The sequence below is a fragment of the Myotis yumanensis genome, unplaced genomic scaffold (assembly GCF_028538775.1).
Source record: "Myotis yumanensis isolate MYYU_CA2020_CCGP unplaced genomic scaffold, mMyoYum1.0.hap1 SCAF_2, whole genome shotgun sequence".
Taxonomy (NCBI): domain Eukaryota; kingdom Metazoa; phylum Chordata; class Mammalia; order Chiroptera; family Vespertilionidae; genus Myotis; species Myotis yumanensis.
In genome coordinates, this window is record NW_027223753.1 from 152,011,622 (window position 1) to 152,146,577 (window position 134,956).

The 134,956-nt window shown below is 41.5% G+C and overlaps 2 protein-coding genes, 1 non-coding gene and 1 pseudogene across 5 annotated transcripts; 3 read left to right on the plus strand and 1 right to left on the minus strand.

Moving 5' to 3' along the window:
* Nucleotides 1-3,262: 3,262 nt before the first annotated feature.
* Nucleotides 3,263-87,529, minus strand: CCDC191 (coiled-coil domain containing 191). 3 transcript variants are annotated; one of them, XM_070406225.1, is made up of 17 exons: nucleotides 87,401-87,529; nucleotides 84,589-84,627; nucleotides 78,070-78,211; nucleotides 69,342-69,479; nucleotides 65,749-65,927; nucleotides 63,754-63,977; nucleotides 58,736-58,889; nucleotides 47,379-47,569; nucleotides 38,657-38,951; nucleotides 30,500-30,957; nucleotides 29,316-29,428; nucleotides 27,309-27,391; nucleotides 26,458-26,559; nucleotides 14,031-14,174; nucleotides 6,191-6,343; nucleotides 5,526-5,671; nucleotides 3,263-3,572 (listed from the first exon to the last, which is right to left on the minus strand). In XM_070406225.1, exons 1-17 carry the CDS (start codon nucleotides 87,488-87,490, stop codon nucleotides 3,428-3,430), a joined length of 2,796 nt encoding a protein of 931 aa, XP_070262326.1. In that variant the 5' UTR covers nucleotides 87,491-87,529; the 3' UTR covers nucleotides 3,263-3,427. The 3 variants fall into 3 exon arrangements, with proteins under 3 accessions (XP_070262326.1, XP_070262328.1, XP_070262329.1); XM_070406227.1 differs by lacking the exon at nucleotides 84,589-84,627; XM_070406228.1 differs by lacking the exons at nucleotides 84,589-84,627; nucleotides 87,401-87,529 and having other exon boundaries at nucleotides 69,342-69,474; nucleotides 78,070-78,174.
* Nucleotides 14,324-18,820, plus strand: LOC139004433 (ATP synthase F(0) complex subunit B1, mitochondrial pseudogene; annotated as a pseudogene).
* On the plus strand, nucleotides 15,727-15,858 carry LOC139004717 (small nucleolar RNA SNORA51). The gene has a single exon (XR_011470553.1). It is a non-coding gene; the product is annotated as a small nucleolar RNA SNORA51 (small nucleolar RNA).
* A 260-nt stretch (nucleotides 87,530-87,789) lies between the features above and the next one.
* QTRT2 (queuine tRNA-ribosyltransferase accessory subunit 2) lies at nucleotides 87,790-109,313 on the plus strand. Its single transcript, XM_070406229.1, has 9 exons — nucleotides 87,790-87,875; nucleotides 89,330-89,549; nucleotides 90,442-90,497; nucleotides 92,171-92,247; nucleotides 94,437-94,649; nucleotides 99,154-99,353; nucleotides 101,704-101,855; nucleotides 104,283-104,400; nucleotides 106,065-109,313. The coding sequence occupies exons 2-9, from the start codon at nucleotides 89,350-89,352 to the stop codon at nucleotides 106,294-106,296; spliced, it is 1,248 nt and encodes a 415-aa protein (XP_070262330.1). The 5' UTR covers nucleotides 87,790-87,875; nucleotides 89,330-89,349; the 3' UTR covers nucleotides 106,297-109,313.
* The last annotated feature ends 25,643 nt before the right edge of the window (nucleotides 109,314-134,956 follow it).

A 134,956-nucleotide genomic window follows, 5' to 3' on the forward strand; every position in this document is an offset into this window, starting at 1 on the left:
TATCCAAGTAATGTTTCCCTTCGGTGAATGAAGTAATTGTCGTCTTCCACTGTACCATCTGCCTAGCAGAAAGACTGCTACAAACTTTCTCTTATGCAATAGTTCTTGGTACTTCGAATATTTTTAGCAAGAGAAAATTTTCTATACTAGAATTTTCCACTGCCAGAAAATACAAGGTTCTTTGTAATACTGACCATGTGCTTAATAGCGTATATTTCCATTGGGTAGGACACTAGACTTTTATTATAAAACTCAATTAATGTAAGCAAAAATATGACATAGGAGCACAGTTTTAACTAGGATGTTTAAAAATTAATGTTTTATTAGGTTTAAGGGTCTCTCTGACCTAGGCAAGCAGGTTTATGACTTGACTTTATTTTAGCCATATATTGGTACCCTGCATTATAAAAGAGAATTTCCTCAAATAAGCAATGGATGAGAGAGACTTTTGCTTGAGGCACCTGTTTGGAATCTGGTTTTCACATCAGGAGCTTGACAAGCGTGCCATTTTATATTAAACATTGCGGAGGTGCTGCAGGGCGAGGAGAGAGCTGTGCTTGGCTTAATGCTGGAGAAAAATCCAGTGTGCTCTTGTAAATGTTTGCTGTGACTAATAGCAACTTTTTGTACAATCAGCTAAATGTGGTCCCGTTGCTAATGGACAATTATCCCACTTCAGTGGGCATTAAGTGTCTCACTGCAGCAGCAGCAGCAGCAGGCCAAAGACCTAGTGCTTAATGAAGACACATTTCCTAGAGGTTGTGGCTGTTTTCGAGCGGGGCTTGGGACTCATTACTACTCTAGTCTTCCTGATGTCACCTTCCACTTCTAGGAAATTCATGCTTTAAAGCAGGGGTGGGGAACCTTTTTTCTGCCAAGGGCCATTTGGATATTCATAACATCATTCGCTTAATAGAATTCACTTAGTATAAGTGTATGTTGTTATGAAAAAAAGCTCCTAGATTTATTGAATTTTGAGTCCCGCCTGCGGTTGCCTTGGCAGGGTCAGACCAAATGATTTCTCAGGCCTTATACGGCCCGCGGGCCAGACGTTCCCCACCCCTGCTTTAAAGGCAAAGCTTGAAAACCAGATCTATTCTAGTTACTGACACAAATAAAATCCTGCACTTCTTCAGGTGGTGTCACTGACTAGAGGCAGGTAATAGAACTTGCGTGAAGCTCAACTCGTGATCTGTGGTTCGGGTGATGTGACGGTTTCAGTTAGGGCTTTTGAGCCTTTTCAGTTGATTAGGTTTCTGGGTCTGATGTTATCGACTAAAGGAAACCCAGGTATGTTTGTTTAATATTAAATTTAATATTTAATGTAACTTGCCCAGCAACATTAAAGGGGATTTCTTAAGCCAACTCTCGAAGCTGTGGGCTACACATTTTGCACTGTTTTTATCCTTGTATTCATCCTATCACCTTGGACTCAGACACAAGGCCTTTCAAATGGAGATTTGAAAAAATTACTGCCATTTATGTAAAATAATGTACTGTGACCAAGTTATTATTATTTTTTGTGACCAATTTATTTAAATGGGAAATAAAGTGCTTTATTTAAGGAGACTAGTTGGTGTTTCTTGGTGTGCCTCCTGAACTCCTTTGCTTTAAGAGAAGCCTGCAATGTAGCTTTAGGTCCCAGCCTGTGGACCTAAAACTATCATATTCCTGGTGGTTACTTTTCCAGTTTTGTAGGCCAGGGATACTGCTTATTGGGCATTTTGTTAGCAGTAAAATTTCAAATCATATTTTTAAGATAGCCCAGCAAGGCCTGGCTGGTGTGGCTCAGTTGGTTGAAGTGTTGTCTCATACACTAAAGGCTGTAGGTTCAATTCCCAGTCAGGGCACATACCCATGGTTTCAGGTTTTACATACACACACACACACACAGATAGCCCAGCCAGAGACATAGGTCATTTACTAATTTGTTTTCCTATGTCTACTTAGAAGGTTCTATAAGTAGGTAAAAAATTCTTGCTGGCTCAATCAGAATATGAGTTGCTAAAGACTCAATTTCTAAATGATGCTTGAGGTGAAATAAAAATAAAAGAGAGTTTAAGAGAGAAAACTTAAGCTGTACGGGTGAAACCTTGCATGCTTACTTAAGGGCTTCACCTCTATGTATAGGCGTGGGTGCTAATATAAGCCAATATTCTATCACTTACTACAGTTAAGAAAACAGTGATTTAGATGGAAAGAGATTAAATATGAGTTACTTTTATTCCCATTTTCTTTGGTGGCCATCAGTCTTAAAAAGTTTTTAGAGGATAACTATGGAGACAGGGATATTGTAGAAGAAATAAAGTTTGATTTAGGGTGTTTTGTCATGTCTGAGTAAGTCACACATCTTCCGCAGAGAAGGACAGAATCATTTTGCAGGTGGTATAGCTATAGCTAGGTATCCCTTCGAAGAAGTAAGAGATGATGACAGAATTTTACTTTACCAACTCATATTTACAACCTACCAAATAACAGTTACCTCAGGGTGCAAGGGACTTTCTCATTTTACTCTGTGCTTTTATCTACTACTTGAATTTGTTGTAATAAATGTGTTTTGTAATGAAAAAAAAAAATTCTAGCAGATAATTCAGTTCACAGAAGGGAATGTCTTTATAGTCTTTAGCACCTTAAAGATAAAACATTCTTTGAATGAAAGATAAACATCTTGATATATAGATCAAATTGAGGTCTAGAAGCAGATCAAATATTATTAGAGGTAGCAATTGGGAGCGTGACCAGATATTTTAACAAATTGCTGGACTTCCCTTCCTGCTTATCAAGGTGCACTGAAGAAAAATGTGTTTGGTGCCCCACTTTCTCTGAAATTAGGATACGCTGTTCTCCATTGCAGCACTGCAAAGGCTACCTTTGATGCGTGGCTTTCCATTAGGGGTGGGCAGAAAGGACGGAGGCCGGCAGAATGCTTGTTGCGGATGCTAAGCTACTAACTAGGTGCCTGGCCACATGTGACTCCTTTTCTAAGTGCTCACTACTTTTAATTTCTTCTTAACTAAAGTTACATTTGCTAACAACTCACGGTAAGCTATAAGGACATTTTCCTCCACAAGCTCAGGCAAGCAAACACGTCCTTTTTAAAGTTTATGATGCTAAAAATACAGACGCTGCATTTGAACAGTGGAACAGGAACAGTTCCTGTGGCTGATCCTGCTGGGATAAATGCTTTAGTGAACTGATTAGCAACCCAAGAGAAATAAAAGAATGAAGTACAAACTCAAAAAGAAGTCCTTTAATCCAAGGAATACCTGACAGAACAACCATGTAGATGCCTGTGCATGTGGGTGGGTGGTGCTCACAGACCTGTATGGGCCATGGGCATTCCATCCTAAGCACGGTGCTGGCTTGTGTTCCCTGGACACCAAGGACTTCTACACGAGGGCGGGTATCTGACGCTGGGCAACCAGAGTCACGGTGGGGCCAGCGCCTGGAAGTCCGGAAGGATTTCAGCTACCTTCTTACGGAGTTGCTCTCGCCTTTCTTCTCTTAATCTTTCCTCTTTCATAAATTTTGCAAACTTCTTCCATGTCTGAAATGTGATCCAGAGAATCCTCCTTTAAGAATAAAAAGGGGAAAAATGTAAAATATTAAGGAAAAGTTGACTTTCCATCTGAAGTACATGTAAGAAGAATCCTTATGTGAATAAAACATATTAATAAGGTATGTAAATCACAACTGGAATTCAGGCTGAGAAATGCTGTAAAGAAAAGAAAGCCACAGAAGTGCCGGGAGCCGGTCCATCCTTGCTGCTTGACACAGTCGCTGCAGAGAAGAAACATCTGCACAGCGTATGTTTCGGGGGACCTGGCGTTTGTGGCATACTGTTCTTGATATGTTTGCTCCCCTTAGCGCTATGTGTTTTAACCAAGGTCACCTCTCCGAGAAAGGTTGTTTCCCCAGGTAGGGATTTTTCCCTGAAGTTAGGGAGGAGATAAAACCCCTTAACTAAGTGCCAGGTGGGTAGTTAATCATGCTTAAGCTACATAATCTTTATTCCCTGGAATGGAGATAGGAAACGCCCTAACCTTTGGAATAGAGGTTGATAGGATTAAAATCGACTGGTATGAATACAGATGTAACAAGACAACAAGAGAGAGAAGCTAGAGAGAGAACCTAGACACAGAACCTAGAGACAGGACTTGGCTGGAGATCCTAGACAGAACCTAGCGAGAGAACATGGCAAAAGATCCTGGACAGAACCTGGCTACAGATCTTGGCTGGAGAACCTAGACAGAACATGGCGACCGAACCTGGCTAGAACCTGGCTGGAGAACCTGGCTGGAGAAGCTGGATGGAGAACCTAGCGAGAGAACATGGCACCAGAACTTGGTTGGAGATCCTGACCAGAACTTGGTTGGAGTTCCTAACCAGAACTTCGCTGGAGATCCTGGAGGGAGAACCTCGCTATGCTGATGAACTGAAACCAGTTTCCATGTCATTCATTCTTCGCCGACTCCGTCCTCACCTTTGGGGACCCCTGGACCTGCTGGGGTTGGACCCCAGCACAGAAGTGGATGGGGGTGACCAACAGGTTATTTTTACTTTCCTTTAGGTGGCCAGGGAAGGCCTGTGTGAGGAGGTGACACTCCTGTGCCTACACAACAATCTGTACACCACAGAACGTGGAGGCATCTGCCACATTAAGCTCATAGGAAATGACAGACACTCAGTCACCCAAAGAAGGACAGACCATTTGTTTACTCTCAAAGGGAAGTGCATAATAAAATTTAGGGCATTTCTATCCAAAATGCTTAAAATCACACAAAACGAAGGAAAACTTACACCTTATTCCTCAAGGAATTTAGATTAAATAAGACATCACTGTATTACAAACATTAATATGGCATACTGTGTGATTTGAATTACATAAAACTCCAAACCAGGCAAAACTAAACTATATAGCCTTGAAGGCTGCATGCTTGGAAGGCAAAAGTGAAGAAACAAAAAGGCAAGGACATGCTGCGCACAAAGCTCAGGAGTAGTTCACCTTGAGGAGGAAGGGCTGGCCCTTGGGCAGAAGCCAGCGGGACTCTGGGGGCCAGCAGTGTCCTACTTCTGGGCCTCAGTGGTGATGACATGGATGTCCCCTTTATAGTAATTCATTAAGCTGGACTTGCATGACTTAAGCACTTTTCTGTATTAGTGTTATATTTCACAAGAATGTTAAAAAATTGAACTTACAAGCCTATGTGACATAAAGAATACATACATTTGCTTATGTGTGTTCAGGTACTTCTCATAATTGTATTCTCCTGCCAGTCCCTGTGAAGCAGAGAAGACGGGCACCCTCCTCATTTTAAAGACGGGGCCCTGGAGTCCCAGGGGGGTGGTTACTATCTTGTTTTCATCACCGAGTCAGTGGGTGAACGGGAACACCTCTGCTGGTATCGCTGAATGCCCAGCTCTCCTAGCCTCCACTTCCTCTTTCTGGACATGTTCCAGGTACAGAATATATTGCAGGGCAATTATGCAGTCAGAGTGACTTTCCTCAGAGATCAGACCCTCACCTGTCACTGTGCTCCACGGCAATCTTGTGCTTGCTCTGAGAATCGATCCGGGCCTCCCTGACCATGTTAAGCCAGGCTCTGCAAATCTTCTTTTGAAGAAAATGCATACACAGTGTTTGTACTTCTTCCTCCAGGTCAGTCAGGTACTGGGGATGAGGAAAGGAACAGAAATGAGTCAAATAATGTCACAGACAAAGAATTAGAGCAAATAAACAGTACAAAAGAGATAGAATAGAAACAAACACAAGACAAAGGAACAAAGGACACTGGAGGCATAAAGAGAAAATGTGGCAGCCAAGCAAACAGCCTCTGTAATGTCTGAAGGAAATAATGGAACCAGAGGGGGGAAACAGTAACAATATCAAGGGGGTAGATTTCTAGTAAAATCACTTGAGCAATTATGGGATAAGAAACAAGTATAAAATCAAAAGTTGATATAATGACACACAAATTATAGAGACGAACAGTGTGAAAAGAAATAGGCTTAAGAGTTTGTATTAACAAAAAGTTAATTTGACATTTCCACATTCATTTCTAAGCAATGCATTAGATTGACTATTTTATATTGTTCTTGAAAAAACAATGACTGGACATTCTGGATTGCATCTAATTTTCTTACCCGGATTAAGGAGAGACGTATTCAAAGCTCCCTTCCTGTGCCTTACCCGCTGCCAGCTCCGGAGGACCCTCCTAAGCAACGTTTGGGAATAACATTGATCAGCCCGGGCCGTCTTCCTAGCCAGGCTCTCCTGACTGCAACAGAACCAGCTCAGCAGGCATTTCCTCTGTAGGGCCAAAGAATGATGTTCTTCGGCCACCTGGATCATTTTATAAATAAGAGAAAGAAATTATTCCTTGTATTGTAGATCACTTAAGGAAACACATTCATTCCCTTGGCAAATGATGCTTCAAACCACATGTAGAGAGAATATCTTAAGGACATTCAGCCTATGTCCCTAAAGCTTTGACTACTGACTCTATTTTATGGGGGCTTTAGGTTCATCGCATGCATAGCCTTTCAGTGCTGACTCCCTGAAGACCACAGTGACTGGCTGGTTATCAGGAAAATGGAATAAACAGCCTCCAAAGCCATTATTTCGCTTGCACCGAGTTTGAAGTGGGTGGCTGGCAGTGTTCTCAGTTTGTTCTGTTGGAGCTCAGACAGCAACTCCATAACAAACCTCTCTTTTTTATGTACTTAACCACTGTCTAATTGAGGAAATGCCAATACTTTCAATTAGTTTTGTAGAATGAGCTGTCACCAGCACTGAAATTTAGACATTATCAATAAACCACAAAACCATCTGATAGAAAAATAACATGATGAATAATTTAATGTCTTACCAACTTAAAAGGTCAGAGCAAAATTCTTTCAAAATAAACATACAACTCAGTTTATAGATTTTAAAAAGGAAGTGTTATATTCTTTCAAGAGGTAAGAGGAAAAAATCCTTCCCCCTTTGTTCTCTCCAATTACATATTTTTCTAAGCCTGTCCAGCCACCCAGCATTATGAATGTGATTGACCCAAACCAAACTTTTGGCAGTCATAATTCTTGGTCAAAATGAGCATTACAAGAGGTCTCTGTGGCACCTGAGATGCTGCCTGTCCTGATTTCTGTCTGGGGACCAAAAGGCTAGGGCAGCCAGAAACCATAGCCTCCTCCCCTCCCTTCTCTTCATCCTCTGGGAAAACGGAAACAACCAGAAAGAAAACGATTCTCAGAAGGCTCCTTAAAAGTTCTACAAATGGTTGTTGGAATAAATGGAATATAGCATGAGAAAGAGAAAATTCTGAAATGTCTAAATTAAATTACAGTGACCGGGAAGTGAAAGACAGAACTGTTAGCCTGTTAATGACTGCTCACATTCCTCCCATTGCCTGTTGGAGCTTCAGGTTAACTTCCAGGTGGCTATTTCCACAGGTTATTTCTACCAGGCACCACCTAACTCAGTGGTTCTTTGTTATGGGGTGGGGCCACAATATTAGTAACAAAGAAACAGAATTTCTGGAGGATGAGGCCCAGAAATCAGGACTTTAAAAAGATTCCCAGGTGATTCTAATGTGCAGCCAAGGTTGAGAACCACTGACTAACTCCAGGAGCCTCGGCTTGTTTGCACGTGGGTGCACTCTCCAGACTTGCCCACAGCCAATCTACAGGAGGGAACATTTCTCTATGCTGGTCCCGCTCCCCCTTCTCCCCCTTCTTTGCCTACAGCTAATGAAAATTCTTTCAGATTACCTTTCTTCCACCTTCCCTCTGCTCCATGTACAGAAATGCTTGCAAGACTCTGGGACCATGAGCACACTGTTCTGCTCAGCCATGCTCCTGGTGATTTAGATTAGAGTTTGCTGCTTTGGGCTAGCATTTTGGACCAATAAACCTTATTTAAATATACAGTTGTCATGGAAGTTAATTTCATTTTATTTTTTATTTTTTAAAATTGTTTTATTGCTTAAAATATTACAAAGAGTATCATATATGTCTCCTTTTTTTTTCTCCCCTTGACCTTCCCCTAGCCTCCCATTACCCACCCTCCCCCGCCCCCAGTGTCTTGTGTCCATTGGTTTTGCTTATATGCATGCATACAAGTCCTTTGGTTGATCTCTTACCCACCCCACCCCCCCAACCATCCCTGGCCTTCCCGCTGTAGTTTGACAGTCTGTTCGATGTTGCTCTGCCTCTGTATCTATTTTTGTTCATCAGTTTATAATGGTCTTAATTATCCATAAATGAGTGAGATCATGTGGTATTTTTCTTTCATTGACTGGCTTATTTCACTTAGCATAATGCTCTCCAGTTCCATCCATGCTATTGCAAATGGTAAGAATTCCTTCTTTTTTACAGCAGCATAGTATTTCATTGTGTAGATGTACCACAGTTTTCTAATCCATTCATCTGCTGATGGGCACTTAGGCTGTTTCCAAATCTTAGCTATGATAAATTGTGCTGCTATGAACATAGGGGTGCATATATCCTTTCTGATTGGTGTTTCTAGTTTCTTGGGATATATTCCTAGAAGTGGGATCACTGGGTCAAATGGGAGTTCCATTTTTAACTTTTTGAGGAAACTCCATACTGTCTTCCATAGTGGCTGCACCAGTCTGCATTCCCACCAGCAGTGCACGAGTGTTCCTTTTTCTCCACATCCTCTCCAGCACTTGTTGTTTGTTGATTTGTTGATGATAGCCATTCTGACAGGTGTGAGATAGTACCTCATTGTTGTTTTGATTTGCATTTCTCGGATGATTAGTGACTTTGAGCATGTTTTCATATGTCTCTTGGCTTTCTGAATGTCCTCTTTTGAAAAGTGTCTCTTTAGGTCCTTTGCCCATTTTTTGATTGGATTGTTTTTCTTCCTTTTGTTAAGTTGTATGAGTTCCCCATAAATGTTGGAGATTAAACCCTTATCGGTGATAACATTGGCAAATATGTTCTCCCATGCAGTGGGCTTTGTTGTTGTTTTGTTGATGGTTTCTTTTGCTGTGCAGAAGCTTTATATTTTGATGTAGTCCCATTTGTTTATTTTCTTTTTAGTTTCCAATGCCCTAGGAGTTGTATCGGTGAAGAAATTGCTTCGGCTTATGTCTGAGATTTTGTTGCCTTTGGATTCCTCTAGTATTTGTATGGTTTCCCTTCTTACACTTAAGTCCTTTATCCATTTTGAGTTTATTTTTGTGTATGGTGTAAGTTGGTGGTCTAGTTTCATTTTTTTGCATGTATCTGTCCAATTTTCCCAACACCATTTATTGAAGAGACTATCTTGGCTCCATTGTATGTTCTTGCCTCCTTTGTCAAATATTAATTGAGCATATTGGTTCAGGTCGATTTCTGGGCTCTCTATTCTATTCCATTGATTTATATGTCTGTTCTTGTGCCAGTACCAGGCAGTTTTGAGAACAGTGGCTTTGTAATACCGCTTGATATCTGGTATTGAAATCCCACCTACTTTGTTCTTTCTCAGGATCGCTGCAGCTATTCGGGATCTTTTTTTATTCCAGATGAATTTTTGGAGAGTTCGTTCTAGGTCTGTGAAATATGCCGTTGGTATTTTAATGGGAAGTGTGTTGAATTTATAGATTGCTTTGGGTAGTATGGACATTTTAATGATGTTGATTCTACCAATCCAAGAACATGGTATGTTCTTCCATCTCTTTATGTCTTCCTCTATCTCTTTTTTCAACGTCCTGTAGTTTTCTGAGTAGAGGTCTTTTACCTCTTTAGTTAAGTTTATTCCTAGGTATCTTAATTTTTTTGGTGCGATGGTAAATGGGATTGCTTTTTTAGTCTCTCTTTCTATAAGTTCACCATTGGTTTATAGAAATGCCATAGATTTCTTGGGGTTAATTTTGTATCCTGCTACATTGCCGAATTCATTTATTAAGTCTAATAGTTTTTTGATGGAGTCTTTAGGGTTTTTTATGTACAATATCATGTCATCTGCGAATAAGGACAGTTTTACTTCTTTTCCAATTTGGATGCCTTTTATTTCTTCTTCTTGTCTAATTGCAATGGCTAATACTTCCAGTACTATGTCGAACAGGAGTGGTGAGAGTGGGCATCCCTGTCTTGTTCCTGTTCTTGGAAGTTAATTTTATTTGTTTAACAAGCACATGTGAGTTTAAGGGAAAATGCTAAATAATCCTTCTGAAGAAAGTGATAGAAACAAATGAGGAATTGTGTAACTGGACCCCTCTCCTTCCTTAATTTTTTCTATCCCTTCCTGGAAGCCAACTCTGATGGGTGAAGAAGCCATCCCTTCCTCTTACTGCCCTCCAGAACTTTCCATTTTACTTTTTATTCTTTTAACTTTCAACTGGTGCCTGGCACCTACATGACCCTCCGATTTCTACGCAGCACAAAGGCTGCCAGAATGGGCAGGATTCTTGGAAGAAGATGGTGATGAGCTCCTCCAGCTTTGTAACCAATGTGCTGTGACTCTGAGCTAGCAGCTCTCTTCTCTAGGGCTTAGTTCCCTTGTCTACAAAGTGAAGGAGATGCAGAGGACTACGAATGTTCTAAAATTCTATCTTGTTGGATAGGCTGAAGAGTGGCCCTTCAGGGATGGCCTTGCCCTGATCCCTGGAACCTGTAAGTAGGTGACCTTACATGGTAAAAGGGATTTTGCAGATGTGATTAAGTGAAGGATCTTAAAATGGTGAGAATATCCTGGATTATACAGGAGAGTCCTAAATGTAATCACAGGGTCCTTATAAGAGGGAGACAGGAGGATCAGGAAGAGATTAGAGTGATTTGAGGAAGAGGCTGTGAGCAGTGGAATGCAGGTGACTGTTAGACACTAAAAACGGTAAGGAGACATTCTCCCCTTGGAACCTCCAGAAGGAACTTGTCCCACTCACAGTTTGACCTTATCCTAGTAGGTCTGGTTTTGGACTTCTGACCTCCAGAATTTTAGGATAATAAATTTGTGTTGTTTTAAGTCAGTAAGGTTGTAGTCATTTGTTATAACAACAACAGAAAACAAATACACTGGTATGACTAGAGAGGTGATTCTCAAAATATGGTGCTCAGACAACTTGTATCAAAATCCCCTGGGCTACCTTTTAAACATGCAGAGTCCCTGATACACACCCCCCTTCCCACTCCCCACCCCAGCCAACAACCCAGACTTACTGAAAATACTTGGAGGTGGGACCAGGAAAGTGCATTTTTGTAAGTTCTCCAGATGGTTGTATGATCAAGAAATTTTAGAAATGCTGGTTTCAGATCTGTGATTTTCTGTTTTTATTTTAAGTGGGTTTTTCTATATTTAAAGCCTATAATTGTTATTTTGAGCTCAAATTCCTGTTTCTATTTTTACATTCTTCTGAATAATTTTTAAAAAATTTAATTTGATTATTTACCCATAAATTCTATTTTGTTTCTAAATTTCATACCTTTTTTGATTTTACTCCATCAAAAACAAGGACCAAAAAAGAGCTAATCCTTGACTACCTTTCCTTTGTGTATTAATAGTTAACAATAAAGAAATAGATAAAAGCCAGATAAAACTAGGAGCACTCAGCTGGATAGCAAATTATCTGATATGACCAATCTTTGTGGTTATATATTACTAGAGGTCCGGTGCACGAAATTCATGCACAGGTGGGATCCCTAGGCCTGGCTGGCGATCAGGGCTGATCAGGTTCTTCGCCTCCCTGCCTCCTATGTCTGTCACCACCCACCCCCAGTTCCCCATCCCATCCCGGGGGGAGGGACCTGGGAGGTGGGCCACCAGCCCCAAGGAGGGAACCAGCCCTTGGCCCCCCTGGGAAAGGGGCCACCTCCACCGCCACCCATCCCTGGTTCCCTGTCCCAGGTGATTGGGGCCTGTCGGCGGGGGGGTTGGGGGGGAAGGACAGGGCCTGTGGGCTGGGGGCAGCTCCTGTGTTGAGTGATTGCCCCCTGGTGGTCAGTGTGCATCATAGCGACCAGTCATTCCAGTCACTTAGGCTTTCATATATATAGATAAGAAGCAAATTTTAATTCAAATTTCAGATTTCATTTCCAGGTTCATTCACTCAGAAGACTGAGGAGTCAGCTCACCCATCTCACTACTAGAAAAGCCAAAGCAAATTAGCAATGGCTGGGGCACAGATGGGTCCAGGCCTCCAGATAGGATGGATTCCCTGACCACCACAAATGTGCACCCTTAGGTGTTTTGGAATACTCAATAGTTCCAGAGCCACTGGTAAGGAGGCTGAGGACAAAAAAAGTCAGGGACAGAAGAAAGATAGTGGGAAGGACATTTGGGGAAAATAAAAAGAAGGAAAGAAACTGTGAAAATAGGAAGAGAACAAGGAGAATGAAGGGTGAATAGACTGGTGAGGTAGGATAAAAAACAGCCTAAGTCACATTCACAGAGGTATAACCTGCAGCAGTACTTGATTTAGTGGGGCTCTTATGATATGAAGCATTATTGTTCATCTTTAATCCTGGTTTTTCACAACCAAAACTGCTAGTCTTACTTTTCAGTATTAACCTGGTCAAATGTGTAAATAAGAGTGGTTATCACTGGTACACATTACTGAGCTTATTATTAACTAGAATTCTAAAGGCAACATTTTATGCATTTTGAGCTTCATAATCATTTAGTTGAATGATCTATGCACTAGGTAAATTTAAATTTCGATGATAGTTGATTTAATATATCTTTGTGTGGCAGAGTGTGTTGCTATTCCCTGTAATAGGATTATATACCCATACTAGAGGCCCGGTGCACAAAATTCGTGAACAGGGGAGGGCCCTCAGCCTGGCCTGCACCCTCTCCAATCCAGGACCCCTCGGGGGATGTCTGACTGCCTCTCACAATCCGGGACCGCTGGCTCCTAACCCCTCTGCCTGCCTGCCTGATCACCCCTAACCACCTCTGCCTGCCTGTCTGATTGCCCCTAACTGCTCCCCTACTGGCTGATTGCTCCCTAACTGCTCCCCTGCTGGCCTGATCGCCCCTAACCGCCTCTGCCTCGCCCTGCACCCGGGACCCAGGATTCCTTCCTCTGGCTGGTCGCAAGAACCCGGGATCTGGGCTACCCTCCTCTGGCCGGCCACAGGCACCCAGGACCTGGGCCAGCTTTGCCCAGGCTGGCCGCAGCCACAGGGGACCGTGGGTGAGCGGCTTTGCCCAGGCTGCAGCTGGAGGCGCTGGCACCCGGGACTGCGGGGCAGGCGGTTTGTCCCTCTCCTGGGCTGCAGCCTTGCTGGTCTCCATTCCTCTCTCATGAGCTCATTTGTGCCTGGTTGGTCCCCATTCCTCTCCCCCAGTGTTCAGGGTCTGAGCTGTTACGGCATGAGGGTGTGATGACCATTTGCATATTAGCTCTTTATTATATAGGATTCTTTGTGTATGATTTCATAGTATCTCCCAATGGAGTAGATGAGCCTCTTTCACTTCTTAATGACTTTTAGTTTAGCGCTATGATTTGTTCTGGCCAACAGAATGTTAGTAAACACAATACAAGCAGAGGTTTCACATGGGTTTACAGAAAAGGGTTTAGCTTTTGTACCTCAGACATTTGCCAGGTGAAAAGCATGCCCTGAATAGCTGCTATAGCCAGAAAGAGTGGCTGTGGAGAGACCTGAACCCAATCCACAACTGGTCCACAGACGTGAGTAAGAAATAAATGCCTGAATTATATATATGCCACTGATATTTGGGGGCTGTTTGTTATGCAGCTTTACTGCAGCAGAAACCTGACTAACAGACCTATGGTAATTATTTTTCTCTTTATTAAACACTGTTAGTAGTGAGAGAGGCCTCTATTTGTCTTATCTGTAGGTCTATAATAAAAATGTACTCTAGCTTTTTTCAACCTATTCAATTACAGAAATCTTTCTCTACCTTGGAAGACCAAATTTAAACTCTTCCCCAAAACAAATAAATACAAACACTCACTTCATTTATCTTTCTGGCTTTTCAATCACCAAACAATACCCAAATCTAATTTTATGCTATTTGAAAAGTCAATTTTCTAATTTTGAGGGGTAAGAGTATGACACTATACCTGGATGTTTTGCTTGCTTTGCATTCTCAATCTCTTCCAAGGCTCCAGACCTTTTTTCCTTAGCAACACCTTTTCATAATGATCTTTGGCTATTGCTTCCAGCTGCTGGTTCCTCTTAATTCTCTTCTGCTGCTCCAGTTCTTTCTGAAAAAAAATTAAGAAGTAAAAATGGTGAGGAGGGACCAAGATGACAACATAGGAGGCTCTCCTGAACTTCCTTTTTCCTTCAGATGCACTGAATATACAGCCACCCACAGAGAATTGCCTCTGGAAGAAATCTAGAAACCAGTTGAATGACTTCCATATTGGGCGAGTGAGAAAATACCCACATTGAAAGGCTGAGAAACACTTTTGTCATAAACTCATAGTTGGCACAGCACTATACAATAGGGAGGGAACTCCCAACTCCCAGCTTGCGTTTAGACTGCACATCTAAAACCCCAATTTTTAAAACAACCACCCAAAACACCTGGATTTGAAAAACACTGGAGCTTATGTCCACAAGACACACAGAACTATAGCAAAGAAACAGTTCTTACTGGCTGAAAACTTTCCTAACATGGGGAAAGAAACAGATATCCAAATCCAAGAAGCCCAAAGGGGGGGGGGGGGGAATATATATATATATATATATATATTCACACATACATACACACACACACACTAGAGGCCCAATGCACAAAATTTGTGCAAGGGGCTTGGTTCTCAGCCCCAGCTGCCTCGGCCCTAGCAGCCCTAGCTGCCTTGTGGCCTCGAGGCCCCACTGCCCCCACCCATTGGTCGTTCCAGGAGGTCGTTCCAGAAGGTCGTTCTGCCATCTGGTCTAATTAGCATATGAGCTCTTTATTATATAGGATGACTCTAAAGAGACACACACCAAGACACATTATAATTGAACTGTCAAAAGTTAAAGACAAGGAGAGAATCTTAAAAGTAGCAAGAGAAAAGCAACATGTTACATATAAGGGCAATCCCATAAGACTACAAGTGGGTTTTTCAGCAGAAATCCTGAAAGCCACAGGGAGTGGAGTGATATAGTCAAAGTGCTGAAATAAAAAGGACTGCCAACCGGAAATGCTCTACCCAGCAAAAGTGTTCTTTAGAATTGAAGGATAAAGGGTTTCCAGACAGACAAAAGCTGAGTCTATCACCATTAGATCAGCCTTATAAGAAAGGCTAAAGGGACTTCAAGTTGAAACAAAGGATGCTGATTGGTAACATGAAAACATATGAAAGTATAAAATTTGCTGGTAAAGGCAAATTCAGAACACTCTGATATTGTAAATGGTAGTAAATGAATCACTTATAACTCTAGATCAGCGGCTCTCAACCTATGGGTCACGACCCCTTTGGGGGTCGAACGACCCTTTCACAGGCGTCGCCTAAGACCATCGGAAAACACATATATAATGACATATTGTTTTTGTGATTAATCACTATGCTTTAATTATGTTCAATTTGTAACAATGAAATTGGGGGTCACCACAACATGAGGAACTGTATTAAAGGGTCGCAGCATTAGGAAGGTTGAGAACCACTGCTCTAGATAAAGGTTAAAAGACAAAGTTAAAAATAACTATATCTATGAAAAGTTGTTAATAGATAAACAATGTAAAAAGATATGTATTATGACATCAAATACATAAACAGTAGTGTAAAAATAGAGCTTTTGTATGCATTAAAAGTTATTAGCTTTGGCCTCCTGGTGCTTACCACAGGCTGTGTTCTTAGACTGACTGTACAGAAATAGGAGGCAGAGTAAACTTGCCCCATATACACCTCAGCTCAGGCTCTTTGCCTGGTCTGTATCGTGAATGGGGAGACATTGAGAAAAAAAAAAGTTATCAGCTTAAAATAGACTATAGCTGCAAGACATTTTATGTAAGCCTCATGGTAACCACAAAATATAAACCTATAGTAGATATACACACACAAAAAAGAGAAAGGAATCAAAGCATAACAACTAGAAGAATCATCACATCAAAGGAAGAAAGAGAGGAACAAAAAACTATAAAACAGCAAGAAAATAGTTAACAAAAGACAATATAAGTCTACACCTATCAATAATTACTTAAATGTACACAGACTAAATTCTCCAATCAAAAACATACAGTGGCTGAATGTATAAAAAAGAAGACACAACTGTATGCTGCCAACGAGAGGCTCACTTCAGCTTTAAGAACACACACACAACCATTTGCAACAGCATGGATGGAACTGGAGAGCATTATGCTAAGCGAAATAAGCCAGTTGGAGAAAGATAAATATCACATGATCTCACTCATATGTGGGATATAATGATCAACATAATTTGATGAACAAGAATAGATCCAGACACAAATGGCAGGGGAGGGGTGGGTTAGAGAGCAACCAAAGGACTTGTATGCATGCATATTAGCATAACCAATGGACACAGACACTGGGACGGTGGGGACTTGCCTGGGGTGGGAATGGCTGGGGGGGTGGGGGTTGGGGGGGTCAATTGGGGAAAAAGGAGATCTATGTAAAACTTTAGACAATAAAAAAAAAGATTCAATAAAATATAAAACAACGAAGAAAAAAAAAGAATACACACAGAATGAAAATGAAGGGGTGGAAAAAAATATTCCATGAAAATTGAAACTAAAAGAGAAAGGGTAGCTATACTTATATCAGACAAAATAGACATTAAGCCAAAAACGTAACAAGAGACAAAGAAGGTCATTATATCACAATAAAGGGGTCAACTCATCAAGAGGCTATAACAATTGTAAATATTCATGTACCCAACATCAGAGCACCTAAATATACCAACATACTGAATGGAGAAATAGACAACAATACGATAACAGTAGGGAACTTCAATCACTCACTTTAAACAATGGATAGATCATCCAGACAGAAAAGTCAATAGGGAACATTGGACTTAAACTACGGGTTAAACCAGATGCGCCTAACAGACATATACAGAACATTACATCTAACCGCAGCAGAATGCACATTTTCTCAAGTGTGCATGAAACATTCTCCAGGATAGATCATATGTTAGGCCAGAAAACAAGTCTTAATAAATTTAATAGATTAAAATCATATCAAGTGTCTTTTCTGACCATAATGCTATTGAATTAGAAATCAATTATATGTTCATCCTTTATACAGTAAGTCTCCCAAATTGATTTCATTCACTTCCAGAGCAAGAAAAATATTGACATGTTTTTGACTCCCAGATTCCTTTCTATAATCTTGATGTCTAGTCTTATATATTCACCTGCCTATCTGACATATTTATTTGGATGTCTAATAGGCATCTCACATTTAACATGTCCCTCTTGGAGAGGCCTTTCCTCCTTAGCATCCAGCAGCTCAGATATCACCTTCCAGAGAGACCTTTCCCATCTTGCTTCCCCTACCAGACCTTCCCTTCCCTACTTCTTTCGCTGTTACATATTACCCATTTTCCCCAGCTAGCATATACATTTTTGAGGGCAGGGCTTTTGTTTGTCTTCTCCACTGCTCTATTCTAACACCTAGAACAGTGGTTGGCAAACTGCGGCTCACGAGCCATATGCGGCTCTTTGGCCCCTTGAGAGTGGCTCTTCCACAAAATATCGACTTCTGCGCATGGGCCACGAAGTTTCAACCGCACTGTACATGGCACCCGCACGTGGTATTTTGTGGAAGAGCCACACTCAAGGGGCCAAAGAGCCGCATGTGGCTCCCGAGCCGCAGTTTGCCGACCACTGACCTAGAACAATGCCCAGTACATAGTAGATTCTATAAAGATATTTGTTAAACAAACAAATATGCTTGTTAAGAAATTATGGAAGACTTAAAATCTTACCTGGTCTTCTCTGATAAATTTATCTTTAACCACAAACTTCATCAACTGTCTATCAATTAAAAGTCATTGTCTGATAAGGGTTACTAGAAAGTAAGCTTTTAACAAAAATGAACACTGAGATGTTAGGAGGGGTTTAGATTTTTATTTTTAAAAGGTCATTGTGTGAGATCTGTGAATGGCCAGGTTACTGCTGCACCTGACACTAAAGGACACTAAGCCACCATTGGACTATCATTGACCATCCTGTCCCAGGTGGTACTTCCTGCCATTACCAGTGGCTCCCTCGCTGAAGAATGAAGCACATCTAGGTCCAGGGGAATTGCAGGAAACAAGGATCTTTCAGAGAGGACAGCCAAGTCTTGATCCTGACCCTGGAGGACTTTTTCCTCAATATGGAGGACAAATAGGTCATGAGCTTTTTCCTGAGAAATTCTTCCAGTTCCTTTATCCTAAAACTGATATCATAGGACTTATCTTGCATTTTTTATCCAAAGAAATATATGTGAGTTCCCTAGAGACCTTCTTTACCATATCAACAGTCGGGTTGATTATCTATGTAATTAGAAATTATGGTACCACTTTTGCACAATTTGCTGATAAACTTGAGCAAAAATGTACCCAACTAAAAGAGGTGAAGCAGGCTTCCATCAAGCACATACAGAATATGACTGACTTTGAGACGTCAGGCACAGGTTCAGAAATGTAATTATCTTTTTTATGTCCAGAAGAATAACACTGCTATGGCCTTGAAAGTCGCTGACTGTGAACGGCTCTATAAAGTATAAAGTAGGTAAGAATCACCTCAAAAAAGGAATAAGACCACAAAAGATAAACCGGGTGGAGAGACACACTGTGTGGAGTATCTATGCTAGAGCAAAAGGAGATAAAGGCCCAGGGCATTTTAGAGCTAAAGCTCTTGGCAAAGAAAGCTCAAACACAGCCAGTCTGTAAATGCATCTGTCTCAATTGAGACAGCTACCAACAATTGACTTACTTAATAGAAACTAGTCTATGTGACAACATCTTTTTGTCTATTGTTGGGGACTGAAATTATATTTCATGTTTCCTAAAAAGGGAAGATTTCAGCTTGGTATAGTGAGAGAAATTAAATAACTTATTGGTCAGTAATGTATTTCTCATCCTTCTTGCCTTGCACAAGCTGTATTCTACCAGCAAGAAAAAGCTGGACAGACAGCAAATTAATAACTTTTTATGAACCAATCAGAGAATTGAAGCCATTACAAATCTGGAGAGACAGGCACCTTTAGGGAGACACAGGACCCAAGCATTTGCTTATCTGAGGCAGAAGCCACCATACACCATATGAGCCAGTAAGACGATTAAACTAGAAATTTTGGCAAATTGCTGGAGGCCAAGGGTAGGCCAGCATGAGAAAGGTGAAAGCTCCTGGGGTCATAGTTATAGGGAGGTTCCCCCACTTTGTGCAGGCCTTTGTTCTAGGAACTCCACCAGGCTCTCAAAGAGAGGATCAAGGAGAGTCCAAAGAGGTTCCCACCATGGTTCTGCTGGCAGGGAGAAAAAGCAACCACTGCAAAATCTGCCCAGACCATTCTCCCTTAGGAAAAAAAGACTTCATCTGCAAGTGGCACCACCTGCGCGCACTGATGGAATGCCACTGCAGCTGTGGGAAGGGGACTCTGTCTAGGCCACTGCCCTATCTCACCCAAGTGGAGGGGGAACCTCACAGAGTGATGGCCTTTCTGGCCACAGACTGTACACTGGATACTAAAAGAAGGGAACAGAGGGCAGGGAAAATCTCTACTTCTAAAGCAGGAGCAGAAATTCTCCTGAATGCCCAATATTGTGCACTCCAAAGAGTGAGATTTAATCAGAACAATAGAGAATGCTACCCTTGTCCATACCCTACTCAGCATGCTAACAAACCTCCAGTAATAACAATGGAGTACAGCTGAGAGAGCTGCTAAGAGACAGATTCTCTCTGGAGAATAGTACAAAGGGAAGACCCAAGGCCAAAAGAGGAGACAAAACAAGTCACCAGAGGAAACTGAAGTGTATGGTACCCACAGCAACAACAAACCTCAACAGTAGTAATCATTAACACACTTCAAAAACAGCCCTACTCTTGGCTAGATTATCACACATCTCCACACTAAAGCCTATTTATCTCAGTTTCTATTGTCCTGTACAACATGTCTGGCTTGCAAATATATATATTCTAGAGGCCCGGTGCATGAATTTGTGCATGGGTGGGGTCAGGCCAGTGGGGGTGGGGTGGGGGTTGGGGAAGAGGACGTGGGGAAGCTGATTGGGGCCAGGCCAGCCAGGTGGGGCCACAGTGTGCATCATAGAGACTGGTCATTCCGGTTGTTCTGGCATCCGGTCACTTGGCTTTTATATATATAGATATGTTGGTATGTCAAATATATACAGGGTTCCCCCCAAAAGGTATACACACTTAAATAGCTGATAGCTCAATTTTGAAAATAAATTGTATTTTAATAAATATTGCCTTTATAATTATTAAAAGTTTGTGTATATCTTTTTTTGGGGGGACACCTTATATATATGACATACCAAAAGACAAAAAATAAAGCCTGAAAAGGTAAAGGAATCATCAGAAGAAGAATCAGATAGGATAAAGATGTTGGAAATATCAGAGAGAGCTAATTTTAAATAATCTATGATAATAGTGAAGGCTATAATGGAAAAAGTAGTCATCATTCAATATCAGACAGGTAATTTTAGCAGAGACATGGACAAATATAATAAAAGTAAAATGAAAACATCAGAAATTAAAAACAGGGTAACAGAAGTGAAAAGAACCTTCAATGGGCTCTTCTCTAGATGTTACCCAGTTAAGGGAAGAATCAGGTAACCTGAAGTTAGGGCACTAGAACTTATACAAACTGAAAAGTAAAGAGAAAAAAGACTGAAAACACAACAGATCATCCAAAAGCTGAGCGACAATACCAAACAATATAACACAAGCATAGGTGGAATCCCAAAAAAATGGAGATGAAATATTTGAAGAAATGAGTAAACATATTATAAAATAACTGACCACATATCTAAGAAACTTAGAGACCACTAAGCAGGGGAAAACAAACAAACCACACATACAAATATTATATTCAGAATGTTGAAAGCCAAAGGCAGAAAAAAATCTTGAAGGTAGCTGGGGGGGGGGGGGGGGGGACGACTCACCTTACCCATTGTTATGGACTGAATATGTATGTCCAGATAGATACATTGAAGCTCTAACCCCCAGTTTGGCTGTATTTGGACATAGGGCCTCTAAGGAAGTAATTAAGGTAAAAATGAAGTATTAAGGGTGGGATTAGTGTCCTTATATGAAGAGAAACCAGAGAGCTCACATGCTCTCTCCCCATCTATGTGCATGCACTGAAGAAATGCCATTGGTGGACACAGCGACAAGCTAGGAAGAGAGCCCTCACCATAAACCAACCATGCTGGACCTCTGATCTCAGACTTACAGCCTACAGAACTGTGAGAAAATTAATTTTTGCTATTTAAGCCACCTACTCTGAGGTATTCTGTTATGGTAGCCTGAGCAGACTGACACCTATAAAGGAACAAAGCTAAGAATTAAAGAAAACTTCTTGGTTTTCTTGCCAGAAACCAGCCAAGCAAGAAGACAATGAACTAACATCTTTAAAGTGCTAAAGAAAAAACTGTCAACCCAGAATTCTATATCCAGCAAAACACCCCCCCCCCCCCCCCCAAATGAAGGAGAAATAAAGACGTTCTCAGATGAACAAAAATAAAAGGGAATTCACTACTAACAGACTTACACTACATGAAATGTTAAAGGAAGTTCTTCAGGCAGAAGGAATAAGATATAGGTTAAAAACTTAGATCTACACAAAGAAATAAAGAGCATCAGAAATGGAAGAAATAAAGGTAAAACATAATCTTCAGCTTATTTTTAATTACACTAAAATATAACTATTTAAAGCAATAAAAGTAACAAGGTATTGGGTATATATATGAAATATATAAAATACATGAAATATATGACAATAATGGTGAGAGACTGCAAGGCAAGGATGTCTCCTCTCACTACTCTTACTCAACCTTGCACAGCAATACCTAGCTAGTGCAATAAGGCAAGAAAAATAAATAAAAATCACACATATTGGAAAGGAAGAAATGAAAGTGTCTTTATTAGGAGACAACATGGTTGCCTATATATAAAATTCAAAAAAATCCACAAAAACCTCCTAGTAAAGTTGCAGAATACAAGGTCAACATATAAAAATAAATTGTGTTCCTACATGCTAGCAATGAATAAATAAAATCTGAAATTTTAAAAGACACTATTTACAATAGTACCACAAAAAGAAATACTTAGGTAAAAATCTAACAAAAAATATATAAGATCTGTGGAAAGAAATAAAAATACTCATGAAATAAGTAAAAAATCTAAATAAAGACTCAATGTTGTTAGGATGTCTATTCTTCTAATTTGATCTATAATTCAATATGATCACAAACAAAATTTTAGCAAGAGTTTTTATACATATCAACAAGATTATTCTAAAATTTATATCAAATGGCAAAAGAACTAGAATAGCCAAAACATTGTATAAAAGAATAAAGGGGAGAATCACATTTAATATACTCAAGATTTACTGTAAAGCTACAGCAATCAAAGACAGTGTGGTACTGTTAAAGAAATATACATAAAGATCAACAGAACAGAAGAGAGCCCAGAAATAGACCCACATAAATACAGTCAATTGATTTTTGACAGAGGTATAAAGGTAATTCAAAACAACTTAATATTAGAAACCATTAAAATTACATGGAACACATGTTGGGAAATGCTACTTCAGAACCCTTATGTAATTTTTAAGGGAGGTAACTGGGCTGTTTCTAGAGATTTCTTAGGCTGTCTTAGCAAGGGATGAATTATAGTACATGCCTTTTGCTCCATGGACAAGCTGAACCATTCTGTGGATACTCAGTCAGCCTCTTTTCCCAGCCACTCCTACCATTACCCAATGGGCTCATAAACAAAGTGGCCATGGTGGCAGGGATGGAGGCTATACAAGGGCTCAGCAATGCATACTTCCGTTCCCCAAGGCTGACTGGCTATAGTCACTGCTGATTGCCCAATCAGCCAGCAGCAGAGACTAACAAACACTGAGTTGTCAAAATGGCACCATTTTCTGGGTTGACCAGCCAGCTATCAGATGGCAGGTTGATTATATTAGACTGTTTCCATCACAGAAGGAGCAGAGTTTTGTTTTTACCGGAACAGACACTCTGGATATGGATTTGCCTTTCCTCTACACAATGCTTTTGCCCCAAACTACTACCCATGGACTTACAAGGTCTCATTTGTGGACTTACAGAACGCTTATCCACCATCATTGTATTCCACATGGCATGGCTTCTAATCATGAAGCTCACTTTACAACAAAAGAAGTGTGGCAATGGGCCTATGCACATGGAACTTATGTGCTCTACCATCCTGAAGAAGCTGGCTTGACAGAATGGTGGCATGGTCTCTTGTAAATATGTTTTTAAATTGATTTTAGAGAGAAAGAGTAAGGAAGAGGGAGAGAAACATTGATATGAGAGTGAAACATCAATTGGGTACCTCCTGTACACCCCCTACTGGGTATAGTGCCCGAAACCCTGGCCATGTTCTTTGACAGGGAATCAAATTGGTGGGTGTAGGGCTGGCATGATCTTGTGAAGACTCAGTTGCAGTTCCAGTGAGGTGGCGATACCTTGCAGGCCTATGGTAAGGTTCTCCAGAGGGCTATATATGCTCTGAGTCAGCATCCAATATATGGCACCGTTCCCCCCATAGCCAGGATCCACAGGATCCAGGAATCAAGAGGTGGAAGTGGAATTGGCACCACTCATGATTACCTCCAGTGACCCACTAGCAAATTTTTTTCTTCCTTTTCCCACGACTTTATGTTCTGTTAGTCTAGAGATCTTGGTTTCAAATGGGGGAATGCTTCTATCAGGAGACATAACAATGATTCCACTGAACTGGAAGTTAAGAATGACACCCAATCATATTGGGCTCCTTATGACTCTAAATCAACAGGCAAAGAAGGAAGTGCTGACTGGGGTGAATAAACCTGACTACTAAGCGAAACTGGAGAGTATACTATTCCACAGTGGAGGTAAGGAAGAGTATTTCTGGAATACAGGAAGCCCCTTAGAGTATATCTTAGCATTACTATGCCCTGGGGTTAAGATCAAAAGAAAACAATAACAACCCAATCCACACTGGGCTACTCAGGAATGAAGGTTTGGGTCACCTCACCAGGTAAAAAACTGTGATTAGGAGAGGTGCTTGCTGAAGGCAAAGAGAAGAGTGGGTAGTAGAAGAACATAAGTTATAAATACTAGCTACACCCACTTGGCCAGTTACATAAATGAAGACTGTAATTGTCATGAGTATCCATTTCTTATTTTGCTATGAATATATTTATCTGTATATGTATCTTTGTTTTCTTGCCTTTCTTATTCTCTTATTACATAACATATGATGTATTGGCTTTATATCATGGTATTTAAGTATTACTCATTTTACATTATAGTATTTAAGTTATGGGATATCAAGGAGAAGAATAAACATCACTCAAAGACTTTACCTCATCTTCTGGGGCAGAGGTTAGAGCATTTCTGATTGTATTTGGGATAGTTGTATCATGTTAGGCAGAATTATGATGTTGTTATTACCTTATTTGAAGATTATGTTGGTTTCATATGTGTATGGATAACAAGTTGACAATGGGGTGAACTTGTGATGGTTAATTTTATGTGTCAACTTGCCTGTGCCACAGGGTGCCCACACTAAAATTATTTCTGGGTGTGTCTGTGAGGGTGTTTTTGGATGATATTAATATTTGAATCCATGGACTCAGATTGACCTCCCTAATATGTGTGGGCATCACCCAATCCTTTACGAGCCTGAATAGGACAATAAGGCAGAAGAAGGAATTTGCCACTTTTGCTTCCTGCCTGCTTGAGCTGGGACATGGTCTTCTCCTGCCCTTGACCCAGGACTTGTACCATTAGCCCCCTAATTTAAGGCCTTCAAACTTGGCCTGGAATTATATCACTGGCTTTCCTAGGTCTCCAGCTTCTGGATGGCAGACTGTGGGACATCTCAACTTCCATAATCATGTGTTGATTCCTTATAATAAATAAATCTCTGCATATATATATCCTATATAATAGAGGTAACATGAAAATTAATCCTCACGCTCTCACAAGATGGCTGCCTACGCCAGGCCGGCTGGGGGGTTAGTGAGGGACGACCAAATGACTGAACAAGCAGGCTGCGTGGGGTGATCAGGTTGGCAGGGGGTTAGTGAAGGACGACCAAACAACTGAACAGCAGGCTGCGTGGGGTGACCAGGCCGGTGGGGGGGCAGTTAGGGGCAACCAGGCCGGCGGGGGGGGGGGGGTGCAGTTGGGGGCGACCAGGCTGGCAGGGGGGGCAGTTGGGGACGATTAGGCTGGCGGGGGGGGCAGTGTGGGGCAACTAGGCCAGTGAGGGGGGCAGTTGGAGGTGACCAGGCCAGCAGGGGGCAGTTAGGAGTGACCAGGCTGGAAGGGAGGGGGTAGTTGGGGGTGACCTAGCCAGCAGTGGGGGGCAGTTAGGGGTGATCAGGCAGGCAGGCAGGCAGGTGAGCGATTAGGAGCCAGTGGTCCAGGATTGTGAGAGAAATGTCCGACTGCCAGTTTAGGCCTGGGATTGGGCCTAAATTGGCAGTTGGACATCCCCCAAGGGGTCCTGGATTGGAGAGGGTGCAGGCTGGGCTGAGGGGGGACTCCCCTCTTGTGCATAAATTTCATGCACCAGGCCTCTAGTATCTCTCTCTCTCTCTCTCTCTCTCTCTCTATATATATATATATATATTTTTTTTTTTTTTTTTTCTGGAGAACCCTAATATAATTTCCAATTCAAATCTCTTTCCTCTGAAAATGCCTCTAATTTCTCCCAAATCTTCATGGATCTTGCCTGCACAACTCTCTTGATCTCTTTTGGTCTGGGAGGCACAAAACAGCATATGCTATACTATACCATCTTTGATAGGTATGTATTTTAAGGACATATGTTTCCAACTAGAATTTAATGACCTTGAAAAAAAAGAGTTTTATCTCTTATTTTTTTCTCCATGTATTTTCTTCCATTTGTTCATTTGTTTGTTCATTTATGCACTCATTCAACTCATTTGCTGAGTTCTACTATATGCTCAGTACACTGCTAGCCAATACAATAGTGAGCAACTTCAGACTGCTCCTTCTACCCTTATGGAGATTACAGCCGAGGAGATGCAGATACGAATAAAACAACCATGGAATAGATGCATAATTAAAGCCCTAGTAATGCTTTAGAAGGAAATATACTCAGAGTCCACAGAGAGTGACCTAACCTAACCTTGGGTGAAGAGGAGGGTGGGGCAAGACTAATCTGCAAGAAGTCATATTGAGCTAAAATGTAAAGAAGAGTAGATTTTCACTAAGTAGAGAAAAAGGGTGCAGGTGAGAAAAGAGTGTTCTAAACAGAAGGTCTGAGGTGGGGAAAGTGCACAGGGTCACACAATTGCCCAGACAGACACTACTAACCATTTTCTTCAGTCTCTTCTCTTCTCGTTTTTTCTCCAGTTGAGCCTCCTTTTCTTCTGCCTCCCTCTTCTGCCGCTCCTCCTCTTGGGCCTTTAACTGGGCCTGATCAAGATTAGAATTTGTAAAAATCAGCACCCTTGATTTGTACGGAAATATGATCCTTAAGTTGAGATTGAGAGAAGTATCTACCAAAGTGTCCACCCGTCTCTGGAAGAAGCTTGCACTTTGTGATAAAAGTAGAAACCCAACCAACAGGTGGTCAGTTGTGTAACTTGAAAGTTTCTCCAAAGAATACTCTTCTCCTTGGGAAGATGAGACTAAGCATGAATAAGACCATTAACTTTTTATCATAAAAATTATTACTTTCTAGTTCTTCTTTTCATCTGTGAAATACTAAGTCCAAACTATATATAATGTGGGAAAATTTGTTCTTTCATTTCACTTAACAAACCCTTAAAACTGTTAGTAGTATCTATTTTTTCTTAGTAGGTACAACATTTACTTCTGAAGTCCAGGTCAAAACTTTGAAAGATAAGAACTCTCTACCTTTGCAAACTTGTCAGGTTGGACATCTACCTATAACACATTAGTCTTGGTTATCTGTCAATCTTCCAATGTGCTATTTCTCATCGATGTCTGTAACATTCCTGCTACACAAATGATGTTGATGTTTTCCCCTTTATTTTCCTAAAATTGTTACAGAGTTCAGGCCAGTAGGCAAAAGCCATTTCCAAAGTTGGTATAATTCTATTGTCTCAATAGGCTTAAACAAGCTAGGCTTAACTTTTTTTTTAAATAAACACTTATACAAATCCTTTCTCGTGCCTCAGTTTGCATTCTTGATTTATTACCAATTTTTCCTCTTCTTGTTTTTGTTTCTTCTCTGCCAAGATCCGCCTACGTTCAGCTCGCTGAGCTGCTCTCTCTTCCATGGCTAGAAAATAGTAAGAGTTCCAATATAAAGAATATAAGGAACACTGAAAAACACATGTCCCCATTTTACAGTAAAATTTGGTGTTATTAAGGTTTTCTTTTAAGTTGAGTGTTCACAATCTCAGAAATATATGTATAAAATTTCTATAAAATACAAATATATAAACTATAGGTATGTATGTATATCCCCTGTAAGTTAAAGACCTATGATCTCATCCTCAACAATGATGAGCAATTTGCAGATTATGTTTTTACTTACATTTCTATAGAATAATGTTTACTGGTTTAAATTAGATAATGTGCCTTGATGATACTTTTAGTATATGAAACTGAGAAACCATAATTTTAATTTGATAATTCCTTTAATGAATGTAGAATATGTTAATTATACTTAACAAATACTTTGAGAATAGAATTACTCCCATTGAATCCACTAATTTTTCCCAAGTCATAATACATACATCTGTATATGTAACAACAACAACCACAAACTAAAGTTTAGGGTCACAATGAATACATTTTAATATAGTTTTAAGGCCTGGATATCCAGATGGGCAGGAAATGGAACTGTACTAAGCATTTGGAGAGCTGGCATCTGAACGGATTTGAGTGTCAGACTCCTGTTCTTGACAGTCTATTAAATATCAATCCAAAAGAAGCAAATGTGCAAGATGGCCTGATAATGTGACTGTCATCAGCCAGGACTTTCACAGGAAGTGGAGCATGGGTGGGAGGAGTACCAAGTTCTGCTCACCCAAGTCAGCCAATGGTTACTTTTGGTTCCTTGTGTCATATTATAGAGGAAGAACATTTAAGTCCAAGTTTTAAGAATTAATAAACAAAACACTCACCAGGCTGTCTTACAAATATTAAGTGTCTGCTTTGCTGGAAAATAATAGTGGGGTGCCACAGATGGCAGGAGTGAGGATGTCTTTAAGGAGGCAGAAGCAGACTAGAGGATTAAAGTGACAGAACCCTGAGAAGTGGAGCCTCTGGTAATAGTCCCTTCCCATCTTTTCTGGAGCTAGATAGTCATTAAAGACTATTTGCAAGGTAGCCTGAGGTGCTAACTTGTTGATCAAATAATAAAAAAGTAATAAGTGGGCATTTTTAAATTATCCTCAGTGGACATAGATGGCATAAACTGCTGTCCTAGCAGTCAATGCAAAGACTGCTAATTTCTTCATTACAGGAATGAACTTGAGGCACAGTGTCCTTCAGATGACCTCAATTTTGGTTAGGGCAGCAATCTTGCCATAGGTGAAAACTCAGATTTATAAAACACAATCTAATTGTCAAAGTGCCTACCACACATACAAACACATGTACAATGGTTGACTAAGTATACAGTGAAAACAATTAGCAGATTCATTGCTGGGTTCTAAGGAATGCTTCTCTTCCAACAGTATTGTTTGGTTTAAATAACGATGTCAATGTTATCAACAATCCAATTAAATTAAAATGGGTGGTTTACAGATTTCATTACTAAAAGCCTATCATCAAGGCACAACTTATTATAAAATGATGTACTAACTTAACATAAATTGCTATAAATTTTAATGTTAACAAAATATAATGATAGGTGATCTTGATCAATGTTTATTCTAGGCAGCTACTCAGGGTTTTCTCATTTGTGTATGTGTCCCATTTTTTAAAAATCACAATATAAATCTCAAATTAGAGGAAAATGATACACCTCTCAGCAATTTTTTTTTATTGGCTGCAAAGGCCCAAAGTTTGGCAGAAGAGGCAGGAGAAAAGTTGTGGAGCGCTCTGGTGTATTCCACTTCTCACGTGTCTACCCACCTTAGACTGACCAGGTTCTGCCAAGCTCAAAACCCAAGAGTGGCCTGAATTCAATCCCAGCACACTCTACTCCACCAGGGAAGATAACCACCACCAAGGCCAAACCAAGACAGCCCTGCCTTTAAGTATGGGATGAGGTGCCATCAGCTTCCTTGGGTTCCTTCTGGGTCCAGAAAGATAATTTTGGGAGTTGCTTCTACTACCTTCAGTCCCAGGGGAAGCAACAGGAGAACTGGAGAAGGAAAAAAAAACAGAATTCAGACCAATAACCAGCGTTGTTCAAAGCCCTTGCACCTGAGGAACTCAAAATTTTAAAAACTTTAATCCTTTCTCTCTGAGATAACCATGCATTATTACACCCACTGGATAAATTGGTGTCATAAGGCAGGGAAAGGTTGAGTGACTGGCCTGCACCTCCAGTGTGTGAAGCACTCCCACTCTCACCCCAGTACTTCAAATCAATTTGTCACACATATTGAGTATATCTCAAGCACCTCTGAAACCATCCTAAATGGCTTTTAAAAAATTTGGATTCTTATTTCAGGCTCAAAAATATTTACTTTTATCCAAAACAACTATAAATTTAAGCTAGATAATTGACCATCCCAAGGGACTGCTCCATTTGGACCCGATATTGTCTGACTTGACTTCTCAGCACTTAACATGATCAGAAACCCGCAGGTCAAGCTAAAGCAAGTAGGTATTTCTCTTTTATTGTTATAACAGAGCTCCTAGACAAAGGCAGCTGCAATACCAATGGGAATGTATAAGTGGATCCTTCTAGGCCAGCGGTTCTCAGCCCGTGGGTCGCGACCCCTTTGGGGGTCGAACAACCCTTTCACAGGGGTCGCCTAAGACCATCGGAAAACACATATATGATGACATATTGTTTTTGTGATTAATCACTATGCTTTAATTATGTTCAATTTGTAACAATGAAAATACAACCTGCATATCAGATATGTACATTAGGATTCATAACAGTAGCAAAATTACAGTTATGAAGTAGCAACAAAAATAATTTTATGGTTGGGGGTCACCATAACATGAGAAACTGTATTAAAGGGTCGTGGCATTAGGAAGGTTGAGAACCACTGTTCTAGGCAGTCGCTTGCCTTAAAGACCTATTTGTATCTGCCATGTACCCATCACAATGCATGGGCCTATTTGGTCTGAGAGTACAACAAAAGGAAAGCAGAGATCACGGAGCCTGGAAGCCAGGTAGAGTTCAGGAGCCCATCTACCACAAAGTGAAAAATTCCAAATAATGAGTCCAGAGAGTGTTCTGATGCAATGGACATACTTTGAAAGCACCTGGCAGGTTCTTTCAGGTTCTTCTTCTCTGGGGTTTGACAGCAGGCGGCTCTGTGTGTCCATGAGGGCTGCATCGCGCTCTGCTGCCCACCGAGCCTGTGCCAGCCTCTGGCTTTCCTTCAGCTCCAGAATTGTTTTGTGCTGTTCCTGAAGTTTCTTCTTTTGCTTCTCAATCAGCTGCTGCTGGAACACATGGCGATTGTGGAAATGGCCCATGCAAATGGGCTTTGCTTTCTGGCTGGTGGTTCTGAGCTTCTCGTCGCTGTCAGGCTGCTGGGAGGCCTCAACATCCAAGGTCTTGTGCGGCTTATTGTCAGAGGTGTTCAGAGGGACATTCTGGAGGGGAACTTGCAAGGTGCTCTTTGTTGGTCTTCCCAGGTGGGGCGTAGGCATGCAATCACTGCTCTCTGAGGGAGGCTTTTCCCACAAAAGGGGCCCGGCAGTCACCTGAGAGAGAAAAAAAGGTTACAGAGCTCAGCTGTTTGAAGGACTGTGCTGCCGAGATCCAACTTCAGCCAGTCAGCATCGTTCTGTTCAATGGCACAACTACTCTACACCCCAGTCAGAGGTCCTGTGCGGCTGGCCTGGCTATCTCACAGGCCATCAGTCTTCACCCTGGGAGCCACTTTTAGAATGTGCAATGCTGCTGGCCAGGAAAACTGTGTGTGTGGGAGGGGCAGGGTGGGGGGGGAGGGAGGGAGAGAATAGCTACAGCTGTACAAACCACTGACATGGGCCAGAACATTTGTAATCAGAAAAGTGTGCTCTCATACATGTCTAATTTGGATAGTTCATTTGTAAATTAGACAAGATTACTCCAGATATATATCACAGGAATTTTAATCTGCATGAATTAACTGAATTTTGCAGAAAATTGAATATTTTGTGGCAAAGGATATAGTATTTCTCAAGAATATTTGAAAACTAAAGAATACCTTTATAAATCTACACTAATAAAGAGAAACATGGTAATTAGCGTACGACCGCTACCCTTCCCATTGGCTAATCAGCATATTCTTATGCAAATTAACTGTCAGCCAAGATGGCGGCCGGCAGCCATGCACTGAAGCGAACAGGGAGGCTTGCTTGCTCCAGTGACGGCGGACTCCAACGTTCCCCGCCTAACTTGCCGGCCTCTCAGCTGCAACTCTAAGTGACTATGTTGCAAATATAGAAGCTAAACAAAACCCCAGAAACCTGCATTAGTCAGCCAGGCTTCAGCCAGCCGGACCACAACATTGTATCAAATACAGAAGGAAAAACAAAGGCCAGAAACCGGCTTTCAGCAGTCGAGGCCTCAGAGCTAAAGCTGGCCCAGAATAAAAAAAAAAAGAAAGAAAAAAAGGAGCGGTTGGGAGCTTCAGTCAACCCACCAGCCTGAAAACAGCCCTCAGCCCCTCAGCCAGACTGGCCAGGCACCCCAGTGGGGATGCCCACCCTGATCCAGGACACCCTTCAGGGCAAACCAGCCGGCCCCCACCGATGCACCAGGCCTCTATCCTATATAGTAAAAGGGTAATATGCCTCCCAGCACCGGGATCAGTGGAGCAGCGAGGCCTCCCGGCACCGGGATCAGCGTGTCAGGGGGCAGCTCCCCAACCCCCTGATCGCCCTGTGGCTGTGTGTGTGACAGGGGGCGGGGCCACAACCTCCCTATCTGCCCTGACCTGTTCATGACAGGGGAAGGCGCCCCAACCCCCTGATCAGCCCTACTCTGTGCCTGATGGGGGGAGCTCCCCAATCCCCTGATCGCCCTGCGGCTCTGTGTGTGACAGTGTGTGGCGCCCCAACCCCCCGCCCCCATGGGCCCTGCTCTGTGTGTGACAGGGTAGAGCCATAACCTCTCCATCGGCCCTGCCCTGAGTGTGACAGTGGCGGCACCCAACCCCCTGATCGGCTCTGCTCTGTGGGTGATAGAGGGTGGCGCCCCAACCCCCCTCCACGGGCCTTGCTCTGTGTGTAACAGGGTAGAGCCATAACCTCCCCATTGGCCCTGCCCTGAGTGTGACAAGGTGCAGCTCCCCAACCCCCTGATCCGCCCTGCTCTGTGTGTGACAGGGGGCGGTGCCCCAACTCCCCTATTGGCCCTACTCTGTGCATGACAGGGGGGAGCTCCTCAACCCCCTGATGGGCCCTGCTCTGTGCATGACAGGGGGGAGCTCCCCACCCCCCTGATCGGCCCTGCTCTGTGCGTGACAGGGGGCAGCGCCCCAACCCCCTGATTGGCCCTGCTCTGTGAGTGACAGGGGGCAGCGCCCCAACACCCTGATCGGCCCTACCCTGAGTGTGACTGAGGGTGGCATCGCAACCTCCCGATCCGCCCTGCTCTGTGCATGACAGGGGGCGGCGCCCCAACTCCCCAATCAGCCCTGCTCTGAGCCTGACCAGGGGCTGCACCTAGGGATTGAGCGTGCCCTCTGCCACCCGGGAGCAGGCCTAGGCCAGCAGGTCGTTATCTCCCGAGGGGTCCCAGACTGCGAGAGGGCACAGGCCGGGCTGGGAGACCCCCCTGCCCCCCCCCCCCCCGAGTGCACAAATTTTTGTGTACCGGGCCTCTAGTCTATATATATAAAAGCCCAGCAACCAGAACGATGGAATGACTGGAATGACCGGTTGCTATGACATGCACTGCAGTGGCCAACTGGCCCGATCGGGGCCCCAATCGGCCCCCCCATCATCCTGTGGCCCCTCCCCCGGCTGGCCTGGCCCCCTATCGGCCCCCCAACCCCGATCGGGACTGGCCGGCCAACCTCCCTCATCCCCTCCCCCACTGGCCCTGCCCGATCGGTCCCCATCTGGGTGGGCTGGCCAGACCCCACCCATGCACGAATTCGTGCACTGGGACTCTAGTCAATAATACACATTAAAATAGCTCTTTAATAATAGTTATTTCAAGGCTTCTCTTCCCACTAGTAAATTAATCACAGGGTATTTGTTTTCAGGCTAGAGGCCTAGTGCATGAAATTTGTGCACTGGGGAGGTGTCCCTCAGCCCAGCCTGCACCCTCTCCAATCTGGGACCCCTCGGGGGGTGTCCAACTGTCTGTGGGATCGGGCCTAAACCAGCAGTTGGACATCCCTCTCACAATCCGGGATTGCTGGCTCCTAACCACTCACCTGCCTGTCTGCCTGATTGCCCCTAACCACTTCTGCCTGCCAGGCTGATCACCCCCTAACCGCTCCCCTGCCAGCCTGATTAACACCTAACTGCTCCCCTGCCGGGCCGATTGTCCCCAACTGCCCTCTCCTGCCAGCCTGGTCGCCCCCAACTGCCTTCTCCTGCCAACCTGATCTCACCCCCAAGTGCCCTCGCCTGCCAGCCTGATATCGCCCCAACTGCCCTCCCCTGCTGGCCTGATCTTGCCCCCAAGTGCCCTCCCCTGCCATCCTGATCTTGCCCCCAACGGCCCTGCCCTGCCAGCCTGATCTCGCCCCCAACTGCCCTCCCCTGCCTGCCTGATCGCCCCTAACTGCCTCTGCCTGCCTGATCACCACTAACTGCCCTCCTCTGCAGGCCTGATCTCACCCCCAACTGCCCTCCTCTGCCAGACAATTTGGTTCTGACTGGTCAGTTTCTATGCTAGTCAGCGTCTCTGGGCCTATCAATGGGGCCTGATCAAAAAGGCGGGGCTGATCAGCAGCCCCGGTGGAAGCCTGGAGAGAAATGGAGGCACAGCTGCTGACCAGGCCCAGAGCTAAAGAGAGAGGCAAGTGCTGATCAACAGCTGCCACAGAGGCTACGTATTAGACCCTGCTTCTCTCTTCAGGCCTCTCTCTGGGCCTGATTCGCAGCCCCCTCTGCAGTGAGTGCTGGGTCACTGTGCCTGCAGCCATAGCAGTCAGCGCTTCCAGTTGGTCGAGCCTACCAGTCGTTGTGGATGTGATGGACCCAGGGTTTTTATATATTAGGATTAAGGCCTGGATTAAAGTTTAGAGTCTCTAGTTATTCTAAAACAATCTATTTGTGGGAAATATTGGCACACCCAGGATCAATGGACAAATATCCGTGTTACATAAGAATAATGTTTCCTAATAATATTTTGTATTAGCACATGGCTTAATGGTTTTCAAAGCTTTATCATTTATATCTCATTTAATAGACTGAGGTATCACAATTACAAGTTCTATACAGAAGGAAAGAAAACAGAATTTTTAATCAGAAAAATTTATCCTAGCCAAAATAATGTCATAGTTAAAAATGTCTTTTCTAGAATGGTTTGATGCCATGGTCTAATGTCTAACCAGTTTTTGATTTTGCCATCTGCAGTGGTATAAGGATAAAAATACTGTGAACTATCTTACATATCTTAGAAACCTCTAGTGCTAACAGGGTGCCATACTTGGATACTCAAAGATATTTTTCATGATGATGGAAATATTTTCTTTATATTCAGCTGCAGTGAAAGATGTGGTATGTGAAAACTCTGACATGTTAAATACTTTTTAAAATGACCTTCTATTTCAGAAATGTCAGTGGACATTTATTCATGAAAACACCTGCTTAAGTAATTTAGCATCAAGCGGGGTACATGTTTTAGGCCCTTTTAAACTTTGTGGTAATGACATATTATTAACTCAGCAAGGCTGTAAAAGCCTTGAGTACAGCAACCAGATTTCTTTTGGATCATAGTAACTCTTTAAGGTGAAATTAGAGAAAGAGAGAAAAGCTTACTGGTACAGATTGTACTTAATAGAACAGAACTGAACAATCTGGCTTAATCAGAGAAAATCACCTATTATTATTAGCTAACTGATAATTCTGAAAAATTTCAAGGTATAATATATGTGTTTATGGTACTTGAGTTCATATGATTGTATAATTAATGTGCATCTAACTAAAGATTTTATATTTTCACTAGAGACCTGGTACACGAAATTCATATATGGAGTGGGGGGGGGGGGGGGGTTCCCTCAGCCTGGCCTGCACCCTCTCCAATCCAGGACCCCTTGGGGGATGTCTGACTGCCGGCAGTTGGACATCCCTCTTGCAATATGGGACCGCTGTCTCCTAACCACTCACCTGCCTGCCTGCTTGATCGCTCTTAACCACTCTGCCTGCCTGATTGCCCTTAACCACTCTGCCTGCCTGCCTGATTACCCTTAACCCCTCTGCCTGCCCGATCGCCCCTAACCACTCTGCCTGCCTGCCTGATCGCTCCTAACCGCCTCTGCCTCAGCCCCTGCCACCGTGGCTTTGTCCAGAAGGATGGCCGGAAGACGTCCCGTCTATCCAGTCTAATTAGCATATTATCCTTTTATTGGTATAGATTGTTCATGTTATACTTTACACTCTGGAAAAGATTAGAGTTTATCTAGTAACTTGCTGAGTCTATTATAGCCCTTTATTTTCTCTAATTTTTGCTCTAATTTTTTTACAATCTAGATAAATTATTGATAAATTATTTTGATTTTGATTTCAGATATTTGGAGACCCTTTTATTTGAGTCTAAATTATGTAAGTATTTTAGTAATTTTTCTGCTTTACACAGGAAAAAAAATACTTTCTGCTGACTTCCTTTTTGTCATTGAAAGGTAACAGTGGAACTCTGAAAGGTAAAAGGTTCCACACAGCTATTTCCCAAGATAGAAGACTCTCCTGGGTCTCAATGGAAACAAAATCCTTTGACTGACATAAAGGTAGGTAAACTGCCTAGGGGAAGAGACCAGGATGTTACATAAGGCACAATAAGCATCCTCATGATCCCCTTTGCTGAGAGACTAAGCTTAAATGAAAACTAACTACTTACTAGCAGGAGTCAGGGTAAAAAACAAGGTTGGGGACCCTCTAGTGCCCACTTCAATTTCACACATCTGAGTTAAGTACTTAACAGCATTATGTGGAGGATGGAGGGGCCTGGGATGGAGGTGAGCGGGTAGAGCACCTCTTTTGAAAGGCTTTTCAAATACAAGTGCAATTATGAAAGAAAAAAACTGGTAGGATTGCCTTTATAAAAACTTAACTGTGTATAGCACAAAACACCATAAATAAACCAAAAAGACAAATGACAGAATGAAAAAAAAATGCAAAACATAATAATAAAAGCATCAATGGTCTTAAAAATATAAAGAGCTCCTATCAATAAGAAAAAGATAAATAATCAAGTAGAAAAAAGGGCATGAAGACAAGTCACTATGTATCTATCTTATTATATCCATTTTCATGTATTACATATATATGTAAATGGGAAATGTAAAAAATGTTTAACCTCAGTAGTAATTAAAAATCCACAGTCCTGGCTGGTACTCAATGGTTAGAGCTTTGGCCTACGCACTGGGGGGTCTTGGGTTCGATTCCTGGTCAAGGGCACATACCTTGTACCTCAGTTGCAGGTTTGATCCCTGGCCCTGGTCGAGCCATGTGTGGGAGGCAACCAATCCATAGGTCTCTCTCACATGGATGTTTCCCTCGCCCTCTTCCTTCCCTTCCACTGTCTGAAAACCAATGGAAAAAAATATCCTTGGATAAGGATTGAAAACAATAACAGAAAAAAAACACCTACTTGCAAATGTTGAAGCAATAATATGAAAATATTTTACCTGTTAACTTGGTAAAAATGAAAAATATGTTAAAATATGTTATCAGAAAAGAAAACAGGCACTTCCTACGGTACAACCTTTCTGGAAGGGCAACTTGGTAAGAGTCTATAAAATGTGCATTCTATTGTTAGGTAATTATCCAAGGTAAAGCATTATGGACGTGTGCAAAGATTTAACTACAAGGATGTTCACTGAAGCTCTGTTTGCAATTGTGGCAAACTGGAAACAACTTAAATGTCCAGTAATAGAGGAGGAAGTAAACAGATTCTACCTTATAATTCATGATAGAATATCGTGCAGCCATTACAATATTTGGCACATAATGGTAGTCCTTAACTCGTGGGTGAATATTCATCAGGTTCACCTGCGGAACTTTAAAATACTACAAGGGCTCCACTGTGAGATTCTGAATTAGTGGTCTGATTCTACAGTATATGCTCAGTTGAGAACTACTGTTTTGAAGACTTACTGACTTAAAAAAATTCTCATGTTATATTATGAAAATGTCAAAGATATCTTTTAGAAAAGCAGAAAAATATTATTATTAAAAAGAAAAATACATGGCCTTCCTTTTTCCATATTATGGCAGATTAATGTTCTCAATTATTTGACTGAAGAAAAATTTAAAGCTAAATAAAATACTGAAGAGCAAACTTTGGATATACCTGAATAGAGAAAAGACTAGATGGCTCTACTTCAACATGTTACTGGTGGTTATCTCCAAATAATGAAATTATAGGCTATTTTTCTTTTTCATCTGTCATTTTCTCCTACCAAATTGCTACAATTAATATCTATGATTTTTCTCACTAGAAAAATAAAAACATAAACATTCCCCTCTTATAAGTCACAAGGCTCATTTAGGAAGAAAATGTATGATCAAATAAGAGGAGTTCAAGAGTTGTAAACAATGCTTTATATTATCTGTTCCTGAAGGAGTCTTTCTCTTAGTTGTTTTAAATTCCCTCTATTATGTCCCTCTTAAGCTTGAGCTACATCAAAGTTTATATCTATACTAATAAAAGGGTAATATGCTAATTAGACTGGATAGACCAGACATCTTCCAGACGTCTTCCGGACAAAGCCACGGTGGTAGGGGCCAAGACAGAGGCAGTTAGGGGCTATCAGGCCAGCAGGGGAGAGTGGTTAGGGGCGATCAGGCAGGCAAGCAAAGGCGGTTAGGGGCGATCAGGCATGTAGGCAGAATGGTTAGGGGTGATCAGGCTGGCAGGCAGAGTGGTTAGGGGTGATCAGGCAGGCAGGCAGGTGAGCGGTTAGGAGCCAGCGGTCCCAGATTGCAAGAGGGATGTTCTAGAGGTCCGAGATTGGAGAGGATGCAGGCCGGGCTGAGGGACTCCCCCCCCCCACCCCTCCCTGCTGTTCAGGAATTTCATGCACCGGGCCTCTAGTGTGATTATAAAAAGAGGATACAGTTCAAAAAAATGAACACTGATTGAAAGTTAACCTTTGTGCATTACAGCAGCTCATCTTTTAGATAGCTTAGGCAAGGCAACCTGACAATGGCTAACATAGCCCAAGCTACCCAAGTGCAAAGATCAAATGCAAGTGATTAGTAAGCAGGAAGACTAAGCAAAAGAAAAGCAAAGTACCTCTCCTGTAGGTGGCTCCACCGTGGCTGTTGCCTTCTTGAGCAGACTGGTGCCTACTGACCCAGCTGCACTGAGTTTTCCTAGTGATGCTGCCTTCAACAGCTCACCCATTTTCTTCCTTGTTTCCTCCTTGGTTAGAGCCAGCTCTCTCTTTAGGATCTCTGCACGATGCCAATGCTGCCATTCTGTAAAGTGGTGGCGGAGAACTTGCTTCCGGTGATGCCAATGCTGCCATTCTGTAAAGTGGTGCTGGAGAACGTGCTTCCTGTTATACTCAGCGGCCAGTTGTTGTTTTCTAAGCAACAAAGCACTTCCATTAAAAAGGATAAGCCATTTACAGCTTGTGACTTGGTGATATAAATGAAACACAAGTCCAGAGGAGTCCCAGAAATGCTCCACTTAGCTCCACCTTATCCTTCCATTTAAGCTAAAAGGAACTGGTTTATAAAATTCCCTGGTGTAAAGGGTCTGCTCATGGGAGGCATTGGCACTTCAAGACATTACCTCAGAAGAAAGAGTGACTATTCTGTTCTATCATGTCACAAAGACACATTACATTTTTTGATTACCATAAAATAGCTTCTGAGAGCTTTTGGAGGGGAGGGAGCAAAAATAATAGGTATATAAGTAAGTACTTTTTAAAAGATGAGGGAGATATCCAGCTATCTGGGAAACCTAAGGAAGACAGAAATTTGGGAGGAAGGGAAAGGAACAAAACTTTAGTGAATTATCAACAATTAAGTTCAACATGAAACTAAGAAGGTAGATCTGGGAAGGGAGGACTTTCTTGGCCAGGGAATGATTATCTGAAAAGAAGGACTCACTTACAGACCCTTTAACTCAGAGGTCCTCAAACTTTTTAAACAGGGGGCCAGTTCACTGTCCCTCAGACATTCCACACATGCGCACTGCGGGCCCGGGACGAGTCGGCTGCTAAGCAGGACAGGCAGCGGCGGCAAAAACACCGGGCCGGATAAATGTTTTCGGCGGGCCGCATGTGGCCCGCGGGCCGTAGTTTGAGGACCCCTGCTTTAACTAAATGATTGAAGGACCGCCCTGTGAAGATAATTGCTAAACACTAGACATGTGTGAAAGGCAAAGACAGGCACTGCTCCATGGAGCTCCTTCCCAGGCTGTAGGGATTCAGGTTCATTCTCTTCCTAAGGAAGAGCTCCTGGAAACTTCATGAACATTAGGGGAACTGACTGAGTGGGGGTAGGAAGTACCAGCTACATGCCCTCCCCAAAGGGACTCTCCATTAGGAGACACCTTGGAGCGGCCGTTGAGAATTCAAGCCTGGGTTTTCTGAGCTCCAACTATAAGTGGAAGCTTACTGTCCCCGAAGAAGTGAGGCATAGAGCTTGGAACTTAGTCGCATCAGGGGTCAGCTTCGAAGTTTAAAACCTAATATTGTATAGCTACCTACTTGATTTTATCTTGTAAAGGGGAATCAAATAAGTTCTCTATAACACTGTATGCATATCCATTTCTGTTAAATAAACATAATGTTTAACTCTTCTCATGGACTTTCGGGGGTCATAACAAAAAAATCCTGAAGTTCTTAAGTCAACGTGTCAGGAGAACCTTTCTGTGGTTCTTAAATACTTAAATGACTTTGAAATCTTTTTGACCACCATCTACGGTAAGAAAAAAATGTTACACTGTGATTCAATATCAAGTTTATGTGTGCATGTATGAAACAAAACTATACATAACTGAAACAAAAGTTTCACCAAACAATATTTACCCTATTATCAGAGACGCACTCAGATATTTCTGTTCTAATATGTTCTATTTCTTTTAAAAAAAATCATAGCTCATCTTGAGCTTGATTTCAGGACCCACTAAAGAGTTAAAGCCCTTAGTTTGAAAAAGACTACTTTAGAGTCACAGACTTTAGACTATGTCAGAGGAGTTGAATGAAACAACAAATTAATGAGAGTAAAGTTGATCGAAATGATGCATTGCATAGGATAAATACTAATAGCAACTCTGCAAAGAGCATTTTTCATTATATTTAATTGCTTCTTTCTAATGAATTAAATAATTGAATTGGCATTCAATAAATACTTAGTGATTGATAGATTTTGTAATGAAAGTACAATATAGGTGGTAATAAGTATTTGTATTTATATATACTCTGATGGAAATAAAGTATCTAATATGAGATGAAATAACCTTGAAATAAAAATTTTAGAGGACATAAGAATAATAAATAAGATAGCAACACAGGTAAGAACAAAGCTCCAACCTGGCCCATGAGACATAGTGGTGGAGCATTGACCTATGAACCAGGAGGTCATGGTTCAATTCTGGGTCAGGGCACATGCCGGGGTTGCTGGCTCATTCCCCAGTTTGGGGCGTGCAGGAGGCAGCTGATCATGATTCTCTCTCCTCATTGATGTTTCTATCTCTTTCTCCCTCTCCCTTTCTCTCTGAAATCAATAAAAATATATTAAAAAACACACACACAAAGAAAAACAAAGCTCCAAAAACCCTACAGAACTTTACATAATTAAGTGAAAATCGTCAATTTTCACAGGAGAATGTACATTGCTCTGATTAATGTGAAATTTGATTTACAACAATCCGCTCAGAATGGAGGAGTGTGAAATTGACCTGAAGTGTTAATTTCATGTTTTTACATCATAAACAAGCCAAAACAAAACTGAGATTTTGAGTGTCAGGGAAAAGATTATTTGGACACTATCAAAAGGCAAAAAGAAGAATATATTTGAAGTATAACAAAAACTCAAACAATAAGAAAATAGGTACCAAAAATGCATGTTCACTATAGTGCTTAGAGCCTACTCTATAATGGTTTTGCAGGCGGTGTGAAGATCTATTTAAGATATCTGTGTTTGTGGGTCGAGGTGGAAAGGTGGAAACACAGCAGCCAGGGGTCCAGAGACAAGGCTGGGTCTACTCCTGTGCCCTTGCAGTTCACTTCAGCAGTGACAATATTCCAGACAAGCCAATTTCTATACTTTTAAAAAGATGACACAGAAAACATACATATTTCTGAAAGTGAAAAATCACTTAAAAGCTCAACCAGATGTGACTTGCTTAGGAATGTTAAGCTAAAGAAATCGTTTCAGACACAGGCTACAGATAATCACTGAATGAAAGACAGAGTTCCCCTATGGAAAACATCCTGTCCCAGTATGCTGCCAAGATGAAATCAGGGAATTTGTGGCAAGAGCATATAAACTGAGCATCACAATTATATAACGGCATGCAGATAAAGGCCATCTCTAAAGACCTAAGAATATAAAATATAAAAGGTTTAAAGAGGAATTTAAATCTGAACTATGATGCTTAGAGCCAACAACTCAAATGATACCTAGTGGTTGGTGCATATTATAGAACCAGGAAGTCAGAATCCTGGGCAAGTGACTGAAAGTTTCTAAGCTTCAGATTCCTCCTCTAAGTGATGTCACCCTTAAAAAAAGCCCTATACTGCCTGTCCTATATAGAACAAATTCTCATGTAAGGTAATAACACTATCTTAGGACATTTGTAGGTACCGAAAGAATGTCTTCAATTTTTAAAAAGGAAACGAGGAAAAAGGGAATGAGCTCACGAACACAGACACCGGTGTGGTGATTCAGTGGGGGGTGGGGCAGGAGGTAGGTGGAGGTGGAGGAAGATATGGGGGAGATAAATGGTGATGAGAAAAATATAAACAAAATAAAGAAAAAGAAGGAAATGAGAAATGACAAATAAGTAACCACATGCTAGTGATCTGCTTGTGTGCCGAGATCTGATGCAGAACATAAAAACAGCAGTGCCACTAACAGCTGCATTTGGGATGAGCAGCTTCAGCAGGAATAGGAATGGAAAAAGCTAATGCTTTCAATAATGCACCAGGTAGCCCCCAGGGAAAACGTGGAAGACAATACAGTTCTGTTATGGAGCTTTAACATGAGCCAGACAGTGCAAGTCTGTCCTCCTGCCTCTCTGACAGACGTATCAGGAGGTTTATCAGCTTCAGATGCCGTTCAGTTTCTGGATACCCAGGAGTGCATGGAGGGAAGGGCAATATAACATGTTAACAGAGGTACTCCACAAATGACTGCCCAAAAGAATGCTGAAAGTGGGGACTACCTGACACCCTCGATCCCATTGACATTTCTTGGTTTCTGCTTGCAGCAGCTACCTTTGAGTTTTTTACTCCACCTTTAATATTCCAACCTTCTTTGAGCAAAATCACCCACCTTAATATCCTAAACCAATTTCTAGAACAAAAAACAAGATGCACAGAGCCAGGGATTTTTAGGAAAGCAGCACAAAGTACAGTTTGTGTCTAATAGATCCTTTCTTCTCACATATTTCAGCATGACTTGTCATTTGTTAATTACTTCTCTTATTTTTCATCTGCAACCACCTTAAGTGAATTACAGTATAGTTGAAAAAAACATGGTTGTCTTAGGGAAGCATCACCTGGAAGCTTCTTAACATGGAGCTGTGTGGTATAGAAAAAAGCATCTGACTCTGAATCAAAAAGACCAGGATCTAGTCCTGGAGAAGCTACTCTTAATTTCATGACCTTGAGAGAATTATTTACCCTCTCTGGGCCTTACTTTTACCATCTGTAAAATGAGGGGCTGGATTAGACAAGTGTTCAGGTGCCTTCCTGCTCTAAGATATTTTTGTTCTAAAGTTTTGTAGTAAAAAATTATTATAAGTTAAATATTTTCTCTCTTCCATTTTTTTTTTTTTAAAAAAGGTAACATCTTACGAATGTGTTTAATGGAATGTTTGTGTATGTGTGTCTACGCAAGTGTGTGAGTATGAGTAGGTGTGTAATGGCTTTGTAACATATAGAATTAAAACAAAAAAGTAGTACCCATTCTGAACATTTAAAAAGAGATACCTGAAAATAATTCACAGATATGAGACAAAAAGTTCTGAGATCTTAATAAAAATTGGCACATTATGAAATCCCCATTTAGTGTTTTTATATTTAAACAGTTTAACTGCAGTGGAATCTCAAGTTCTTTAGATTTTTTTTCTACAGGTGTCTTCTGGCATATAAACTTCACAAGCCACTTTTAACTTTAACATCTCAGTTTCGGAGAGAGACCAAGATGGCGGCGTAGGTAAACACCGGAGACCGCTGCCGCAAACAACCATTTCAAAAATACAACTAAAAGACTGAACGGACATCACCCAGAACCACAGGAAGGCTGGCTGAAGAGAGACTCTACAACTAGAAGGAAAGAGAACAGCAAATCGAGGCTCAGAGGCGGCGCAGTGTGGAAAATACAAAGGTACCGAGGTGCGCGCGCAAAGCGGGCTGGTGGCTGAGGGCGCGGTTGTCGTTTTCTGTCGGGAGTGAGTCTCAGACTCTGGGCTCCAGATCTGGGCGAGTCTCTAGGGACCCAGACTCAAACGGGAGAAGCGGGATTATCCGGCATCAGTTGGGACCTGAGGGCAGCTTTCTCTCCGAGGTTTGCAGCGGCTGCGGGGTTCTGAGAAGCAGAGCCTCTGGGAACGGGACTGAGCGTGGCCATAACTGCTCCCTCCGCCCGCCCTGTTGATCCCGCCCCGCCCAAAACCTGCGCACAGCCATTTGCCGATCGCCTCAGGCAAAGGCTGGATTAGCACCTCCCCAGAAGGCACACGTTTTCCACACAGCTGATTTCCACAGCCAGCCGGCCTGGTGGTCAAACCCCTCTAGTGTTAACTACAACAATTAAGGCTTGGCTAGAACAAGACTGCGCACAGAGACCACAAGGGGGTGCACCAAGAAAGCATAAAAGATGCGGAGACAAAAAAACATGACAGAAATGGAGGATATGGAGCTAAGAATCGCAATTTTGAGGGCTTGCCATAAATTTGTGCAGAGCCTCACGAAAACTAATGAGACCCTCGATGCTACGATAAAGAAATTAGAAAGTAAGCATACACGGACTGAAATAAAGAATATTATACCCAATAGCAGACCAGAGGAGTACAATAATCAAACCAAAGATTCGACAAAAAACACCCAATTGGAAAAGCAAAATGAAAAAAGAATCCGAAAGTGTGAAGATAGTGTAAGGAGCCTCTGGGACAGCTTTAAGCGGTCTAATATCAGAGTCATTGGAGTGCCAGAAGATGAGAGACAGCAAGATATTGAAAACCTATTTCAAGAAATAATGGCAGAAAACTTCCCCCACCTGGTGAAAGAAATGGACTTACAGGTCCAAGAAGCGCAGAGAACCCCAAACAAAAGGAATCCAAAGAGGACCACACCAAGACACATCATCATTAAAATGCCAAGAGCAAAAGACAAAGAGAAAATCTTAAAAGCAGCAAGAGAAAGAGGCTCAATTACCTACAAGGGAATACCCATACGACTGTCAGCTGATTTCTCAACAGAAACTTTGCAGGCCAGAAGGGAATGGCAAGAAATATTCAAAGTGCTGAATACCAAGAACCTACAACCAAGATTACTTTATCCAGCAAAGCTATCATTCAGAATTGAAGGTCAGATAAAGAGCTTCACAGATAAGGAAAAGCTAAAGGAGTTCATCACCGCCAAACCAGTATTATATGAAATGCTGAAAGGTATCCTTTAAGAAGAGGAAGAAGAAGAAAAAGGTAAAGATACAAATTATGAACAACAAACATGCATCTATCAACAAATGAATCTAAGAATCAAGTGAATAAATAACCTGATGTACAGAATGAACTGGTGATTATAATAGAATCAGGGACATAGAAAGGGAATAGACTGACTATTCTTGGGGGAAAAAGGGGTGTGGGAGATGCGGGGAGTGACTGGACAAAAATCATGCACCTATGGATGAACACAGTGGGTGGGGAGTGAGGGTGGAGGGTGGGGTGGGAGCTGGAAGGAGGGGAGTTATGGGGGGAAAAAAGAGGAACAAATGTAATAATCTGAACAATAAAGATTTAATTTAAAAAAAAAAAAAAAAAACATCTCAGTTTCTACTCCTTTATGCCCTTACTCATGTTGCTTCCCTTTTATAACACATCCAGTTTCCTTTCTTTATCCAACAAATCCATTTCCAGCTATTCCTATTTCAGTTAGACTTAATCCCTTATATCAATCACTAGGTCCTGAGAATTTAGAAATGAATTACGAAAGAGTTCTCTATGTTGACTATTTTAATGAAAATTTTCTATAGCATACTGTAGAAAGTAAAATTGACTAGGCCCCCCTCTTGCTTAAAAACCTTCAAGAATTTGCTTCTATTTACAAAAAAAAAAAATACTTAAACTCCTTGTCCTGGCATTCAAGGCCTTTTGCAAGTTGATGATCTTTACAACCACATGCTTGATGATCTCCAGCCAATATGAATGGCTACACTCCATGCCATCACCTCATCTCCTTATTTCCACTTAGGAGCATCCTACTTACTGTGCAGAGCCCAGCTCATGACCCATCTTCTTGATGAAACCTTTCCTGGCACTCTGTAGGAGTCTCCTTAGTTACAGCGACACTTCCCTCTGCTAAGGTCTTATCAGAGGGGATGCTTTACGCAGTTTATAATGCTATTCAATAGCTCTACTGTTTCTAGATCTTGTTTTCCCCACAAAATTGTGAGTTCTTTGAGGACAAGGAGCCATGCATCAGTCTCCTACAGATCCTTCCCAGGGCCTAATGCTGTCACATAGTTGTACAACTCTAAGGGGTGTCCTTCCCTTCTGCATAACAATGCCCAATGCTTTCATATACCATCCCTTTAGTTTCTCACCCTGAATGAATAACAGGGTTGTTGGTAGAGAAGTGAGCAAATATAAAAACATGAACTGCCCTCTCCCAAATCAACAAATTGTTGCTTCTACATATATGATTTTGGTTCAAGAATGGAAAGTTAAACTTGGAAATGAAAAGAACAGAATGTATTTAAGAAGATGGAGCAAAGAAAGTTTTACTTGAAGACAAATTTTGTCATTCACAAGAATAAGAGGAAGTTGATAAAAAGGTGTCAAAACCTCTACACAAGATGAAGAACAAAAGATGGGGGAATGGGAGGAATCACTCTTGGCAGGTCTGTCCTCCCAGATGGATGTTCTCGGTGTCCCTAATTAATATTCTATGTGCAGATAGTAATCTACCAATGTGAATTACTGGCATATAAACCAAACTCTGTCTTTTGAATTGTAAAACAGTGCAAGTGAAATGCTGCTACATCTGAGGACAAGGGAAAAAGCATGATACCTGCTTCCTTTAAAAAAGGAAAGCATGCACATTAGTATATTTTTATTAAGTAACCAGAGGCCTGGTGCACGAAATTCGTGCATGGGGGTGTCCCTCAGGCTGGCCTGCACCCTCTCGCAATCCGGGACCGTTGGCTCCTAACCGCTCACCTGCCTGTCTGTCTGATCACCCCTAACCACTCTGCCTGCCAGCCTGATCGCCCCTAACCATTTCTGCCTGCCTGCTTGATCACCCCTAACTGCCTCTGCCTCGGCCCTCGCCACCGTGGCTGCGTCCAGAAGGACATCCTGAATAATGTCCGGAAGGTCGTTCGCCTGTCTGGTCTAATTAGCATATTACACTTTTATTATTATAGATTTTTCTGCTTATACTTTTCAGTTAAATTTTTCTAGTTTGGGATGCAACGGAAAACAATTGTTAGCACATTTTATAAGCAGGTGAGATGATTCCAGAGAACAGAGTTTGAGAATTCATTTCTGGATTCATCAAGAGGAAAGTTGTCCTAGATAAATGCACTAGAAGGGCTTTCATGGTAAATAATGGTACCTGTTTTCTTCCCTGAGCTCACGCTCCATGGCTTGTGTCTCCCGCTCCAGCCTCCGAGATCTCGTGTAGTCTCTCCAGGCCTTCAGGACCTTCAGTTGAAACTTCCAGTCGGACAGAGTCCCAGCTTTCCCCAGCTTAATCCTGTGGTCAAGAATCAGCTTGTGCCAGGCAGAGAAATAGCGCGTTTGACACTACAATTGGAAACATTTGTAAAATCACCACTGATCAGCACTAGTGTTTCTAAAATAGAGCCCTCTCCTCAGATTTCTGCCTCACGCTTTTTCTAACAAAATTAGCAACTGTTGTGTTAATAGAAGGGGAACAGACCAGGCACAATTACTTTATGCTAATAATGACAAGAAATATTCAAGTCATGCAACTGAGGCACTCTCAGCCTCATGACTTAAACTAAAACTTCATCCTCCTTGTAAGGCACCAGTTCTATGGGGAGCTGGAGTAACAGTCACATTTAAGGTCTAAGACAAAGGGCTTGTCTGAGAGGCTTGAAAGACCTGCTTCCAACAGGATCTCCCGTGCCAGGCTATCTTGGGATTTACAATACCAACCATTTAATTCATCCCTGTTACTAATTCTGCTGATGTCCTGCATGAATGAACATGGGAGGTCCCATAAGGATGGAGTGGGAACAAGACAACTAAAAACAGTAGCTTGAGCTGGGTGACCCCTAACTATGTTAGGGCCTTGGTGGAGCAGGCCTAGAGAGACTAGACCAGCCGTGGGCAAACTACGGCCCTCGGGCCGGATATGGCCCGTTTGAAATGAATAAAACTAAAAAAAAAAAAAAGACCGTACCCTTTTATGTTATGATGTTTACTTTGAATTTATATTAGTTCACACAAACACTCCATCCATGCTTTTGTTCCGGCCCTCCGGTCCAGTTTAAGAACCCATTGTGGCCCTCGAGTAAAAAAGTTTGCCCACCCCTGGACTAGACACTCAGGCTGCCTGCAATCTCCCACAGTATGCATGTGACAATAATCAGACAAGGTCTGCTGACCCTAAGGATGCGCTAGAGAAGTGTTCATGGCCCTTGTCTAAGAAAAATCTCTGAGATCTAGACCTTGTCTATATCTTCTACTTTCACAGCAAACTTTATGTTCCTGGTACATCAAATTACTTTCATCTCTTGGCCTTACACTAACCATACTGTTTCACAGTTTTCTATCTATGGTCATCCTAATTTCTCCCTCCCCTTCTCTCCTCTCCCTACCTGAATACTTCAGGAGTCACCTCCCGTAGGGAGCCCTCCTATGACCCACCACTCTCCCCAAATGTCAGTGCCCTTCCAGAGCAATCTATGCTTTCTTTAGTCAAGACACTCAACACACTGCATTACGATCACCTGTTCACTGGTTTGCACTAGACTGGGAGCCTCTGGAAGGAAAGACCCCAGCTCCATTAATGGGAATGGCAAGTCTGGGAGCGTTACCAAGTATGGGGAGCACTAAATGGAAAGCAACCTCATAGGAGGTGCCTCTGTGGGGAGGTCTGAGGGATGCCTGATGTCCAGCAGCGAGAACTTGGTAGCCCTCCCAGGGTCAACCCGATTTACTGCTTCTTTCTTTATAAAAATACTTATCTTTCATTATTTCAACATTTAGTAAGCACACCACTGTGTTTGAATTTGGAAACTCTGAACAAAGTTGCTTAAGATATAGATTTTGAGGTGTCATAGGGAGAGAGAATAAATTAAAAGATCGATAACATAGGGAGTATCCACTTGGCCAGACGAAGGCACATTTTCTGAACCTTTATCTCAGATTCGGTAGAAGGAGGGAGAGAAGGTGGAAGAAGAGAGAAACAATAGAAGGGAGATTTGCTGAATATAAAATATCCTTAAGTCATAACAAGGAAGGAAAACAGCTGCCAGGTGGAGGGGTTATGCTTTTTGCATTACATCTGTTTATCCCACAAAATACATCATGAAAAAATGTTCCCTTGTGTGCCATAGTCAAAAGAAAATATCCTTTACTTATGAGATTCATTTAAGAGATTCCTCTTGAATTACTTGATTTTTATCTCCTAGAATATGTCTAATGATGAAATAGCACAAACATAATCCACTTTGACAATAACACTATTTACTAATAGTTCCCTTCTTAGATTTCTACATTCCTTTTCTCTCTAAGTTCAAAGCACCCTACATGTCCTATTTTATTAATTCGAAGACCATCATTACAAAATGGAGACTGCAGATATCATTATACTTTACCTTACCAAGCTGAACTTCAAGTAGAGAAGGGCTAATGACTGAATTCACAAAGTAAAGAGTTAGTGGTACACCTACGGCTAACATGGATACACTCTGGCATCCTGACAACCTTACTCTCTTAGACAAAAAGTCTCTCCTCACAAGGAAGGCATGTTCTTTGCTTTTTTTTTTAATGCTGAAAGAGAAAGAACTTGATATACAACTTACTAGGGTTAGAAAAGCACTGCTAGAACATCTGAATTAAAAAATATATATATTTTATTGATTTTTTTACAGAGAGGAAGGGAGAGGGATAGAGAGTTAGAAACATCGATCAGCTGCCTCCTGCACACTCCCCACTGGGTATGTGCTCACAACCAAGGTACATGCCCTTGACTGGAATCGATCCTGGGACCCTTGAGTCTGCAGGCCAGCGCTCTATCCACTGAGCCAAACCGGTTAGGGCTAGAACATATCTGAATTTAAAAGAAAGAATTCTACAGTCAATCTATTTCTTTTAAAATACTTAAGTGTAGATTTAGATAGCAAATGATCAGTTTTAAAGGTCTATAATTCCGTTTCACTACACAGAAGTTAATAGCAGGAAAGTGACAGACTTCTTTTTGTCCCGAGGGCTAATGTTGCTCCTCCCTTTCTTATTGAGTAACATTGGTTAGTAAGATTATATAGGTTTCAAGTGTACAATTCAATGATACAACATCTGTATATTGCACTGGGTGCCTACCAACCGAAGTCAAATCACCATATATTTGACCCCCTTTATTCTTTACTGCCCCCCACCCATGTACTTTTCCTCTGGTAACCACCATACTGTTATCTGCGTCTATGAGTTTTTGTTTGATTATCTTGTTTGTTCATTTGTTGCTTTCAGTTTCATATTCCACATATGAGTGAAATCATATGGTTCCTAACTTTTTCTGTCTAACTTATTTCACTTTGCCTGATATTCTCAAGACCCATCCATGTTGTGTCAAATGGCAGCTTTCTTAACATCAGGTTGCTATTGTTTTTTTTATTGATTTCAGAGAGGAAGGGAGAGGGAGAGAGAGATAGAAACATCAAGGAGGAGAGAGAATTGTTGATTGGCTGCACGCCCCCTACTGGGGATTGAGCCCATAACCCGGGCATGTGCCTGGACTGGGAATCGAACTGTGACTTCCTGGTTCATAGGATGCTCAACCATTGAGCAACACCAGCCAGGCAGCTTGCTATTAGTTCTTATCCTGTCTACTAAAAAATGCAATCCCATTAAAATTTTAATAAAAAAATAAAAGTATGAATGAAGAATAGCTAATTGGTTATTCTTGACTCACAGCAAACATTATTCAGGCAAACAAGAGCCCCACAAATTGCTTAAAGGAAAACATTTGGGAAAGGAAAATACTCTCTGTCTCCTCTGGGAGATGCAAGCACTCTGATTCAGAAGGGACGAGAAGCAGCACACATTCATAGTCATGATCTACATCCTTTCTATTATAAGTTCCTGCTCTCCCAGGTCAGTTTCTCCTCTTTGGTTCTACACTCCAGAACTATAATAGTGCTTTATCTCTTAGCTCTTTGAAACAGAACTAGTATTTAAAACCACAATTGGGTTGGAAGAGATATATACTCTGTTGAAGACAGAACTTAATGTTTTAACTAGCTGGACAACCAGTCTGACCTCTCTCCATTCTTACTAGCTTCAGTTTTCTCTGCACCATGTGTTTATTTCTGATAGATTTTCAAATACAGGGATGGGCAAAAGCAGGTTAATAATAATAATAATAAATAATATAACAATTAACAAATAAATAATAATGCAAGAATAAACTCCATGTTTCACATACTCACAACTTTAAAACTACTTTTGCCTACCCCTGCATAGTAATGCATTCTTTTACTAACTTCCACATCTCTTTACATAGTTGTGGTGATAAATAAGGCTTCATACAGGTCAATAAAATACTGGAAATCACTGTGGGAAAGACTGTTCCCAAGTACATATCTATAATAATTTCAAAAATAAAATACAAAATGAAAGTTAGAAACTTTTTAAGTGAAATGCTTTTCTCTTCTCAAAGGCCGCTACAAGACATTATTTAGTCATTAAGGATTCTGCTCAAGAGAAGAAATGATAGTTCACCCTGCCAAATTTATTACCTGCACTTAAGTTGCCCTCCTTGTGTTGGCAAGAAGGCTCTTCCCTGAAGTGTAATCACACCACTGTCACTGGGAGTGATTGACATTGGGTGGAACAGCAATTTGCTATCTAATCTTCATTGTAATTTTAACCCTGTCACTAGAGATGCTTGTTCTGATTAATGAAGTTGGTAACTCTTCAAAATTCCTCAGCTACTTCCCTTTTGTCAGAAAGCTCAGTGATAATTGCATCAGAATTCTCTGCTATGGAAAACTAAACAATGAACTGTAAAGAGGACAAAAATGTCAACAAGTTTACAATTTATTTTTACTTAATGGAACTAACTGCGGTGCAAATAGTGGTCTAGGGGAGTTGGCCAAGACTCGAGTGTTAGCAACCAAGCTCTCCTCTCCCCTGGGCCCGGACTCCTTGCTGTTCCCAGGCCGAAAGGAACAGACACTCTATCGCTACACAAGGAAGCGATCCACAACTTCTTTTTTCCTTTTGTGGATTACTGTAGCTGGGTGAAAGACGCCACAGACCATATGAAGTGTCTGGGGTTGGAGAGAGGAGGATATTGGCAAAATAAATGCCCCAGGAAGGAGCAGCACTGAAAAGTGGTACCTTGTGAAGCACCCTACTCCTGATTTTTGTAATTTTCAAAAGAAAAGAGAGGAAATCATGTGTCTCCTACCCTCAGCCATATACATATGCTCCTATAACTACACACATTAGGGAAAATACTCAGTGCCAAGACTTGACATGCTGTTGAGTTCCACGCAAAAATCTGGAGGCCTAAACTTGACAACGGTTGCTGTGTGAAATGCTACCTTTGTCTATTGGCTATGGACAAAAAGCTATATCCTTGTTATATGCTGGAAGATGTGATGCTGATTTTTACATCTGTATTTTGTATTTCCTTTCTTTTTCAAAGTTAAGAATGCTAATTATAAAAATTTAGCAAACACATCCAAAAATAGAACAGAAGAATTAAACCCCTCACTCAGCTTCAAGAATTATCATCCTATTAACCAATGTCACCCCAATATATTTAATAAAAATAAAAAAAAAGAATTATCAACACTGTGCTAATCTTGTTTCATCTCTCCTCTCCCTACTTTTTTTTTTTTTGGAGTATTTAAAAATAAATCCCAGACATCAGACATTATATCATTTCACCCATAAAAGCATCGATATGCATTGCTAACATAAGGGCATTTTGTAAATTCTTCTTAATTTTGTTAAGAAGTTTCAATCAATAATACTGCTGTAATGAGCTAATTCTGCTTCACTCTAGTAGAATTCAGAGAGCAATTGCTTAGTCTTGCCATACAGTAAATTCATAGCCAGTAAGACTCTCTGGGATCTTTTAAAGAAGAATGACCATAACACAGCTATCACCAGCCATTCAGATAAGGCTCCTTTCCCAACATGGCCTGGACCATATTTTTAAGAGGGAAGGAAGACTTACTGCTCCTCATCACTTTCTCTTTCCTTTCCTTTCTTCCCCTTCTAGACCTTCTTCCCCTCTCTATGAATCCCCACTCCCTGCCCACTGCCCCCTACACCCAGACACACACACACACACTGCCAAAAGTACAGCTTACCTCAGAATATATTAGACAAATGCTCAATTCACCTCTACAGTAGTCCAACAATAAGACAATGATATGATGTCATTTGTTCCTCACCCACATTGGTCTCAAGATCCTTATAAATATATTCACCTGAAATGTCTACTGTTTAGGGAAAAGGATATTCTACTCTGTAAAAATTTAGAGGATGAACTTTATTTGTGCCAAAGGTTCTTTTCTTAAAATTTCAAAGCAGAATTTAATTAGTTTTTTTAAAAGAAAAAAAATCATATATACATGAATAGAATCTGTGGGATCAAAAAAGGCTTCATGTTTGAAAAACAAAACATCAGTGCAATGTGTAAATTGGCCCTCAGTGTCCCTTCTGAGAGAATAAGAAACCTGGGTTATTTGTTGGATGAGGGTAAGGAAGAATATAATAACAAAACAAAAAACCTCCTTACCAATCTTAGGATTTTACGTGGAAGTTGTCCAGAGAGTTGGCTATATGTATACCACACATGGTCCTTGGCAATAAACTTAGAGGAAAGATTTACACAACTCCCAGTATTCTTCATGTGTGCCTGACATTTCTCTTTTCGGTAGTTTTATTTCCAAAGAGGCTTTTCCTTCATTTCCTTCCCCAAACAGACAACATTGCTGAGAGGATGGCTGCTATGTTTCAGTTCAGAAATTGTTTTGCTTCAGTAGTGTGTAGGCAGTCCTGATAAAACTAAGATGTTTGGGAAGGAATCATGCTATATAAACGAGGTACTTAACTACAGTTCTCATCACCTTGTCAGAAAAAAAATCCAGGCTTTTTTTCCATACATACCCATGGTTCCTTGGTTTAGTTTGGGGTGACCTTCTGGAAGGCACAATGCCACAAACATAACATTAACAATGACTCTTAGAAAAACCCAACCAAAAAGCAATTTTGGTTCCCCATAGAATAAAGATTTAGGTTAGTGTCAACCCATCTTTCATTGTTCTCTTCATCTTTCACAAGTAGGAAAGATTGTAGACTTTCTTATCTTATTAAGAAAACATGAAATGTATTTCAGAATAGGGTGCAAAATTAAGAAGGCTGTTTTCCAAATGGTGTAAGAACTTCATAATCCCTCGTGTTGTTTCTGCTAATTAGCAATGACATGTGGATTGCTGAATCTCCCCAAGAGATTTCACTGTAAGATCAAAGAAAAAATAGGATAGGCTAGAAGTAAAAAATTTCTATAAAAAAATCTATAGATTTTTTTCATAAAACAATGAGGCTTAGAAATGAAATGTGTGGGAAAGGTGCATGAATAGTGCTGCACCTGAACTTGTGTTTTAATGAGAGCCTGCTCTGTTTCTCTCAGAAAGTCTCTTATTAAATAACATGCTCCAAATGTGATGTTAAGAGATTGTTTGGGGTGTTGCCTGGCTGGTGTGGCTCAGCAGTTGAGTGTCGACTTATGAACTGCGGGGTCACGGTTCCATTCCTGGTCAGGGTACATACCTCGGTTGTGGGCTCAATCCCCAGAAGGGGGCATTCAGGAGGAAGCTGATCAATGATTCTCTCATTATTGATGTTTCTACCTCTCTCTCTTCCTCTCCTTTCCTCTTTCTGAAATCAATTTAAAAAACATATAAAAAAATAAAATCTTTAAAAAAAGGAGTTTGTTCGGGGAGCAAATACAATCCAGAGCCAAAGCACAAAAAGTACAGGAATTAATGGAACCCAAACTAGAGCAACTCTTTAAAACATATTCTTTAAAGTCTTCTTGCAAATACTCTACAGAGACAGCTGCTGGGTTTGTGCCAGTGACCCATTCTGAGGGTGCTGACAGGAGCTTCCTGTTATTTAGCCGCTCACTGCAAGGCAGCTAGGCATCTTTCCCCTTTTTATCCTGTGGCCATATTTAGGCTGCTGAGTATCCAAGTTTCATTACCCAAGGGCAGCTCCAGGCTCCTTGGGAATAGGCTAGGAATGTGGGCTGGGACCAAGAGAATGAGCCCAGAGGGCCTGCTACTCCAATGGCATTTACCTGAGGACCATCCTATCTCCAGCCAAGTCAATGTAAAAGCCTGACAAGCATTGTGGTAGATTTTCCCCATGTCTCAGATATACCCATACACACTGGGGAAATCTAAATTAGAGGTTCACTAACAATCATCACACTGAAAGGGAAGGAGGACCTAAGTAACTCTGGAAAACAATATTTTGGCTAATAAGGCTAAAAACAAAAATAATGGCATAAATATTATACTCTACTCAGTAAATTTATGTCCATAGTTACATGGGTTAGGTATTCTGAAACTACTTTATAATATACTAAGATAAAATAAGTAAGTAAATATATTTAGATAATAAGCTTCAGGTTATTCACTTCTAGATAAGCAAGAAGGAAAGGCTATGCTAAAACCTGTGGTGCTGGGTTAGAGTTGAAGTTATTTTATTGTATACTAGAGGCCTGGTGCATTAAATTTGTGCACTCGGGGGCGGTCCCTCAGCCTGGCCTGCGCCCTCTCGCAGTATGAGAGCCCTCGGGGGATGTCCGACTGATGGCTTAGGCCCACTCCAGGACATCCTCAGCGCTGCTGCGGAGGTGGGAGAGGCTCCTGCCACTGCAGCTGCGCTTGCCAGCTGTCAGCCCAGCTCAGGGCTTCTGGCTGAGTGGTGCTCCCCCTGTGGGAGTGCACTGACCACCAGGGGGTAGCTCCTACATTGAGCATCTACCCCCTGGTGGTCAGTGTGCATCATAGCGACTGGTCATTCTGCCATTCGGTCAATTTGCATATTAGCCTTTTATTATATAGTATACACAGCTAGATACAGAAATAAGTTACAAATAAGGAAGGGGGAAGGATAGTATGATCCTGTGTATTGCACTGGACTTGGAGGCACCAGTGTGAACTCATGGATTTTAATATGCATACTGACAGCCACGGAAATAAATATAATGTGTGTGCACATGTGGGTTTGTATACATACACATATTTCCCAATTATGTCTGCCAAGCGGGGAGGGTCTAGAGACAATGACACTCCAGGAGCAGTGAACATACCTAGTTCCATGATCTTGGTTTCTAAATATTATTCTCCAATAAAAGGAACCAGGTTCCATGTAGAAGTGGTTGGTTCCAGGGTTAGGGCAGGGAAAAACAAGATTAGCCTAAAACATCTTGTGGTGATAGACAGAAAGGAAGTACCCCAAAAAGATGGGTTTTGAAAGGGCAAAAGAGTCAAAGTTAGAACAATTTGAGTAAGAAAGTAAACAACAAAAATATTAGGTTATAACCCACAGAATAAAATAAATACCCATGAGTCTATATTGATACAGACAAATTATTGAATAAATGAATAAATAAATAACTGGGGAAGAAGAGGTAGTTTTTCCTTCTAGAAGAATTTCAATTAATAAATGGAGAAGAAATGAGGGAAATACAAAATTATCATTAGACAAATATCACATTCTATAATTGTTACAGGCAAGATCCACCAATGGATGCTAAAATTAATAGGTGAAAGTTTAAGAATAAGCAGGATAGTTGCATAATTTCACAATATTTCCTCTAAGACATTTATGGGTTACAAAGGGAAAATAGTAACTTTATAGTGGGGAAACCCATCAGACACAATCTTAAGTGATCAAGGTTAACATCAGCAGTAATAAGACATATTAATGTTATGTACTGAGATGGGCAGAACCTCACTTCTTGTAGTATTCTTACCCAAAATGCATAATCTCAATCTAAGCAGAAGAAAACATCAGAAAACCCAAATTGGGAGACATTCTACAATATGCCTGACTAGTACTCTTCAAAAATGTCAAGATCATAAAAGATAAGGAAAGATAGAAACTGGGAGGAGACTATGGACATAACAACTAAATGCAACACAAAATTATGGACTGAGTCCTAGAACAGAAAAAGGACATAACAGAAAAACTGGTGACATTCTAATCCTATATAATAAAAGCCTAATATGCTAATTGTCTGACCATTCCTTCGACCAGTCACTATGACACACACTGACCTCTAGGGGGCAGATGCTCCGACTGGTAGGTTAGTTTGCTGCTGGGGTCCAGCTGATTGGGACTGGGCGAGATGGGCCTGACACGCCCTAGAGCCCTCCCTCGGTCCCTCCCTGGCCCCGATAGTGCACTGGTGGGCTCTCTCGGCTTTGGCCTGAACCCTCTTGCAATCCAGGACCCTCTGGGAGATGTTGGAGAGCTGGTTTTGGCCCAATCCCTGCAGGCCAGGCCGAGGGACCCCACTGGTGCATGAATCTGTGCACCGGGTCTCTAGTAGAAGCTATCGTTTAGTTAATGGTATTTAATGGTATCATACCAATGTTAATCTCCTCGTTTTGATAATTATACTATGCTTATGCAAGATATTAATATTGGGGAAAGCTGGGTGAAGGGTATTCAGGAACTCTGTGTACACATTTTTGCAACTATTCTGTATGTCTAAGATTATTTAAAAATAAAAACTATGCCATAACTGGTTTGGCTCAGTGGATAGAGCGTCGACCTGCGGACTGAAAGGTCCCAGGTTTGATTCCGGTCAAGGACATGTACCTTGGTTGCAGGCACATCCCCAGTAAGGGGTGTGCAGGAGGCAGCTGATCGATGTTTCTCTCTCATCGATGTTTCTAACTCTCTCTCCCTCTCCCTTCCTCTCTGTAAGAAATCAGTAAAATATATTTTAAAAAAATAAAAATAAAAACTATAATAATAAAGTATAGGTTCAAATCAAGCAGAATCTGTGACAAAGTGGAGATAATTCATTCACAATCTCATGTTTACATACACTGGCTGGTCCTTCTAAAATTGAGTAATCTGTTTTAGCAGGGCACTACATTTGTAAAATTCTTATGTGTCTAAAATTCATACCTAGCACTTACATCTAAAACATACATTATTATTTCTTCTTCTTGTATAGTGGACTTCCCCAATAAAGTTTAAAAGTTAATCTTATTGGGAACACATATCTTATTCATCTCTCACTGGTTGGGTAATATATCATGGCACTGTTTCCTTATGTTTCTCAAGATGGCCCCCTGAGTACTCATTTGCTTCCTACTTTCTTTCAGAAATCTGACCTGTTACTGCAGGAGGTCACACCCACTCTGTCAGTCTCAGGAAGGACACAGCATCTAAGAGTCTTTGCCAATCTTTCTCAAAATGTTAATCCCAATTCTTAACATTTCCTCCTACCACACTTCCCTCTTTATTCCTAAAGCCAAAACTCTGACCAAACTCTTGTTGTTTTATACCTGAATTCTTATGACTTCTTGACCGTCAGTCTAAAAAGCCACCATCAAATATGTTTAGCTTAAAAAAAAATCGGCTCAGTTGGGCTTAGTGTTGCTTTATCCCATCTCTGATGGAGCTTTTGTCATTTATGCTACAGAATGCTGAGTAAAGAAACACTACAATTCCCACCTGGTGATTTTCCTTGTAAGTTTGGATTAAGAACTCTTTCAGTTTCTTCTTTCTTTCTTTTGCCATTTTTTCTTCCTCCAGAAGAGTATGAACATCTTGAAACATGCCTTTTTCTGGATATTTTGGAGAACTTTCTTCTTGCTTTTTCTTCTCTCTGTTATAACAATTTAAAAATACACACATGAACAACAGACTTAACAATGAGTAATTACAACAGACCATAGTGGAGTGAATACTGAATTTTCCATCAGGAGACACAGATTTTTAGATCTGGCTTTAAAGCTACATAATAGGGTAGTTTTTTTTTTTTTTTTTTTGAGGCTTAGTTTATTCCTTTTTAAAATAAAATACAGGTAAAATGAAATAAAATTGTTATAATGTGCTCTGAAAAGTAGACATCTCTATAGACATTTTAGTAAAGTATTTTTATTGAGTTTAATATTGAGTGATATTGTAATCAAAATTTGAGAGTTAACAACTACTAGGTATTCTCTAACATAGACATAAATTCTCTCTCTTCTCATAAGGATGGCACAAAAAAGGAATGAGATTTTTACAATAAGGCATTTACAAGGTTTCTAGGGAGAAAGATAATAAAAGAATCAGGTGTTATTGAGTAAGAACAGAATTTATATTAATCTTGAAAGAGCTAAAAAGAGAAAATACAGAACTTAATAAAAATAAAGAAAAGGCCTTCGGGCAAGTCACAAGAGTCTGTTAGTAACTTCATTGCTCATCTTTCTGGTCATCCTCTTTCTCGCCCAATTATTGATTCTTTCTCATCTAGGTCACCCCTCTTATATTTATGTAAGCTCATAGCCACTGCCTTCTTGTTGGAGTATATTAAACTGCATAGGTATGTGAATAAGGTCTATATACTACTAATGTGGTAGTAAACATAACACCAAGTCAGGAATCAGGATTCATGGACTTTGGCCACAAATCAGCTGTGAAAACTCAGGCAAGTAACCTAGCCTTTCTCCACATCACTTTACATTTGTGGGAACTCAAATTGAAACAGGGATGTCCGAGTATTCTGCAGACACTAATTCTCCTATCTCAGTGGTTGGCAAACTGTGGCTCTTTGGCCCCTTGAGTATGGTTCTTCCACAAAATACCACATGCGGGAGCGCACGTACAGTGCGATTGAAACTTCATGGCCCATGCGCAGAAGTCGGTATTTTGCCGACCACTGTCCTATCTCATACAAGGGAGCACACAGTGTTATATCTTATTACCAGTGATGTTAACCATCACTTGGTTAAGGTGGCTTCTCCAGTACAAAGTTGCTATTTTTCCCTTTGTAATTAATAAATCTCTTAAGGGAAGCTCCTTTGAAACTATGTAATGAAGCAGATTTAGGTTAGCTTACAAATAAGTTAAAAAATCCTACCAACAATACAATTTAACTGAATTTTTCCAAACTTACCAATGCCACGACGACACAGTATTAGATGGTTTTAGGCAGATCATAGTGGGCATTTAAAGAAATACAGTTCTAATGCCATGGATCTGATTTTTAAAAATAAGTATCTGTTGTGAAAGTATTATCTGCTCATTGTGAAAAAGTGGAGAGGTATACGAGCCATCTATATTCCTCCCAGAAAAAACACACTAACATGTCAGTGCTATTTCATTGCAGAATTGTTTATTAATTCCTCCACTATTTATTAATGCCTGTTATCATAAATAATATTACTTTAATTATCTTTGTGCACAAATCTTTGTCTGGATTTCTGCTCATTTTCTTAGGGCAGTTTCCCTACAACTGGAAATTCCCAGGTCCTGATAGCAACATTTTTATAGCTCTTCTTGTTTATTGCCAAATTGCTTTCTGGGATGCTCAAATCAGTTTATCCACCTAGAAGTATAGCACAATTCCTCTCTCACTGTAACCGGGGTATGATTTTTTAACTTTTAAAAGAAATGACAGGTCAGTGAACATCTGCTGAGTGCCCACTGGAGAAGAGCTTCCTGCTACCATCAAATGTTAATTGCTTCACAATTTATTTTAGGTCTGCCTAGGTTTGTCAGGGCTTAAGAGCAATCTGAAAAGCAAGGCTGACCTCAGCAAGAACTCACGGAAACCCTGGTGACTGCTTTCTAAAAGGAATGGCGTCTGGAGGAGGCCTGAGCCTGGCACTTGAAAGCGAAGTGCAAGTCCACTGCCGAGCTGTTTCAAATGGTGCAGAATGAGAGTAATCAAGAACACAGGGGGAAAGCTGTGTGGGCTGACGGGGTGGGAGGGATTATCTAATAGTCGTGCTGGCCTCTCAGTTTGAGTATTCAGCCACTTCAGGCACGTTGTTCCAAGGCTTTTGCAGCTCATACATCAATGCTATTTCTCCCAACAAATACATCAGTTATTTCATTTTTGAAGCTCATTTTTTCATGAAGATTCATAACAGTCCTACATCCTGTGAGAACTATTTTGTTTTTCTTCTTATGTTAGATACTAGTGGCCCGGTGCATGGATTCCTGAACATTGAAAGGAAATTAATTAGAAAAAATATTTTAATATCGCTATTCGCCCTTTTTCTATAATAGAAGTGTCAACCAAATTGACACACATGCAATTGGCGCCAGCAAGAGCTTTATATGTAGTGTGTATGCACCAGTCAACTTAGCCTTTTATATATAGAATAAACTTGCTTAATTAGACCTGCTTTCTGATTTAGCTAAACTTTTTCCAGCCCAGTGAAGCACCCCAACTCCAACTTCTCTTTCAGGTAATTGTTAGCAACACAACAGTAAATATCAACACAATGCAGATTATTATTGTAGATCACGCAGGGAGACAAAGGGTAAAATATTTAACTGCAGCAGTGTTTGACTATATTCTGCCCAGTGAGAAAACCTGAAATCATTTTCAAGGTCCACCATTTCTTACTTCTTTTCAGTTGGGTGAAGTTTCTACACTTTCTAAATCTCTGTTTTCCGGCTAATGAAAAGAAAATAGGATTCTACCGAGTCTCCTATCTGCCTACTCCAGGACTTCTGTGAGGATCAAATGAGATGAGGCACGGGAAAACACTTCACAGACATTTGGTTAAAGTGTGAAATGTTTGCACCTGGCTATAAAGCAAGTTGTCTTCCTGGGCTGAAGAAACTGCAAGGAGGCTAATCGCTAGGGAGAGGAAGCTGGGTGTTGCTACGTGATGTCATTACCCAGTGCCCACAGTGACCATTTCTGGGCTGGGCTATGGGCCGTATTTTGTGCCATGGGGTCTTGGCAGCATTGGCTGTGATTTGGTGGGGTGTCGCTCTGGGGTGGTGGCGGGGCCTGTGTCCCACTTGGAGGAAGCCGAGTATTGCTTTGTTGGCACCAGGTCCATGGTGCTGTTTCTTTGTAAATGGCCAGTGCATGTCACGGCAGCTCCTGCATTGAGCGTCTGCCCCCTGGTGGTCAGTGAGCATCATAGTGACTGTTTGGATGGTCAGAGGGACACTTAGCATATTAGCCTTATATATATAAAGACTAGAGGCCTGGTGCACAGATTCATGCACCAGTGGGGTCCCTCAGCCTGGCCTGCGCCCTCTCGAAATGCGGGACCCCTTGGGGGATGTCAGAGAGCCAGTTTTGGTCTGATCCCCACAGGCCAGGCCGAGGAACCCCACCGGTGCATGAATCCGTGCACTGGGCCTCTAGTATGCATATAAGATATTTGGTTAATCTCTTCCCACCCTCCCTCCTCTTCCCTTCCCTCTGAGATTCATCAGTCTGTTCCATGTTTCCATGCCTGTGGTTTCCACTCCTGCATTGAGCGTCTACCCCCTGGTGGTCAGTGTGTGCCATAGCTACTGACCAGTCGGCCAGTTGGCTGGTCAGCCAGTTGCTTAGGCATATATATATATACATACATACATATATATATGTATACATATATTCTTTTTCTCTATCAGTAGCAGTGGGGCAGTGGTGACCTCCAGATGATCATCAGAAGATAAGACTTATGCAATTCACAACAGGGTGAGGCACAATTAAACCTTAAGAATGTTCAGGTAACCTAAGAGATGCAAACTTACCAATATAATACCTATTAAAAGTGCAAAACATGTTGAAAATGATGATACTCTTCAATGCTGAGAAAAGTGTGAAAAACTGGCCTACTGCCAGTAATAGTATAAATAAATCCAACCCATTTGGAAAAGCAGTTTGGCAATATTTCAAGAGTCATAAAAAGGCCTATACCATTTGACTCAGTAATTACACTCCTAAGAATATAATTCAAAAGAATAAAAAAGTTCTATGCTTAAGGATGCTCGGTGCACTACTGGTGAAAAAAATCTGAAATAGCTGTAATGCTTACCAGTATAAGGAGGGGAGATCATTGCATAAATTATGGTATAGGACAGTGATGGCAAACCTATGACACGCGTGTCAGAGGTGACAACACGCGAACTCATTTTTTTGGTTGATTTTTCTTTGTTAAATGGCATTTAAATATATAAAATAAATATCAAAAATATAAATCTTTGTTTTACTATGGTTGCAAATATCAAAAAATTTCGATATGTGATACGGCGCCAGAGTTAAGTTAGGGTTTTTCAAAATGCTGACACGCCGAGCTCAAAAGGTTCGCCATCACTGGTATAGGAACTCAATGGAGTAAGATACAGATCTTAGGACTCCAATTAATGTGATAATTGCAACCAGAATAACAAATTAAGGCCCTGGCTGGGTAGCTCATTTGGTTAGAGTGTCGTCCTGATACGCCAAGGTTGCCAGTTTGATCCCCAGTCAGGACACATACAAAAATCAACCAATGAATGCATAATAAATGAAACACAAAAAAGAATAAAAAATTAGATGTACTTTATAGCTGAAATTAAATATGTAAAAGGACCAAGACCAGGAAGAAATACATGGAAAAGTGAAAGAGTTAATTTGTTAAGATGGTGGAATAGTGGGTGATTTCTCTGTTGTGTTTTGCAATTTTAATGTTTGTGCATTTTAAAAGACTTTGGAGTACTTCCAAAATGACTGCTTAATACACTGCTCATCACAGCTGGCTTACATTTTCCATGCTTCTTGCACTGTGTGCCTCCTCTCAATTATCTCCCTCCGCAGCTTTACCATCTCCCTCTGAATTGCCTCCTCTTCTTTCTTGGCCTCCAGAGCCTTCCTTCTCTTCTCTTCTTGCACCAGATACTGAGCCTCTAAGAAGGCAGATTTTTTCAGGGTCTTTTCAATTCTCTGGCGCTCCAGTTCTTTCTCCCGTCTTAAGCGATTTTCTTTTACCTTAAGGAGAGAATACAAGGGGAAAATGCAGCCTTTCAAGTAGAAAGGGATTTACAAAACTGTGGAACACATTTTAAGTTCAGAATAGACCTATTCTGCTCCAGAACCCCACCATTTGTTAGAATAATGGAGAGAATTCATTTGTTTACTGGGTAAGGACCAATACAAAATTTTAAGTGAAGTTAGTTAAGATTACTCTCAACAATTAGGGAATAATCTGTACCATGAAAAAATTGAAAATCTAATGGGTCAGCTGCCAAGTTCTGAACTCTTATTTAGTAATGATTTCTCATCAATAAGATTTTACAAATTACTCTATTTATTTAGGCCATGCCTGCATACTACTTATAATTTTGAAAAGATTAATATTTCGGGGAGGCTTCATTACAAAGGATAGAACAATGATTTACAGATGGTCCCTGATTTATAATGGTTCTGCCTACAATTTTTCGACTTTAGAATGGTGCAAAAGCAATACATGTTCAGTAAACCATACTTCAAATTCTGAATGCTGATCTTTTTCTAGGCTAGCGATATGTGGCATGACACTTTCTCGTGATGCTGACAGCTGCAATGAGATGATTTTGCCCGCCTGTAGGCTAATGCAAGTGTCCTGAGCATGTTTAAGGTAGGTAGGTGGTAAGTCAGATGTATTAAATGCATTTTTGACTCATAATATTCTCAACTTATGATATATTTATTGAGCTGTAACCCCATTATAAGTCAAGGAGCATCTATATTGCCTTAAGGAACACCACAATCTTTTATTCATTTCCATGATGATTTAAATATTGTATATTGATGATTCTGGATCATACTTGAAAACCAAAACCATGAACTTCACAGGTATATCTGAATAAGCACAATAATTTTTAAAACCTATTAATTCTTTAGAGGCTTGACTAGCTATGAATTAACGAGTGGTCCTTTCCCTCCTGCTTCATTTAACTTTACCTGTATCTTACCATCCAGTTATGACTTCTAGATAATGGCTATCTCTTATTGAAACTTCTTTTCTCCTCTCTATCATAAATCTAAACCAGGATATACTTCTACCCAGTTTTCCTAACATCTCCAGTGCCAATTAGGCACACTTTATGGTTTAAAGCAATCAGAGATTCAGTGTTATAAAAAGGTGGCACACGTGTATAAACATTAATTCAGTTCAGTCTTAGTTCTGGACTTGTGGCAAAGGCTGGGCCATTCTGATTTCCTGAAGCTCCTCTACAAAGTGTCAGATGCATCTTTTTCCTGTAACCTACTATTCCCTTTGGAGAAAAGAAAGTTTCCATATGCCTTTCTAATTCAAAACAGCTGAACTAGATTTAATTCAGATCTGTCCTCCCTTTCAAATTATCACAAAATGAGTGAATTTTTCAGTTGTCTAGAAAAGAATTACCATTCTAACATTCAACAGAATATTCATGATATTAATATATTGATGTCTCAATTCAAAAACCAAATTCAAGCAAAACCCAATCTACCTATTTGTAATAGGAAGAAACACATCCAAATTAATAAAGTTTAGCCCAACACTGTTGGTCAAATTCAATTATTCCTTTTTTGGGGTTTTCTTAAATAGTTTTCTATCCTCAGTTTATGAGCATTATTTTTCTTCTGAAGTTCTTATATTTTACTTTTATTCTTTCTAACCAAACGACAGATGGCACCCTTTTTCATAATAAGGCTTCAGTCTTTATTTAAGCTTATTAAATGTATTATACCAAGATTGCTTCCTGTTATCCATTTTAATTTTGTTTTTCCCTCCCACCTGCTTATGTCTTATCTCCATGGTAAGACGAGGATCCTTCTGCTGCTTCTTGTCGTGGTTTCCACTCATTTCGATATCTTCCAACATCCCAGAATCCACCACATTTTTATGGAGCAGATGGTCTATAAATTTTTGAACAGTGCTACTTTCCTCTTCTTCCTCCAAGTAGCCACATAAATCTGGAAGGAACAGAACAATGACAAAAAAGAAAAATTTAAAAAATTTAATATAATTTCCATATAAATAATCCTGATACAATAAAAATACAATATTGTGAGTGTTTAATAAATAGTAACTGATAATGCCAATTGCATGAGTATAGGCCTCAGTAATTAACTACAACTAAGAGGGGGGGAAAAACCCCCCTACTCATGAATTGCCCTCACCCAAGTCACTAAAGACTCCCTCACTGTCAGATTTAAAATATATTACTTTAATCTAAACATCCTTGAGGCCTCTACTGCTTTTTTAAAAAATGGCTTAACAATTTACAAAAAATTGTAAATATTTATTTATTTATTTATTTTTAAGTCAGACTTCCATTTCAAGGGAAAATTTTTAATTTTTTATTTTTAAAATATATTTTTATTTATTTCAGAGAGGAAGTGAGAGGGGGTGAGAAATGGAAACATCAATGATGAGAATCATTGATTTTCTGCCTCCTGCATCCCCCGCCACTGGGGATCGAGCCAGCAACCTGGGCATGTGCCCCTGACTGGACTCTAACCCAGAACCCTTCAGTCTGAAGGCCGATGCTCTATCCACTGAGCCAAACCGGCTAGGGCTAAACCATAAATATTTAAAGTTTACAATATTTTTTGACATACATATACCAGTAAACCATCACTACAGTCAAGATAATGAGCATGTCTGTCAGCCTCCAGAAGGTCCTCATGCTTATTTGTAATGTCTCTTTCCCACTCTTCCCCATGTTCTCTGCATTATCCCAAGCAACCACAGACCTACTTGATGTCATTATAGACTAGAGGCCCGATGCATGAAATTCGTGCAAGAGTAGGCCTTCCTTCCCCTGGCTGCCAGCACCAGCTTCTCTCTGGCACCCAGGACCCGGGCTTCCCTCCAGCCGCTGGCAGGCACCCAGGACCCGGGCTTCCTTCGCAGCCCTGGCTTTATCCAGAAGGTCGTCCGGAAGGACATTTGGTCTAATTAACTTATTACGCTTTTATTATTATAGATTAGGTTATATTTTCTAGAATTTTGTAACAATTACATCATATGCTATGTACTCTTTTTTTTCTTTTTGGTCAGGCTTCTTTTACTCAGCATAATTATTTTGAGACTCATCCATGTTGTATCAATAGTTTATCTTTTTTTACTGCTGAGTAGTATTCCATTGTATGGGTATATCACAATTTATCCACTCATTCACCTGTGGATAAACATTTGGGTTATTTTCAGATTTGGGCTATTACAAACAAAGTTGTTATGAACATTTGTATATAAGTCTTTGTATGAACATATGCTTTCTCTTCTCTTGGGAAGAGAAACTTTTCAAGAAACTGCCAAACTGTTTTTTTTCCCAAAGTGGCTATATGATTTTACCTTCTCATGAGCAGTATGGAAGTATTCTAGTTCCTCTACATCCTGACCAATATTTAATTTAAACCATTTTTAAAAGGTGTGTAAGTGGTTACTCATGGTAGTTTTAACTTTCATTTTCCTAATGACTCACAATATTGAACATCTTTCCTGTTGATGTTCTGTTTAGTACATCATGTAGTTCCATACATTATTAAAAATGGGGTCTTAAAGCCTCCAGTTGTCATTACTGAATGATCTATTTCTCTCTTCAATTCTGTCAGTTTTTGTTTCACATATTTTGGGTCACTTTTTATTGATTAAGGTATAACATATGTGTCTTAACCCCCCATTGCCTCCCCACCCTACTCCCGTTCATGTTGGGGAACTTTTGTTAAATATATATATATGTCAATACTTACATTTTCTTGATGGATTGACCCTTTCATCATTATAAAATGCTCTTCTTTGTCTCTATAGCATTTCTTTTATCTTGGTTTATTTTTTTCTGATATTACTAAGCTGCTCTTGTTTTCTTTTGGTTACTGTTTGCATAGTATTTCTTTTTCCATCCTTTTACTTTCGACCTATTTATATATTTGAAACTAAATTGTGTCTCTTATAGACAGGATATAGTTATGTCATATTTTTAATTCATTCTGCCAATCTCTATCTTTTTTTTAAAAAAATCCTCACCTGAGGATAAATGTCTACTGGTTTTAGACAGAGAGAGATAGACAGAGAGAGAAACACTGATGTGAAAAACATCGATCGAAGAGGGAACACAATATTATTTTCTGTGGCACTAATGGGTAAAAGTTACTGAGGACAAAATTCTAATTCTTCTAACTAAGAGAGAGTGCTGTGGAGATCAGAGCCTCACAACAGCTGAATGGGCTCCTCCCAAGGGCAGCCTCTCCATCCTGGGAGGTGTTCCGCAGAGATTATAGCACCCCACCGTAGGTATACTGGAGAAGGATCTCTATCTGCGGGGGTGAAGAGAACAGTTCAGACTAGGTAATCTTGAAGGATTCCTCTAACTGTAAGAACTCATGACTTTGTGATTCCTGAGTTGGGGATTTGTAGCGTCCTAACAAGGGGAATGCTGCCAGGTGAGTTCACCAAGGCATGAGTAATGCATGAGGAGTTGCCACTACTGTCACTATGCCTACCATTATGCTCAGGGGAAAAATCTCAGGCTCTTTGGCTACATTTGAAGAATCATCACAAGTTAGCTATTTAACTAGCTCTGTGTACAAGTAATTATTTTCCCTATAATGATATAAGAAGCACTTTGTAAATATAAAATGATATACGGGTGTCTAAAATGTAGTCTCTAAAGTAAATAGCCATCCAACAATATATAGGAAGAGGCACTCTTAAACGGCATTATTTACTATTATAATTATCCTATGTAATAAAAACGTAATATGCAAATCAACTGAACGGCTGAACAGTGGAACGACCATCCAGATGATCATCTGGGACCATGCTATGATACCCACTGGTGCCAAGCCAGCCAAGGCCGGTGCAATGCGATTGGTTGGGGGCCTGGCCATCGCTCCATGATCGCCCCACAGAGGGAGGCCCAGGCCACTGGCGGGCAGGGCAATCAATCGGGGGGCTCCATGATTGCCCCAAAGAGGGAGGCCCAGGCCACCAACCAGCGGGCTGCAGTGGTGGGCAGGGTCTCCCTCTTCGAGGGAAGCCCGGGTCCTGGGTGCAGATGGCTGGAGGGAAGCCTGGGTCCTGGGTGCTGGAGGGAAGCTGATGCCGGCAGCAGGGGGAAGGAAGGCCTACTCTTGCATGAATTTCGTGCATTGAGCCTCTAGTAAGAATTATAAATAATAGAATATTTTAATTTAAAAAAACATCATGAATTACTAAGAATATAGATAAGTAATTTAAATTGAATCAAGAAAAATTACAGCCAATTATAAAACTAAAGAACACACAGGAAAGTCAAATAACATTTATTATTCAAAACAAATGAAAAGACTTCTTAGACACATTAATTGGATGTTAGAGCTTCGACCAATTAGATCAGTTCTTACCATCAAACCTGTCATATTGCAAATGACCACTGGCTTCTAACACAGGAGGGACACTGGATACAGTGTCTTCAGCTTCCCCATCACTTGCTAGTTCCTGCTTGAGTTTGGTGTCTAACCAGTCATTGACCAGCTCCTGAGCTATCAATGAAACAAAAACATCTTTTAATATTTCAGCTACTTCAGAGACCTTTCTTCATTCAGTTTTCATTCATTCAGTAAATATTAATTGAGCACTGATCATGTGTCACGTGCTATTCTAGGACAAAACAGGAAAAATAAAACCTACCAGACCACGAAGCTTACATTCTAACTGGGGAAGAGAGACTATAAACAAGCAAGTCAGAAAAACAGAGTCGGGGAAAGAGAAAAGGTATATAAGAAATGGAAGATAGATGTTGATATTTTTAAATTGGGTGGTGAAAGGAGGCCTCACTGAGAAGATATTTGAACAAAGAAGGAAAGCAAGTGAGGAAGTGAGCCACATGGCTATGAAAGGAAATATTATTCCACATAGAGGGAAAGCAAATGCAAAGGCCCTAGGACAGGAGAGCGTCTAGTGTGTTGGAGAAATAGTAAGTAGGCAGTGGCTGGAGAGGAGTGAGTGAAGGAGGCTGGAGGAAACTGTAATGCGGGGATCGTTCAGAGCAGTGGTTCTAGATTAGGGTGAAATCGTGCTCCAGTGGACATCTGGCAACGCCTGAAGTCATTTTTGGTTGTCATACTGGGGGAGGTGACATTGGCATTTAGCGGGTAGGGACTAGGAATGCTGCTAAACATCCTACAATGTACACAGCAGCACCCACAACAAAAATTATCATAGTGCTGAGGTTGAAAACCCCTTCTTTAGAATCTTGACACCATTCTAGGTATTTTGGCTTTTGCTCTGAATGCAATGGGAAGCCAGAGGAGGGTTGTGAGCAGAGATCACTCGACTATGATGTTAAAATAGCCTATAAGGGGACACAAACGGAAGCAGGGCACACCATCTGGGAGACAAATGCAACGGTCTAGGAGAGGGGTGATGGCTTAGGGGTGGAGGTATTAAAAATGGCCATTATAAAAAATAATGTTTTGAGGTGAAGTTGACTTGACTTGCTGATGGACTGGATGTGAGATGTGAGAGAAAGAAATCTACGGGTTTTTGGCCTAAGCAATTGCAAGGATGGAGATACCACTTACTGAGCCAGGGAAGGCCCAGGGAGCAGCAAGTCTGGGGGGAAGATAAGTTCAGTTTTAGACTTGAGTTCAGTTTTGAGATGCTTATGAGACATCCAAACAGGGATGTCAAATAGGTATTGGCTACACGAATCTGTATTTCAGGGAAGAGGTCCGAGCTGAAGAAATAAATATGGTTGTTGTTAGCATACAATGGTACTTAAAGCTGTAGAAGTGGATGAGGTTGCCAAAGGAGGAAGGACTCACCCTGAGAAACTCCAGTATTTAGAGGCTGAAGAGAGAAGGCACCAGGAAACTAGGAAGGAGCGGTCACTGACAAAGGAGAAAGACTATAAAAACTGAGTGGGATATCCTGGGAGTCAACTTCATTTGGATTCCTTTCTTAATGGTAGCCAGAAAATCTTCTTAAATATATAGGTGAGAAAATGTCTACTTTAGCATTACCTTAATCATTATTATCATTATCAAACAGTTTTTATGGGTAGGGCAAGGGGATTTCAAAGAAATATGTCTACTTCAGCATTACCTTCATCATTATTAGCATTATCACACAGCTCTGAGGGAATGGAGTGTTTCTATATATTGAATGATGCTAAAAGGTACTTAATATAGATAGGAATGTACGATACATAAAACAGGAAAAAATGAATCAAGGTAGTAGAAACTAAGTGTAAAAAGTATACCAGCACCCTGGCTGGTATTGCTAAGTGATTAGTATGTCAGCCCATGCACTGAAGGGTCGCAGGTTCAATTCCTGGTCAAAGGCACATACTTAGGTTGCAGGTTCCACCCCCGGCCATGGTCAGGTGCGTGTGGGAGGCAACCAATCCACGTGTCTCTCTCATATCAATGTTTCTCTCTCCCTCTCCCTCCCTCCCTTCCACTCTCTCTAAAAATCAAAGGAAAAACATATCCTCCTGTGAGGATTAACAACAACAACAAAAAGTATAATAGAAGCAAACATCGGCTTTCAGAGGAAGTCAGGGAAAGGGAGCAGATATCTGTTGAGTAACCTGTGTCTGATAATTCAGATATTTATATGTATAATAACTTATGTACAGAATAATTCAGATCTACTAAACACCATTCATTGATAAAGAGGGGTTCACAGTATTCCCTCACCCCCTTATCCATGGGAGAAATGTTCTAAGACGCCCAGTGGATGCCTGAAACAGTGGATAGTAACAAATCCTATGTTGTAGAGGGCCGCCTGGGAGGCACCTAGGCATTTTCTTCTTATTGTCAGCTGAACTCAGAGCATAGGCAGCCACGCCCTGGGAACATGCTTCCCCAATAAGGCTGGACATGTTAATCAGGCAGGGGCGGAACTAGATATGTAAATCTAGGCCTTTGAAATAAACCTGCTGTGTGTCTCAGGCGGTTTTTGCCGCCTCTCCATCAGAGAGGATGGTGCCCACCTGGCCCCAGCTTAAAATCTATTTCTGTATCTTGGTCTTTCTTTAATTTCTTAATCCCCAGCTCCTCCGCTCAAGAACCTGTCGTTTTCTCGTGCGGGTCGCGGGAAACAGAAACAGCTCACCACATTTGGCGCGCCGAACAGGGATCGAGTAAGGAGGCAAGAGAAGAAAGCGAGGGGGTCGCTCCTAGAAGTGTGCACACGACAGATTGAAGGTAAGGAGTGTATTGTGTGAATTGAATCAACCGGGTGTAAAATATGGGTAATTCAGGGTCTCGGGAAAGAGATCTCTACTCTCAAATACTTAAAAGTATGCTTAAAGTTCGAGGATGTTCTGTTAATTGTAGTCAAATTCTTGATTTCTTTCTTAAGCTTTGTTGATGAAACCTGGGGAAAGGTTAGAAAGCAGTTGTGTGACCAATACTCAGCAAAAAGTCCAGAGAAAATTCCTATTTTAATTGGTGATGGCCTTGATTCAGCACAGGAGAGTTTAAGAATGTCTAAGTGGGGTGCTGCCACGGCCTTACAGCCTGGAGTGGAAGGGTGCGAGTCTAAGAATACCATCTGCACTTCCTCTGCCTCCACGTGTAAACTACTTGTAACCAAGTAGAAAAGGATTAAAGGAATTTCTCAGCAACTGCCAATGATTCTTTATCTTAAAAAATCTTTTCTTTCCTTAAAAAAAATAAATAAAAATTGAAAAATAAATAAAATAAAGAGTAAATGCCAAACCATTACTGAATCTTCCCCCTAAGAAACAAGGAGGTGGGGGAAGCTCACGTGGCCATCCAATATGGACGTCACCCCCCAAGAAAGCCACTTCTTCGCCTCATCTTCGCCATCTTTATCCTTTTTTCCAGCTAATGACTTAAAGCTTTACAAATTCATAAATGCATCTGGGATTTCTGTGCACATGTAAAGGGAAAAGGCCAGTTTAAAAACAAGTGCACATAGTTTTGAGCTGAACTTGACCTTTTGCTGTGTACAGAATAAAAACCCAAGACTGTTTTGGCCTTAAAAATGGCGGAGATGAACCTAAGAAAGAAATACAGGCTGGTTTCCCAAGGCGATTTAAAATAGCTCTTTAGAAATTTCCAGCCCTGAGGCAAGTACCACCAGGAAGTTGATAGTCAAGTTTACATGTGAATAGCTATGGATTCGCTTCTTGACTTCCCCAGCAGGAAAATTGTGACCATTTTGAAATTTAGCAGCCATCTTTAGGAATGCTAACTTTGCATTTCAATGGCTACACCTTTTGCTAGCCGACCTTCCCAGAAAAGGTGAAGCGGCCAAAGGGTGGCTCCTTTGAAATCAGCTTTCCACCAGTAGTCATTTTTTAATACCTCCAAGTTTGCTTCTCAGTTTCCCCGGGCAGAAAAAACACGGTTTAAAGCTAATTATTAGATTTTAATATTTATTCTTAAAAATATAAAAGTGTAGTTAATCAAAGAACTGCTAATATTTGACTTGAAAGCTCTGAAAGTTTAAAGTGCAAACTGAGTCGGGAGAAATTAATTAAATATCTGAAGTATAATTGTTTTTGAAAAAATAAAATGTGTTTTCTCATAAATAATTAGAAATTCAAAATATGTTACTTCTTGGTCTGATTTAAAAAAGAGAATTTTATGATCTCAACTGAAAATTTTTTTAATACAAAAACCAGTTTAAATTTGATTGATATTCTTTAAGATAATTATAAAGGGTGTAAACAGCTAATGAGATTTCTGTTTGTCTACAATATAATGTTGGTCATCTATCTTTTAGGGATGTTGGTTTGCTCTGTCAAAGAACAGTGTAGACAGCCACTATTTTGGGCTCCGTGACTTGGCAGCCGCCATGTCAGCCACATGGCCTGCCGCTCCCCTGGGGGCCGCCATCTAGAAACAGCAAAGGCCCCTCCCTCTGATTTAGTCAATCACAGAAGGAGTGTCTGCTCACTGAGGCAGGCTGGGATTTCAGGGGTGGAGCTTTAAGGCTGTGTTTTACTACAAAAATGCGAATGAGGCATAAAGTATGCTTGCCTCTCAGATTTATTTAATACTATTTTTAAGAAGATATTTTTAATGCTTAATAAAGTTAGCAATCACAGTCTTAATATAATTTAAGTGATATGATAGACCAATGTTTTAAGCAGTTGGCTTTATAAGGGCCGACAATAAAGCTCGTATTCCTTTAAAAGGCTAAGTCATTTTTCTAATCTCTTAAATCTAGAAAACCCTACTTTCCTTAAACTAAGGACAATTAAAGGTTATATGTTCCCTCCCTAAACAAAAGTTAAATAGCTTATGTCAAAGTATTTAAAAGGGACTGACAGCAGTAATCCAATTTCTGTGATCCCAACCGAAATTTTAAAACCAGTTTAAATTTAATTAATATCTCTTAATAATTATAAAAAGTATATAATTTTTAAATCATATATACATGTTTATTTCATGGTCTTTCAAGTTGGATTTCAAAACTATAACCAAGGAATGACTAAGAAATTTCACGGATCCTGAAATGTTTTCAAAAGTTTATTCTCTCTTTTCAAAGGATTTTTTAATTTAACCAAATTTAATATACTTAAAATCACATGGAAAGCTTTATCAAATAAAAATTAATAAATATATATTTTAAGTTTTTGCCTCTGAGAAAGGGCAAAACAAGTTATTTTGTTTAATATTTCTTAAAATACAACTGTGGAATTTTAAGATATAATTTGAAATAACAAAAGCTCCTTGCTGCTGCATTTTAAAATTAGGCTGGAGGTGGGGCAGCGTTTGCCCCTTGTGAATCAGAAGTATACTAAATACTAGATTTACTTGCTTTGCCTTTTTTTAAAAAAAATACTTACTTAAATTACTATCCTTGTAAGCAATTGAATCCTAGTAAAAGGCACATTTTTCCTTTACCTGGGAGGGACAGCACGACTATCCCAAGGTCAGAGGGCTCCAGTTAACATGTCGGCTCCGTGTTTTGGAGACCCAAAACTGTAATTTAGATAACATGCCTTGGGTAACCTGGGTTACCCAAGGACTCTAGATAATGTGTTTACCCCGAACTGTAATTTAGATAGCATACTGTCTCTGCTTCTGTAAATTTCTTTTTTTTTTTTGAAAACTAGGTTCCTCATTCCAAACCTTGAGTTTAAAATTGAATTGTCATGACCTAGAGCAAAGAATATTCTTACATGGTATTATTCTACAAGTTTCATTAATAATTTTGATGCTTTACAACGGTATATTGTGCATTTATCCCAAACAAACTTACAAATTAATTCTTTAAATGTTTGGCAGCAATTTAATATTTAAGGACATAAAAGTATTTATTCCCTCCTGGGAAGGCACTTAAGCATGATGTATTGACCTCTCTTGACCTTTTTTTTGCCAAGAGGATTCCAATTGTCTACAGCTGTTATCTGAGCTCTCCGTTCGAACTGAGATCATGAAAAGCTAGTACCATGGATCTGTCTCTTGCCCAATGGCGTAAGCTGGGCTCTCTCTGGAGAAGAAACCTGGGTTCCCTACGATCAATGCCGGGGCCCGCCAGCAGGCAAGGGGGGATCCAAAGGCAATTGCTGGGCATGGAGGCCAGAGGGACATAGGTTAACAAGGAGACAGAACTGAACCTCACATCACCCTACTTGGCCCAGAGAGTACGGCTAGTAGTCAAAGACGGGTAAGACCCCACAGGGTGGGGCGACCTAAGACAGGCACAGTCGGGGGGCCAGTAGAAAACTTGGGGTTCAACGGAGGTGGGGCACAGATCCTCCCCCCCCCCCCCCAATGGTGCAGGGGCTTGAACACTCGCCCCTTCTGAGGAAGGTCTCCTGTCCCCATGGCTGCTTCTTGCTTCCCATGCCCAGCCCAGATCAGGAACCAAATTACAGAAGAGACTTGGTCCAGCTGAAAATGGTACCCATTAAAACGAAGGCTTAGTTAACAGACTCTAAATTTAAATCTAGCCCAAGAGGAATGCTTAAGCCTCCTCAAGGACGTAAAGTGATCCTTTCAATTAATATTCACAGTGCAAATTAAGATTATTGTTAAAATATTAAATTTGACAATAAAATAGTTGTCAAGTTTTCAAATTAAATTTGGCTAATTTGAAATAATTAATTATTCAAAAGGTATTAACCAAAATTTTCATTTCGTGATTAAATTGCTTAACATGCTATGAACCTAAAACAGTCATATTTTTGTGCAAAAAGTTGGAATTTAAAGTTATCTAGACTGCATTGTAAATTTTCCAAAAGACCTCCTTATAATTAAATAATAAGGGGGGATAGTGGAAAAATACCATGTAAAGAAAAAATCCTATAACTAAATTACGTTTAGATAAAATTTTTCATTTAATGCTAACAGCGAGACACCCAGAAAAAACACATGTCAGGGAAAGCCAGGAGAAGATCATTTTAAAGAAAGGACCCCAAGTAAGGTTTTTCCTTTAACCTTTGGTCGAGAATATGTTTGTATACTTTCAGAGAACAGCTTCAAGACCATGTGGATTCCTGCAACAACAGATCCCGACTGACCAGATTGCTCCAGCCACAAAGACAGGAGAGACAGTTCAGAGATGGAGATGGTGAAGACGCCCTGTCATGATAGCAGTCAGCACCTGTGCATTGCTGCAGGTTGCCCAGGACCAAGAGCAAGGAAGAAGGAGCAATGCAGCCAATTCGGGTGCCAGAGCGTTACATCCGTCACCACAATGGACTCAGACAAGCTCCTGTGTCCATTCACTCAAAAGGACTAAGTACTACCCTAATGACAGCAAAGGGGAAGAAGAAGAAAACTGAAAGACGCAAGGGACTGTTGTGCCAATATGGAGTCATCTGAAGAAGTTAACGACTGAAGCGCAACAGATTGTGGAAAAGCAAGAAGTTGAAGCTACTTCTTCAACCATGTTCCTGCTCATGCTAGCATCTGTTAGCTGCCAGTCTTCTGCAAAGTCTTGCGCGGCCAAGTCCAAGGACTCTGAGTAAATATACACCAGCAGCAAAAGAGACCTTTTTATTCATTTAGTAGCAAAAATGTTAATATGTTTATAGTTCTGATTTCTCATATTGTTGTTTTGCATTGGCATTGTTTTGTTATTATTTAATAGCCAGTTTTGTTCTTAACGTTCAAATTTTGAAAATGATAACATGTATGTAGTTTAGTTTTTGCATTTGCATTGTTTGCAATTGTTTTAATTCTAGAGCCCTACTATTAACGTTTAAAATTTTACTTTTATTATAGTAGCTTAAAAAACAAAAACGGGGGAGATGTAGAGGGCCGCCTGGGAGGCACCTAGGCATTTTCTTCTTATTGTCAGCTGAACTCAGAGCATAGGCAGCCACGCCCTGGGAACATGCTTCCCCAATAAGGCTGGACATGTTAATCAGGCAGGGGCGGAACTAGATATGTAAATCTAGGCCTTTGAAATAAACCTGCTGTGTGTCTCAGGCGGTTTTTGCCGCCTCTCCATCAGAGAGGATGGTGCCCACCTGGCCCCAGCTTAAAATCTATTTCTGCATCTTGGTCTTTCTTTAATTTCTTAATCCCCAGCTCCTCCGCTCAAGAACCTGTCGTTTTCCCGTGCGGGTCGCGGGAAACAGAAACAGCCCACCACACTATGTGTAATGTTTTTCCTATACATACATACCTATCATAAAGTTTACTTTATAAATTAGGCACAATACGAGATTAACAATAACTAATAATAGAACAGTTATAACAATGTACTGTGATAAAAGTTATGTGGACTCTTTCTCTCTCTCTCTCTCTTTCTCTCTCTCTCTTTCTCTCTCAAAATATCTTATTGTTCTACACTTACCTTTTCATTTAAAAGAAACACTTACGGCTTCTTTGGCATATCTGAATTGCCAGCATCACTACTCTTGCACTTTGGGGCCATTATTAAGTAACATAAAGGTTACCTGAACATAAGCCCTGTGATACCGTGATGATCTATCTGATAACCAAGACACCTAAGTGACTGATGGGTGGATAACAAATATGTAAATTAGCTTCTGGGCAGTAAAATAAGCAAAAATTAAAGACAAGAGAAAGAAAAGCTTTCTTCCTGAACTCTGAAATTCATTATAGGTTATGCTTTAATAAGATGTACTCCAAAGAGTTGTTAATTTCACAGCAAAAAATTGAATTATCTTACCTTCTGCATAGATTTCATCATGATCCTCTATTTGCTCAGATGTTTCCAAATCTATCATTTGGCCCCAAAGACTTCTGGATAAATCTGAATTTCCAGCTGAAAATGATTTTGAAATTCCAAATTCTGAGGCTTTCTCCACTCTCTTTAATGTAACAGAAAAAGAAATTCAATAGGATGACAACTTTGTTCAGAGTTAGAAAATTTCTTTCTAGTCCTCAAGAATCTGTTTTTTGTTTTTTTAACCAGCTACTAAAATAATTTCATTTTCCCATTTTTGAATGAACTGTGAGGCTTAAACACCCTCCTCAAATACTTTCTCAATAAACATGAAATTATAGTATTTTACCAAGTTTTAACAGGTGTTCACAATATATACATTTGAACAAAATGTTATGTAAACTTTAGGTAACTTTTGTTTGCAGCGGTTCTCAACCTGTGGGTCGCAACCCCTTTGGGGGTCAAATGACCCTTTCACAGGGGTCGCCTAAGACCATCGGAAAACACATATATAATTACATATTGTTTTTGTGATTAATCACTATGCTTTAATTATGTTCAATTTGTAACAATGAAATTGGGGGTCACCACAACATGAACTATATTAAAGGGTTGCGGCATTAGGAAGGTTGAGAACCACTGGTTTAGAGCATTAGTTATGGGATGCTGACACTTGAATATTCTTAAAATAAAAATATAATATTTTGCCCTAACCAGTTTGGCTCAGTGGATAGAGCATCGGCCTGAGGACTGAAGGGTCCCAGGTTCGATTCCAGTCAAGGGCATGTACCTTGGTTGTAGGCACATCCCCAGTAGGGGGTGTGCAGGAGGCTGCTGATGGATGTTTCTCTCTCATCGATGTTTCTAACTCTCTATTCCTCTCCCTTCCTCTCTGTAAAATATCAATAAAATATATTTGAAAATATATATATATAAATATTTTATTAGTTTCCATGCTTTTAAGATTTGCATATGAATGTGAGCTAGAGGCAGAGCAGCTATACTTCCTCAAATTACTACTCTGTAAGGAACCTGCCACCGTAGAGGCAAATTATAGATGCAACAAAATTGGGATACACGGTCACTGAACTTTAGTCTTCAGGATATTTTAACGCAACAGTAAGAATCTAGTAAAAAGTTGGCCAAATTCAGGGGTTTGGGGAGGAATTGGCAGTGGTGGACAAACTTTCTTGGCACTTTGGCTTACCTGCACATTATAAATGAACTAACTTTACAATCAAACCCCTGTTTTCCCCCTCCCTACAAACCAGCTTTTCTCCATGCCTGTTGTGTTCCCAGTCTTGTAACTTAGGTAGTGACAACTCCTTTCTTTCAATTCCTAAAAAAGCTTTTGAATCTCTCTCTCTCTCTCTCTCTCTCTCTCTCTCTCTCTCTCTTTCTCTCTCTCCAGATACAGTATATCAGGAAATCTATTTTCAAAATGTATCCAGGATCTGACCCCTTCATGTCATCTCTACTGCTATTATCTTGAAAGGCACCACAATTTCCTGACAAGTTTTCTATAATAGTCTCCCACCAGAGAGATCCCTTCAAAATGAAAGGTATAACATGTTAGAACTCCACTCAAAACCATTAGTTTGAGTGCAGTTCATGTTAAAACTCCACGGGTCCCTATTTCATGCAACTCAGAATAAAAGTCTAAGTCCTTATAATGTGTGTTATGGTCCTGCACCGCCAGGCCCTTTGTGAGTTCTCCAAACCCTCCTCTGCTACTTCTCCCATTGCTCCCTCTACTTCAGCCACACTGACCTCCTTGTTCATTCCTCCTCAAATATGCAAGCATGTTCCCAGCTTAGGACCTTTACACTGAACTTCCCCACTCTGTTGACTGCTCTCCCCCAGATATTCATATGACTAGGCACAAGCACTAGAAGATACTAAGGATTAGAAATAATGTCTATATTTCCTTGTTTTAAAATATTATATCCTTACCAAGTATTTTCAAAATAAACATATAAGAGACAGGAGAGGTCCATCTTAAATTATATTTTAATGAAATAAACATTGTGTTAATTGAACAACTTATTCTTTAAACTAGTTTATTGGATGGTAGCTCTGTTACGAGCTCTATAGTGACCATGAAGGGAAAAACAAAACTAAAGTCTTCTGTTCTGAAAGAGTTCACTGTTTCTTGGTTTGTTTCATATAACATGTATGCAATAACTCAAAAACAATTCTAAAGCAATACAGGGTGACTGAACAAAAACCATAAATACCTTCCAAAGTTTATTACTATGTTATAGATAAGCATATAGATTATAAAGGAAGTATCTCAGTTATTTCCATGATCTTAAACATTTTCAATACAGACATATCTTGGAGATATTGTGAATTTGATTCCAAACCACTAGTAATAAAGTGAGTATTGCAATAAAGTCCCACAAATTGTGGGGTTTCCCAGTGCATATAAAAGTTATGTTTAGACCAGCCAGCGTGGCTCTGTGGTTGAGCATCCACCTATGAACCAGAAGGTGACAGTTCAATTGCCTGTCACAGCACTTGCACAGGTTTCAGCCTCAATCCCCAGTAGGGGGTGTGCAGGAAGCAGCCAATCAATGATTCTCATCATTGATGTTTCTATCCCTCTCTGCCTCTCCCTTCCTCTCTGAAATAAATAAAAACATATTTTTAAAAAAATTTATATTTATACTATACTGTAGTCTATTAAGTATGCAATAGTATTATGTCTAAAAAATACATTATTGCTAAAAAATGCTAACCATCACCTGAGCCTTCATCAAGTCATAATCCTTTTGCTGGTAAAGGGTCTTGCCTCAATGTTGATGAAATCGTACTAATTGTGAAGTGCAATAAAGAAGAGCACAAGAAAGTGGAGCATGCCTGTATGTGCTCCTGATATGCCATGGCACATTAATGCTATTGTCCATGCTAGACTCTGTAGAAATCACCATCGATAGCAGAAACAGCAGCTACAAGGCACTCCTACATTTCCTCAAGGCTGGGAAGTACAAACATGAGTTTCTTGAATGTGCAAACTTCATGTTCATATATAATAGTTTTGGGAGTAATATATTTTCGAAAGTACCCACTTCTTTTTTAATCACTCTGTATACAAGCAAATGTGTGTATGAGTGTCAAAATAATTCCAAAGAAGAGTATGAGAAGAGGAGATTAGGTGGTTGAGGTGAGGGGGGAGTTGTTTACTGAGAGGGGCATCTCAAGCTGATCTTTAAGGGAAGGATCTGAATTAGTCTCTCAAAGAGGAGGGGTATCCCAGGATGGGGATCAACATGAATCAAAGCAAAGAAAGTCTTATCTGCTGGAGGGAAAGGAAATTAGCCTGACAGGGAGTCACACAGAATATCAGTAAACGGGTTGTTAGAGGTAGACTGATAGAGGGCATTAAATGCCAGTCTTGATTTAGAGTTTCATCTGATGGCATGTAGAATCATGAAGGTTCAAGATTGAAGAACTGACACGATGAAAATGTTTGAAAAGCTCAAAGTAGCAGAATGTACTGGAGTAAGAAGATGAGTTAGTCTAACAAATCAGGATGAAGATGAATTGTAAACTGTAGTAGACAGTTGCATTTTGGGTGAGCTATCCCAAGACTTAATAGTTCTACCACACCTGTCTGATTCTAAGTGACTTCAACATCCCCGAGGAAGACCCACACATTTCCCAGCCTCAAGGTTTGCTTGATCTTCTGTATTCCAACAGCTTTCCCTTTCATTGCACTTCAGCAACCCATTGACTGGTCATCCTGAACCATGTCATACAGAATTTTCCGTTGGTCAAACCAAATGATGATAACCTCCTCTCCAACATCCACCTCCTATCCATGTCTCTCTCTCACTCCCCTACTCCATAACATTGGTGTTGCATCTAACCAAGTCCTCCAGTCACCATATGCCTCCTCTTTCCCTCAACCCATGAGTCCTTTAAAAGGTTCCCTTCTTTTCCTACTCCGTGTGAATATTTAGCTACTATCCTATATAATAAAACCCTAATATGTAAATCTACCAAATGGCAGAACAACTGGTAACCATGACATGCACTGACCACCAGGGGGCAGAGATGCTCCATGCAGGAGCTGCCCCCTGGTGGTCAGTGCACTCCCACAGGGGGAGCGCCGCTCAGTCAGAAACCGGGCTCATGGCTGGTGAGCGCATTGGTGGTGGTGGGAGTCTCTCCTGCCTCCGCAGCAGCATGAGGACCCCTTGGGGGATGTCTGCCTGCTGGCTTAGGCCCACAGAGAGAGGGCGCAGGCTGGGTTGACGGAGCCCCCATCCCCAGTGCACAAATGTCATGCACCGGGCCTCTAGTGTGTGTGTGTATAATTTGGCTAATATGCTAAGTGTCCGACAATTCAACCATTCAACTGGTAGCTATGATGCGCACTGACCACCAGAGGCAGACACTCAACATACAGGCATGGAAACATGGAACAGACTGATGAATCTCAGAGGGAAGGGGGGAGGGGAAAAAGCGGGAAGAGATTAACCCAAGATTTTATATGTATACTAGAGGCCCAGACCACGGATTCCTGCACTGGTGGGGTCCCTTGGCCTGGCCTGTGCCCTCTCGCAATCTGGGACCCCTCAGGGGATGTCGGACTGCTGGTTTTGGCCTGATCCCTGCAGGCCAGGCTGAGGGACCCCACCGGTGCACAAATCCGTGCACTGGACCTCTATTCTTACATAAGCCTCACATCTCTTGTTCCTTTGCCTTTCCACTGAGAACTTTCAGGACTGGATCAATCTGATCTATCAATTTTTGGTACCACAAAAAAAAAAAAAAAATATAGGATAATCTGCTTCAGTCAAGTCCCCAGTGCTGTAGTTACACTGACCTTCCTTTTCTGTTTTGAAGAAAGCCCTGGCTAAATCTTCACCATGCTCCACATCCTTTGCATATACGCCCCCCCTTTTCCACATAACAAGGTCTTAGCTGTTTTTGAGCGTGTGGTCCACTCAAGTGGATTTGGAAGTCTTAGGTCCAGAGGTTATAACTGTTTAGGATATACCTACAGTTGTGATATACTAGGGAGCAAAATCAGAAAAGAAGATAAACAAGTTAACAGAGAGGTAGGAGAAGCAAGAGAAAACAGTGTTTAAAAAAGATAATGGAGGAAAAGATTTCTAGAATAATAAAGTGATAACCAGAGAAATTAACATTAAAAAGTTTGAGGACAAAGAAGAGACCATTAGATTTGGTCAGTAAGTCATTTATGACAATTTCTGTAGAGTGGTAAGAAATAGAAACCAGAGTAAAATAATTGTGGACACTAGAGGATAATAAAAATACAATGGTAAGAAGTCCAGGCTACATATCCAAACAGGTTAGATTAAAAAACAAAACAAAAACAAGAAAGAAACTGTATGGCAATCAGGATGATGGAGGGGTCAAATGAGGACTCACTGTTTTTTTTTTTTTTTTCGAGACAGGAGATTTGAGGACATAATGGAAAAAGAGCTATTGCAGAAGTTTTAGAGGAATAATAAAATCTAACCAAATGAGGACTTACTGATTTTTTTCAAGACGGGCTATTTGAGGACATAATGGAAAAAGAGCTACTGCAGAAATTTTAGAGGAATGATAAATATCTAACCGAGTCAAGCTGGCTAACAACTACATGAAAGAGGAAAATGGCTCCACCGATATTAGCAACCCCTCACCAAGTGCTTCCATTACACCTGTAATTCTCCCAACAGCTTTGTTTATCCCTCACTATATAGTGCACTTGCCCTGTGCACTATATTATTTCTAGTGCCCCAAACAGAGGGCGAGCACTTAGTAGGCACTTAATAAATACTGGGTGGATGAATAAATGGTAAACAATGATATCTGGCCTAGGTTCCATTTGGCCTGATGCTCATATTGCCTATCAATTCAGATAAGTAATAACTCTTCAAAATGCTACCAGGTAGAAGAATATTTTCCCAGGAAAAGCCGCATGATTTTAAACCATGTGGTGCACAAATGAACTGAGTATGGCAAGTTGCCAAGTTGATACTCAGAGGCAAGCACTTCAAGTGGTTTAATGGTATTTTCAACTTAAATGGTAGTTGGACTAAAAAATATATACATTTCCGGTCTCAGAGGTTATCTAATCCAATGCCCCCACCCCCTCACTGAATCAAACATATTTTTCATTAGTCCTAATATTAAGTGACCATTTAGAATCCACTTGAAAACTCTTGTGATAGAAAACACTTACAAAAATGCCCACTCCATTTTTGGATTGCTCTAGTCAGTAGAAGATTCTTAATTGTGATGCACACATAGCTTTTACCTAGTGCATGGTCCCGTAAGTTAATGTAACTACAGCAGTCTTTCCAATCACCTGAGGAAGGCCTCTCCTAAGGCTTCTCCTCTCCTCTCCTCTCCTCTCTTTGCCTCAAGAGCTAAGGCAACATATATAGTCACATGGGAGCAAAAACAACATGTGCAAAATAGAGACCTATTTGTATTTCTTTTCCATCTGATTATGTCTGACTCTCAATTTTCTTTCTATCTTAATTTGTGCAATATCCTTACCTCAATCCAGTGTCCCACATTGCCAGAGTCAAAAGCAGGCTGTGGAGAATATATACAGAATATTAATACATAGCAATATCATTATCAACTTTGCCATTTTAATCTATCCTTCTGACTAAAGTACATGGAAGTGTCCTTTATTCTTTCCCCAAATTGTTTCATTAGAAACTTCAGCAACAAAAGCACTCAGAAGGATGATAGGAAGAAGAAACGCGGAGCCTTCTCTGGGACATCTTCTGAATGTTTTTATCTCCTGCCGAGGCCCACCAGATTCTGATTCACTTGGTTTGGGGCAGGGCCCAGGAATGAGCATTTTCCAAGCTCTCCTGGGTTAAGAGCCAAGATAGAGGAATGCTAGGTATTATGTTGCTTATAAAAACCCAAACACTGATTGCCAGATTTATTCAAGTGTCAAAGAAGCAAATCTGCTTAGAGAAGGGTCTGCCCTTCTCCCTAGGCCAGTGATGGCGAACCTATGACACGCATGTCAGAGGTGACACGTGAACTCATTTTTTTGGTTGATTTTTCTTTGTTAAATGGCATTTAAATATATAAAATAAATATCAAAAATATAAGTCTTTGTCTTACTATGGTTGCAAATATCAAAAAATTTCTATATGTGACACGGCACCAGAGTTAAGTTAGGGTTTTTCAAAATGCTGACACACCGAGCTCAAAAGGTTTGCCATCACTGCCCTAGGCCCTCTTTTTCGGGAGTGGCCTGTAGCATGAGGCTTTCTTTTATTTTTTCTTTAATCCTCACTGGAGGATATTTTTCCATTGATTTTTATGGAGATTGGAAGAGAGAGAGAAAGACAGAGAGAAATATTGACGTGAGAGAAACACACTGATTGATTGCCTCTTGCATAGGCCCTGGGCTGGGAAGGAGCCTGCAACCCAGGTACGTGCCCTTGGCTGGAGTCGAACCCGGGACCCTTCAGTCCACAGGTTGACGCTCTATCCACTGAGCCAAACCAGCTAGGGCATGAGGCCTTCTTATCTTACGTACAGTAGGGATACTGTTTGATCCAATAAGAACTGGGGGAGGGAGGTACATTGAGGTACTGTTTTACAGAGCCGAAAATGAAGTAGAAATCACATAAATTTCTACCAAGGTCAGTTACATATTAATCAGACAAGTCATACACCTCCTTTCTTCACTCTCTGTAACATTCAAAAGCTTGGAGAATTCCCCCTAATAGTCACTTAACGAATAGAGGTATTTGCTTTGCTAATAATTCAGGTGGATTTTTAAATAAATAAGGGAATATCTAAACACGGAGGAGGAAAAGATATAATACTTTCACTTACATAACAGTTCACCTTCAAAGTGCCTTACAGAGAACTTATTAATGTAGCTGTGCTGCTGAATAATTTTGTTACTGCAACAAAGAGCTGATTCTATTAAAACACAACTGAATTTTGAGGAGCTCTTGTGATTTTACCATTTCATCCTCTAGGCCAGCGGTTCTCAACCTGTGGGTCGCGACCCCTTTGGGGGTCGAACGACCCTTTCACAGGCGTCGCTTAAGACCATCGGAAAACACATATATAATTACATATTGTTTTTGTGATTAATCACTATGCTTTAATTATGTTCAATTTGTAACAATGAAATTGGGAGTCACCACAACATGAGGAACTGTATTAAAGGGTCGCAGCATTAGGAAGGTTGAGAACCACTGCTCTAAGGCAGTAACAATGAGCACTAGCAGCAAAAATCCTTCCTTTGGAGTCCTAAGAAATTGTCCCAAATTTTTACTTTTCATCATCAAATCTATATCCATAACCTTTTTTGGATCCAATGGAACTGGTACATTACAATAGACTCAGACTGTTTCCAACTCTCTGATGCCCCAATCTGCACCTCCAGTATCTGGGACAAGATACTCACCAAGTGAAATATATCCAGTGCGTTATTTAGCTGGTATATTTAGAACAAACTGTAAGCACAATTGCCTAGGGCCCTCAGAAAGGCCACATGTCTATAGATTAGATTTTTAAGAAAGTATAACTTAAGGGTGAAAACAGCTGGTGAAACTGCTCTGGGGCGGAAAGCTGAGAAGCCAGCTCCATTTTGGTACTCTCACCTACACTTAAGGCATTTATTTTTGTGGCTGTTAAAAAGGTAGTCTGTGCAAAGCACACCTCCTGTGACTGACTTTGCACATGCCATTTACATATGTTTCAAGTTTAAAATGGGGTTAGTTTTCCATGGGATGCTAATTCATCAAAAGAGGGAACAAATACAAAGAGGGTCTATTTTTTAAATGATGGTTGAATTTAGAAATTCAGAATCAAGTATTGATATATTCAGTATCCACTTGCATTTATGAATTCATTTTAGATATTTTGTATATCAGGCCGAGAACTTAACGTGAAGATCTTCCCCTGCCAATAAAGACCAGTTCCCTGATTTGCAAAACATAAAAAATAAAAATGAATGTGCGGGAATTTCTCCAAAACTGTGGGGTGGTAGTAAGTAGGAGGCGAAAGAGGTCGTGAATTCTCTTCAACCGGGCGAGCACTACCAGACTCTCCGGTTTGTAACAAGCAGAAAATGAACTAGAAATCACATAAATTTCTACCAAGAAACAGTTCTTCATGATGCTGCCCACCAAAGCCGCAAGGTACCCAGACCCCAGAGTTCCTAGGGCCCCTTCACCAGGGCAACGCTGGCTCCAGGGCGGTCAAGGCAGGGGCGGGCCAGGTAAGGATGCTCTGGGTGGAAGAGGGAGGAAGCACGGGCGGGGACGCGGCTGGCCTGGGAGCCGGTCCCGGCGCCCCGTAACTCCCGATTGGGATGGATCACCTTGGGACTCAGCTTCCTTGTTAATTGTTTCCAGCGACTCAGCCCCGTCCTCTTCCTTGAGGAGGACCCTTCCTGGGGCGCCAGCAGCATTTTCCAGGTTCAGGCCGGGAGCTGGCCGAAGCAGAAACACCCACTCCTCTGCCCACTCCGCTACCGCAGCTCCCTGGGAATTGTAGTTCCCCCGCCCGCAAGGAAGGCAGGTGCGGGGCGCCGGCGAACCACCACTCCCAGGAGGCTTTGCGCAGGCGGAGCGCGTTAGCTCGGTTACCCGTGGCAACGGCAGCCGTCCAAGGTCCGGGCTTTCCGCTCGAGTTAGCGAGGAGATTACTTTTGCCTTTTCCTGGCGCCCGGTGATGACGCAATGCTCCCTGATTGGCTCTGCATCCGAGGCGGTGATTCTGCAAGCGGGACACGTGGAAGCGAGCTGTGGGGAGGCTGAGGGGTCTCCAGGCAAGAACAGTTGGGAGGTTTGCAGGTGAGTGCCCCCTCTCCCTGAGGGTGTGGGGACTACTACGGGTGATGAGTCGCGTCGCGCCCGGACACTTCCTGGTTGTGTTGCACTAACTGTTGAACTCCCCACCACGAATCCCCTTGCCTTCTCTGGGTCTCTCCTGGTGGCTTCCGTGTCCAGGTTCTCCCAAACCGTGCGAGCTTTCACCGCATCTCTGAGTAAAAGGGACCTGCTTTCAACTGGCCTCTGCTGAAGGGTCAAGTTGTCAGCCGAAAGCTTCCCCCGGGCCGCCCAGGGTGCTGGAGCGGGTGGGAGGATCCCGCATCGCTGAGCCCAGCGCTCCGCGAGGCCTGGAGGTGGCTCCTGCAGTGGCGGTAAATCCGTCCTTATGGACCGAGCATGGATGTTTGCGTGGACAGTCCATTCTGGAGCGCAGCGGTGCATTAGGCAGGGTAGATGTTTAGAGCGGGAGCTTAGGACCAGCTACTTCGTGGCTGCATGACCTCAAGCGACTTGCTTAATAACTCTCGGGCCCCTCGGCAAAATGGGGGCGATAGTACTGAAATCACTGGAGTCTGGTAAGATGGAAAGTCAGTGTATATGTATAGAACCCTTCCAGGAAACGTAAACTAAACTAGGCTTAAGATTGGTGAAAACGAGATCAGGGAAGCCCTGCCCTCAGAACTTTGCAGTGGTCTTGGGACCCGCTCCGTCTTCAGGGTCCGTCAGAATGGCGATGGTTGATTAAATTGTGATACATACGCCCTGGCTGGGTAGCTCAGGCGGGTAGTTACCAGTAAGTTCGTTAGAAGGTGGACCTGATACCCAAGGTTGCCGGTTCGATCCAGATCAGGGCACATACAAGAATCAACCAATGAATGTCTAAATAAGTGGGACAAATAAATGGAGCAAAATGGAATAGACGACTTTAAAATTATGTCTTAACATTGGAGTACACATTGGAGTAACATAAGTAAACATTGCATATGTTCATGGACAAGATTCACGACTTCTAATGGGCTCCCAGCCTATAAGAGTACAACCTCCACAGTCAGACTTCTATGATTTAAGTCCTGGCTCTGACACTTCCCAAATGGTGACTTCATTAGCCTCGGTTTACTCATATGTAAAATGATCAGTATTTCCCAAGCAGTGTGACTTTTCTCTACACATTGCAAGGCTGAGAGTGAGCCTTGGCTGCATAGCATTCTTTCTATGATTAGTCTTCACTTTCGTCCTTCCATTTGTTTGGATTTTATCAGGTCAGACAAAAATTCAGTAACTGAATTTAAATGGGGTTGATGTCATCAGATTGCTCAGGGACTTTTTCCCATTCCCCTGGATATATAAAAAAATCTCAGGCTGGAAGTAGTCGTAAACATGCTATAATTAATTTTTTTGTAGGTTATATTTGCAAAATGTTCAGCCTTTAAATGTCATGAAACTTTCTTCTGAATTTAATGATCTTTTCTTATCAGGACCTGGAGAATCCCTCAGGATGAAGCTGAGTCTCACCAAGGTAGTTAATGGCTGTCGCCTAGGAAAAATAAAAAACCTGGGCAAAACAGGGGACCGCACAATGGACATTCCAGGCTGCCTTCTATACACCAAGACTGGCTCTGCCCCACACCTGACCCATCACACACTGCATAGTATCCACGGGGTTCCTGCCATGGCTCAGCTTACACTGTCATCACTGTAAGTAGTGGACTCAACCATTCCAGGTTTCAACTTGGGCAGCAGCTTATTACCTTAACAAGGTACAGCAAAGCAAAAGACTTTCTTGCTTATATGTGTAAAATTTGTAGATTTTTTTAGAATGAAATCAGAAGAAATATATCAAATGTTATACATCATCTGGCCCTAATCTGGAAGGCACGGGTCAGACCTTCATATTAAAGCTGCTTCACTTTTCCTCTGAACCTAAGGTTCCTCATTGCCACTGCTCCCAAGGGTGACAGGGTAGGGGCTGCCTTTATGCACCAGCCTCAAAAGATTTCTCTGTCCCTGCACGTGTACTTGCATGTGCTACTTATGGAAACAGAGCTAATGGAGTTAGACCATTTTGTGTATTGTGCATATTGACCTTATCCTTAATTGAATAATCTGCTCTAGAGGAAATGACTGCAATATCCTCCTATATAATAAAAGGCTAATATGCAAATTGTTCCCTCCACCGGGAGTTCCACCAGGGGGCTGGGTGGCTGCCCCCCCCCCCCCACCGCCTGTGGCACCTCCCCCTCCCCCCCCACCTGCTGGACCCACCCCTGCACGAATTTGTGCACTGGGCCTCTAGTTGTGTTAATAATAAACTGATTTGGAAGGAGACAGGGAAGAAGAAATCGAGATATTCTGGAGCAGTTGAACTTTGCCAGTTTCTCTTCTCACAGAACCGCTTGCAGATTGAAAACCTTTACTCTGGCTAATGCATCTAGCCTAGTGAGTTGGGACTCTTGAGTAATGGTGTATTTGTTGTTCAAGACTACATTTACTGTCACGTAGCATGTTTGGGTGAGAAGAGGACTTCAGTTGTTGTATCGAGTGTCTGTGGAATGATTCATTATCATGTATTTTTCTGTTTTACTTACAGTGCAGAATATCACGAAGTCTTGACAGAATATAAGGAAGGAGTTGGAAAGTTTATAGGTAAAATTAATTAAGTTATTCATGTGTGCCTTATGATGTGTTAATTTGGAGTTTGGAGGTGCTGTTTATTCTTTGATCTTTCATTCATACATTTGCTGGTTCATTAATTTAGTAAGCATTTATTGAGCATCTGAGAACCAGACATTGGGAATTCAAAGATGAATTGGGAACAGTTATTGCCCTCATGGAACCCAGAACCTAGTTGGGATGAAAATAAACAGGTAATTCCTGTAGAGTGGTGACTACATTTGCAGGATTAGGGATATGTACATGTATCATGAGAGCCAGAGGGAGAAGCACATAACCTGCTGTAGGGTACATGTGGAAGGAGGTCAGAGTAAAGAAAGAATTTTTGAGAGAGAAGTTGAGGGGCTCCTTAGCTGGATCAAGGAAGAGTTAGCCAGGCCAGGAGGGGGTGGTAGTAGACAGGTATGGGCAGATATTCCAGGCATAGAGCAAAGACCTAGAAGTGAGACACTGCATGGAATTTCCCTAAGATACAAAGGAGTTTTGTTAGGTTTGGGCCTAAAACATAAGGCAGAGGACAAAGAGTTTATGTACTGCTACCTTCTGATATGTTAATGTTTTCTTTTGGTCCAGAACTAGGATTTTAAATGCAGGGGTATGTGTCCATTTATTTATAGGAAAAGCTTAGCAGTGATAGCTGGAGAATAAATTCTTCTGCAGACCATTTTCTCCTGAAGCTTTTTCCAATATCTAAGGCTCACTTAAGTGAATAAAAATCCTGTTTCCATTGGTTATTCAATAGTCTGCTTGTGAGAGAAACTGCATGATGACTTGTTTGTCACAAGGCCCTATATTTCAGTAGAGGAATTTATGTAATATAGTTTTTCTTGATATGAGACCAGTTTTAATAACCAGCTTTAAAGTATAAAAGACTAAAATTAAGTGAAAATAGCTAATATAAGCTTTCTACAGATAATTGTAGCAGTTGAGATTGTGGAAAATGAAGTGAAGAACAGATTTTTTTTAAATTTGCTTTATTTTGGGGGTCTTTTTTCATTGAAATTCTTTTTTTTTTTTCTTATGAAAATGCAGGGTAGCATATGAAATTTAAGCACATATGGTTTGCTAAACTTTTTTTGGATTTTTTTTAAAAACAACTTTTTTTGACTAAGGAACCTAAGAAACTATCATCTTGAGTCAGTGAAACTTACTGAAAATGAGATTCATTTGCACTATCCTACAGCTTTTAATTCTATCTCTAGGGACTCATGATGTGGGATGGCTTTATCATTAATGAGATTATCTTTTGATTAGATCATTTCATCTTTCCAGGAGCTAGTTCCCCTTGCATAGTAACTACAATGAACATAATTGATACTAAATTTGTCTTCAAAGCAAATCGAGTAGGGTCAACGTGTCATTAAACACTTCCATTGTATCTCATCCTTAAGGTATACCTTCCCTTTGTAGCAATGCACTGTGTCATTAGAAATGAACCTTTGCAGTTAATTTGTTTAGATTAGCGGGTTTCAAAGTATTTTTCATTCATGTTGACAGGCCTCCTGTATTTCTAAGTGCATATATGAGCCATTTACTGGGCTCAGTGTTGCTTTATCTAGCAGTATATATCATGAAGCTGTTCTGGTATAACACAGTGTAATTGTTGATATAAGTGCTTCCAAGGGTTCTTGTTTATGTTTATACAGGCATGCCAGAATCGCTCTTGTACTGCTCCCTGCACGATCCAGTCAGCCCCTGCCCAGCTGGTTATGTAACAAACAAGGTATGTTCTCAGACATTCCTCCAAGGCTACAACTTTGTCCCAGGAAATCAGCCTCCTGTATCCCTCTGCCTGGGATGTTGGCCCATTCCTGACCGCTTTTTGCCTTCTCTTTATTTTTATGAATATAGTAGGCTGGGTGGTTTACAGGAGTTAAAGGAGATCTGCCTGAGGATAGAGTTAAGGTAAAGAATGTATCCTCAGCTTTCTCATTGTTACAAAAATTTGGGTCTGGAAAAGGGTTAAGTACATTCCCAAAAAAGAAATTGCTATGATGGTAGAAAACAGTAGTCTTTTGATACCATGCTTTATTTGCAGTTTTAACAACCTCAGGAGGAGTGGGGAAAGTTGCTGATGGGTGTTATCACATGTCCAACTATATATAGTGGAACCTCAGTGTAATACTGCTTGTTTTTAGAACAGAATTTAAAAAAACTGGGTCCACTTTTTAGCTAGTGAAGAGGAATATCAAAAGGACTTCATTAAAAGTTTTCTCTTGAGACATGGCCCCATTGCATTGTCCTTGAGGACAGTGTTGTGGCAAGGTTTCAGTACAGTGTAGGCAGAAGGAGGTTCACAGTTGTGAGTACGTGAAACACAGTTTATTCTTGTATTATTATTACTTATTCTTATATATTTTTTTCATACGAATAACTGCAAACCTCCTTTGCCTACCCCTGTATACACTACTACTTTACAAATGCAATTCCTTTCCCTGCACCCAATTTATTGATGTCAACAATATCTATTAATCTTACTAAGATTACTATTTTAAATTACTCTTCTGCCCTAACCGGTTTGGCTCAGTGGATAGAGCGTCGGCCTGCGGACTGAAGGGTCCCAGGTTCGATTCCGGTCAAGGGCATGTACCTTGGTTGCGGGCACGTCCCCAGTGGGGAGTGTGCAGGAGGCAGCTGATCGATGTTTCTAACTCTCTGTCCCTCTCCTTTCCTCTCTGCAAAAAAAATCAATAAAATATATTTTTAAAAAATTATACTTCTGCTTTACACTTCTTTTTATTTTGTAATTTGTATTCAAAAGAAAATATTTTGATGTCAGTTATCTACCCTATTTATAAAGGAGAGAGGATTCATTTAAATATGCCAAAATAAAGACTGCGTGTCGCTTCCCCACCTGTGTCCTTGTCAATCTTTTTAGAGAAGAGAGGAGCTGTAGGAGAAGTAACCAAAGGAACATATAGAGTAGCGGTTCTCAACCTGTGGGTCGCAACCCCTTTGGGGGTCGAACAACCCTTTCACAGGGGTCGCCTAAGACCATCGAAAAACACATATATAATTACATATTGTTTTTGTGATTAATCACTATGCTTTAATTATGTTCAATTTGTTACAATGAAAACACATCCTGCACATCGGATATTTACATTACGATTCATAACAGCAAAATTACAGTTATGAAGTAGCAACGAAAATAATTTTATGGTTGGGGGTCACCACAACATGAGGAACTGTATTAAAGGATTGCGGCATTAGGAAGGTTGAGAACCACTGATACAGAGGTTCTCGTGTACTGTGGGATTTATGTCTTAGCACATAATTCTGTATGTAACTCAATTGCTTGGTAATTGCTTAATGATGTGTAAGGCCCTAAACTATGCTTTTGGGGCACAACATGAATTGGGATACTCTAGTCAAATATACAATGGTGTGCTAAGGGCTATCATTTCTATAAAAGAAGTAAGCACACATTTCTGAAAGAACGTGGGTGAGGCAATTGATCATGCTAGGGAAGTTTGGGGAACACATTAGAGCAGGTGATATTTGAACTCTGTCTTGAAGGGTACCAGGCAAAGGAGTAGGGGAAGGGTACTTCAGTCAAAAGGAGCGATGTGATTAAAGACAGAAGAATCAAAGTCTGCGGTGTATTCAGGAACAGCATGGGGAGGGTGGGGTTGGGGAGACTGGAAGACTGGGCTTCTAGGAAGGTGTAACAGAATTCTTGGGAGCAAGCTCAGACGATGGCTTGTATGGCCCTTGAAGGATTCTCTGTGAGCAACAAGGTTCTTAGAGAATTTGGAGTTTAGTATAGGAACCCTCTTTTACTCACCATGTCTAGGATGTTGAATTGCTACCATCTCTAGTTGTAAAGAAGAATTAAATTCAGAACTGCTTTAGCATTCTGTTATTTGCATTTCACTCTTGCTAATTCCCCATCGTCTTGTTCATTGGCAGTCTGTGTCTGTGTGGGGTGTTGGAGGACGAGTGGAAATGACTGCTTCCAAGTTCATGGCAATTCAGCAGGCCCTTCAGCCAGACTGGTTCCAGTGCCTCTCAGATGGAGAAGCATCTTGTGCGGAAGCAAGTTCCATAAAAAGAGCCAGGAAATCTGTTGACCGATCGCTGCTGTTCCTGGATCATTGTCTGCGGCTGCAGGAAGAGTCAGAGGTAAAGCTGTGCATCTCACTGCTCCTCTTTCTTGGAAACTCTTGCTAATTGCCATTGCATGACACTGCCTCTTCTGTTCTTCCTACTTCTCTGCTCCTTGCTTCTTGGTCTCGTGTATGCTCTCCTACTCTTTTTTTCCTGACCCGTTAATTATAATTGCTCTCTAGGATTCTGTCTAAGGTTCTCTTTACATCCCACTGTATGTGTTCTCATTAGGCAGTCTCCCCTTAGTTTTTTTTTTTTTTTTTTATTGCTGATAGTTCTAAAATACTAGGTACATCAAGATCACACTGCTTAGCTTCAGGATCGCATAACTACAGGGCTTTAGCTGGGCTCTATTACTAGAATATTCCTCATGTACATCTTAAACTCAGAGAAGAAACTCCGTATCTTTTCTCTCAAACCTCTTCTTCCTTTTGCTCTCTATCAATGCTCTGCTTCAGTTTTTGGCAGCCACCAAGTTTCTCAACACAGAAAGTTGAGTCTTTCAAGACTCCTTTCAGAATCCGATTTAATCTCCAATATTCACTCTCCTTTGATTCCATCTCCCTAAATATACCCAGAATCTGCCCCCTCACCGCCCTTATCACCATCTTAAGGCCTCATAACTTCAGATTTTCTTATGTAAATAATTATTTAGTTGTTCTTTCTGCCTCTGTTCTCCATTCCACCCAGTCCATCTTCAGCCCTGCCGTCCAGGAGATCTTCGTAAAGCACAAACATGAACCGGTTGCCCACTTTCCTAAAAGAATTTGAGGTTCTTCACTTCAGCTCTTACATGGCGTGGACGGCCTGCAGACCTGGCCTCTGCCTGTTTCTCCACCCAGTGTGGCCTACTTTCTCTGTGGCTGGCACTTTTAGTCCCTGAGGCATTTCCTGTTTCAGGGCACTGTGCCTGCATGCAGACTTCCTTCTGGTCTGCTGCTTTTTTCTTATTCTCAGCCATATTTCTCTTGCTTCCAGCTCCAGCTCATTTATTCCATTGTTTTCATTCGAGGAAGCTGCCCATGACCCTCCCAGGAAGTTCTTTTCACTCTTTGCCACTCCTTTCATTTGGATGTAGCTATATTATAGCCCCAATCATATTGTACTGCGATGATTTATGTGTTTGTCTTTATTAACTTTGACCTCCTTAAGCTCAATTTCTGTGTGTTATTTTTATATCTTCATCATGTAGCAAAATTCCTGACACCCTCTGTAAATCCTGATGGTGAATGGTTATGATGGCTGGGGAAGGAGCTATAGCTGTAAATAAGGGCTCCCGATAGCAGAGTTGGTAGTGACGTTGGAAAAGGACGCGTTCACTAGGAGGACACAGAGGAGGTAGGAGTTCAGGAGATAGTGACCTGAGGGCAGAATCAGGGTCTGATGATTTAGGTGGTCGTCCTGAGCACCGATCAGTTCCCACTGTGGCAGGTGCTTCCGTTGGAGGAACATTGTCATTTTGAGTTTACCCATAAAAATGTAATTTGACTAATACAGATAATATACACGAAATAATGAGAGGAAACTTAGTTGTCATTCAGAAAAGAACTCTCAGTATCTGCAATAGGAGTTCAGCCTGGGACACTGCTGTGGGTCTGAATTGCTAGTGTTGCTCACTAGCCATTGTTTTGAGCCAGTAATTATCCTTGTAAAATGAGTAATGTTTGATGAGTAAAAAGGACAGAGTATGACAGGACATGGTTATTAGAAAGGCCAGATGTGCCTCAAGTCTTTCTTCTATGTTCAACTCAGCCTCACCATTTCATACTATTTTTGTGTGTCGGTCAAATGCTGGGATTCCTCTCTACCCCTTATGTTTATGCTATTGTCTTGATATGATTATTAATAGTGCCTCCTATACTCTTTAATGTGTTCCATTTTATTTTTTATTTTTTTATTTTATTTTTAAAAAAATATATTTTATTGATTTTTTTACGGAGAGGAAGAGAGAAGGATAGAGAGTTAGAAACATCGATGAGAGAGAAACATCGATCAGCTGCCTTCTGCACACCCCCTACTGGGGATATGGCCGCAACCAAGGTACATGCCCTTGACCGGAATCGAACCTGGGACCCTTCAGTCCGCAGGCCGACGCTCTATCCACTGAGCCAAACTGGTCAGGGCAAATGTGTTCCATTTTAGACAATAACTATATGTGACCCTGCTTCTGATACCCATGAAAGGGAATTTCTCAGAAAGGGCTGTGTCAGTCACACAAAGGAGCAAGCCTGTGTAACTCTGCTTTGTATGTCTGCATACATGTTTTCCTTTTCCAATGATTCCTTCCCCGCTTATTCACTGGATCCTCTTATTCTGAGTGCCCTAAGTGTTGAGGCTCCCCAAGGTTCTGTTGTTGGACTTCTTTTCTTCTTTATACATTCCCTAGGCCGTAGATGGCGAGCAGGTTTCATCCCAAGGTGCTTGGAGCTGTGCCTGGTACGAGCAGGAAGAGAGTGGTCTGTTAGGCATGTCTGCCGGGGAAGCAGGAGTCGGGAGTGGCTGTCCAGTGCCAAGGGTCTACCGTTCTAGCCTGGGCACTCACATTTGTGTATCTCACATGTCCATAATCAGGCCTCTGCCGTGGCTAAATGTGTATGTTCCACTGATACCTCAAACTCAGAATACACAAAACAGGATGTTCATCTTGTCTCAGCCTCACTATTTTTAAAAAAAAATATATTTTATTGATTTTTTACAGAGAGAAAGGGAGAGGGATAGAGAGTTAGAAACATCGATGAGAGAAACATCGATCAGCTGCCTCCTGCACACCCCCTAACTGGGGATGTGCCCGCAACCAAGGTACATGCCCTTGACTGGAATCGAACCTGGGACCCTTCAGTCCGCAGGTCGATGCTCTATCCACTGAGCCAAACCTGTTAGGGCTCACTATTTTTTTAAATTTTTTTTTTTTTTTTTTAGGATTATCTGTCTGTTCTTCTCAGCATCTCCCTGGACTTCCAAAAAGGAGCCAGGAGTCATCCTAGAGTCTAGGACCTAGACTGTCCTCATCCTCTTCTTGGACAACTAATCAGTTGTTGATTGTACCACCTGATGAGGTTTCAGATCCACCCCTCTTCACCCCACTGGCACTGCCTTAGTCCAGGTCCTCTTGGACTTTTACCTGGATTATTACGTTGGCTCCTGTCCCATCCTTTAGCCATACTCTCTCTTAATTCACTCTCCACACAATATCCAAAGTGTTCTTTCTGGACGAATAGTGTGATGATGCCTCTCCTGTTTAAGAAGCAAAATTCCCTCTTCACAGCCTCCCAGGCTCCCTCCCCACCCCTCTGTTCTATCAGAAAGGCACTGTTGACTTGTGTATTTCCTTGCAAAGCTTATATTTACAGTTACATACACATAATTATTACATATATATGTGGTTTTTATAACATGAATACAATCATATGTTCAGAAATTTCCTTGTTCCTTGCTTAACAATATCTTGAAACTCTTTCCTCGTGAATATATTTGTTGTAGAAATTTGTAGAAGTGAAATTTTAGGATATAAAGATGAAACCACAGACATTGTGATACGTGTTGTGTACATGCCCTCCCATGAGGCTGGACTAATTTTTATTTTCTAGTTATCTGGGTATGTAAGTACATTTTTCACTTTCACTTTCACTGTGTTGTTATCTTTGAGCTTTTTTGTCAGTGTGATGGGCAAAAATGGTATCTAATTGTTTCCAATTTGCATTTCCTCACTGTGTGAGGTTTAGTAAGCTCTCCATATGTGAACAGGGCATTTACATTTCTTTTTCGGAAGTTCATATTTACATATCTGTCTAGATTTCAATAGGGTTGTCATTTCCTTAGAGGATTTTTGGAGCTTTTTCTGTGGTGTAGATGTTTACCTATTCCTCCAAAGAGTAAGTTTTCCTTTGCCCTTGTTGATAGTATATTTTACTAGAGAAGGTTTAATGTTTTTGTACTGAAATATGTCAGCCTTTTACTGTAAGCCTTAGGTTGCTTAGGAAGGCCTTTCTTAGACCAAGATTAAAAAGTATTTAATATATTCTTCTAATACTTGCATAACTATATTTTTTAATGTTTACTTTTACTTTTAAGGATGGTGTGCAGTAGGATTTTTTTTGTTTTGTTTTTGTTTTCCAAATGTATAGTCCATTGTCCCAACCAAATAGTTTAGAAGTTCCTAAAGTTGACTCTAATTAATAATGACGTGGCGGGGACCTCAAGCAGGCCTGGATAGTCATTTAAACAAATTGAAACTATCCCTTTGTCTTTTTCCTCTTGTACCTGCTCAGCATGCATTTAATTTAGTCTAAGCTAAAGCATGGCTGCGTTTGCCGATTGCTTCAGTTTCTCCACACAGTCTTTTCATACTTGGGTGGCTTTCAAATTGTGCTCTTCGGAGCAGAGACAGCACCATTCCCTGCGTGCTTCCCACTGAGATCTTGTCTGTCCATTGGGCTTCTTTGTAAGGTTCATTTAGATTTTAGACAAAGGTCTCCACTCCTGGAAACGGTTAAAATTGTTCAGTCCTTTTTTACTTTAGGTCCTTCAGAAAAGTACGATCATTGGAGTGATTGAAGGTGGAGATGTGATGGAGGAGAGGCTGAGGTCAGCACGAGAGACAGCCAAGCGGCCTGTAGGTGGCTTCCTTCTGGATGGCTTTCAAGGGAACCCGACAACTCTGGACGCTAGACTGGACTTGCTGTCGTCAGTTACCGCGGAGCTGCCGGAAGACAAACCGAGGCTAGTGCTGAGTGAGGATGCTGGCTGAGCTTCATGGGCGGCAGAACAGGAGTGCTGGGGGTTGAGTATTGTGCAGTCTATACATGGGCATGTCTTTCGATGTTTTTAAAAAATATATATATTTTATTGATTATACAGAGAGGGGAAGGGAGAGGGTAGAGAGTTAGAAACATCGATCAGCTGCCTCCTGCACACTCCCTACTGGGGATGTGCCCGCAACCAAGGTACGTGCCCTTGACCGGAATAGAACCTGGGACCCTTCAGTCCGCAGGCCAATGCTGCCAGTTAGGGCTCTTTCAATGTTTTGATGATGTCCTTTCTGGGCTGAGTCTGCTGAGGCTGACCACAGGGGGAATTTGCATCGAGGCTGTCCTGTGGTTGGTTCAGGATGTAGACCAGAGGACAGTTGCCATATGAATGAATTTATTTGATGCTCATTCTAAGTGAGGACAAGTGTCATACTGTTTCTCCTCATTCTTGTGCTAAATGCAAGCACTGTTCCTATGCATTAGAACATGGTTTCCAGGGACAGGTATAAGCTGTGGGGACTCTGGCCTTCCTCAGGGAGAGCTGAGGATGAATCTGTGCTGCCTAGCAGAATGAAGATGGGCACTAATAAGAACTTCATAGATTTGAGGCAGTGGTATCATATTTTGAAATTGAGGGGGCCGGCAACACTATGGTTCTTTCGATAAATCCCAGGTTTTACTGTGTGCTGGTGAGAAGGGATGATCTACATGATTCAAAGCTAAAAGTCCCAAGTTTCTGAGTGCAGCTGATGTCTTATTAGACTACCCCCAATTTTGTGTTTTTAAAGAATAGTCTTTTTCCCACTTGGTGTGAATATTTATGCTCTTTCCTACAGATATCATAAGAGGTCTGATTATGACGTGCTGCTTTATACCCCTCGGGCTAGTATCTAACATGCAATTTTACTACTTTTTAAAAACAGTTATAACTTTCAGTAAAGTGTGTGAATCTTATGTAGAGCTTGATGACTTTTTACACACACACACTTGTGTAAACACCAGCCAGAATGATATCTTTTCATCACCCCAGGCAGCATTTGCCCTGATTTTAACCGCATTGTCTGTATTCATTGCTCCCCCTCCTAGTCCATTCCGGTACAGACTACAATTTAGCGTTAGTATTTCTAGTCTTTTTCTGGACTTCTCTGAGTTAAGTGCTCACAGATGTCTGTTACTGGATTTGAAAGCTGGGATTGTTTTTCTTTCTATAAGTGTGTAGAAACTCCAGCTTCAGTTGGAGAGGATGTCTAAGACATTACGTTACTTGAGGGAAACTGTAGTCAGAAAAAACAGAGTATATTTAAGGGTTCTGGTTGTTTAATATTACATAAGCCTTTTTTGGACTTCTTTTAGAAATCAGAGAGTCTGTAAGCTTTTCTCTGCCAGTTCATAAAAGGAACTATGGGTAGAAAAACAAACATAAAAAACAGCAGCCAACCAGCCCTGATCTAGCATCTTCCGGTGTTGTTTTAGTGGTAAAACCTTGGTTGAGTATTAATATTCTCAGAATGCCTTGCCCATACCTCTAAAATTACCACCTCATCCCTCCATGCAGACATTTTATTCATGGTGAAAATATAAAGAAGCATAAATAAGGCCAACTAGATTCCTAGATTCTATGGGCATAGTTGAAATTCTGAGAGCAAGAGTTGCTTTGTAAATGAACCTATGATAAAAATGCCTTTCTGGAACCAATTATAAAAATGAATTATAGGCAACATACAGTTAAAACATAGAAGTATTTGAGGGGGAACTAAAGCACACAGCTTTGCTCTCTTAAAAAAAATCCATGTGGATAGGTAGACTATAAAAGTTCAGTCTAAGACGAGGGAGGTTGTTCAGCACAGATGAGAGGAGGAAGAAAACTAACCTTTACACTGTGCTTTTTCAAATATCTCATTAGTTCTTCCAACAATTCTGTGAGGTATTTATTAATGCTCTTATCTGTAATAATAAAAGGGTAATATGCTAATTAGACCTGATGTCCTTCAGGACAAAACCGGGGCGGAGGGAAGCAGGTGCAGGCAGCCAGGGGAAGGAAGGCCTACTCTTGATGAATTTCGTGCATCGGACCTGTAGTTTTTAAAATGAGAAAACAAAAACTCGGAGAGGTTAAGAAACTTTCCCAAAGAACACAGCAAGTAAATTAATAGCAGAGCTCTCTAGCCCAGCTCTGTCTGCCTCCCAAGTAAAGGTTCTTTCCACCACATCTTATTATTTGCTGCCTGCCATGCTAACTATGACTGATGGTTTTCATTATTATTGTAATGCCCTCGTTGAGTCCTGGCATTGTCCTCATGTCAGTGTTCTTATTTTCACAGGCTCATCTGTGGCGTTAGCCTGCCAGATGAGGTGCTGGAGTGCATTGAAAGAGGAGTGGACTTATTTGAGAGTTTTTTCCCTTATCAAGTGACAGAGCGGGGAGGTGCCCTGACTTTCAGCTTTGATTACCAGCCGAATCCTGAGCAGACATGTAGGTCTTTTGAAGTTCATCTCAGTGTTATCCTTAACTTTCTTTGGTTTCCTATCAGTTTTGGCTTGTGATGCCAACCAGAAATAAGTGCATATTATAAAGCCAGCCTTTTATAAAACTTCATCTTTGTTTCTTATCTGTATGCTCTGGCATGTTGGTCCACACAACCCAGGTACTTAATACTATACACATAGCTCATCAATATTAGCAGGTAATTTTGGAGTTAGCAGAAGCAAAAAAAAAACCACACACAACACACACACAAAACCTCTTCTATTAACAGCCTGAAAAAGACCATTCAGAGTGAATAGTGATGAAAATCTAAGAAAAGAAAACCTTGAACTGCTTGGTAAAAGTTAATTTGTTTTTTCACAAAAGAGTTCTTGTCTGCTTTTTGCAAATCCTTTGCTATTAAAATACAGGGAGTCTCACCCCCCTGATCCTAGCGTTACTTTTGCTTTTTTGCCTTTGTGTGCACACTGAGATGTGAAAAGCTGTTTTCTGCTGCGATTATTGCTTTGAACACTGCCATTTTATTTTATTGTTTAGTTATTCAGAAGTCAAGAAAATCAGTTTCCGATTCTGCCATTTAACTGGCAGTAGTAAAGGAACCGGGATGCTGACTTTGGGCTGGGTCCCTTGAAGCACCTGCCCGGTTTTTCCCGAGAATGTTGCATGCCCAGTGTTTCCTCGGGCCTCCCTAGGTGTGCTGTCCTTTCCCGTCCTGCTGTCCTTTGAACTCGTCCTCTGTCACCGCCAACCTTAAATTTGACTGGGGCTAGAGACTTCATTTAAAGGTCCATTTTATTCCCCATAAATTATCAAAATTTCATTCAGAAGATGTTACACTTTTATAGAGCAACTTAAGCATTAATCTAATTGGAATTACTCGGAAAACAAAATAAATCAGGTTGGCCAAATTCTTATATATATAGGAAGTCAATTTTACTGTCTTTTAGACCAGAATATAATGTATGTGGGTAGGTGTACCATAAACACTTTATAAATGTTCATGACTTTATTTACAAGCTTAATTATTTCCACCAGGACATAGGTAGCTATTAGTCATTCCGTACCATGTATATGCAAAATTGAAAAAGAACCTGATATTGTTCCTCTTTGGCCAGAGAAAGCTTTTTATTTATGATTAGGAAAATTGAAATCGTTTTAACATTCTTATTAAAGTATTATTAATCACACTTGTGTGTATAGTAATTTATAGTCCTTTGCCAATTACAAAGTGAAAATTACAAAGGAATAAGTTGTCTAATGTAGACAGCAATTCCCTCGGTGAGAAGGATTTCCCAAAAGCCAGGCTTTTATGGGTTCCCATGTCACCACGCAAATTCATGGCAGCAAAGTATAGCCCTGGGCTCAGTGCTCGGGTCGCATCCTCTTTTTCCTTTAACTTGGACCAAATTACCTTCCTAGGACCATCTGCCCATTCTCCTTGGGCCAACCCTGAGATTGTTATTACTTGTTCCTAGAAATACTCATCTACTTGTCCCTGTTTAAGGCAGCTGGCTCTGTGCTTGGGAACTGGTGCTTCTCTTGTAAACCAGGAATGTTTTTTTGACTGGAATAACCATTTGTTTTTGGGTTTTTTGTTTGTTTTTTTGTTTTTATTGATTAACTTATTACATATGTATCCTTATCCCCATGTTATAGGAATGTTTTTTTCTTAAAGCAAAGAGTTCAGGGGAATAATTCAAGTCCCCATGTAATTCTGGATAATCTGAGTTCCCTGGAGGACTGGAGTCTCCATACAGAGTACACCAATTTAAAGCATATTCTACTTTCAATCTATTTGGAACATACGTAGTTATAAAACCCAATTAGTTTGCATGTGCATTCAGATATGACATAACTTCAACACACACATTTATTCACATAAACACAGTAACTAGTTTTTAAAAATCATTTCTTGACAGTAAGATTATATTATGTACTTATAACCATAATTTGTTTAGATATTGTTGAATCTCCAAATTTTGATATTATAGATAATGGGTTTGTGATCATCTTATACATATTGCTATTTTTCTTTTTAAATATATTTTTATTGCTTTCAGAGAGGAAGGGGGAGAGAGGGAGAGAGAGACAGAAACATCAATGATGAGAGGGACATTGATTGGTTACCTCCTGCATGCACCTCAACCAGGGCCAGGAATCAAGCCTGCAACCAAGGTATATACCCTTGACCGGAATTGAACCCAGGACTTTCCAGTTCGCAGGCTGAAACTCTATCCACTGAGCCAAACCGGCTAGGGCCATATTGTTATTTTTCTTATGTCATTTCCTTGAGATAGGATTCAGGAGTGGAATTACAGAGTCTAAGGGCATGAAATAGCAACTAAAATAAGATACTCCCAAAGGCCACTCTTTATCTGACTTTCATTCAAGACTTTTTGTTGGTTTCTCCTTCAGTATTACAACAAAATGGGACTCAGGAAGAAAAACAATATGTGGATCAGTCAAAGAAAATGAAAACAGCCAGTGGCAACCAAGAAATGACATCATTTGAAATTAATCTGAAGGAAAAAAAGTAAGGAATTTTTTTTTTTCTTAGTTTAGATACTGATTTCTGACTTTTAAATTTCAATCTGTTTTAAAAGTTTACATTACTGTTCCCTTTTCAGTTTATGACTTTATAAAATATTTATAGTTGGGTATTACTTAGGCCTTCTCAAATTGAGTTTCAGAAAGTCCTTTTCCTGCAGAGGAAGTTGTGTACCTTGTCTTATCAGAAAACTGAGCCTAGTTAACTATTGTTTAAGAAGAGCTGTCATAAAGGTTAGACCAAACCCATTGTTTGCTGTTTTTTACTCCTTCCAATTATTTTAAATAATGACAGAACAAAAGAGGGATTTCAAGATAAAATATAACATTTTAAAAAAAATATATTTTATTAATTTTTTACAGAGAGGAAGGAAGAGAGATAGAGAGTTAGAAACATCGATGAGAGAGAAACATCGATCAGCTGCCTCCTGCACACCTCCCACTGGGGATGTGCCCGCAACCCAGGTACATGCCCTTGACCGGAATCGAACCTGGGACCCTTCAGTCCGCAGGCCGACGCTCTATCCACTGAGCCAAACCGGTTTCGGCAAAATATAACATTTTTAAAAATTTTAAGGAACTTACTATAATAATGCCTATCTAGTAATAGTTCAGATTTGAAAGCTTATGAAAGAATATGAAAATCCTAGTTTTCATCTATTCTCTAGGGGCTTCTTGATTATAGGTGTGAAATAATGTTTACCACATTTAACGTCTTAAAAAATAGCCAAGGAGTTTCATTTCAATTTTTTAAGTGTTACGGTAATATGAATGGTTACCACTAAAGTTCTCTGTATGTTATAGATTTAGCTGGAAATGGGAGTTTTCTTATATCAGTGCTAGATTGGAAGTTACGGAGACTTGGGAGTTGGGATCCCAGCACTGCTCGTGCCTGTGTGACACTGGCCAGGTCATTTGACTGTGTTTTAATAGCTGATAAAAGGTAGCACATATCGTGCTTAGTGTGTGCTCAGCAGTGTCCAAGCCTTTTCCTATATTCACTCATTTAATCCGGGGAACAGCTCTGTAAGGTGGGCACTGTTACCATTATAGATGAGGAAACAAAAACAGAGGGAGGTTAAGTGACTTGCCCAAGTAAGCTCTGATCCAGGAATCAAACCCAGGCATTGTAGCTTCAGAGCCCTCCTCATAGCCCCCTTAGTGGTCCTCATCAGTAAAATGACAACAAAAATGCCTGTTTCCAAGGGTGGTTGATGAGATTAAAGAGATAGTATATAAAAAAGTGGTTTGTAAACTGCAAAACACTATGCAAGTGAGAGGTCAGACCGTGTCTTCTGATACTAGTTCTGGTGGCCAAAGGAGAAATGTGCATTCATCAGAACAGCGTTCCTGTTATTACAGTGTGACTGACAGTGCTCAGCCTGAGGGAGCGAACACAGGACTCTCTTTGCTGCTCCCCTGTAAGCCTCAGGCTAGAGGTTATATCCAGCTGAGGAGGACTGCCGAGTCCCTGGCTCATTGTGTTCTGCTGACTGGGGCCACAGTGCCCTCTTAAGCAGGTGCGCAGCAGTACATTTGGCAGTGATGCTATTAACCATATTCGTTACGCACCAGCAGAATAGGCAGCCTAGGTTATGGAGTTCGCATATTCCTCACTTTCTGGAATGTCATTCTAACTTCCTTTCTCAGGTACCGGGAGGACTTTGACCCATTGGTGAGAGGGTGTTCCTGTTACTGCTGTAAGAACCACACTCGTGCTTACATTCATCACCTGCTGGTGACCAATGAACTGTTGGCCGGAGTCCTGCTTATGATACACAACTTTGAACACTACTTTGGATTTTTCCACTCTATCCGGGAAGCACTGAAGAGTGACAGGCTGGCACAGCTGAAGGAGCTCATCCGCAGGCAAGCATCTTGAGTCTGACTTCACATTGAGCCAGTACCACTGTTGTTATGTGGGCAGCAGAGAACAAGAAACGATCTTAGCTTTCATCATTTATATTTGAGAATACGATCTGCTCAGATAAGGAACGTCTGTACCAAACTCTGTCCACAGGAGGCTAAAGAGCTTTTTTCTGAAGACTTAAGTGACCTGGATTGATCAGAAAGAATTGAACCATGACCTTTAATATTTCTGTGCTAACTCTTTTAGTCAGTAGAGGTTTGTTTAGTCAAAAGCGTTAGATGTGAAGAGACAGCCTTGAAGTGGCAGTGATGAGATTCTGAGGGTACACTGAGTTGCATTGGAGCTTGAAGGGAGATGATTGGTCATGAGCAGCATGGCCTTGTGGCCTCATGCCTATTGACTGGAGAAGGAATCTACTTCATTCAGGCATTTTCTTTAATTCCATGTGCTCAGGGGCCTCTTTTGGGTACTTCTGCCTTCCAAGCTGCTCCAGCAGTATAGTCAGTCAGCAGTGGCTCTTTCGATTTAACCAGGCACTCATCTTCATGGAACGTGGGGCTCACACATTGCTCCTCTGACCGATTGCTCCAATGCACACTCCTTCGTTTGGCTACATGCTCTATTTCTGACTTGTCTCTCTAGAGCTAACTGGAAGCTTCCCTAGCTGCGTCTGGTTGTGCAGATCCACTATAGTCTGCCCTTTAGGTTCAATAATAGTCTGACCACATAATAACTGTAGCCTCATCACTTGGGGAGATTCCTCCACCATATGTTCACTTGGATAGAGCTTTGGACTGGCAGTTAGAGGATTGGGGTTCAGTGCTACCCACCCACCTCTTCATGCCTGTTTCCTCCTGAATAATTGGGGACAGGCATGTGGATAGGACTAAATGAACTTCTGAGATTCCATCTAACTCTAATATTTGGGAAACAAATAGTTTTAGATCAGAGTCATAGCCTTACTTAGAGTTCTTGCTTATTGATCACCATTGGCCTGATGAAAATGCAGCGGAGCCAGGAGTCAGGCAATACTAGAGTCTAAAAAGAGGTTTGGCTGTGGATTTTGAAGTGATTGGTGAATTGGCATTAGCAGATCATGAGGCTGGAAAGAGCTTCCTGGATCATCTCTGATCCTCTGAGTTTTTTTACTCTTCCCAAAGGAGTGACATTCGTGTTGATGGTTGTGCCAAGTGATTTGTATATTTTTGTGTGCTTTTCTATATTTATGAAGTTTTCTACAAGAACATACCTACACAGCTCTGTCTGGTGTGGCTCAGTTGGTTGGGCATTGTTCCATGCACCGAAAGTTGCTGGTTCGATCCCCAATCAGGGTACATGCTTGGGTTGTGGGCTCGATCCCTGGTGTGGGGCATGCAGAAGACAGCCAATCAATGTTTTGCTCTCATCTCTCTCTCTCTCTCTCTCTCTCTCTCTCTTTTTCTCCCTCTCCCTAAAAATTAATTTAAAATATATACAGACATTTATATGCATAGTTTCTGTCAAAACAACAACAGAACCAAAAAGAGGCCTTTGTTTTTTAAAAAAATATATTTTATTGATTTTTTTACAGAGAGGAAGGGAGAGGGACAGAGAGTTAGAAACATCAATGAGAGAGAAACATCGATCAGCTGCCTCCTGCACACACCCCACTGGGGAAGTGCCTGCAACCAAGGTACATGCCCTTGACCGGAATCAAACCTGGGACCCTTGAGTCTGCAGGCTGACACTCTATTCACTGAGCCAAACCGGTTAGGGCCAGAGGCCTTTGTTTTGTGTGTAGGACTGTGAACTACATTTGTTTTATATTATTGTGCCGTATTTTGCTGTTTGTTCATTTTAGTGGGTGTTACTAAGCATTTTTAAAAAGTTATTATGTGATTACTACATTTTTATGTGTTGGATGCCCATCTCTATGGTTTACCTTTATTAGATGGGAATAATTCTGTTTTGGAATTCATAACTTTGGAATTCATGGGCATTCCTATGACCTCTCTCCATGAATGGTACGGGTACTTATGAAAGAATCTCTGTTCTCAAGGATCTGATTGTTTTGAAATATATTGGATGGGACTTGTTCATATGTTTATATTCCTTTTCAATGCCAAATCCATTGTTAGAGGACTATTAATAAATATCCCAGAATTTGTATAAAATATATGAGTTTTATGTTCAAAACACTGAAATTTTCTGCCCAATATTGTCCATTTTTCTGGGTCTTTTTCTAATTAGCATATTTGAAAAAAATGTTTCTTTAATTAAACCTATTTAAGTCAATGGCCAGTAAACATTTTGGACTAAAAATATACTGTCTTATTTCCTGTAACTAGTAGTGGATCTACTAAACAAAATATTAACTTTCCATGGTACCAGAAATAGTCTCCAATAGAAAAAGATTTTTCTACATTTATTCCATCTGTAGTCACTGTTTTAAGTGTGCTCACACTAAATGCAGAATCCAGGGAGAGTCAGGGATGCGTCTGTCTCTTTAAATTATGTAATTAGGGATCTTAAGGCCATGCTTAGCACATACTGAAAATAATAACTACAGGCTTTGGAGCATTTTTAATGTGCCAGGCACCCCAGTACATGCTTTCCATATATATCTCATTGACCTGTAGAGCAAGGCTGTGAGGTGTTGATATATTATTCCTGTTACTGAGATTCAGGAAGGTTGAGGGCCCTGCCTGAGGGCCTACCAGGAATTTCTGGAAGGTTGAGTAGTTTGCCTAAGGTCTTCCTTCCACTAGTTAGCTCCCAGGTTAGACTTTGGCTCCATCTGACTAAAACTCAACAGTTCCCATTGCACTAAGTAGCTTCTTGCTTGTGACTTGCTCCTGGGTTAAAGGACTAAGAGAAGCAAGGACTGAATAGAGGGGCCTCTGTCTTAAGGGACAGATGCTTCTGGAGCCTTGCTGGCACTTGGCCCCTCGCTCCTACTCTTGTAACGGAATAGCCGGCACTGCGATGTATAGCTACAGTACCACGCTATCACCTGTAGGTCTAAGTGCCCAACGTGAGCTGCCATTCCATGTCCCCAAATCCCTCTCACCCCCCAGTTTGGGGACTACTCCCACCCTGAACTGTGTTGAAAGGGTTTGGGTCTCTGATTGGTTCAAGTGGACTCTTGGATAATCAATAGGAGTCTGAGGTTTCCTGTATGCCTTGGGGGAGGAATATTTTATTCTCTGGGAATAAAGGGAAAAAATTCTAAAACATTTTAAAATCAAATATTAGTATAATTAGAGAATTTTAATAAAAACTTCAAACAAAGACCATCCAAAGGCCAAGATTAGAGTGTGAGAGCAACTATCTTACCCAGGATGTTTTTTTCTGTTGAGGCAGCTTGGAGCTCACTGAGACCCACAGAGTTAAATGATTACCCTGTGCCTTCCTGATTAGGAACAGGCTGCTCTCTACAGTTTGATTAGTCTCGCTCGTAGCTACGGGATTACAGCTTATTAAAACTGACAGTGCTGTGTAGGGCAGGCAGCCAGGAAGGTCAAACTCACATGCTGAGCCAGCCACCAGCAAGGCTCTGCCTTTACCTGAAGGTTTGGTATAATTGGCATTCATTTAAAAATTCTTTTCCATTTCTTTCCTTTTTTAAAAAAAAATACCTTTCAGGTCTCTTTCTCATTTTACACCTTTTATCTCCCTTATTCCTCATAAGAGTTCCTGACTTATGACCACATAATCCAAATAACAGTGGGTACAGAAGAAGAGCAAGCCCAGTGTACTAGTAAGCTATGTGAGTTCAGATCACCATACATCCTCACAGTCCACTGTCCACAACAATCCTGGTTTATGTCTGTGGTGCAAGCATAATTACTAATAGCACCCCCTTTACTCTCAAAAGTGCCCTAGTTTGGACAACAAGTTATGTGGTCACCCTAGTGTGAGTGGTAGAGGTGGCCCACCCGGAGAGAGCGCAGGTGTCCGCCCAAATCGGACAGTTGCTACCCATTCGCCAGCCGCTGCAGTGCCTCCAATGCTGTGCTGTCAGATCTCCCCAGTCTCGTGGAGAAGCCAAAAAGCTGAATTTTCAGGTGAAATCTCACCATTTTTAAGTGCTGGATCAATTTTTAAAGCCCATCAGCAGATGAGTGGATTAAAAAACTGTGGTACATCTACACAATATAATACCGTGCCGCTATAAAAAAGAAGGAACTTTTACCATTTGCAACAGCATGGATGGAACTGGAGAGCATTATGCTAAGCTAAATAAGCCAGTCGGAGAAAGATAAATATCACATGATCTCACTCATATGTAGGATATAATGATCAACATAATTTGATGAACAAGAATAGATCCAGAGACAAATGGCAGGGGAGGGGGGTGGGTTAGAGAGCAACCAAAGGACTTGTATGCATGCATATTAGCATAACCAATGGACACAGACACTGGGGCGGTGGGGGCTTGCCCTGGATGTGAATGGATGGGGGTGGGGGAGGGTATCAATTGGGGAAAAGAAGACATATGTAAAACTTTAGACAATAATAATAAAAAATATATATATATATACTGGTAGACCAACAAAACCTAGGTGTGCCTAGTTTGCAACCTTTGAGTTAGAATCTGGAGGGAAGTTATTTTTAGCAGTTTAAAATTCTCAGTGGCTCATAAAATACACAGAAAAAGCACCTCAAGTTTCTAGCTCCTGCAGCTGATCACAGGTTCCCACGTGCAGAGATTCTCATGTTCTCCCGATTTCATCGCATGATCTCCACACAACTCCCAGGACCACTCTAAAAGGCTTAAAGGGGCGGGAAGCATGATCTATCTTATGGATGGGAACTGTTAGGTCTGGGGGAGGAAGGCTAGCAGTTGCTCTGTCTTTCCTCTTAGGGAGTCTGAACAGACATATTCCCAGTTACCACTTCGGCTGTCCTACATCTTACCCTATTTTCTGCTGGCTCTGCCCTTTCAGGGGCAGTAATGATTTCCCAGTTCTCACTTCCCAGTGATCCTTCTGACTTCACAAAACCAGCTGCTACAAAGATATAAGGGCTCCCATTGCACCGTCCAGCATTAGTCCTCTTTGACACAGTGAGAGCTCAATTATGTTTGTCAAGTGAACGCAAATCCTCCGAGCAGTTGAGGCGTTAGCTGCAGACTTGAGCCTACTGAGCACTGGTTAGAAGTGACCCGCACAGCAGTACGTGGTGGGATCCTGACTGAATGTCTTGTCAGTGGTGCTTTTATTTCCTTTATGCTAGGCAAGCTCCCGATGACCTGACATTTTTGTTCTTCTTTTACTGGGTTCTCCTTCCTACCATTAGCATCTTCTAGTGCTGGCCTCAAAGCAATTTCCCCTGCCCTGACAAGAGGAACTCAGAGTGAACTTTTCTTTTGTTCTCATTCCTCACGCTCCACTTGGAGCCGGGGCTGAAGTTGCCAAGGAGTTCAAACAGCCCGTGCTTCCGCCAGTGTGAGTCAGAGGGATTAGCACGTCCGCTCTGCACACGTTCCCTAATGTTCACCTCTCTCCCTGAAGTGCTGTCCCCTGCTGTCTGCTTCTTTGTCGGGGAAACACATTTTCTCTTATTATCACCTTGTTCCCTGCCTGTTTCAGATGGCTTCAGCTCGCCTCTTAACAAAATCAAGATGTTGCTATTAATTCCATCTCTTTCTTTAACAGCTTAGCGTCACCTTCTTTTATTTAGTCCTTTCCCTCTTCCCTCCCAAACCATGTAATCATCTCTACTTCAAGTAAAAGTTTCATAACCATTTTATAACTACTTCTTTATAGTTGTTATCAATAAGGCAGGAGTGGAAGGAGATAAAGGGGAGAGAAACTAAAAGAGGGGGTTAGAGGTCCTCCAATAACTGAGAAACAGCAAGCATCTGCAAGATTCTTCTTTTATGAGGAAACTAGGCAGGATTAGCCCTCAAGACTGAACATCACGAACCCAGTGGTCTAGTGAAGTTTTCCTCCAGTTTTTGTGGATGGAATGGGAAGATGGTCTCCCCTTAGAGGCTAAGTTCTCCCCTGTGAAAGGAGACCATCTACCAAATTGTTAAAATATTACTCAGAACCATTTATGTTGGTCATAAATCCTTTCAGGAAATCCAGTTACATAATAGATAGGAGATTTTTAAACCACACCTCCAAAAAGCTAAAATATTTACCCATATTTTTCAGTGTTTAATATTCCCTACTCTTTTTGTTTGTTTGTTTAAGAATCTTATATAACATTTCCATCACAATTCCATTTATTATTCCCCATAATGCCAGCTGAAGAAAACAAACTATGTGACTATACTCAGTTCCCCACACAGTAATTCCACATCAAATGAGAAGAGACTAGAATTTCAGTATGTTCAATATTTTTTGGTATCTGATTTTGGTTAAACTCTCGAATTTCATGTTGTTTGAGTATTAAAGCCACTTCCAGTCGTGTTGAAAAGTCAGTTCAACTTTACTTTTCCATTTGAACATTCAGCTACTACCACAAATTCAACATGTCAAAAAACAAATTTAGCCCTAACCGGTTTGGCTCAGTGGATAGAGCGTCAGCCTGCGGACTCAAGGGTCCCGGGTTCGATTCCGGTCAAGGACATGTACCTTGGTTGTGGGCACATCCCCAGTGGGGGGTGTGCAGGAGGTAGCTGATCGATGTTTCTCTCTCACCGATGTTTCTAACTCTCTGTCCCTCTCCCTTCCTCTCTGTAAAAAAATCAATAAAATATATTTTTAAAAAAACAACAAATTTATTGTCTATCTTCAATCAAGCTAGTTCTCCAACGTCCTTGCCTCTGTCCATGGAACCAGTCTTCCAGTTGATCCAGCTGGAAAACTGCTTCCTTGGCTAAATAAAATTATGTATAGAAGCAATGGGGATAAGTTATTTCAAGGGAGAGATCAACAAGACTTGATGACTGGCTCAGAGGATGCAGGTAAGACATAATTCAAGGAAGAATACCACCCATCTAGCCCTTGTTCCCTTGTCCCCTCCCACTCCTTTATTCCTCCTTTAGTTCTACTGTGAGGAGGCTAAGCTGTCATGAATACTATCTCATTGGGATACTCCCTGGTAAAAACCTTCAATGGCTCCCCAATGTCATCCAGAGCAAGGCTCAACTGGCTTATGAATTTCTAGACCTGTCATAATCTGACCTTATCCAATTGCTACGGTTTTCTCACCTTTTCCCAATGGTCATATCTTAATACTACCATTCTTCAAGGTCCAGTCCAAGAACCAAATCTTCCACAAAAAGTTGGCTTTTCTAGGTACCTAGACTCAGGATTGGAAGAAGGGCTTTTATTCTGGCTTCCCTTGTTCATAAAGGCACCAACAACCAGCCCACTGGGCATTTGCTTTGCTCAGGCCTTCCGTTCTGTAAGCCTCCCCTCCCAACCATACTGTCAGCTCTTTGAAGGAAGGCTAATTCCTCAATATTCTCCTTGTCTGCCTCCCCACTTCTGCCCCAGGTTGCAACACATGTGTCCACTGAAATAATTAAAAGGGGAATATGTGGCTAGTTTTCTATAGTCTGTCTATAGTATGACCCCTGCCCCTCTGCCTTTAATACATGACTTGTCCCATTCCTCTTTTCATTACATATTGCTCAATACTTCCTGTGCTTTACAATATTACCGTCTTTACTGTTCATGGCATGAGGCCCAGAAATCAGGATTTTAAAAAGATTCCCAGGTGATTCTAATGTGCAGCCAAAGTTGAGAACCACTGTGTTAAAGGATACAAAGCAGGAAGGAGATCCAGGATTTCAACTGGGTACTGTGACTTGGAAGCCCAGGATTTATCTATTTCACTCCCTCACCTCCCCAAAATGTATGTTCCTTATACAGAGCACCTGCTCTCCTTTAAGAACTAAGGCTTGATGTAGATGGAGGCTTGTGCCAAACAAAACTTCCTCGTGTGATCACCTCTCCTGGTTGCCCTCTGGGCCACTCCCATAATTACTGTCTGATACACTAGAACTGTGAGTCATGATGACTCAGTAACTGTTTTCTTTACCCTTTTTCGTTTCAGAAATCTGTAGCTGCATTTTAATGATGATAGGGCTGAGGAGTGACCCAGAGATGGCAATTTTGTATGGTCAAAGACTCATACATTTACATATAAATGAAAAGCAAAAGGCTTCATCCAATCTGTTGAGGACCTGGGTAGAACAAGAAGGTAAAGGAAGGATGAATTTGCTGCTCTCTTGCTTGAGCTGGGACATCCATTTCACACTCCCCCACCCCATCAGTGTTTCTGGTTCTTGAGCTTTGGACTTGAAACTTACACCTTTGGCTCCTTTAATTTTCTCAGGACTTTGGGTTTGAACTGGAATTATATGGCCAGCTCCTGGGCCTCCAGCTTGCAGGTGGCAGGTCAAATTATAGGACTTCTTAGCCTCCATAATTGTGTGAGCCAATTCCTATCAAAAATCCTCTCTCTCCCACCCCCGCCTTCCCTCCCATTACTTCTGTTTCTCTGGAGAATTCTAATAGACATTATTTTACCACTCTGGCTGTGGCAGCTGCTGGGATAATAGTGATTCTTGAACACAGAGGTCATTCTCTTTGTGGATACATTTTTAGGAGGCTTTGTCGATCTAAAAATGTGGGCATCATGGGAATTGGCAAAGGTGTCTCAAGCCCAGTTCAGAAAGATCATATAGACCAGTGATGGCGAACCTATGACACACGTGTCAGAGGTGACACGCGAACTCATTTTTTGGTTGATTTTTCTTTGTTAAATGGCATTTAAATATATAAAATAAATATCAAAAATATAAGTGTTTGTTTTACTATGGTTGCAAATATCAAAAAATGTCTATATGTGACACGGCACCAGAGTTAAGTTAGGGTTTTTCAAAACGCTGACACGCTGAGTTCAGAAGGTTCGCCATCACTGATATAGACCAAGCCCTTTCCAAAGTATTATGCCATTTGTAATCTCTCTGGCCTATGCCCCTTCCAGAATTAAAATGTGCCCACTGCTTTTTATGGGTTGCTGGTTTGCATCAGGAGAGGGGAAGGAGTGAGTAATAGTGTTCATCTTCCGGGGCCCCATCAGGTGATCCTCTCTTTTTCTCATGGGTCCACGATAGTCTATGGAATTCCATCCAGCCAAACAGTACATGAAAGCCACCTCTTGATCAGGGACTCCCCTAATCTTGGCACCAGGGTTATTGGTCAGTCTTATGCTTCATCACCATCCGAAGTCCCTCCAATACCAAATTTTCATCCAGTCAAGAAAAATCTCAACACTTGGGATTCCATGACAAACACCCCGCAGAGAACACTTGCCTTCTTGGAACTTACAAATCAGGAGCAAACTCCAAAATTACACATATTTTACAGAGTTAGAAAGCTTCAGTTTGCTCACATAATCTATCAAATCATATCCCGACCACAAAAGTAGGTGATTAAACTGTCCTAAGAGATGAGAAAATGTGAAAAATCACTAGATGACAATATTTATAGATAAAGAAAATAAAGCTGTTAAAGTTTTTTTTTTTCTTTCTATTTATAATTGAAGGACTAGGACTGCAGCCCAAAACAATGAGCCAAGTTCACCTCTTCCCTGGCTGCCTGGATCAGCTCACACTAACTCAGATTGAGTGGCACTCACCTCGAGGCTCCCAACACATCTGTATTCCAGTTTTCTTCCTCACTTTACCTTAGCAAATCCTGAGCAATTCCTTAGCTCTACTCTCCTCCCTCTATCTTAGTCTTCTAGATGGCTTTGTCTTTATAATTTTTTAAAAAGTGAAATAAGTCATCTAAGGGGACACTAAATTGTTATCTCATAAAGCACTTCTATTTTCTCAGCTTTTCCTTTCACCCCCATGTGCAGAGGGACAGAACAATTCATGATTTAAAGAACTCACTGCTCAGACTTCCTGGCTCAAAATTTTCTCTAAAGACCTTCCTACTCTTCTTCATACTTAAAAACTCTGCCCTTGATATTTTCAGGCAATATATCTATGATTAAGCATAAGTAGCAGATATTCCTTTATAGATAGGTCATGCTTTCCAATTTATATTTTCTTACACATAATTTTTTTCAACAACTCTCTAAAGTAGACAGGACATTGATCATTGCCCTCATTTTACTCCCGAGGAAGTGAAGGGATAAGGATTTACTCCTTAAAATTTGTCAACTGTGGAAGGTGGTCTTTTAATTGATGTTGATAGAAGCAGGACAGTTAGGAAATGTAGATTCCCAGCTATGAGGGGTTACAGAAGTGCTTTCTTCACTGGGCTCCACTCACGTACTTCTTTAGCTGCTGGTAGTAGATGGGTTTGCCTGGTACAACAAAGGTGTGCTCCAAAACAAGAATAGAAAGTACTATTTCAGTTCAACAAAAGCAGAGTCTGGGAGAGAGAACCCAAGGGGCTTACATGGATCCTGGCAGGTGGAAAACAACCAGAGGGGAAAAGGACGGGAGGAGAGCGGGAGGGGGAGGAGAATTAGCAAAGAGAAGGGAAAATGTGTGAAATAATTCACCCCAACTTTGTCTTTATGAAAATTTAATATATGAAAATTCCTCCTTGAAAATGAGATAAATAAAGAAGTAATTATTTGCATTACAAATTATCTCTCCACTTCAAAAGAGTATTTACCACAGGTGTGATTCTTTGATGTGAGACTTTAGAAAGGAATATGACTTGGGGGAGGTGGGAGATTTAAATACTAAAATTCTGATTATAATGTAATAGGAAATAATCCTGTCAGAAAGGGGGAGACATCTGAAGAAGGAGGTGGATGTATGGGGAGCTCTTGGCAGAGCTCAGGTTTTTAAAGGACATGAACAAAAGACAGAGCAAGGGGATTTAGATAAACTGGAACACAAAAGATTGTCATGAACCTTCAGAAACAGAATAAAGGAGGCTAAAGTCAGAAATAAACCTAGCTTTCCAAAAGTGCTAACGGCTGTTTTAAGAACCCTAAAAGCTTTGCTTGCGGTAAGGAGGAGCCCACACTTGGAGCGACTTGCTCTTTGAGTAAGTAAGGTGGTCCAATGTTAACAAGTTAAGTAGTTCTTACTTTTTCCTATTGTTTATTTTGCTTCTATCTTCTCCAACATGCAAAAAGATGGAGAAAATTGTATTTCTCTTAGAGGGTGTGGAAGGAATATATTAATATTCACCCACTTGAGCATACCCACTTGGGACATTCCCAGCATCTGGGTATCAAAGACAGGGGAAGACTTGGAAGCCCAGGAGCCAAAACTGGGGAGAAAGGTGGTGAGGAGAAGATATAGGAGAGAGACAAAGCCCTCCTCCCCCTCCCACTCTGCTCAGATTTTGGGTAAATTCCACTAAAATTTATTACTTGCTTAGTGTGAATGGATTTCTTAAGGAAATAAAATATGGACTCAGCTTGACTTTCTATGGGATGTGGGGAAAATAGAAAGCAACTCTTAGAAGCAGGAGCCAGAGGAAAGGGACTCCAGGATATATCACCTTTAATTTTGAAAGGAAGGTCAAGTGAGAATTAAAGTCCCACATAGGTGAGAGTGTAAGAAAACATAGAACCTCTCTAACTGGATTTAGGTTTCTAGAGGTAGAGGAATTGAATGGCAGGAAATTGGAATAATGTGCAATGCAGAGAGGTTCTCAAAGCCTCTATTAGTAATCCATTGGGATTACAGCAAATGGGAGAAGTGCCTGAAGACTGAAGGCTTTTCCTAAAGGGGAACAGATTAGATCTACCAGCTATGGGTCAGTAAACCCTGACATCCATTCTGCTGCAAATGATCAGTCTAGGGCTAAGTCAATCCTGGTTTTCTTTTCTTTTCTTTTTCTTTCTTTTTAAATATACTTTTATTGATTTCAGAGAGGAAAGGAGAGGGAGAGAGAGATAGAAACATCAATGACGAGAGAGAATCATTGGTCAGCTAACTCCTTCATGCCCCCTACTAGAGGTTGAGCCTGCAACCCGGGCATATACCCTGACCGGGAATTGAACCGTGACCTCCTGGTTCATAGGTCGACACTCAACCACTGAGCCACTGGCCTGGCTAATCCTGGTTTTCCATTCCCCTTGCCAGGATGGATTTTGCAGTGCTATAGTGTCTTAATCCAGGTTAATAGGACACAAGGGGCAATCTGCCAGGGGAACAGGCAGAGAAATGACAGGAGGAGAAGAGTGGTTCTGCTGCTGCTGTTGGCCATTTTGGTATCAAATAGAACTCTTGGAACTGCTCCATATTACCTTGTACTTATGTAGGTGGCGGTGGGGAGCCAGCTTGAGAGCAAAGCCAGTATTGTGAACTTAGTAGAGAGGTAAGCTGAACCAGGGGTCCTCAAACTTTTTAAACAGGGGGCCAGTTCACTGTCCCTCAGACCGTTGGAGCGCCGGACTATAGTTTTAAAAAAACTATGAACAGATTCCTATGCACACTGCACATATCTTATTTTGAAGTAAAAAAACAAAACGGGAACAAATACAATATTTGTATTTGCATGTGGCCCACCGGCCGTAGTTTGAGGACCCCTGAGCTGAATCCATGAGGGCATTGCTAAACCACTGCTCTGCCAGCCTGAAGCTCATACTTCCAAAGACTTCTTTATAAGTGACTAGAGGCCTGGTGCATGAAATTCGTGCACTGGGCGGGGGGGAGTGTCCCTCAGCCCAGCCTGCACCCTCTCCAATCTGGGATCCCTTGGGGGATGTCCGACTGCTGGATTAGGCCCAATCCTGGCAGTTGGACATCCCTCTCACAATCCGGGACTGCTGGCTCCCAACTGCTCGCCTGCCTGCCAGCCTGATCACCCCCTAACCACTCCCCTGCCAGCCTGATCACCGCATAACTGCTCCCCTGCTGGCCTGATTGCCCCCAACTGCCCTCCCCTGCTGGCCCAATTGCCCTCCCCTGCTGGCCTGTTTGCTCCTAATGGCCCTCCCCTGCCAGCCTGTTAGCTCCTAACTGCCCTCCCCTGCAGGCCTGGTCGCCCCCCAACTGCCCTCCACTGCCAGCTCAGTTGACCTCCAACTGCCCTCCCCTGCTGGCCCAGTCGCCCCCAACTGCCCTCCACTGCCAGCTCAGTTGACCTCCAACTGCCCTCCCCTGCAGGCCCGGTTGCCCCCAACTGCCCTCCCATGCAGGCCTGGTTGCCCCTAACTGTCCTCCCCTGCTGGCCTGATTGCCCACAACTGCTCTCCCCTGCCAGCCATATTGTGGCTGTGGGTGCCGACATCTTTGCAATGGCATGAGGGTCAATTAGCATATTCCCTCTTTATTAGATAGGATATTAATAAACTTCCTCAAAATGTAAGGCAATTTGAGCCAGGGTTTACTAATATTTGGGGCAAAGAAATCCTAACTGATACACTGGGATATATTGAATTAAAAAACCAAACAGTTCACAAATATTTTCACAGTGTCCCTGATATGAAAATAACTTGCAGGCCAGATAATAATACCTGGAAGAATATTTGCGGCTGGCTGTGCTAACCTGTGCAAGACCTACACATATTGTCTGACTGTTAGGATATAAGCCTTAATGTTTCATCAAAAACATGGCAACATTCCATTTGAAGATAATTTAAATCTCAGGAAAGTCTAATACAGAAGATAGAATTAAAATTCAAAATGACTTCACAGGCTGGAATGCTAAGATAAAACCAACAAGTCAAACAGGTGACAAATATGGGATCCAGCCAGCCCAGACCCCAAACATCTACTCTAGAAGTTCAAGATGGGTGACACTTGGCTTAGTAGAATTTTAATGGGAAACACCTGGGAGCTTTAGAGCATGGATAGTGGATGCTATTGTCTGCTTCTTAGATTCCTCCTTCAGAACTTAAGCAGTAATACTCTCAGCTGGGGGGTGTATTGGTGGCCAGTCTGCAGCAGAGAGCTATATACCTTGTGAAAAATAGTTCCCAGTGTGCTACTGGTTCTTGGTAGAAATAGAATGCCTGACCATGAGATACCAAATATCCATGCAGCCAGAATTACCCATCATTGGTTTTGTCAGAACCCCAACAACAATCATAAGATAAAAAGTTGTACATCTGGAATCAGGCCTGAGCAGAACTAGAGAGCACAAACGAGCTGCACAGTAGGTGACCCAGACTTCTGTGTCATCCACCATTGTTGAACTGATACCTCATCCTTACTTAGCTCATACTTATGGGCACGTGGAGTAAGGGGAAAAGCTGAGGTTGGTTTATGGATAGTGGGTAGTAGTGAATGACTTGGCCAGTAGACTCTGCAGAACGTAGGAAACAGAATGTCTTAGCTGTTTGATGTCATCCAACTTCTATCAGTGCTGGCACAGCAGGCACATTCATGGATGAGCAGATGAGAAATGGAGTCACCATCCTCGCAGGGCTAATTGACCGTAATACTCAGGAGAAGGTAGTTCTGCTCCTGGAGTAATGGAGACAGAAAAGAATACTCCCTTGCCTGATTTTGATGGTAACAAACAAGCACAGCAACCATGGCCTGAGAAAGGGTGGCAAGGATGGAGGCTATGCATGGCCCCAAAACATGGGCTCCCACTTGATAAGTCTGATATAATCACTGCCACTGCTGAATTCCCAGCCTGCCAGCAGCAGACACCAGCACTGAGCTCCCAATAGAGCTCCAACTCTTGTTTTAATATTACAAGTATTAGCTGTATTTTTTAATTTAAATTTTATTTTTCAATTACAGTTTATGTTCAATATTATTTTGTATTAGTTTCAGGTGTACAGCATAGTGGTTAGATAATCATATACTTTACAAAGTGCTCCCTGTGATATTTCCAGTACTCACCTGGCACCATACATAGTTATTACAACATTATTGACTATATTCCCTATGCTGCTGTTTGCATCCCTGTGACTATTTTGTAACTGCCAATTTGTTCTTCTTAATCCCTTCACCTTTTTCACCCAGTCCCCCAACCCTCTTCCCCTCTGGCAACCATCTGTCTGTTTTCTGTAGCTATGAGCCTGTTTCTATTTTGTTTGTTCGTTTATTTTGTTCCTTAGATTCCACATATAAGTGAAATCATATGGTATTTGTCTTTCTCTTACTGACTTCTTTCACTTCACATACTACCCTCTTGGTTCATCCATGTTGTCTCAAATGGTAAGATTTCATTCTTCTTTATTGACTCCAACTCTTGAAGACACCAATCAGCTTCTTAATGTACAAGTTTATTACAATGGGCCCTTCCATCTTGTGATTTGTCTTGATAGGCATTGACTGGAATTGATATATATTCTAGCATGACTTACTTTTCCTACTCATACAACTTCAGCCAGACAGTGCTTATGTAGCGTTTGATTCATTGGAATAGAATACTGCCAAATATTGCATCAGGCCAGGGTAATTGCTTCTATCAATGGAGGTATGGCTGTGTGCACACGACCATGGGACCCACTGCTTCTATGACATATTACTAGCCTAATGGAATGTGCAACAGCTTGTTGGATGCACAATTGAGGCATCAGCTCAGAGATACCTTCTGATGATTCTGTACCAGCCTTTAGACACAGTATACACTCTAAATCAAAGCCCACTATACATTGCTGACCCAACCAGTAGAATACACGAATCTGGGAAACAGTAAGTGGAAGAAGTGCCTCTGACTCACTTGAGGAATTTTGTACTTCTTGTCCCTGCAATTCTAGACTCTGCAGATTTAGAGGTTCTTGTTCTTTTTTAAAAAATAACTTTATTGAGGCATACTTTACATAGCATATAACTCACCTACTTCAAATGTATAATTCAATGATTTTTAGTAAGCTTACCCAGTTGTATAACCATCACAACAAATCAGTTTTAAAACATTTGTATCATCTCAATAAGATCCGTATTCCCATTTATAGTTAATCCCCTTTCCCACCCCCTACCCAAGAAAACCACTATTGACCTTTTCTGGACATCTTATCTAACTGGAACCATACAATATGTAGTCTCTTGTGGCTTGCTTCTTTCACTTAGTGCAATGTTTCCAACATTTGTCTATGTTACAGCATCTATCACTGGTTTGTTACTTTTCATTGTTAAATAGTATTTTTGTTGTGTTGATATACCATATTGTGTCCATCCATTCACCAATTGATAGATATTTGGGGTATTCCCAACTTTTCACTATTATGAATAGTACTGCAAAGAATATTAGAGTGCAAGTGTTTGGATATTTGTTTTCATGTCTCTTGGGTAGATGCCCAGGAGCAGGATCACTGGCTGATACGGTACATATACATTTAACTTTTTGAGACTGCCAAACCATTTTCCAAAGTGACTGAATCATTTTACATTCCCATCAACAATGTATGAGGATTCTCATTCCTGTGCATCCTCGCTACATTTGTTATTGTCAGTCTCTAGTGACAAATGATGTTACACATTTTTAAAAAATGTGCTTATAAGTAATTTTTATATCTCTTTAATAAAAGGTTTATTAAAATACTCTGCCAATTTTGGAGGATTGCTTGTCTTATTATTGAGTTATAAGAGTTCTTTGTGTATTCTGAATACAAGTCTTCTATCATAAATGTGTTTTTGCAAATATTTTGCAAGCCAATCTATTTCTAAATGGTGTCTTTTGAATCAGAAGAAGTTAGGTATGTTGTTATGGAGTGGGGATAGGGAAGAATATATTTGGTACTGGGATAACCCATTGAGGTGTCACTTTTCATCCCCTTGTTTAATTTTGATGGTATATGGATAAATGCAGCAGCCATGGCCTCAGAAAGTCGCCATGTCCCAGCTAAACCACCGATACCAGTAGAGTGCTAATCAGTAGGGAGAGGAATCTAGAATAGAAAATAGAGGACAATGATGACAATTACTTTGGCCTTGAGATTATAATCCATTCCACCAACCTTCCAGAGGAAAAGAAGTCAACTAGATTCTTGATGAAGCTCTTTACAGAATTTTAATTTATGAAGAAAGTGGAGCCGAATGGCATAGAGGGTAAACTACAATGGTCTTCCATATATTCTGTGGTGTGCCACTCAGATCCCCCTTCAGGATTGAGGAATTTGTTCTCCCAGTTGCTTAGGAATGTTGACAGCTAAAAGCTTTCAACTGAAGAGAGCCTCCTTGCCTTTGTCACACCTCCTTCCCAGAGGTTTCCTCTCATCCAATTACTGGCTGGGTCCATAAAGGCCCTGCTCCCTCCAGAACTCCCAGTTGGATGGCTGAGTTTTTTGTGTGACTGCACCACAGTTCAACTCCTCCCTCTGCTGAATCCTACTTCCTTCATGTATAGGTGTTGTTCCCTAGAGCATATTCCATTAAACTTATACATTGGCCATTTAAATCTCCTTCTTAGAGTTTCAATATGAGCCCTAAGAGTCTATGCAAATTGAGTTGGGCCATTAAAAACCAAATATTCCAATCATATGGAAAAGTGAGTCCATAGCACTCTGAACTGGTTAAACAAAATATAAGAAGATTGTATTCTCATATTATAAAAGAAACACTAACACTATGGCAGCATCCATAAGAAAGCAACCAAGATAGAGAGTGTGGGGAAATGTTACTTTAAGTAGAGATATAAGAATTGAAACCTTAGAGAACTGTTTTAATTCCACAAAGGTGGTCGTCGGGAAGAAGAGATAGAGGTTTCCATGCTAAAGGAAAGAATAAGGACCAAAAGATGAATTTTATAAGAAAGCAGATTTTGGGGGGGAGACCAAGATGGCGGCGTAGGTAAACACCGGAGACCGCTGCCGCAAACAACCATTTCAAAAATACAACTAAAAGACTGAACGGACATCACCCAGAACCACAGGAAGGCTGGCTGAAGAGAGACTCTACAACTAGAAGGAAAGAGAACAGCAAATCGAGGCTCAGAGGCGGCGCAGTGTGGAAAATACAAAGGTACCGAGGTGCGCGCGCAAAGCGGGCTGGTGGCTGAGGGCGCGGTTGTCGTTTTCTGTCGGGAGTGAGTCTCAGACTCTGGGCTCCAGATCCGGGCGAGTCTCTAGGGACCCAGACTCAAACGGGAGAAGCGGGATTATCCGGCATCAGTTGGGACCTGAGGGCAGCTTTCTCTCCGAGGTTTGCAGCGGCTGCCGGGGTTCTGAGAAGCAGAGCCTCTGGGAACGGGACTGAGCGTGGCCATAACTGCTCCCTCCGCCCGCCCTGTTGATCCCGCCCCGCCCAAAACCTGCGCACAGCCATTTGCCGATTGCCTCAGGCAAAGGCTGGATTAGCACCTCCCCAGAAGGCAGACGTTTTCCACACAGCTGATTCCTATAGCCAGTCGGCCTGGGGGTCAAATCCCTCTAGTGTTAACTACAACAATTAAGGCTTGGCTAGAACAAGACTGCGCACAGAGACCACAAGGGAGTGCACCAAGAAAGCATAAAAGATGCGGAGACAAAAAAACATGACAGAAATGGAGGATATGGAGCTAAGAATCGCAATTTTGAGGGCTTGCCATAAATTTGTGCAGAGCCTCACGAAAACTAATGAGACCCTCGATGCTACGATAAAGAAATTAGAAAGTAAGCATACACGGACTGAAATAAAGAATATTATACCCAATAGCAGACCAGAGGAGTACAATAATCAAACCAAAGATTCGACAAAAAACACCCAATTGGAAAAGCAAAATGAAAAAAGAATCCGAAAGTGTGAAGATAGTGTAAGGAGCCTCTGGGACAGCTTTAAGTGGTCTAATATCAGAGTCATTGGAGTGCCAGAAGATGAGAGACAGCAAGATATTGAAAACCTATTTCAAGAAATAATGGCAGAAAACTTCCCCCACCTGGTGAAAGAAATGGACTTACAGGTCCAAGAAGCGCAGAGAACCCCAAACAAAAGGAATCCAAAGAGGACCACACCAAGACACATCATCATTAAAATGCCAAGAGCAAAAGACAAAGAGAAAATCTTAAAAGCAGCAAGAGAAAGAGGCTCAATTACCTACAAGGGAATACCCATAAGACTGTCAGCTGATTTCTCAACAGAAACTTTGCAGGCCAGAAGGGAATGGCAAGAAATATTCAAAGTGCTGAATACCAAGAACCTACAACCAAGATTACTTTATCCAGCAAAGCTATCATTCAGAATTGAAGGTCAGATAAAGAGCTTCACAGATAAGGAAAAGCTAAAGGAGTTCATCACCGCCAAACCAGTATTATATGAAATGCTGAAAGGTATCCTTTAAGAAGAGGAAGAAGAAGAAAAAGGTAAAGATACAAATTATGAACAACAAACATGCATCTATCAACAAATGAATCTAAGAATCAAGTGAATAAATAACCTGATGTACAGAATGAACTGGTGATTATAATAGAATCAGGGACATAGAAAGGGAATAGACTGACTATTCTTGGGGGAAAAAGGGGTGTGGGAGATGCGGGAAGTGACTGGACAAAAATCATGCACCTATGGATGAACACAGTGGGTGGGGAGTGAGGGTGGAGGGTGGGGTGGGAGCTGGAAGGAGGGGAGTTATGGGGGGAAAAAAGAGGAACAAATGTAATAATCTGAACAATAAAGATTTAATTTAAAAAAAAAAAAAAGAAAGAAAGCAGATTTTGGCTTAAAGGAGGGAGGAATTTTTTAAAGGAGACATGTCACATGTCTTGCAAAGAAGTGAGCCAGCTCCTTAATACAGCTGGGTGATTATGGGTTAGAGATGTTAGAGAGAATTTCTACAATAACTATGGGACCCGGCTAACATTTCTTTCAACTCTCAAATCCCATGATTATAAGTTGTGATAAACTGCAAGCTTTTTAAAAGGTCTTTAATATGGAATCTGCTCAAAGCATAATGCAAGACAATTATATCAGTTTTTCTCAAAGGGAAAACCAGTCTTCCACCTTAGTCAGTCTGGAGTGGTGCTACATGGGGTAGGAGAACTTCATGATATTCCCTCTTAACTTTCCTCAGCCCCAATGAGTTTGCTGTTGAATTCTATCCCCAGCCGCCTTTTAAGACACAGAGAAGCAACTAAGAATTGCTTTTACAGTTTTGACTTTTATAAGCATGTTTGTAGGTTTTTAGGACTCAGAAGATGATTTATATCCTCTAGAATTATTGTTAGCATGCCTTATCATAGTTTAGGAATCCGGACATCACTCATAAGAAAGCTGAGCTCCAGGAATTTTACAGACTTGACTCAGACCACTAGAGGGACTATATGCCAAGGCTGAAATCTAACCTCATATTCGAATGCCATAGCTTTAGTACAGTTCCCTAATTTGTCAAGTTCCACGCTCTCTTCTTTCAGACCACTCTCACCACATTTTATCAATTGATTTGTGTGTCCCAAAAATATATGTTCAAGTTCTAAACCCTGGAACCTGAAATGTGACCTTATTTTGAAATAGTCTGTGCAGATGTAATCAAGTTAAGATGAAGTCATATTGGATTAAAGCAGTGGTTCTCAGCCTTCCTAATGCCTCGACCCTTTAATACAGTTTCTCATGTTGTGGTGACCTCCAACCATAAAGTTATTTTCGTTGCTACTTCATAACTGTAATTTTGCTACTGTTATGAATCAATGTAAATATCTGATATGCAGGATGTATTTTCATTGTTACAAATTGAACATAATTAAAGCATAGTGATTAATCACAAAAACAATATGTAATTATATATTCAATATGTGTTTTCCCATGGTCTTAGGCGACCCCTGTGAAAGGGTCGTTTGACCCCCAAAGGGGTCACAACCCACAGGTTGAGAACTGCTGAATTAAAGTGACACTTCATGCAATGATTTATAAGACAGAAATTTGGATGCAGACACACAGAGAGAACACAGGTGAAGATGGAGGCAGAGTCTGGACTTACGCTGCACAGGCTAAGGAACACCAAGGATTGTCAGCAACCTCCAGAAGCTAGAAAGAGTCAAAGAAGTATTTTCGCCTACAATCTTCAGAGGAAGCATGGCCAAGCCAACACCGTAATTTTGCACTCCTAGCTTCCCGAAATGACAGAGGAGAAGTTTCTGTTGTTTTAAGCCACTCAGTTTGTGGTAGTCTGTGACAGCAGACCTGGGAAACTAGCGCAGTATACCCAATGGACTTTTCTAGGGCAAGAAGTGATGGAATAAGAGGAAAGGGTGTTAGGCTCAGACATCATGAGAAACGAAGATCGAGAGTCTTGAGGAACAGATGTGCTCTACCCCTCATTCCCTGGCCAGCACAGGAATTGAGGCCCCAAAATTGCCTTAAGCATTGAGTATCAGCATCGTCCTGGTTTGAGATCAGGCCATATTTGGACACTTGGCTGTGTGAACAGGGAAAGGGTGCCCTGTTGGGACTATCCATTTGCCTAACAATCTGATTACACATTCAGCCAAGTATCATTTAGGGAATAAAATATAAGAGAAAAATAAGATCTCATGTGGGAGGCTGAACAGACTGCACCTAATAACCTGAGACAATTAGAAAATTAGCAAAGAGAAAGAAAGGTGGGCTGTGAACCAGATAGGTATGATAGAAACAGCTGCTTGGGGGGAAAATAATACTAATGCTAATACTAATATCAATTATAATTATTATCTTTACATGTGTAAGTAGAGTTTGATGGTTGACATAGCACTTCTACTACATGATTTATCTAAATTTTATTATTATTATTTTTTTAATCCTCACCCAAGGAGTGAGAATATTTTTTTCCATTGACTTTTTTTTAGAGAAAGTGGAAGGGCCCCCTTCCACTTTAGAGAAAGAGGGAGGGGAGAGAAGGAAGAGAGAGAGAGAGAGGAGAAAGAGAGAAACATCATTGTGAAAGAGACACATTGATTGTTTGCCTTCCACATGCCACCTGACCAGGAGGTACATGCCCTTGACTGGGAATTGAACCCACAACCCTCTGGTGCACAGGTCAACACTCTAGCCTGCCAGGGCCATCTAAATTGCAAATGGTTTAGTGAGGAAAGCCAGGCCTTCAGGTCTCCCATTTTACTAATGAGAAAGTTGAAGTCCACAGAGGTTAAAACACTTGCTCAAGGTCACTTGTCCATGCTAACACTAGAACTCTAGCCCTTGACTTATTTCTGTCCATTGTCTTTTTTATAAGGTGGTTCAGCACAGCACCCTCCTGGGGGCACATCCATCCTCAGAGGCCTACACCCAGCTCTCCTCTCCTCCCAGTACCTAGCAGACTCTGCACAGAGCAGGGACTTGATGCACAATTAAGGTGACTGGGTGATTAATTGAGGTGAGGGTGGGTGGAGCAAGAAGTCCCAGATCTTGTGCTTGGACAGACTCCCAGGTTCTGCCTCTGCCAGTGTGTGATAAAGAGCTGAGCTGACACCAGCATCACCCTCAACTGAGTCTCTGTGTCAGGAGGTAGTCATGGAAACTCACTCCCTTCCTGATGAGGAGAGAATTAGGTAGAAAGGAGGCATCAAGTTAATTGCCTGTCATCCCCTCTCTGCTCTCTGTGTGTTGATTCAAATTAAGCTTTTTCAGTTTTCTGATGTCAGCAGAGACTAAAGGACCAAAGCATAGGCCTGGGAGTCAGGACCTCCAGGAAACAGCCAGTTCTGAGCGAATCCTTTAACCTTTTTACCTCTCTGCTTAGTTCTGACCCACATTTCAGGAAAACAAATCTCTTTGCTTGACCTCTATTGATTTCAGATCCAAACTCTCAGAACTGCCTTAATATTAACCATCTATAATTCTACATACATTCAAGTAGCCATTTCCCCTCTGGTAGAGAAAACAAGAAGTAATTGAAGTTGAATTCTGCATTTGTTGAAATTCACTGTAGCTCAGAAAGACCACTGTTAAGTAAGTCAGTGATGGTTGTTCTATGATGTATGTTGCCCACATGGAGGGAAGTGGGAGGAAAGTTCTGAAAGTCTTTTGTGAGAGGTGTCACCACCAGCTCAGTTGACACCTGAGCAAAACTAGAGGAGGGCTCCAAAGATGAGGCCCTTTCCTTTCCTGTCCTGTCCCCAGGATCCCTTCTCTGTGGCCAGATGGGCTTGAGATTCCTTGCATGCTCCTTGCTTGTTTTATCTTTAGCTCTTCAGAGGTTTTCCTATGCCTGGAATACCCCTCTTACTTTTAATGATGTCTCAATCCCAACAATTCTTGTCTGGGAAGCCACCTCAAGGCTGAGTATGAGATTTCCAAACACCATCAATTCCTTTTACTATAGACAACAAGTGGGTCACCACCATGCACATGAATTCTGCCCCCCCACACCTTACCTCCCGGACTACAAGCTTCTGGGGGCAAGGACTATATATATATATATACTTGTGGCCTGGCACACAGATTCATGCACATTGAAAGGAAAACAATTAAAAGAAATGTTTTCATGTTGCTATTTGCCCTTTCTCGGTAATGGATGCTGGTCATCGCCTGCAGGGCAATCGGCAGGGCGATTGGCTCTGCTCACATCCGCCTTGGCCTAGTACTGCCTGCTCACCTGCTCCACCATCCTGCCGTGGTCCCATCAGAGTCCCATTAGGGCCGGCAGCACCTCCACTGCCGCCTGCTGCCAGCACCCCATCGCTGATGCTCGCCATGTTTCACACTGCCCCCTGGTGGTCAGCGCACATCATAGTGAGTGGTTGAACTCTGGGTCGAACTCCCAGAAGAGGGGACAATTTGCATATTAGGCTTTTATTATATAGGACTAGAGGCCTGGTGCACAAAAATTTGTGCACTGTTGGGGAGGGGGTGTCCCTCAGCCCCACTTGTGCCCTCTCACAGTCTGGGACCCCTCGGGAGATGATGACCTGCTGGCTTAGGCCCGCTCTGGGGTGGCAGAGGGCAGGCCCAATCCCTAAGTGCAGCCCCTGGTCGGGCTCAGAGCAGGGCTGATTGGGGAGTTGGGGCACCGCCCCATCATGCACAGAGCAGGGTGGATCGGGAGGTTGCGATGCCACCCCCAGTCACGCTCAGGCTAGGGCTGATTGGGGGGTTGGGGCGCCGCCCCCTGTCACACTCAAGGCAGGGTCGATGGGGAGGTTTCGGCGCCACCCCCTGTCACGCACAGAGCAGGGCCGATCAGGGGGGTTGGGGCTCTGTACCCTGTCACACACAGAGCAGGGCCCATCAGGGGGTTGGGGAGCTCCCCCCTTGTCACGCACAGAGTAGGGCCGATAAGGGAGTTGGGGCACCGCCCCCTGACACACACAGAGCAGGGCGGATCAGGGGTTTGGGGCGCTGCCCCCTGTCACCCACAAAGCAGGGCCAATCAGGGGCTTGGGGCACTCCCCCCATCACAGAGCAGGGCCGATGGGGAGGTTGCGGCTCCACCCCATCACACACAGAGCAGGGCCCATGGCGGGGGGTTGGGGTGCCATACCCTGTCACACACAGAGCAGGGCCGATTAGGCGGTTGGGGTGCCTTCCCCTGTCACGAACAGAGCAGGGCGGATAGGGAGGTTGTGGCCCCGCCCCCTGTCACACACAGAGCCACAGGGTGATCAGGGGGTTTGGGCGCTGCCCCCTGTCACACTGCTCCAGGGGCCAGGAGGCCTTGCGGCTCCACTGATCCTGGTGCTGGGAGGCCTCGTGGCTCCGCTTGACACCGGGACAGTGTGGCCTCGCTGCTCAGCTGATCCCGGTGCTGGGAGGCCTTGCGGCTCCGCTTGACACAGGGGCAGTGAGACCTCGCTGCTCTGCTGATCCTGGTTCTGAGAGACATATTACCCTGTTACTATATAGGATAGAGGCCTGGTGCACGGGTTGGGGCTGGCTGATTTGACCTGAGGGTGTCCTGGATCAGGGTGGGGGTCCTGCTTGGGTGCCTGGCCAGCCTGGATGAGGGGATGATGGTTGTTTGCAGCTGGTCACATCCCCTTCAGGGTGGGAGTCCCCACTGGGGTGCCTGGCCAGCCTGGATGAGGGGATGATGGTTGTTTGCAGCTGGTCACACCCCCTTCAGGGTGGGGGTCCACACTGGGGTGCCTGGCCAGTCTAGGTGAGGGGCTGAGGGCCGTTTTCAGGCTGGCGGGTGACTGAAGCTCCCAACCTCTCTCTCTTTTTTTTATTCTGGGATTTATTTACTTTCTATGGCTGTCACTGGAACTGAGAGCCGGCTTTAGCTCTGAGGCTCGGCTCCAGCTCAGAGACCTCAGCTGCTGAAAGCAGGTATCTGGGTTTGTTTGGGTTCTATAATTGAAACACTGTTGCAACTCCAGCTTGGCTGGCTGGCTGAAAGCATGGGGTTTGTTTAGCTTCTATAATTGCAAAATAGTTGCTTAGAATGCAAGCTCAGAGGCCGGCGGCAGGCAGGGAACCTTGGCTTCCTCCCTCACTGGAGCAAACAAGCCTCATGTTCGCTTCAGCTGCCTGGCTGCCGGCTGCCATCTTGGTTGGCAGTTAATTTGCATATCGCCCTGATTAGTCAATGGGAAGCGTGTCGGAGGTATGGTTAATTACCATGTTTGTCTATTATTAGATAGGATATTTTTATTGATTTCAGAGAGTAAGGGAGAGGGAGAGAGAGATAGAAACATCAATGATGAGAATCTTTGATTGACTGCCTCTTGCATGCTCCCAAATGGGGAATTGAGCCCACAACCCAAGCATGTACCCTGACTGGGAATCAAACCATGACCTCTGGGTTCATAGGTCAACGCTCAACCACTGAGCCATGACGGCCTGGCAGGACTATTTCTTCTTTAATCATGTTTCCTAGCACCAAGTTTTGTACCTGGGACACAGAAGGCAATCAATCCACATTTGTGATTGATTTAATAAATGAATAAGGACTGGAGTTTTGGAGCACGGTTTCTTGGAAGAAGGAAATATTTGCTTAAGGTCTCAAATTGATTGTTGGTTGTAATCTATTTGGATTTACATACTATTTGCATTTCACCCAAGTGGTATAGGCAGATATGAGGCTACATTTGGCCCCAGACTTGGTTTGCCCCAAGAACTCTGCTCTGCTTCATCAGGCCAACATCTCTTCTGGGATTTTTGGCCTTGTTGGCTCTGAAAGCAGTGAGCTCTGAGGTTAAGTTTGCTGGATCATGTAGGAACTGTAGCAGTAGAGGAGGTAGAATGCAGAATCCTAGGATGAAGAGGTTGAAGTGAGTGCTTAGGATTCCCCAGGAGGCTCTTCCTAGATGAGAAGGAAATTCTGGGAGGCAATGTTGTCTCCTAATTGCCACTGTCTAGGGAAAAAGTTCCTCTCAGTTTACAGTGGAGGTGACAATATGACTTCCTTCTTCTACATGTATGGCATTCATAGTTTTTATAGGGCTCTTGGGGAAGACCACTGAACTAGGACTCAGCAGATTTGAGTGTTTTCCATTAACCAACATGGGACAATAGTTTTAGGCCTCAATTTCCTTTTCTGTAAATGAAGGACAGGGTGAAACCAAATGTTCTCTAAGGACTGTCCCATGATTTTATAAAACTGGATTATGGCCCAGCTGGCATGGCTCAGTGGTTGAGCATCGACCTATGAACCAGGAGGTCAGGGTTCGATTTCCAGCCAGGGCAGAGGCCTGGGTTTCAGGCTCGATCCCCAGTAAGGGGCATGCAGAAGGCAGCTGATCAGTGATTCCCTCTCATCATTGATGTTTCTCTCCTTCTCCCTAGGAAATCAATAAAAACATATTTAAAAAAAAAGATTATGGGTTTCCCCGTTGACTGTTTCAGAACTTGGCACGAGAGGGAGAGCAATCATTTGGGCTGTGTTCTCAGGAAAGCCTAGAGGTGGAGGCAGATGGAATAAAGCGAGGCTCTCCCAGGGATCTTGTTCCATCTTTTTCTTCCCACCTGTTTCTTCCCATTCCTTTATCTCTATGGTGGGAGGAAGTGGTTAATTGTATGGGCTCAGGAATTGGATAGAAATATATTTGAATCCCAGCTCTGTCACTTATTATGTGTGACTTGGGACAAATTTCTTAACTTTCCTCTGCCTCAGTCTGCAGATGGAGTTTATCTTGCTAAGGTTATCACTAGGGTTGTATGACTTGATGCAGAGAAAGGATATAAATACTTGCTATAATTCCTCACAAATCTATTAATATTAATGCTGTTTATGTTTCTATCCTAGAACTCCGATTTTGACATGGAATTCTGTGATCTTCTACCCCATTGTCCAACCTATTTGCTGTTGATTTTATGTGGAAAAACTTAGGAATCATGTACTTTTATTTCTTCAGATATTTAATTGTTTCAGTCCCCAGTTCTGCTTGCACCATAAACCGGAGTTAAGTAGCACAAGGTACAAGAACTAGCACAAGTCAGAATTGCTTACTGCGTTACAATATACACATTGTTATAGAGAATAAAATTTAAAAATGCTGGCATTAAAAGCATTTAGGAGTAACAGGTAACTGACTCACCAAATATTTCCTTCTGCGAATTGTACACTTAAGGGCTAGAGGAAAGGGGAAAGGGAAGCCTTGGAGCCCTAGTAAATTTCTGGTGCACTTTAAAGTTTAACAGCTTTGCAGCAGGTATGTCATGCCTATGCAGTAATACTAACAGTAAATTTTTTGAGGTTTGGGATAACATTTCATAAATTATCTACAAATTATATGTTAATTCTGTAATCAATAATAGCTTCTGAAGGTGAGAAGGTAAATGATGAGAATATTCAAGTTCCTTCTAAATGCAATTTTGAATGACATTTACACATTATTTCTATACTAGAGGCCCGGTGCACGAAATTTGTGCACTGGGGGGGGGGGGGGGTGCGTTCCCTCAGTCCGGCCTGCACCCTCTCGCAGTCTGGGAGCCCTTGGAGGATGTCCAACTGATGGCTTAGGCCTGCTCCCTGTGGGAAGTCGGACATCCTTAGCGCTGCCTCAGAGGCGGGAGAGGCTCCTGCCACCGCCATTGCGCTCACCAGTCGTGAGCCCAGTTTCTGGCTGAGCAGTGCTCAGCCTGTGGGAGCACACTGACCACCAGGGGGCAGCTCTTGCGCCGAGCATCTGCCCCCTGGTGGTCAATGCACATCAGAGCGACTGGTCGTTCTGCCATTCGGTTGATTTGCATATTAGCCTTTTATTATATAGGATACCTTTAATCTCAGTTGTTGGAATGGTGATGTTTATAGGATCTGTGCTAGGGCTTTACAAACACTGTCCATGTGATGGTTTTGGACAGCTTCCCTGTCTGGTGCCTCAGTTCCGAGGTTCTCTGTGGTCTAGGCGAGTCCCTACCCTCTTCTACAAGTAAATGGGCAAACACAGGAGCAGGTGGCAAACTCCTTGAGGACAGGATCTATATTATTCATTGTCATATATGCAGAACCTGGGAGGTAACAGGCACTTTGCAGACACTTAATACTTAATGAGTTTTAGAGTCTGAAAGTACTGGGTCTCTGTTACACAGGAGATGGAGATGCCTGGGGAGGAAAACCTTGTAGCATTATGAAAAGCATATCTAAGGCATGTTCTGAACCACAAGGTTCAAGAACAATACTACAGTGGGATTGTCATTCCTTTTTCACTTAACACCCCTATCATCTTGAATTACTCTGGTGTTGAGACTCTTTGAGTGTAAGGGGATGGAATCAAAGGATCTCATAGCTAGAGCTAAAATACAGGGGTAGCGAGGTTTGAAATGAAGCTTAGGTCCCAATGTGGGACAATGTATCTTTCAGGGTGAGTGATGTCTCTACAGATCCCATAAAGAGGTAGCAGCATTGGCCTTGCCATTATATTTCAGGATACAATGAATGAAAGGAATAACCAAAAAGGAGTGGGCTCATATCAGTACAAGGTTAGTCTGACAGTGAATTAGAGGTTTGAAGGAAGAAAGGCTGTCTGTTCTGCAAGATGGCTCACTGGCTGACATTTCAAGGACTCCTGGCAA

Excerpts from the sequence above, each read along its gene's own strand:
- CCDC191 (XM_070406225.1), bottom strand. The coding sequence starts at position 87,490 with ATGCTGCTGGCGCCCCAGGAAGGGTCCTCCTCAAGGAAGAGGACGGGG. Across the intron at positions 27,392-29,315 it reads ACCTCATCCCATACTTAAAG|CCATGGAAGAGAGAGCAGCT; the intron begins GCAGGGCTGTCT and ends ACTATTTTCTAG. Across the intron at positions 6,344-14,030 it reads AAAGCAAGCAAAACATCCAG|GTGGCCGAAGAACATCATTC; the intron begins GTATAGTGTCAT and ends AAAATGATCCAG.
- QTRT2 (XM_070406229.1), top strand. The coding sequence starts at position 89,350 with ATGAAGCTGAGTCTCACCAAGGTAGTTAATGGCTGTCGCCTAGGAAAA. Across the intron at positions 92,248-94,436 it reads CTGGTTATGTAACAAACAAG|TCTGTGTCTGTGTGGGGTGT; the intron begins GTATGTTCTCAG and ends GTTCATTGGCAG. Across the intron at positions 101,856-104,282 it reads GCCGAATCCTGAGCAGACAT|TATTACAACAAAATGGGACT; the intron begins GTAGGTCTTTTG and ends TTTCTCCTTCAG.